The following is a 135,316-nucleotide window of genomic DNA, read 5'->3' as shown; positions in this document are numbered from 1 at the left end:
AACCTCCAATGCATTTTTAAATTATTCAATATCCATCATAATCATTTTGCAATGATTACTACAAAAAATTATTAGATAATTACATATCATTGTAGACGTTGCAAGGGGGGGGGGGAGTTATCCCCCTTCCCTTACTTATAAAATATCAATTTTTAGAATATATATTTATCGCATCTTATTATAGACAGCTTTCTGCAATTATCAAAATTAAAAATTTAAGATTAAAACCAGTTTTGTTGACCCCTACCACCGCAATATTTGTTAGTAATTGATGAAAATTGTCTGTAATACGATTCTGTATATTATTTTTCAGATTTGCAGAGAACCGGTTATAATTCAATTGCTATTAATCGGTTCTGATACCATTCTGGAAATATTTAAATTGAATTATTGACAGAACTCATGTCGGCTATATGTCATTAATAAAGTGGTCATAAGTGACATATTATCGACAAGCCATAATTTTTATATCATTGTGATTATTATATGGCTTTTGCCCCCTCGAGTGAGGACTGTTTATACTTATATCATAGAGGAGGAATTTCAAAAAAGAAAAATGCGTTCCAGTATGGCTTGAAACCGATTAATATCCGCTGGATTTAAACCGATTCTCAGCCATACTGAAAACTAATGTATAGCATCGTATTATAGACAATTTTACACAAAAAATGGTTTTAATCTTAAATATTTTTTTTAATATTCACGGAAACTTGTCTATAATACGATACGATAAATAACTATTAACTACTCCCCCCCAACTAAAAATAGTTGTATGCCCTTATATAGTACAGAGTAAATGCAATGTACAATGTGAACAAAAATAATATCTCCTCCTGGGGCGCTATTGCATTGTTAATAGCATAGGCTACTCTATAGCTAGGTGCAGTCTGTCTGTACATCCGTACGTCTGAGCAAGTTTTCCTATATTGCCTTACGATGGAGCATATTTGGACATTTAAAAACATTTGCTTCTATTTATGACTAGTAGCGACTGCGCCTTTAGCATTTAAAAGTTCTGTTTTGGAAGGGGGGAGTAAAGGAAGAATAGTCATTTATCGCATCGTATTATTTATAGCTTTCCGCTTATACTAAAATAAAAAATATAACATTAAAACCAGTTTTGTTAGTTCCAAGTGACTGAAAACCAGGGTTACCAAAACTGGTCAAAAAAGATCTTTTTTGAGCTGGTCTAAATTTTATGATTAGTATTTTATTAATCGTGGAAATTTGTCTGTATTCTGATGCTAAACTTGATTATAACTGAGTTCCGGTCCTAATACAGAGGATATTAATCGGTTTCGAAGCCATACTGGAAATTGGATTACATGTTTGCTAATTATGTCTGCGTATAATGCAGTTGCTCTTGTAATATTACGTACTACATCATTCTAAATCTCTCTCTGTTAACAAGGATGATACATCCAATGGTGTGTGGCGGTTGTAGACTCTAGAGGGGTGTCAACACATCCCTTAAATCATTCTCTATCTCTCTCTGCTAACAAGGATGATACATCCAGTGGTGTGCGGGGGGTGTAGACTCTAGAGGGGTGTCAACACATCCCTTAAATCATTCTCTATCTCTCTCTGCTAACAAGGATGATACATCCAGTGGTGTGCGGGGGGTGTAGAATCTAGAGGGGTGTCAACACATCCCTTAAATCATTCTCTATCTCTCTCTGTTAACAAGGATGATACATCCAGTGGTGTGCGGGGGTGTAGACTCTAGAGGGGTGTCAACACATCCCTTAAATCATTCTCTATCTCTCTCTGTTAACAAGGATGATACATCCAGTGGTGTGCGGGGGGTGTAGAATCTAGAGGGGTGTCAACACATCCCTTAAATCATTCTCTATCTCTCTCTGCTAACAAGGATGATACATCCAGTGGTGTGCGGGCGGTGTAGACTCTAGAGGGGTGTCAACACATCCCTTAAATCATTCTCTATCTCTCTCTGCTAACAAGGATGATACATCCAGTGGTGTGCGGGGGGTGTAGACTCTAGAGGGGTGTCAACACATCCCTTAAATCATTCTCTATCTCTCTCTGTTAACAAGGATGATACATCCAGTGGTGTGCGCGCGGTGTAGACTCTAGAGGGGTGTCAACACATCCCTTAAATCATTCTCTATCTCTCTCTGCTAACAAGGATGATACATCCAGTGGTGTGCGGGGGGTGTAGACTCTAGAGGGGTGTCAACACATCCCTTAAATCATTCTCTATCTCTCTCTGTTAACAAGGATGATACATCCAGTGGTGTGCGCGCGGTGTAGACTCTAGAGGGGTGTCAACACATCCCTTAAATCATTCTCTATCTCTCTCTGCTAACAAGGATGATACATCCAGTGGTGTGCGCGCGGTGTAGACTCTAGAGGGGTGTCAACACACCCCTTAAATCATTCTCTATCTCTCTCTGTTAACAAGGATGATCCATCCAGTGGTGTGCGGGCGGTGTAGACTCTAGAGGGGTGTCAACACATCCCTTAAATCATTCTCTATCTCTCTCTGCTAACAAGGATGATACATCCAGTGGTGTGCGGGCGGTGTAGACTCTAGAGGGGTGTCAACACACCCCTTAAATCATTCTCTATCTCTCTCTGCTAACAAGCATGATACATTCAGTGGTGTGCGGAGGTTGTAGACTCTAGAGGGGTGTCAACACACCCCTTAAATCATTCTCTATCTCTCTCTGTTAACAAGGATGATACATCCAGTGGTGTGCGGGCGATGTAGACTCTAGAGGGGTGCCAACACACCCCTTAAATCATTCTCTATCTCTCTGCTAACAAGAATGATACATCCAGTGGCCTGCGGGGGTATGGAGGGGTGCCACAACCCCCCTTGAAAATAATTCGCGAAACTATATACATTAAGAAAAAATTCAAAGATCAAGTACAATAAAAAGCAAATTAAATGATATCCTATTTTATAATGTAGAAAGCTTTTTTTTCTGTAGCGAAGGATTTCGCTAACTGCTGAACCGATAAGGTTCCCCTTTACTGGGAAGGTTTTTATAGGTCCAGAGAAGGTTTTTTACTATTTTGGGGGCGTATCCGCTTGTAATTCTATATAGTTTCTTTTTTTGGACATTCACCATGTATGTTTTTTTAAAATTTATTTTAAAAGATTCAATGGAAACTAAGCTCTATCGAATATTGCATTTAATTTTTAAAACCGCATGTTTGATATCACAAACTGGGCGTGAATGATATATAGCCAAATTGTCTGAGTCATGACAGTGCAGTTTTAGATATTTCCTTCAATGTGCATAGAAGAGCATAGGACACCCCGCCCGATTTCTTTTTGACTTAAATTGAAAATTAGGTGGGAGGGGGTGATTTTTCCGTTGGTTTATCTAATTTCAGCCGGTTAGTTATATTGGGGACTAGGTTAGGTACACCCGCAGGTGTAAGGCATAGGAAAAAACTACCCGACCCCTTTTTTTCGATTTATGTCAATTTAGGGGTAGGATACTCTGAGGGAAATCACTGCAGTTTTTAATAGCACAGTTTCTCTATAATTCAAATGTCCGTTTGTCTGTCATATTTAAGACCAAGACGACTGGAAATTTTTGTTACATGCAGAACAGACATAACATATCTAGATGGTTCATCTGGCCCCATTTTTCCATCTTCACATTTTACGAGGGAAGAATAGTTATTTCTCGTATTATAAACGGCTTTCCGCGGATATAGAAAGTACAATTATGAGAGTAAAACTAATTTTTTTAACCCCGAGGTTCCGAAGGCACCGGCTAAAAAACTGGTTTTAATCTTATGATTGTACATTTTTATATTCGTAGAAAGCTGGATAAAATACGATGCTAGACATAGTTTTTTCGTATGGATGAGAACCGGTTCCTTTCCACCGGATTCGAATGAATACGAGAAAAAGCTTTATTCTAAGATATGCGACAATTTATAGCTGACTCATAATAATGCGAACGAAATGAAAAAAACATTCCCCTGAAGTACCAAAATCTGTAAACAATTACAACATGCATAAAAATATATTTGAATATAGAGATTTCGTGATTTTCTATTTATTCGTGCGTTTTTTTCTCCATTTATTCTACTTCTCAGCTAACTAATAAATATATTTTCTTGTATTTATTCGAATCCGGTGGATAGGAACCGGTTCTCATCCATACGAAAAAACTATGTCTAGCATCGTATTATATCCAGTTTTCTACGAATATAGAAATGTACAATCATAAGATTAAAACCAGTTTTTTTAGCCGGTGCCTCCGGTTTTCATCCATACGAAAAAACTATGTCAAGCATCGTATTATATCCAGCTTTCTACGAAAATAAAAATGTACAATAAAAAGATTCGGCATCTCGGGGCTAAAAAAACTGGTTTTAATCTTATAATTGTACATTTTATATCCGCGGAAAGCCGTTTATAATACGATGCGAGAAATAAATATTACTAGCGCCTTTTTTACTAGGGGCGAATTCTCTTGGGAGGGTGGAGATATCCTCCCCAATAATGGTTTTAAACCTTACTTAAACCTACAAGAAGAGAACCATATCGCTTTACAGGTTATAACAGATAAAAAAAGGTTTATAATAATAGGAAACTAAAGCGTCTACGTCACTTCGGTCCTCGAATTCCAATTTTATCTTTAATGAGAAGGAGAACAAAGCTATTATTATTTTCCAGTGGCGATTTCTTATGGGAGGGTGGAGCTAATCCCCTAGCTAAAATACGTATAAAACTTCTCTGACCTGAAAAAAGCGATTACAGACATTAGAGTAAATTACTAGAGGGAGAAAAGGTTGAATAACTGTAATTGCCTATCGCAATGACCTTGTACCGACTCTCAATTAGGTCTTTGAATATCAACCAATGGTAGAGGGAATATTAACACAGCCAATTAGCAGAAAACAATTTGCTAGCAGACGAAAAAGTCCTTGTTTTAAAGACAACCTTACTTACAGATAGACATCTTCTTACTTTTATACGAATATCAAAAGGTCCGTAATTCTATCTTTTATTTTCATACTTAAATATGTTGTCAACCATAAATTTTTATAATATTTCTTACTACCAGTTTCCAAACCCCAGCCGTTTTAGGGAACTTAATCAACTTACAAACATTAAACTACTTTTGTTAATATTGCTATAATCCATATCGGCTTTTTGTATGGTTATTTTGTTATAATAGAATACCATAATAAATAGTTGGAAGTGGAAAGCTCTTTTGTATTAGAAAAGAAAGCCATATCGAGTAAATATATATACCTACAAACAGTTTCTACGTAAATTTTAAAAGGACCTCTCTCTTCCTTTCTATCTCTTGATTATATACCAGCAGCTATGCCCCCAGAGGCCTCTAGGAAACTTATAAAGGGGTAGGGGGTGTTGCCCTCTACTTACAATTTCTATAGACGTTTTCTCTTGCGAGGTTAAAAGTTACAAAAATTTCCTGTAACTTTAAGAAGCTTCTCTGTAAAGAAAAACCATATCGGTTCAGTGGTTAAAGATATCCTAATTTATACATACTACAGCCTTAATTCTGTACTTTTGTAGCAATTTTGATTGATTTATCCCATTGTGACTAAACTTTTCAACCAATATTTGTAATCTACAGAAGTGGTATTTGGTAATTTTGTTTATCATCATTTGGGATGGTTACCAAATTATTGTCTATAGTCTTGTCCCTTAAGATCCCTGATCATTTTGCTAATATTCTCTGAAAAACAAGAAAGCTGTCTCAAAGGAAGGTAGAAATGAGAGACTTGGGAAATTGATAGCAATGGTTTTCTACAATGGAACTTACATAGAAAGCTTTCCATATTATTGGTAGTGTGTATGTGTGTGGTGTGTGTGTGTGCGTGGTGTGTGTGTGTATGTGTGGTGTGTGTGTGTGGTTTCATACAGACAGAAATTCTTTCCAAGTTGCTTTCCTGCAGTATTTTATACTTTAGTCTGTTGTTATTATATGTACTAGGAATACACAATAATAGTTTTTGTTATTATTTTATATTAAAAATATTTAGATGTTTTTCAACCTATATATTAACAATACACTTTTCTATGACATGATGATATGTATTTAAAAATAAGAACATTTAGGACATAATAAAATGAGAAATGACTTGTCTTACCAATTTAGATTCACCAAAATAAAATAAAGTCATTTACATTTTCAGTAAATTTGTCAATTTAACCGGTGGAATGGTTTAAAGATTTTTATTTTTGCACAAAATCTGATATTTATACATTAATACCTATTAAAAAAAATAATTTCATATCAATATATTTTTTTTTCATTTGAGTTATTGGCCTAATCTAACAAAGAATACTTTTAAAATATATATTGATTTCCTTTAAGGCTTGAAACAGGTCGATTTTAACAGAAAATATGCTTGTTTAGAAAGTAAAACATATTGAAGTTATTCCTTTTTCAGAAAAAAAATTAAATTAATAAAAAAAGAAATTGTTGAACTACTTCATCCTGGCGCATTCTGATAGAACCCCCCTTATTTCAGTCACCTCTGACAGGTAATCTGTCTGTCTGTCAATAGTATTAATATTCTGATAGAACCCCTCTTATTTCAGTCACCTCTGACAGGTAATCTGTCTGTCTCTCTGTCAATATTATTCATATTCTGATATAACCCCCCTTATTTCAGTCACCTCTGACAGGTAATCTGTCTGTCTGTCAATAGTATTAATATTCTGATAGAACCCCCCTTATTTCAGTCACCTCTGACAGGTAATCTGTCTGTCTCTCTGTCAATATTATTCATATTCTGATATAACCCCCCTTATTTCAGTCACCTCTGACAGGTAATCTGTCTGTCTGTCAATAGTATTAATATTCTGATAGAACCCCCCTTATTTCAGTCACCTCTGACAGGTAATCTGTCTGTCTCTCTGTCAATATTATTCATATTCTGATATAACCCCCCTTATTTCAGTCACCTCTGACAGGTAATCTGTCTGTCTGTCAATAGTATTAATATTCTGATAGAACCCCCCTTATTTCAGTCACCTCTTACAGGTAATCTGTCTGTCTGTCGGTCTATCTTATTCATATTCTGATAGAATCCCCCTTATTTCAGTCACATCTGACAGGTAATATGTCTGTCTGTCTGTCAATCTTATTCATATTCTGATAGAATCCTCTTATTTTAGTCACCTCTGACAGGTAATCTGTCTGTCTGTCTATCAATCTTATTCATAATCTGATAGAACCCCCCTTATTTCAGTCACCTCTGACAGGTAATCTGTCTGTCTCTCTGTCATTCCTATTCATATTCTGATAGAACCTCCCTTATTTCAGTCACCTCTGACAGGTAATCTGTCTGTCTGTCAGTCTATCTTATTCATATTCTGATAGAACCCCCCTTATTTCAGTCACCTTATTTCAGGTTTGAACAGATTATGTTGATAATCTGTCTTTTTATATGTGATTTTTCTCTCATTGTCCTTATTTTATTTAACTATTTTTTGCTGTTATTAGTACATACTACAAAAAAAGCTTCTTTTTAAAATTGGGGGGGGGGGGGCATAGACGTCCAAGCTTTTTTATGGGGGGGGGGATAAAAATTTAAGGGGGGGATAATTCGTATTTGGGGGGGGAAATTTTTTTTTACCCCCCCAAAATTTTTACCCCGGGGGTAAAATTTGCTTGGGGTGTAATTACCCCCCTGAAATCTGTTGGCAGGGGTAAGTTTATTTACCCCCCCCCAAAATTTACCCCCGGGGTAAACTTTTTTTGGGGGGGTAATTTAAATTTTATTAAATATTTAGTATCAAAAATGCGCGCGAAGTGCACAAAAATTTTTTTATTGGAGATTTTTTATTTTGGGGGGGTATTTCTGTTAAGATCTGCCTAAATTTAAAGTCTATTATACTAATTTTTAGTCTTATATCTCCATTGAGGATAATCTTCAATATATCATGCATTGTCTTATCCCTTTATATCCCTGCTAACTTCTTTTTTACTTTATCAAGAATTTTGGAATTGCTGCACTTATACAATAGAAAAATACAAACGTCCTAATTTAAAATTTGTAAAGCCACCAAGAACGTGAAGATAGAAGGGAGCGGAGGATGAGGTTTCCAAGAGGGCGGGGACTCAAACTTCCAAAGCGTGCATTCAAAAAGAACACTTTTGATCCAGAGAAGCTGAGCTTCTGTATTGTTATTGCCTTCTTAGGAATGGTCTTGTTCAAAATGGTTAACTTGACATTAAATGTTTAACCACATAGGATTGTTTTAATTTACAAATTAGAAAACATAGTTTAATATCAACTATGCAAAAGTCTATTTTTCTGCTGAACCTATAAGGTTCTGTATTACAATTATTGTAGGTCCAAGAAGGTTCATAATTATTTTAGGGGTAGGCACTAGGCACCTCCACCTTCTCAAGAGAACAACTCCTTAAAAAAACCAACTCATCAAAATTTTTAAAAAATTAAAAGGGAAGGATTTTCATTCCCCCCACCTTTACCTCTTTTAAAGAGGCCTCTATGGTCATAGTCACTAGTTCATTACATTTGACAAGACCATGTTACTCTTTTAGTTATATTTGTTGTCATTGTATTGGCTGAGCTATATTTCAAATCACCAGAAGACGACAATTATGTGGACTACAGCGAATAATATATTTAAGTGAATAATAGTGAAAAAAAACAGTATGTGAATTATTATTTCAGTTGCTGTTTGATTTAGGAATGTTGTTATTCTTTGTTATTTTTATCTCAAATAGCCAAAACACAGAGAAATTGGATCTTTGAAAAATGGAACAGTATGTGAATTATATTTTTGTTGAGGGATATGTTCTACACTTTTATTTATCAGAAAGGAAAACAAATAACTAATAAGGATTTAACTGTTGAAATTTCAAAGCATTAAACTTCAATTAAGGCATGCTAGAAAAGTCCTATCAATTTAATACTTTCTACAAGGTTTTTCGTATATTGATTCCTAGGACTAAAAATATAACCAGGGAGGGGTTTATTATACTAGTCTCCAAAGTTTTACAATAAAGTTTTCTTATTCATAAGCTTAAAAATTTTAGAGACTTTTAGTGATTATGAATGACTGAGTGCCCAAACGTTTCAACCACTAATTGTAATCTACAGAAGGGGTAATTTTGTGTATCATCATTTTGGATGTACATCAATATATCGACCACTTTCTTATCCCTTTAGAACCCTGAATATAAACATTTAAAACCAAATATAGTCCAAAGCCCAGTTCACAAAAGTCAAAGGACGACCTCTAGAAATTTTAGGTTGACCTATAGAAGCTTTAGGTTGACTGATTTCATAAAGGTATTTGTGGGTTGTACTTATTTAGGTTGACCTACAGAAAAAATTGGTCAACCTATAAAAGTTATTTGTGAACTGGGCACAAATTCAACAAACAAATGATAAAGCAGTTTATAAATAGTTAAACAGAATATATTGAATAACCTTTATTTACATAATTATAAAAGAACACACAAATTACAACAAATTATGTTTAATTAGAATGAGTACAACTACTTCATTTTCAAAAGCGAAGCTTTCCTTATTTAGGGTAGGTCCGTTGGTTTTAATTAGGGTTGTCGTTGAAAATAAGCTTAACAAACATTATACCTATTTATTTAGATATTGTTTTTTTTCTATTTGAAATGTGCATATTATTAAAAAAGATTTTAGAGCAAAATATGGCCAAAGTTGGGGGTAAAAGGGTGTTTAACCCCCTCAAAATTAAAAAAACCCTAGTTTTACCCCCTAAAAAAAATAATTAGATTACCCCCTTAAACCTTTAAAACCCTCATTTTACCCATCAAAAATAAAAAGCTTGGACGTCCTAGAAACTATATAATTTGATTCTTTATTTGTATTATTTTTTTTTATATAAAACAGTGTACATTTAAATTAAATAAGTTATGAACCACTATTGGAGTAAAACGAGATAAAACTAATCTAAAATGTGTCAAATGGATAAAAAATCTGCTGAAAGGTAGCATAAAAAGCGTAAGTTTAACAAAAATTGGTTACATTTTAATTACAAGAGTTATTAAATTAAAACTAATCAAAAGTAGTCTACTATTAAATGTGTCAAATGGCTCAATACTAGTGTGTATATTATTTACTGGACCTTTTTGCTAGATAAGGGTAACTCTTCATGTATTCTGTTTACTAGCAGCTACTTACAAAATAGGTATAAACCATCCCAGGACTTATGAGAAGCTACATTGTAAAGGAGAACCATATCGGTTCTGCGGTTAGCGAGATTCTCCGGTAAACACAAACACACACAGAGATAGACCAAGTTCACTGTGGGCTAGAATTGAATCAAGACAAAAGTAAGTGCCGAGCCCTGGGACCTATGTATGGTAAAAATAGACATAAAACCATGATGATTCCAGGTAAAACCAAAATATTTCAGCGGGGGCTTTTTGAGAAAATTAGATTTGAAAATTTCAAGTTCAATTTTCACCACCTAGGAGTTGCCGCATAATCATGACAAGAAAAGCAAATATTATTTATTTTAAATTTTAAACAACTTTGCTTTTATAAAGTTCTTCATAAAACCACTCCTGAAGGGAGTTAATAAATGGCCATTTTTATCACTTGCTTTGCAAAGGTCACGAAAATTCAGCCTAAAATAAATCATATATATAGAGGTTTTAAGAAGGACTTCATAAAAGCAAAGTTGTTCATTATTTAAAATAGATAATATTTGCTTTTCTTTTCATTATTTTGCGGCAACTCCTAGGGGGTAAAAATTGAACTTGAAATTTTTAAATCTAATTTTCTCAAAAAGCCCCCGCTGAAATATTTTGGTTTTACCTGGAATCATCATGGTTTTATGTCTATTTTCACCATACATAGGTCCCAGGGCTCGGCACTTACTTTTGTCTTGATTCAATTCTAGCCCACAGTGAGTTACTTTAAAATAAGGATTACTATTCTACACCAATTTTAAAAAAAACTAGCGGCTTTGCCCCTAGCCTCTATAGGCTTTGCCCCAAGAGGTTTAATCAACCTATTTTTGTGTTATTTTGATTTAAAAGGAAAAAGAAAAAAAAATTGGGGGGGGGGAGGGGGTAGTCTAACTTTCTTTTTTTGATTTTAGAAATTTTTTTCTTCATTTTTTTGGGGGGGTTTGGGGTGTCTCACTCTCCAAGAAAATAACTTAAAATAATCCCAGGACCAGTAGGTATATTCCCTGAAGAGTAGAGCCCAATTGGTTCAGTGGTTACTGAGATCTTAAGCTTCAGACAGACAGACAGACATACAGACATAGTATTACTTTGTATTATAGAATAACTGGACTACATATTGGACACGATAACTTTCTAAACTGAACACAGAAATCTTTATAATAGATCCTATGCTAACCAAAAAAGGGCAAATTTATCTCGACAAGTATTATATTTTCTTTTCTCGTATTTATTCGAAACCGATTCTAATCCGGTGGATTAAAACCGGTTCTCATCCATACGAAAAAGTTATGTCTAGCATCGTATTATATCCAGTTCTCTACGAATATAAAAATGTACGATCACAAGATTAAAACCAGTTTTTTAGCCGGTGCCTTCGGCACCTCGGGGCTAAAAAACTGATTTTAATCTTATAATTGTACATTTTTATATCCATGAAAAGCCGTTTATAATACGATGCGAGAAATAACTATCTTATTCTTTTTGACTGTAGCAAAAGAACATGTTTTTTGAAATTATTGAATTACATTCATTGCGTTCTAATCATTTTTATTTAATCTGATTAAGTTCTTATTTTAATGAAAGCATCATTTAGGTCTAGTGATGGTTTAAGGCTATTTTATTTTTAGATTTAAGGGTTAATATGGTTTTAAGCTATTTTTTTTAGCTCCTTTCTGCCACTTCAAATACAAAGCCTCTAGATGATTGGGGCGTAGCCGCTAGATACTTTATAACATCAACTATATAACAATAAATTGCGCCGTTTTGATTGACTATTCCGATTCCATTGTCCGTCCACTCTCTCATTCTCTGGTGTTTATAAACATTTGGTTCAAAATGATCAGAAAATTTAATTTCTAGTATTGCATCGAAACCGATCAATATCTGGTGGATTAGAACCAGTTCTCAGCCATACTAAAAAAAATGTAATAGCATTGTATCAAATACAGTTTTCTACGAATATAAAAATGTACAATCATAAGATAAAAACAAGTTTTTTTTAGCTCCTGCCCTTGGCATCTAGTGACTTAAAAATGGTTTTAATTTGACATTTTTATATACAAGGAAAGCTGTTTACAATACGATACAATGAATAACTATTCCAGCATGGCTTTGAAACCGATTAATATCCGCTGGATTAAAACCGGTTCTCAGTCATACTGAAAAATGATGAATAGCATCTTATTACAGACAATTTTTTAAGCTAGGGCCATCTTATAACTTTTCATTTTATACCTGATATACAAGACGGTAATAGGCTATTTTATTTCGAGATTCAGGTCGTGGGATAGTTTTAAAATTTATTTCTAGCCCGTTTCTGCCCTTTTTATTGCGCATCCGCTAGTTTAGAATATTCTTCTGAATTTTTTTATTTATCTAAGATAACAAATAGAAATTTTGATAATATTTTTCTTACAATTTCTATGCTTGTTTTTTTGGGGGGAAATATTTATTTCCTATATAGATCTTACATAAATCTTGAAGCAATGAAGCAGGCCGTTTTGTAAATGTTAAAAATTGGAAGATTCTATAAAACAAAAGTTCCCGCAAATATAAGTATTAAACGATACTCTAACAATGGACTTGTATTGATAAAAAGCTTGACATGGCAAAATTGTCAAATAAGTACTTGTACTATCAGGGAGGGAGTGATCATTGGACTAGTAGGTATATTCCCTGAAGAGAAGACACCCCCAACCCCCCAAAAAACAAAAAATCCCCCAACAATTTTTTTATTATTTAAAATAGTGGTGGAGTGGGGGCATCTTCAGGTAATAAAAGATGTAATTATACCTCTTGGGACAACGCCCCTAGAGGCTAGGGGCTAGTATTAATATAAAATTATAAATAACAAACAAAAAATAATCGATATATCTATTTACCACTTTAAGTATAAAACATTAGATTTTTATATTAGATTATAATTTTAAGTAGTGCAGCCTTAGATAAAACCTGCGGGATTACTAAGTTTCCAACATAATCTAACATAGCCTGATCTAAGGTTAAATAAGGATGATAACATCCATAAAAGCGAAGCTCTGAAACGGAAGTACAAACAAACATTAACACTTGTAGAGTGTCAGAACCGAATGAATATAAATGTATAAAAGTCGAACAAAACTGTAAGTAAATTTGTTGCAAAACTTATAAAATACAGAATACTGTTTAGGGACATACTGACATTTTTAAGACTTGATTATATAGATGCTTCGCTTATAATATTGTACCTTATTCTAATAGGAATCATTACTCCAAAAATCAGACAAATCGGATGAAATATATCATATAAAAAATTGTTATTAAAAAAGTTAGAAATCAACATGTTTAAAATGGACGTACGGACGGACCGACCCTAATTATAGAAAAGCTTCGCTTTTGAAAATTATCAAATGAAAATATTTAAACACTAAACTTTTTTTTTAATTTATCGTTAAGGGAGGTTGTATATGTGCTCAAAATGGTAATTTTAATATTACTCTATTTCTTATTTCTCATACTATTGAACTAAAGTACACATAAAATAAGTCTAAAAATATAATTTTATTTACTTAGCACCTTATTTTGATGAAAATATGACAAATTATTATTTTTAATTAAAGCATAAAAAATCCTCCAAACTTTAAAAAATCTTCTATTCTTTAACTGTGTCAAAAAGTTTTAGTAGTAAACATTAAAGTGTAAGGATGTTTGTCTGTAAGTTTCTTAAGATCTCACAAAATGCAAGTTTTATTCTATATAAGAGAAGCTTTATAAACGTCTTAGACATGTTCTGCAGGTTTGATAATTTTTTTTTCTTAGTACTTTATTTGTCAGTGTGTCGGTCATGCCCTAATTTTTTTATTAATATGATAGGGTTCCGTGATTTTCTAATTATCTATCTTTTCCTTCTCTTTTTTCTCTTCCTTTCTCTCTTCATAATAACCCATAAACATCTGCACTTTAACTTACTTTATCCTTTTGTGCTTTGTATAGAAGTTTTTTACCTTAACTATTTTCGAATCTTATGTGAATAGTCTTTCCCCCCTTTTCCTTACAGGATATAGGTGCAGCCAATAAAACAAAGAATAAATATATCTAGTTAGCAAGCTTAGAGTAGTGGAAATTTTTACAAAAAAAAACATTTTAGTGATTTTTTGTTACTAATCATACATGAAAATTATTGATCTCTATAAAACCAAAAAAGTGATATTGCACCGCAGAACCATCCACAGTTGAATAATGAAGGAACCAACGATTACAGACTTACAAACCAACGAAAACCAGGTACATAATGAAGCAGCCCATAGTGCCTAATAAAAATGACACCATTCAATACAAATGACCAATGATAGGTCTGTATAAATTTTACCATTCGTAAATTAAAATATATACTGGCCTTTCGTTGGCCATTTGTACTGTATAATGTCTTTTTTTATTATTCATTGTAAACTGCTTTGTAAATAATTAAAAAATTTGCAAGACCTTCATATCAAGTCCACATATTGCAGGAAACTATCCCCTTGATTACACGACCTTTGCCTAAAAGTTCCAACTATCCATGGTAAAAAGTTGCCCTGTCTTCAGCCAACACATTTCTCATCCTCTTACTATTAATGTTGCGCATCTGACATAGTAGCAGATGGTACAACTTTAGTTATCACTTCCCCAACAACAAGCGTATGCTCTACGTGTTTCACCACAGTTCACATAAAAAATAGTTTAATTAATCAATAAAATTGTTTATATTGGTTATAGTCCCTTTCGTGGCAACGCCTCCTAAGGGGCGTTTCGTCGTATTTCAAATTAGTCTTTATAGGTTGTTTTAGGTTAGGTTAGGTGATTGCCCCTCAGGGTTAGGCAATTGGCACCGCAAGGTTACAGCCCCCCGAAGGGCTAGAAATAGGAGAAAAGCTACTGTGAAAATACGACAAAACGACCCTTAAGAGGCATTGCCACAAAAGTGACTATACCAATTATTTTTAGTTAGAGTTACTAGAGTTTGAAAAATTTTGTCGCTCTTGTTACGGACCAAACGGGAGTTTGAAAATTATAGTCACAAATACAGGTATAACATCCTATTATCCTATTATATAAAGTAGTAAGCGTTTTTGTCTGTCCCTAAGGATCTCGCTAACCGCTGAACCGATATAGTTCTCCTTTACAGTGAAGCATCTTCCTGAAGGTCCGGGGAAGGTTTTCAACTATTTTTGGAGAGGGTGTCTTCACCCCCTTCACCCTAATTTTTTTTTAACTCCTTTGAAACTCAAATTTGAAATGGGATGAGGTCGACTTTTCCCCCTCCTACCAGTGCTCCTAGAGGCTTCTAGGGGGCGTAGCCTCTAGTCTATATTACAAAGTAGAATGATGTCTGTCTGTCCGTCCGACTGAAGCTTAAGATCTCAGTAACCACTGAACCGATTGGATTCTACTCTTTAGGGTATATACCTACTGGTCCTGTGGTGGTTTTAGGCTATTTTTTTTTTGGGGGGGGGGACAAAAACAAAAATCCCCCCCCCATTTTTTTTTTGCAGAAGATTTCCTTGGTCCTTTTTTTTTGCAGGAGATTTACTTGGTCCTTTTACGAATTTCACCTTAATTTTTTTTGATCACCTAGTGTTATATAAAGTAGTAAGCTTTTTTTGTCTGTAGCTTAAGATTTTGATAACTACTGTACCAATTGTGTTTTCTATTTAAAGTAGGCTTCACAGAGGTTCTATAATAGTTTTAAAATATCATATATTTTAAGATTTAAGTATCTTTATTAGTTTTATGATATTTCAATAGTTTTCCCTTTTAATTCAGGGCTCTTAGAGGCTAGGGGCAAGGCCACTAGTGATATTCTGCCAAAAACATTCGTCAAATGTGATTCTAATATCAAACTTTTATTTATGTACATTAGCGGTAACGCCCCCTAAATGCCTCTAGGGGCATTTCAGTGAAGGAGGGTGGTAAATCGACCCTTTATTTTGATTTTAGAAGGAAAAATTATTAGGGAAAAAAATGGAGGGGGTGTTTAAAAACGTTTTTTAATGGGAGGGGAGTTAACCATCGGAGAACTTAAGTTAGCGAGATTTAAAGCAACAGACACACCAACATCCTATTATTATTATAATAGGATACTTTATTAATATATTCTTATCTTATTTTAGGCTATCAAGTTGTGAGTTCGAGCTCTGCAAGACTTTTTGATTATATTAGGAATTTGATTATTACCATTAAATGTCTATGAAAGTTCGGTACTACGTCAAACACTAGATACGACAAACAGTAGATGCGACAAACGCTAGACAGACTAACAGTAGATGCGTCAAACGTTAGACAGACAAACGATAGATACGTCAAACACTAGACTACGACAAACAGTAGAATTTGCCATTTCGCGACAAACAGTAGAATTTTTAAAGTGCGATAAACAGTAGAAGTGACATACAGAGAGAGGGGACTATGGGCTGTTTTATTACACTAGTCCCCAAAGTTTTACTACAACGTTTTCTTATTCTTTGGCTTAACAACTTTAGGGACTTTTACTGAATTATGATTAGTTGGTTTATCAAGTTCAAACGTATAAACCACTAATTTAAATCCACAGAAGGGGTAAATTTGTGTGTCATCATATTTGGGATGTATAAAATTTTTTCGGTCATTGTCTTATCCTTATAGATCAGTGAAGAAAGTTGGTATGAGTTATGCCATATTAATACTATCGGCTGCACCCATGGGACCTTTATATTCGAAAGAGAAAGGCTAAACACAAAATAGCCATCTAAACGACCTAAAATTGAAATGAAATAACATACAACTATTCTGGGACTATATGAAGATTCCATAGAATTTATTCAGTAGTTAATGAGATCTTAACAGACAAACTGCCTCAATAGTACTTTGGGGAAGATAGGGAGGGAGGGGATTAGGGGGGGGGGGGAGGAAATCACTCTTTTATGAAAAAGTAATAAAATGGGCGAATAGTATTTTAACGGAGACAATTTTCGGATCTACTGCTGTTCACGGTAAAATATTGCTGGTAATGAATATTGCCAAAAATCTATGAATTTTAAAGGCTGCTAGCTGCCAAACGGCAGAACGTACAGATCATAACCGCACACCATTTTAAGCGGTATAAGAAGGCCTACAAATAATCTAAAATAGCTAAGATGCAATGATGCACAGGGAAAGCTTCACTAAAGAAAAAACGCGTAAAATAGGCCTTTTTCGCGCATTTCTCTGCACTGCGAGATAATTATGCATTATTAATTTATGGCTATTCCAGATTATTTGTAGGCCTTCTTATGCCGCTTAAAACAGTGTGCGTGCATGATCTGTACCTTCAGCCGTTTGGCAGCTAGCAGCCTTTAAAATACATAGAATTTTGGCAATAATCGTTACCAGCAATATTTTACCGTGAACTGCAGTAGATCCCAATTTTCTTCGGAGGGTTGAGGTTTACCTTCCGGCCTTTGACCTACGTGAAGACCACTGTAAAAGAGAACCATACTGGCAACGAAATTCTTAGCAAAAGACAGACAGAAATCTTTCTACATTCCAAAATAATTATGTTAATAGTCATACTTGTATAGATTTGAGCACCCTTTTGTTGAGACAATTATACAAACAAGCAAACATTTAAGGTAGTACATTATTTTAAGGGCGGTTTCCCTGAAAGTTAACAGTCGAACAAAGAATTTCCGTCCTCAAAGCGCTCCAGAAATATTTGACACCCCCCTCTACATAATCAAGGTTTTCAAAAGTCCTAAAAGTGTCCTTTGTTCTTTAAAATTTTGCTGTTTTAGGGGGGTGTATTAGGAAGATGTATATCCTTGTCAAGAGGGGTGTATCTGACTCCCCTAATTGGGTCAAGGTGTTGAATACACACCCCTACACTCCCCTTCTGCACGCCTCTGCTTACATTGATAGTAACTGCGCGTAATTAAGATTTATATGCCTTTTTATCATATTTAAGTGTAATTAGTATACTAATATTTTGCTAATCTGTAAATTTTTAACAATATTAAACTGAGACTTAAAATTAAGCTTTTTCTACTACTTAAAACCGAAAGAAATATGCAAGCAAGACAAATTATCGTGTAATATATAGTAGCAATTTTTTTGTTTTAAGGCTAAAGATCTCGGAATAAGTTTGTCTGATTTAATTGTACTTAAAGGGTAGCATAATTACTGTCTTTTTGTGGTTTTAAGCTATTTTCCGATTTCACCCTCCATCCTCCAGAAGCTTAAAACGAAGTAACTAATAATCCATAAGTTAGTATTAGTATAGAGTATAGACGCACGAAAGGACTTCACTAATTTTATAGTAATTGCCACTTAAAATAATCCTTTGTAATATTATTAATAGAGATTTTTCTTTATAGTGATTTTAAGCTATTGTTTTGTCAGCTGACAGTCGGATTTATGCAGATAAAGGTAAGTTTTAAAAATGGATGCATTATTACTAAGATCTTGCACCAGATTATTATGTACTTTGATAAAGTGAAACTTGTAGCTGGCTAAAATAACGATGCCCCTTAACCACCCTCTTTGCCCCACCCTTTACCATACTACTTGATGAAAGAACTGACCAATAAATGATTTCTATGTTAGCAATTGACGACAATTTTTCTCCTGTCATAATATCCACGTATATTCTATATCCATTGTTTTAAACAATAAATTAAGATTAGATTTTAAATGGTATGAACATATCTACAAAAGCATAGTTTGTCAATTTAAAATCAATGTGTTTCGAGAGATAATATTTTAGTCAAAACATAATTTTAAAGTAAAGAAAAAATGAATTTCAAATAAAAAAAACATAATGGAAATCAGACTACCGTAGCATTAAGATAAAAAGAACAGAACTGACAGACAAAAGTACACTTATAGAGTAGCTTACTACTTGAAATTCGTTTTAGTACATAATAGTTTTTTATTTTATCGTATAACAGACAGCTTTCCGCGGATAATAATGAAAAATTAAGATTTGGACCAGTTTTTAAAAGCCCCGATGGCATGGGCTAACAGAAGTGGGATTATTTTTATTTTATTATTCGTAGTAATTTTATATATGTCATGATGCTATACATGATTTTTCAGTATGACTGAGAACAAGTTCTAATCCAGCGGTTATTAATCGGTTTCTAAGCCCTACTGCAAAAATTTTTTTTCCAAGGTTCAAAGTGAAGAAGCTAAAAAGTATCTAGATTTTATCCATGAATCATATAAACAATCAGCAATCAATATAGGTAATTATAATTTTCGGGTATAGTCCTTTTGGCAATGCTCCTTAAGGGGCGTTTCTTCGTATTTTCAAAGTAGCTATTCTCCTATTTCGAGACCCTGCAAGGGAGCTCTAACCCTGCGGGGCAATAACCTAACCTAACCTAAAATAATCTATCAAAAGCTATTTTGAAAATACGACGAATCGCCCCTTAAGAGGCGTTGCCCCGAAAGTGACTATACCCTAATTTTCTAGTGGCAACGTTCCTAGAGGCCTCTAAGGGCACCTGGGTGAAAGAGGGGGTACAATCCACCTTTAGTTTTAGTTCTAAAAAAAAGAAAACAAAATTAACTAAAAAACACATATTCAATTCGATTTTCATAATTATTTAATTTTATAAGTTTTTAATATTCATTAATTTTAATTTAGTATCGAAGAAACCATTCAGAATTAGAAAAATCAAATTTAAATTAGATTTAATGAGACACTTATCTAACCTATCAATTTAAATTAATTAGGGAAAATAGATTTTAAGATTTTAAACATAAAAATTGAATTGGATTTTCATGGAACATTTTGCTCATTAGTATATTATATAACTAGCGGCTACGCCCCTAGAGGCCTCTAGTGGCATTGAAATGTTTTTTTTCATTTTAAATATCTAATTTGAGAAATAATTTGTCTATGGTCAATCAGCTGTTAAATTCATGTCTCTACGCAGCGCCACTACGCTACGTAGAGACATTCATACGCTAGCGACACTATGCGGCAGGAATATTTCATTTTTTTTCGATTTTATTGTGATTTCTCTTGGGAGGGTTGTGGTACTCTCCCCCAAAATAGTTATAAACCTTCCCAGGACCTATGAGAATCTATCCTGTTAAGGAGAACCTGATCGGTTTAGCGGTTAGCGAGATCCCTCGGTACAGACGCACAGATACACAGACACACAGACAAACAAACATCCTGTTACTTTAGTATAAGGATTTAAGAAACAATTAAATAGAAAATATTATACCTTAATCAGTAAATGTATTGTTAAAATGAATGTTAAGTAAAATATATTTCTGTTATAAATGTTGTTAGGATGATAATAGCATAAATATCTCTACTTAGAGTGTGTTTGTGTGTGTAACTGAGTAGATACAGTGGACATTTGACAGACAGACTGACATACATTATATATAGTTATAGATAATATGATAATAGTTATTTCTCGCATCGTATTATAAACGGCTTTCCGCGGATATAGAATGTACAATTATAAGATTAAAACTTGTTTTTTAGCCCCGAGGTGCCAAAGGCACCGGCTAAAAAAACTGGTTTTAATCTTATGGTTGTACATTTTTATATTCGTAGAAAGCTGGATATGATACGATGCTAGACATAGTTTTTTCGTATGGATGAGAACCGGTTCCTATCCCCCGGATTCAAATGAATACGAGAATAGTTATTTCTCGTATCGTATTATAAACGGCTTTCCGCGGATATAGAATGTACAATTATAAGATTAAAACTAGTTTTTTAGCCCCGAGGTGCCGGAGGCACCGGCTAAAAAAACTGGTTTTAATCTTATGATTGTACATTTCTATATTCGTAGAAAACTGGATATAATACGATGCTAGACATAGTTTTTTCGTATGGATGAGAACCGGTTCCTAACCACCGGATTCGAATGAATACGAGAAACCCAATTATTTTCTTTTTACTTCTAGATATAACAGATCCATCAATATTATCAGCTGTTGTTCGATCAATTATAAACTCTAAGGTACCGTTTGAAAAAGTAATAGTATATTTGTACGTCTGTCCGATTATAAAGATCTTTATGACGGCCAGACATATCATGATGGGCTTTTTAAATAAACCTTTTATAGGCTTTGTGGTGGTTTAACCAATACATGTATAGATGTATAATCCAGACAACTTCCTAACTAAAGTGCCAGAGTTCTATTCGTCTGCTAGCAGATTACTTTTTTTTATATAGATTTCCAACGCTTAAGTTGATTTCGAACACCCAATAAATAATCGGGAGAGTTACATATAGCTCATGCCCCCTCTAATCTTTTACTTTAAAAAATTTGCTATTTTATGTACTAAATATGTTCTAGGGATGTACAGCAATTGGACTAAACAAGAAAGAACGGGAGGATATAATTGTAAAGATTATAGAAGCTTGGTTACTTAGCATAAGGTTAGCAAAACATTGTTTTATTAAAAATAAAAAATGAAGTCTTTTTCGCGCATTTAATGTGTTTTTAGAGATAACTGTGCATTATTGAGTAATGCCAATTTTTTGCAAACATAATCTATACGTTCTGCAGTTTGGCCATTAACTGTCTTTAAAGTTCATATTTTTTTTAGAGATATTCGTTCCCAGGAACATTTAACCGTGAACTGCACTAGATCCAAAAATAATAAGTTAGAAATCACGAAACCTTTTTGGTTATTTTTATATCTCAGTGTTTATTTTTGCTTTCTTGGAGTTTCTCTTCTTCTCATTAGAAAGTAGGGTTGGGCCGGATACTTTTTTGGCCGGATAACGGATACCGGGTATCCGGCTGATTTCTAATGCCGAATATCCGGTTCTGGCCGGATATCTGGACAACTTTCGATATCCGGCAATTTACCGGATATCCGGCGTCAAAAAGCAGCCGGATATCATGAAACTGGATAGTTTTAATATCCGGTATCCAGCAGGATATTGAAAATGTCCGGATATCCGGCCAGACCGGATATCCGGCCCAACCCTATTAAAAAGAGAAGCTTTTTTACAACTAGGAATGTTCTGTCTGTTAAATTAGGCATATTATAATCGTTTTAAAAATAATGGTTTTAAAACTTTGCCTGGTGTTCTAATATTGTTGAGCTTTATATTCAGCATAAACTTTTGATCTTCCTATTACAATGATTTTTGAAAAGGTGATTTCTAGGACAATTAGGCAATGTGATTATTAAAGATATAAAAAAATGTTGAGAATAGACCCTTTCGTGGCAACGCCCCTTAAGGGGCGATTCGTCGTATTTTTAGAATGGTCTTTGATAGGTTATTTTAGGTTAGGTTAGGTGATTGCCCCACAGGGTTAGGCAATTGGCCCCGCAGGGTTAGAGCCTCCCGCAGGGGCTAGAAATAGGAGAAAATCTACTTTAAAAAACCCAAGAATCACCCCTTAAAGAGCGTTGCCACGAAAGGGACTATACCCAAAATGTTTAGATCTGATAGGAGCCTTGGAGAGGTACGAGTAGTAACTCCTTCTCATGATGTTGTCAATGAATGGGGAAGGTTAGTTTTCCATTTAAAACTTCTCAGTAAAGTCTTATTAATATGTATTAGCATTACATATTTATTCAATTACATATCTATAATACAAAGTAGAACGATGTCTGTCTGTTTGTGTGTTTGTTTGTCTGTTTGTTTGTAGCGAAGGATCTCGCTAACCGCTGAACCGATCGGGTTCTCCTTTACAGGGTAGCTTTTCATAAGTCCCGGGAAGGTTTTTAACTATTTTTTTGGGGGGTGGGACACCCCCAACCCCCCAAAAATGAACCCCCCCCCAAAAAAAAAAAAATTATATAATTTTTTTTCTTATTAAAACTAAAATTAAAACAGTTGGGTCTACTACCCCCCCTAAAAAAAAATCTCCCCCCAACAATTTTTTTTTACTTTTATTTTAAATCTTAAAATCTTAAATACGAAAAATTTGTTTAATCAAACCTCTTGGGGCAAAGCCCCTAGAGGCTAGGGGCGAAACCGCTAGTACTACATATGACAACATCCATTAAAGCGAAGCTCTGAAATGGTAGGCAACGAAAAAAACACTTTTAGGTTGTCGGAACTGAATAATCAGAATATAAATGTATGAAAAATGAAACAAATTGTAATTAAATTGGTTGAAAAACTGCTTAAATATTGAATATTGTTTAGATCATAATTACATTTTTAAGACTTGAGTATAGAGATGCTTTGATTATAACATTGTACTTTGTTGTCCTAGGAATCAGTATTCCATAAATCAGATCAATCGGATGATTTTATCACATTAAAACTGTTGTTAAAAAAGTTAAAAGTCAAAATGTTTAAAATGGACGTACGGATATTCTGGTAACGAATATAGAGTTGCCTCGCTTTTTAAATTGTACCAAACTACTGGGCTCGGACTTGGCCGGTTGGATTGCTGGGGGCCCCAGGTAGAGGGGGCCAGGTGGACACGGCTGGCCGTTGATAAAGGTGTAGGCGGAGAAGATAGGCTCTGGAGGGCTGGAAATCTCGGGAAACGTCGTTGGCAGGCTCTCCAGAGGCACCTTGGGTACTGGGGGCACTCCCATGGCTAGCAGGTTGGTCCCCCTGTGGGCGTTCAGCGCAGCATCCACCCAGTGCGTGCCTTTCTCGACTACACGCGGCTGCTCTGGCAGTGGACCTGGCAGAGGCCCCTCGTAACTCAACTCTCTCTCGGCTGTCTCCCGGTCTATGGGGACGCCACGGAGTGGGATAAACTCCCCACGCACCCACAAGCAGGGGGGTTGCATGTCGAAACAGAGCCTAGTTCCGAACTCCTTGAGAAAGTACCCTCCTAGGTTCAGAGGGTGTGAGAGATTCCGTACCACAGTCACGTGGTACAGATGGAGTATAAGAGTGTGTGAGACTGCCATATATAATTCATATAATTTTCCAATTACCTGAAGGGGTTGCCCTTCCTCATTAGCAGTCAGGATTTGGGTGTTGTCTGGAACCAACATCCGCTGCACGCCCATTGCGTGCATGAGGTGTTCAGAAATAACAGCAGACCCTGGTACACGGTTGCCAGAATCTACCATGGCATCAACCTGTACGTGCTGGGCAGGGTCAGGAGTAGGGAACCTCACCCTGATGTGGCAGGGGAAGTGGAGGTCCTGCCCTTGAGACAAGGGGGCCTCCCGCTCGGCTGGGGTCGGCAGAAACTTCGGCGGTGGCCGAACCGCAGCTATGGTAGTCTCGCTTACCATGGTGTGTGTAGACCGCTGGTGGTGGCTTATACTGTAGCTTCGAATCACTAGAGCTTATCAATTATCACTGGGTCAACAATTTTATATTTCTTTTTATCACTAGGTTGACATTTATACACACTTATGTGTAGTTATCACTAGGAGCTCTAGGTGTGATTCTGGAAGCACTGGCAGCAGGGAATGTCCGTCCTGCAAGGGTCAATGGATGGCGGCGGCAGGGAATGTCCCGTCCTGCAGCGCCGCTGGTTCGAATCCCGAAAGATGGCGGCAGGGAATGGCCCTTCCTGCAGCGCCTCGGGTTCGAATCCTGGGAGGTAACGGCAGGGAATGTCCCGTCCTGCCGTGCCTTTGGCTCAAATTCTGCTATCCGTCGCAGTGGTAGGCCTTATTTGTGTGCTGAAGCTTCGCAGCCACACATTGCCTTCTCAGGGAGACCAGCACTTAGCTGTCCGTCTCGTAGGTTTGGCCTGGGTGTCCTGGGGCTTGTCCCAGCTACACTTGCCAATTTAGACTCAGTTCTGTAGCCGTCTGAGCTAAATTATCCGATTACCGTGGCTGCGCACCTAGCGCTACTCCCACACGGTACGGAAAAACGCCGTAAACTGGCGCTTTTAGCAGGCTAAATCTGCTTGCCGTAGGCCAGAGGCCTACATAATGCGTTCAAAATGATGGAAAATCGACCTAAAAAGGCCGTCTCGCGGGTCAGTTGGCTTCTCAGTTGGCAGCTGACTGTCCCCTTACTTGCAAAAGGGTCCAATCAGAGGTAGAATTGGCTAGTTTCTGTAGGGCTCGATTGAAACACGCTGACACCAAGTTGTGGTAAGCCAAAGCGTTTCAGCTCACCGGTTGCGAGTTCGAATCCAACGAGCCCCTAGCCTTGAAGTATTCTACCAAAACAAACTAGCAGGATTTACTCATACAGAAATTATATTTAACTGAATACATTTACAATGGGTGGTTACTATATATATACAAAATAGATTATAACAATAAGTTAGGTTTGAAGGGGGTGTGGGAGACAAGGGCGTAGCCCGCGGCGGTAGACATCTGTGGGGTAAGCTGTAGTAAAAGGGAAGGCACCATCTCCCGGTTGTATAGTTGCCTGAGGGGCGCGGGGTTGCTAAGTGTCCGTGCCCCTCCCCTATTTAGCCAGTCCAATCTGACCGCTGCGCGACGGGGTCATCTGCGGTCATGAGGTGAATGGTGATATAATAGGATTAGTGCAGAAGGCTTGACTTGATAAGCCACTGCGTAGCAACTCTGTAAACTACCAGTCCGTCTGCTGCCGTATTACCACACTACAACAGGAATCACAATAAAAAGTTTTGAACGGGTAGGATAATTCTAACCTGTTTAAATTTACGAAATAGCTAACTGTCTGTGACGTCCCGATAGACCGACCCTAATTACAGAAAAGCTTTGCTTTTAAAAACATCAGAAATTGCCATAGTCTCATAAGACATACAAACAGGCCCTAGCTATACAGAGGCTAAACTATAAATAATTGTTGGTTAGAAAGAAACTCAATTTATCCAATATTTTTATTAAGCATAGTGTAAATATTTGTCGCTAGGTGTCTCAAAATATTTTCTCATTAATTTATTTTTTAACTACAGACTTTATATTTCTTTTCATGATTCTTTTTTTTTTATATAATTATGATAAATAATCAAAGTTATTTTGATAAAAACTTAAATTAAATTTTCATGAGAAATAGTAAGTTCAGTTTTTAAAAATAAATAAATATATGCTTAAATCATTATCTTGAACATTATGCTCATTTTGAAATAATAATAATTAACAAATGATTATCTGAAGCAATTAAAGCGCTAACCACAAACTTCAAACTTAATCTTAAATTTATTCGCATTGATTGATTGTGTCTAAGTAAATTGCTTGTTAATTAACAAGGATGACGACTTCCATAAGTATCGAAGCACAAAATTTATTATGAAATAGACAAACAAATGTTAAAGGGACTGTGAACGAGAATTTTTCTAATCTTAATATCAAATCTTAACATAATCTCATTCATAATATCTCACAGATAGAGCAAAACGCGCTTTTGTTCGCTTAAAAAACGGCTTTTTCCGCCGATTTTTATAAGGTACGGGGAAAGGAAGAAATTTTCCGTATTATATAAAATGTGCATTAAATTGCCTTTTTCTCTCATTATAGCTAAAATTAAACTTTTTCACATAGTTCTTGACTTTTCCTAACCGTTAAGGTATCTGTAGCTGTAAATTATACATTAAAATATGAACCAGGTACAGAGAAATTGATAAAAGAAATCATTTTGTTTTTGGAAAAGTCAAATGAGCCATTAAAATTACATAACATAATTGACCCCATAAATCTACTGTGTCAGAAACAGTAATTTTTTCTTGGGTTCGGAATACATTAAGGCTAGCGCTTACACTCTTCCCTTTTTTGATAGCTTCCCCTTCCTTATTTTGGTGAATCAGCTGGACAGCTGACTTGAATAATACATAAATATTTTATTAAAAATACCTATATAACACGCTTGAATTTTAAAGTTTAACGTTTACCATTAATTTAGTGACAAGAAAAAATAACAATTTGAAGCATATACCTATCATTTAAAGTAATAAAATATTATACAATTTTTAAATCAGCATTTAAATAATTTTTTTATTGAAATATTCTTTTCTTCAAAAATAGTTAAAAATTAAAACCATACAAAAAAAATTGTCAACCCTGTTCTTAATTCTTTTTTAAAGCAACGCCGCATGTAGCCTAGCTTTCTTAGCATTCTAATTTTTAATATAAAATAGAAAGTGAAAGTTTAGTAAGTTGAGTTTTTGTAACTGTCGGTAATCGGCCGGTATGCAGTGAAGAAATAAATAATCAGGAAAGAAGAGGACAATGGGCTGTTCAATTCACTAATCCCCAATTATTTATTTCAACGTTATCTTATTATTTGGATTAACAACTTCTGGGGATTATATTGCTCTTTGATTGTTTGGTTAACCCATTAATGGCGCCAGTTTTTGCCATTCCCGAGGGTTTGATTGGCACATTAGGTAGGAAGGAGATGTTTTATTAAGATGACTCTGAATTACTTATATATATTCAGGCAATGAAATTTAATATATATCTTATGAAGTTTTTTTTTTAACCCGTTTTTGACCACATGAATTTAATTTGGACGCAGTTTTATATTTTTTTACATTGATGTGTTACCAGAGCAGATAATGGGTTAATTTGAGTGTTCAAACATTTCAACCACTTAATCCAGAATCACTGGAGATGTACATCAATTTATCGGCCATTGTCTTATCCCTTTAGATCCCTGAGAATTATTAGTTATTACAACAAATTATATATATGTAAAAACAATAATAACTAGTTTTGATCTATACACAAAAGTTGCCACTATTTGTAGGAAGATGATTTTCCTTCAGTGTTTATCTGTCAGAAATTCTTTACGTTAAAATTTTTCACTGAAAACCTAACACATTATTTAATTTTCAGAAAAATGAAGTCAGAATTGAAGTAACTCAGGTGTTTTCAGCGTCACACATGGTAAGGTAATAATTTCATTTCATTTACCGCAAAAATTAAGAATGATATAAAAATAGCATATACCAGTTATGAAAAATTTTACCTTTCAAAATATAGTTAAACTACCTATAGAACTTAGCTTTCCTAAAATGAAGAACTCAGTCAGTTCAGTAGCTTTCGTAATCTTAACACAAAAAATACTATTTTATATAATAATCTGTAGTTTCTTGTTTATTTTGTGTTAGATTTTGTATTGTTGGTAGATTTATGTTTTTACATAAAGTAAAGACAGTACCAAATCTCGTTTTTAATTCTGAAAAGCATTACCTAGGTATTTTCTTGGAAACTTTTACTTTAAACACTTAAAGATTGGACTCTCGATGAGTTATTAATAGATGGAGGAGGGGGGGGGGGGGGGGCGGTGATACTATACTTTTCTAAACCCTATTTAAGCATCAACTCGAGATTTGGTCATTTTCTCTCTATATGAATGTACTTAGTTGTACCAACTGTTTGGGTGTACGATTGTTTTAATATCCTTTGGCAAATTGCTGGCAGCCAAGTCTCAGCCCACATATTATTAGAACCTTATTTAAAAGATCTAAAATAAACGTTTTTTATATTAATTTCTAGCTGATTTTAGAGGCAATACAAGGGAAGGAAGGGGGGGGGGGGCTTTGTATACTTTCACGCGAACAGTGTGCTCTGAAGCCCCTATACAAGATAGAGCTCTGAAATTTTTTGCTATGGGTCAGTCTAGGAATATTGTAACTGCCAAGTCAATTGAAAAAAATAAGGAAATTTTTAATAAAAAAGTTTATCTCAGATGATTGATGACAAGATGGCAAGAAAAGGTCAAAATAAAATTCGGTGGTTAACTGCGGTTTCGGGCGGGAGCTGCAGTTCCCCTGCCGTTTCTTCACAGTGGCTGGGAGTTTGAAGATCAACAGTTTTTTTGTTACTATTGATAAATTTCCTCATAATTAACCAAAATAAACCAATAAAGATAAGATTACATGTCCAAAATTCATGATTATAGCTAAAAAATATCATCTAGTGGCAATTTTGCGGCTACCCGTCAGCCGCTAAACTGCCAAATTATAAAATTCAAAGTTTTGCAGTTAGAATATTCCTAGACTGACCCATAGCAAATTTTTTTAGAGCTCTATCTTGTACATGAGAATCAGAGCACACTGTTCACGTGAAAGTGTAAAAGTCTCCACCACCTCCCCCCCCCCCCCCCTCTCTATAGGTTTGTATGCCTTTTCATGAAAGGTCAGAAATTTTTTTTTATTTCTAAAAGGCATCGGTATTCAGGAAAACTATTCTTGTTACCTAGTTATTGGTCATTGCAGATTCCTTTTAGACCATTTAATTAAGGTTCTAATGATTTACGTACTAGGAGCTAGCTGTTTTTAAAGTTCCCTAGTTAAGCGAGGTTTTTGAGGCATTATTTGTTGAAAAATTCTAAATGATTTTCTTATACAAAGTTCCCTAAGCCAATGAAGGAAATAAGATATAGTGTTTGATTTCTGTCAAGAGCAAGTGGGTTAAATTAAGAAATACTTTTATTCCTTTAATAAAACACTGTAAAGGAAGAGGGGGGGGGGGATTTTAATAAAAAATCATCCTTAAACATTCAATTATATTAACAAAATATTTAGAACTGTGACTCCGAGATGCCATCTAATGAATGTTTCCCCTCAGAAATTTGACTCCTTTTGGCAACTTTGCATCTCCTACAGGTAACTGTTTTTATATATAGCCTTTTTGAAAAGAATTAAATTGGGTGATCTTTGAGTAACACCTTAAAAACTATTTGGGGGGAGGGGGGGGGGGGGATGCTAAATGGCTACTAATGTTTGTCCATGAAAGTAAAAAATTGCGGATACTATAGTTACAGGGTGGTCACAATGTACGGATTTCCAATAAAATTGCCAAAAGATGAATGGATGGTACGGATTTTTTTTTGTGTACGGAATGTACGGATTTGAATTTGAAAATATTAAGTTTGTAGTTTTAATGATGTCATATTGTAGGTACGTAGGTTTTAGAATGTGTGTTCTGGTCTTAATGATTGAATAAAGTAAAATATTTTAATATTTGCAAGTTACATTTACATGGAGGGGAAGAGTGGGCATAGGTCTTATCAATTGTATCAGTATGAATGTTATATTACGACGATGCTACCTTAATTTAATTAAAATATAAGGAATGAAAGGAAAGTGGAAGGCTGCTAATGCAGGAGAAGAGAAGGGTAGTTTTAGTAGAAGTATGATGCCGTTCAATAGGTATATAAGGGAAATTTTTATGAAAAAAAGTTTATCTCAGATAATTGAAAATTGTCTAATTTTGCAAGAAAAGACTTCAAAAAAGAAACGGCGGTTTTCGGCGGGAGCGGTGGTTCCGATGCCGTTTTCTTCCTTTCAAAATCTAAGAGCCTTAACTCCTTATTTAGTTGAGATCTTTTGACTTTTAGTTTTGGTTTCAAAAAGTGTCACTTCCGCCTCTTCCCTCTCTTTATCGTCATATGTATAAATACTCAAAATGGAACTAAAGGGAAAAGACAATGACCAATAAATTGATGTACCCAATAATTTTACACAAAAGTACTCCTTCTGTAGATCACAATTAGTGGTTGAAATATTTGGACACTCAACTTAATGAACCAACCAATTAAAATTCATTAAAAGTCCCCAATGTTGTTGAGCTAACAAATAAGAAAACGTTATTATAAAACTTTTGGGACTAGTGTAAAAAATAGTCCAATGTTTCCTCCCTTCCCTCCTAGCTTTCAACCTACCTTATTTCTCACCTTTATGTGCGAAAATATTTAATGGTGCAGCGGCTACGTTCCCTAGACCCTCCACTGCACTTTATGGGTTTATGGTTAGACTTTTTACAGGGACGATTTCTCTTAGGAGGGTTGAAGAACCCTTCCCAAAAAAAATTATTAATCTTTCAAGGACGTATAAGAAAATTTAATTTAAAGAATGAACTATATCGGTCCTGGGGCTAGGTAAATCTTAAGGCATACACACTTGACAGAGACATCCTGTTACTTCAGCGCTGCTGAAAACTATTCAGATTTATTTTCCATGAAATAATATTATAAAATATTAATAAAATCTATTTTATGATTTTTATTTTAATATTCGTGGAAAATTGTCTTTAATACGTTGCTGTACATAATCAAAGCGATAATAAATGAATGTTTAAATAGGTAGGTATTTATCGCAGCGCTTTTCTGACAGATATCCGCGGAAAATAAAATATAAAAAAATCAAGATTAAAACCAGTTTTGTCAGCTCCAAACATAATTGGAATTTATTTTATTATTTTATTTTAATATTCTTTGAAAATTGTCCATAATATGATGCTGTACCTAATCGAAGCTATAATAAAGTAACTATTATAGAAGTACCCAATAAATTGAATGGGCTTGGGTACCATATTAACGCAGTAATACCCATAACCTTATAATTGATCATTTTAAGTCTTATTTTAATTTTTTATCATTTTGTATCTAAAGGGATATGACAAATGCCAATAAATTCATGTACATTCCCAAATGACAATATACAAAATAAACCCCTTTTGTAGATAATAATTAGTGGTTGAAACGTTTAAACATTCAATTTATTGAACAACAAATCATAATTCTTTAGAAGTCCCCCCCACAGCCTTTAAGCCAAATGAATACGAAAACATTGTTATAAAACTTGGGACTAGTGTAATAATCAGCACATTGTCCCCTCCCTCCCTCCCTACACCTAAAACATTTCAAACATTTCAAATTTTAGATTATAAAGGGAGGAGTAGGTTATATGTATTTCTTATTGAAAAGAACTATAGACAAATTTTTTTTTAAGTTAACATAAATTTTTATCGTTCTGCTACCTACTGTTTTTAGTACCTAAGCTACTCTTTAATTTGACATGTCCGTCTGTTTAAGTTTGGAGGTAACGTGATTTTCTCGGCTCCTATAAAAAATAAAAGGCTGGAATTTTATGACAACATTCCCATTATTAAGGAGCACAATTAAATATAAAACATCAATGGCGGTCGAACCGCTTTTTAGCAGGTTTTAGGCAAGGTATTCTTTATATTTTTCACAATATCTTTGGTGTTTATGGTCCGATTTTCAAAAATTGACCGTCATCAATATCATTATACTAAATATATGTTTATTTTCTCCAATAAATTTTTAAATCTACTTGTACGTATTCCCATACATGATTTTTGTGCTTCGCTACTTATGGATGTTGTCATCCTTGTTAACTTAAAACTCACAACCTTTACGGATTTTTAGCGGAACCTACTCCTCCCTTTTAACTTCAGATTCAAACAATAAATTAAATATTTCAAGGACTTGCAGCTACGCTCCTAGAGACCTCTAGGGGCACTTAAAGAGGGGGGGGGGGGGTGGGTGTTGAATTTGATAACCAAATTTTTTAAATCTCAGTTATTAAAGATTTTTTTCTTTAAATTTAGGGAGGTGTAATGTAAGGCCGATTTCTCTTGGGAGGGTGGTGGTACCCTCCCTCAAAATATTGTTAAACCTCCCCAGGAATTATGAGAAGCTACCCTGCATAGGAGAACCATATCGGTTGAGCAGTTAGCAAGATCCTTTGGTACAAACAGACAGGTCCCCTGTACTTAAATATAATGATAATATATCTAAGTGTGTATACTGGAGGAAGGTAAAATATAAGGATTTTTACTGAAAATGTACGGATTTTTGTATGGATTGCATTTTTCACATGTCCGGAAATGTACAGATTAGAAAATACCTTATGGCTGCAAAGTAGTTATGTGGCACACCAATATTTAAAGTCATTTGGTTATAGCGTTCAGTGCTATCCATCCCCCCCCCCCCCCCCCCACACACACACACCCTCCTCGACCGTAAAAGTGACATTATCTTCCTAGCGATTTGGCACATAAAACCACCCAAGAACCTATGTTTAGGTCAGATTTCAATCAGCTCTTTAGCGATATCTGAAATGAACAAACAGATATAACTACTACTATACTTGTCTTTTTGTATGTTTTTGTGTAGAAATACGTAGGTACCTATTTCGTCTTTTAAACAAAATTTTAAAACTAATTATTTTTCAGGTTTCAGTCAACTTCCTTCAGAACCTTTTCATCTTATTGGTCAGAACTTTATTTCTTAAAATGTGTTTATACAGTAAGGAGGGGAGAAGCATTTCTCATTAGCTTTGTCAAAATTACCTATTTATTAAAAAAAAATTTGTTACATTTTTTTGCAACCAAGAGACTATGCACAAACGAAACCGAATGTTGATGTTAAGCACCTTCCTGATGTGATGTTAAATCTTTTTTTGTATGTTTGTTGAAAAATACCTAGGTATCACTTGTTTTGTTGAGTCCAAAAAACAACCGCAAAAACATCATTAAATGCTATAAAAGGTAAATAAATATTAATTACACTGCTGTATAGTATTATTCCTTTTGATAAATATATGGCATAAATCAATTTTAATTAAATAAAAACCTGGTATATTCAACAACAAAAGAATTTGTATCACTGCTAGAAGTTGCATTAACTCACTTGCTCTCGTTTGTGTGTCAATTTTATGCCAATTATGCCAATTTTGATTGATATGAGATGGTGAGCCTTGCACCCCCCAACCACCGTTAACAATTGTAAATTTCTAATGCATTTTTGTGTTGTATAATTGTAATTCTATCCTAGATTTTGAAATAATAGTTACCTACCTAAACTTTATACCTATAGTTTTATCTTTAAAAGTATCAAGCTACTCTATAATTTTAAATGTCTGCATATTTGACAAATTATTATGTGTAGATATATTTAACAGCGACGTCTCCTAGAGGCCTGTAGTGGCACGAAGTGCAATCAAGCTTGAATTTAGTGAACAGTAAATTTTTTCTGATCAATCTATAGAACATATTTGATAAATATGAATAAAAAAAATATTAAGACTTGAAAATATTTATTTGGATATATGCAACCTAAATAACTGTCTTGTTTTCACAAAAAAACAGCATAATTTGTTGGTTCCTAGGTAATTGATTGCTATTTATTGTGTTACAAAATTATAAATGTTTGTTAGTATTTTTATAACTTATGCTTGTAATCAAGCTTCCTAAACGCAATTCATGCAACTATCCCTTTCAAATTTTTGGTATTTTTTGTCGATTTCTCTTGTGAGGGACGAGGGTGGTAATACTCTCCCCCAAAATAGATATTACGACCTATGCGAAGCTACCCTGTCAAGAAGGACTAAATTAGTTCAGTGGTTTGCGAGACCCCTCGGTACTAACATACCGACAGACATCCTGCTACTTTATTATAAGGATTATTATGAAGTTTAAAATTGATTAGTCTTGAAATTTTAAACTGCAAGCAAAGCACAAATTTATAAAGATACCTACCTTTTAAAAGCGAATCGTATCTATAATTAGGGTTAGTCCAGAACAGAATTGTCCTCTCGATTTCAAAATTTCTATAGTGATTCCTGTAGTAGTTAGGTTCGATTTAGAATGCGTAGGAATTATATAATCATTACAAGAATGTCCGTACATCCATTTTAATCATGTTATTTTTTTTACTTTATTGACAAAAAATTTTTTTGTGATCTAAATATCCGAGTGATTTGATTTTTGGCATACTGATTCCTGGGACAACAAAGTACAGTATTTTAAGTATAATCTTTTTTGGTGGGTCAGTAAAAAATATTCCATTAAAAAATTGGCGGCGTCAGAAAACGGAAGTTGTGGTGGTTTTGTCACTATTTTTATGATACATACTAAAACTTTGGATAATGATTGACTCAACCAAAAGGATTTTATTTTTCTTAACGGCAGTAATTTTTTCTTATTTTATATTGACAGAAACATTTGAGAAAATGATGTTTCCACTAAAACATTTCACAGACGAACATTTCCTGTAAAGTAGCTTTGCTAGTGTTATAAGTCTCAACCAAATTTATGATTTTTTATTTAATAACAATAAACAAAAATAGAAACTATAACAATAATAACAAGGGGGGATGGGGGGGGGGGGGGCGGATGTGAAGCTTTTTGAAACCAAAAGTAAAACGCGCATAATTTCAGCCTATAAAAGCGTTACAGCTCTAAAATTTGAAACAGCAGTTGCTTTTCTGAAGAAATAACAAACTGTGAAGAAATAGGGGCGGAACCGCCGCTCCCGCCGAAAACAGCCGTTTCCCGTCAAATTAGACAGTTCTGAATCATCTGAGATAAACTTTTATTTCTCATAAAAATTTCCTTATATTTTCATGTGACACTTGTAATATTTCAAACATGTCAATATTAAAAAAAATTGCAAGTTTAAATCTACAAGTGTCAAGTGAAAATATAAGGGAAATATTTATGAAAAAAAAGTTTCCCTCAGATGATTGAAAATTGTCTTATGGCAAGAAAAGGCAAAAAAAATTCGGCGGGAGCGGCGGTTCCGCCGCCGTTTCTTCACAGTTACATCTTGTTCACAAAAGCAACTGCTGCGCCGAATTTTAGAGCTGTAACTCTTTTATGGGCTGAGATCATGCGCGTTTTACTTTTGGTTTCAAAAAGTGACACATCTGCCCCCCCCCCCCCCCCTCCCAATTTGGTAACAAATTAAAAATTTTTATTTCTATGAACATTGTTGGTGTGGTATGTGAATCCTTTCTTCGTTTTAAATCTCTAAATAAAAAAATATTTATACATTTGTATTAGCTAATAGTTGTGTTTTCATTAATCATAAATCAGTTAAATCTAAACTTGATTGATAATAGGAACAAAAAAAATTATTAAAGACACAGATTTTTATACTTATTAAAATCACTATCAATTTCTCAATTTTTGAGACTTAAATAACAAAGTATTCTGAGATTTAGATAGAAATTTATGCCTTTTATTAAGATTATATTATTTAGGTATCATCCTGTACTGAAATGTCTTCTATTGTAATACAAATTTTACCATTAGACACACTTCACAAAACCAATTGTTTGGATTCTGAGATTCTGTGCACACCTTAAGAAATATTATTATTAGACTGAAAGAAGGTACCTAAGCAACTTGATTTTATCTAGCTATGTTCAATAAGAAACGTGATTTTTTAAGCTCTTATTCAAGATAGACAGCTGACATATATTTAAAACTACATATACCCATGAGTATCCAGTACCTATCTAAATGACGCAGTGTGTCAGTCTGTTACGAAAGGATATAAAATTTGTATACAAAATTTGATTTACAATCTTAGACGTTTTTTAAAAATAAATCTTCTGAATAATAATATTTTACTATACAACTTAATTAATTTGGCAGTTTTTGTGTGTTGCACTAGAGGGAATGATATTCATTTTTGGGAAAGTGTTTACATCCTTAGTTCGAATTATCCAGAGTTTTTGAAAGTTACACACAAATATTACCAATTTTTTAATATGTTTTCTCATGTAACTCACAGTGTTGAAGGCTTTCTTGCACATAGGGCACTCATTCTAATAAAATAATATATAAATTGTAAAGAATATGAAACTTTGCATACATTTATTTATTCTGTTACTTTTTTTTACAATCTGAAAAAGTAATGCAAGTTTAAACTTACTGAAGATGTAGCTGGAAATCATTCCACTGGAATGATTATTAAAATAATTAGATACACTTTTGAAAGTGACACTTTCCCTTCTTAATGAAATTATTGTCAACTTAACTTTTATTTTCATTTTATATTTGAGAGAATTATTGTTTTAATACCTACCTAACTAATATTTTCAAAATTAAATTAGAATAAAATTAAATGATGTAACCTACTTTATACCTAGACTTCTTCGCTGGTCTGCCTTTTTTCTTCTTGAAAGATCTGAGTGGCGACATTTCATCAGCCAATCGTTTTGCCGTCGATCTAAGCAAAAACAATGTGTAATATAATGTAGCCCATCTTGAAGATTTTTATAACTAGTAAATAGATAAAATGGCGCTCTATGCAATATACATTCTACGACATCTGTAATAGCTTTTAGCAATTTTCGTTAAAAAAAAGTTATTATCCAATAAAAATGTATAACATTCATGTTTTATGTTTCAGAACAATGCTTTTTGAAGCATCAATTATTTTAAAAGATGGAAGTTTTACAAATTATACTTAAAGTTAATTTATAGATTCCGTCAATGTACAAAAACATATGAAGAATTATTTCTTTTGTTAACTTACAACACTTTTTAGAACTATCCCTTTCATGTTAAACAAATAAGTTAACTAATGTAAACAATGAAAAATTTAGTTTACCTTTTTCTCGTACTTCTAACACTGCTGCACAGGTTTTCAGTAGGGGGACTCCTCTTTTTACGCCTATTTGTTTTTTGAATGTCCAAGCTTTTTTCTTGTCTAGGTTGCTGGGTTCTTAAAAAGAGAGAATAGTTACAACTATCATTTATGTTAAGAAATGATTTAATCAAACTTTGACTGTCAATCCCTGGGTACTATTAAATTTAATCTGCTGTTATTAGAGATAAACCAATAAGCTCTGTCAGTCTGTTTGTAATGCTCAATATATCATGTTTTATGTTAAATTAGAAATACCTCTTATGTTCCTTGTGTTCATTTGATTCCTCGCCATCCTCGCTATAATAAAAGTTTTCATTTAGTACTGATCAATTTATTTATAACTTTAAAGTTTTATCAGTGAATTCGCTCTGTTTTATAATTTATAAGGAGGGGTTAGGGGAACCATAATGGTTCCATGGTTTGGTTTTAAGGTCTTTCGATTTAGACAGACTCAAAGAAAGATTAAAATACATCATGTTACTTCTAAGGTGTAGGTAACTATTATAAGTTAGACTTTATATTGACGCACTTAAGTATTTTGAATGTTGTTATCCTTGTTTTACAAATAATTACCTTGCTGTATCCAAACCACTATAAACATCACTGCTTATATCAAGTTCGGCCATTTTTCTTTGAAAAAAAGTATATTTTATTTGACAAAAATTAGTTATTTTTTTAAGAAAATTTGAAAAAAAGGGGGGGGGGGGCGGTAAGAAATGAAGTGACTCGTGACATGACTTGCCAGTAATTTTGTTATGAGTGTTACTCCCTTATTTTTAGATTTATTTTGGGTAAAATCTTTTTGGTTGTGTCAATAAGTAAGAGGGGGGGGGAGTTTGTACAGTTATAGGAAATAAAAATTCAGTAAATTTCGGTGAACGGCAGGAGCAGCGGTCCTGCCGCCATTTTTCTTGAAATATACCGAAGCTTGAGGTAAGGGGGGGGGGGGGGGAAGTTTGTACAGTTATAGGAAATGAAAATTCAGTATCAAATTTTGGCCTGGCCGTTTGGGCTTGTTTTTATAGTTATCAACCTAATTCTTTTTGTAAACTCTTTTATATGATTGGATCTACCTGTAAAACTTTGAAAATTGAATTTAAGTACTTTCCCTCTAGGGGCTCGTGGGGCAAAATACCCACCAAAACACTAAAATTTTAAGTTATGAGCTTATTTTTTAAGATAACGAGCTGATTTTTTAAATGGAACCTTTTATTACATAGATGAGTTGATTAGCCACCCCATATTTCATTTTAGCACTTTACTTCTAGGGACTTTTGGGGTAAAACAACCCCCCCAAATACAAAATTTATAAGTTTTGAGCTTACAAGCCCATAGAAGTAAAGTGCAAAATGAAATATGGGATGGCTAATCAACTCATTTATGCAATAAAAGCTTCCATCTAAATAATCAGCTCGATATCTTAAAAATAACACTCTTAACTTAAAATTTTAGTGTTTGGTTTTTTTTGCCCCACTAGCCCCTAGAAGTAAAGTCCCAAAATTCAATTTTCAAAGTTTTACAGGTAGCCCAAACGGCCAGCCCAAAATTTGATACTGAATTTTCATTTCCTATAAATGTACAAACTTCCCCCCCCCCCCCCCTACCTCAAGCTTTGGTATATATCAAGAAAAATGGCGGCAGGACCGCTGCTCCTACCGTTCACCGACATTTACTGCGACCACCAAAAAAAAATTATTGCATTTCCCACAGAATTAGACAATTTGGAATCATTTGAGGGAGTAGCACCAAAAATTGAATTGCTTGTATGTCGTGTTATGAGTCATCACATTTCCCCTCCCTTTACAATAAGAATACAACATTCAAAAAAAATAGTCCTCATCTGAGGAAAGGTCTTGGCTGAAATCATCTTCTCCTTCTCCTGAAAAAAAACAATAAGTATTTTAAACCCCTCAATTCATACTCAATAAATATAATTTAAATGCACTTGTAACAAAAATAAAATCAAATATCATTTATTTGATTTTTTTCCATTTAATAATTTTAGAGTGTAATCATTTTTGCCTGTATAATATACATCAGATGAATTGAAACAATTTAGAACATCATCTTCATCGTTGTCAGTTTCTTCTTCAAAGTCTTAACATATTATAAAAGCGTTATAACATAACAGAAAGCAAAAGCTTGAAATAAAATTTTGTAAACAGATATTACTAGGAAAAATAAAATAGGCTCACCTTGTTTTTCTTTTTCAACCTCCGTCTAAAAAAATATAATAAAATTAAATAAAGCTATAGGAATTACTTTATGAATTTTTGTGTAAAATTACAATTCTAAATTTCAATTCCAATGAGCCTAATTACCGATATGAACCATCTTTTACGGACAAAATGTATATAAAAACTTTGCTTTAGAAATCAACCAACAAATTATTCAATTTATCCTTTGATTTCCCATTTTCCTACAAACCTATTACTATAATAAAGCAACTAACCTGTCTTGCATATCGGCTTTGATGTTTTGCATATATTTCATCCTTCAGTTTTTTTGTCTCCATCCTGAGTAAATATGTATTTTATATGTAATATTAACAACTCTTAAGATATTATAGCTATAGCCCCTACCCTTTTTTATGTTACAATTAATTTATAAAAGCAAAGCTTTTCTATAATTAGGGTCCGTCAGTCCGTAACAGATAGCTTTTTTCGTTAATTTAGGCATGTTAAATTTGTCCTATCGATTTCAAACTTTGCATGGTGATTCATGTAGTAGTTAGGTACAGGTTAGAAAACGTAGCAACTCTATAATCATTACCAGAATTCCGTACGTCCATTTTAAACATGTTGATTTTTTTCTTTTTAAAATTTTTTTTGTGTGATCTAATTATCCGATTGTTCTTATTTTTGGTATACTGATTTCTGGGACAACAAAGTACAATATTATAAGCAAAGCAACTCTATAATCAAGTCCTAAAAATGTAAGTATGTCCATAAACATTATCCTGTATCAAGAAGTTTTTCAACAAATCAACTCAAAATTTTGCTTTGATTCTTATTCATTTATATTATGATTATTTAGTTCTGACACTATAAAAATGTTAATGTCCGTTTGTCCTACCGTTTCAGAGCTTCGCTTTTATGGATGTTGTCATCCATGTTAAGAAATAAACCTTTTCTCTTCCGTTATACCCTCTATTGGGCTAGCGTTGCCATTCTTAACTTGTTTCATACACCTTTTCTTCACCTATTTTAATTTAAATATTAGTTTTGTCAACAATTAAATTAGGGCAATTAGATATTTCTTCGTATTTACCAACCTGAACTTCAGTTTCCCTGCCTATAATAGTTGTAATGTATTTTTGAGGTCAATTAAATTAAATTTTTTTAAAGGGGGGAGAGGCATTTATGATAAAACTTCAAAACATGAGTAGAACTTTGTTTTTTACCCAATAAATCCAAAAACGAGTGGAAGGTACTCTTACAACTCTTCCTCTAGGTGGTCCATGCCTTAAAAGAAATTAGTTATTTATTTTCAAATGTTATCAATTTATTTATGTGTATTGTTTAAGATGTATTCTTATACATACTATTGAAATATTGGCAAGTAATTTAAAATTAAGTGTTTTTTCAACTATATTTATCATATTTTATCCAAGAAAGTTATGAGATTTAATAATATGGTTACAAAGTAAATTTTACCAAGATATTTTATACTACCTTTGTTTCTTGATTTCTAGTTTTGGCGTTCCGTCCTCACCCATTATTATATCCCTATTCCAGCAAAAAGGTTTAACCAACAAGGAATGTTTATAGAAAAAATAGGAACAGATTTTTCAAATTTCAACAAAACGAGATTTATTACTTTCTGTATTAAGGGTGGTGGGTGGGTTTAATGCAACCATCTCGTAATCAGTGAGCAAATGGCACTTAGAATTCGAATTTCCATCTGAAATTCTGCATGAGTAATCCTTGGTAGGTCTATTTTCCCTAAATCGAACAAAAAGTTAGAAAAGTAACGGCTAACGGCTGGCGGCTCAGCCGTTTTACCATTTTTTGTATCTGTATAATGAAAATTAGTCACGAAACCTCTCTCCACATAATACTCTTTGCTACTTAAACGGTTCTAGACGGTAGCTGTTGGTATTAGAAGTTTTAGAAATGGTTATTGCTATCATTTAACATGAATTAAACAAAAAATATGTTTTAAAACGTTGATTCCTACGTTATTGATGATTGATTTATCCTGAATATAGGCAAAAAACGGCTGAGCCGCCAGCCGTTACTTTTCCAACTTTTTGTTCGATTTAGGGAAAATAGACCTACCAAGGATTACTCATGCAAAAGTTCAGATCGAAATTCAAATTCAAAGTGCCATTTGCTCACTGATTACGAGATGGTTGCATTAAAAAAAAAAACTTTATTTACTTCATGGTTAAAAACATTTTTTTCTATTTATATGTCAAAAGATATAAAAACATTTTTTTTTCAGCCCCCCTGTATCATTTATTACTATTTTTAATTTGCTTGCTGATGAGACCTGTTGATATTCTCGTTATGGGACAGCAATGCACAGCACACTAAGAAAAGGTTATAGTTTAAATTATGTTATTAAAACTTGTTTTTCAATTTATAGTAATAAATATTTATTGAACTGAATTCGTGATAGTTGTTCGTAGATGGAAAAATAAAAAAATACATAATTCACCAAAGAAAAATATAAACTAACCTTTAGCTGTCATAGCCCGATGTCCATAGAAGTTTCTGTAAATCAAAATTACATGAAAGTATTTTACATAAAAAATGAATTGTTTCAAACTATCGTTCATTTTGACAAAGGGGAGAGGAGAGGGGCCGTAATGATATCTAACCTTAAACACTGATCAAAATGGTCTAAATATTGAGCTAGATACTTGAAACCTGGTACATAAGCCTAGTCCTATAGGTACTTCATCTAAATGGCAAAAAAGTACTTGTATACACTATGTCAATATTTAGACTATTTTGCTTTCTGTTTAAGGGTAGATGTCATCACCCCCCCCCCCCCCTTAGCATGGAAAGTGTTTTACTTTTATTCTGAAATTTTGGGCAGCTTTACATAATGGATTAGAAAAAAAGGCACTTTAAAAAAGAAAGTAACAATATTGTTAATGTAATTTTCCTCTTTGGGGCATATTTTGTAACCAGCGAGTTGACCATCTCCACCAGACCTAAAATATACTCAGTATCTTATTATTTAATAATATATAAAACTTAATTTAATAGTTCAATGGAATTACATCACAGGGATTTTGCATAGCATTTTCTTTAATGAGGTACAAAGTGGAGGAAAGGACACACCTTAAACCGCAGTTTACTTTTGGCGTTTATGATATCTATTTTTAGTTACAGATTCTCTTATTCATTAAATTCGAAAATTCAGGAGTTTTTAAAAAGTAGTTGTTTACCTGTATGCTTGAAATGGGTAGCCTTTTTTAATGCTTCAAGCATTCTTTCGTTACTCAAAATATTGTTCAATCTGTTCACTCCTATAGAAATATTGCTTTATATTTATTAAAAACTAGTGGCTGCGACCCTATCATTTAAGGGATCTGTATTTGAAAAAAAACATAAAAACTATCCTAAAATCTTGTTTAAACAGGGTGGTTTTTGGAAATCATTATATTACCCTCCCCACAAAACCTTTGAAACTCAAAACAAAAAGCTTGGACGTCCTTTAACTTTATATAATTGGGTATAGAACAACACTACTATAATACTCTATTCAAGTTGTCAGTTTCAAAATTTTAATATAAACGTACCTCTTGAGTTTGGCTTTAGAAACATCTTGTCCTCTGGAGAATAGTCGGAGGAATGAGGACATCTTTTAAGATACCGATTTTCTGGAAAACTATAACAGAGAAAAGGAAGAGGTTAGATTATATTAAAAGAACTTCCAGTCAAAAAAATAATCATAATATCAAATATCTTTATGCTAACATAGCTATGTATTTTTTTTTAAAAAGGATTACCTATGAACCCCTACAAGATGATTTGGAATCGCTCTGAGATATTCAAGCAGGCGTTCATAATTTCCTAAATATAATGGTGTTAAAACAAGTATTAGAAATGCTGTTAAAATTGACATCATGATTTAAAAAAAATTTTGAGTATGTTGATAATGTATAGGATTAAAAGCTAAGGGGTGTATCCACCCACCATGACAAAAAAAATACACTCCTCTTGTTTCTGTATTGCTTTCTCGATTTTTTTAAATGAAGGTGTCCAAAAATGTAAAGTGGATTTTAAAATTTTCTATTGTAATATGAATAATAAAATGTACCCTCGGCCTTGTTAAAGGAGAACCACAGAAAATTCTAAAGTTTAATCATACCTAGTTTATTTGGTTTCATTTTTCTTATTGAATAGCAATAAGTACGTTTGATGATGATAATATTATGCTTTTTAGTAATTCAGAAATATCGTATTTTTTATTTGTAAACACGCAAAAATAATTTTAAAACTTTGCAATTATTTTTAAAAGGTCAAAGTTAAGTATGATCATTTTCCTTGATTGTTTCCATCCATGGCTGTAGCTCGGTCACATGCCTGATTTCCTTTAGAAGGCTAAAAAAACAATATTGTTTATGCTTATATCACTGTGTGAAAAATATAATCAACAATCACTTTCTAAAGAGGATGTAAGGTGGTGGTCGGGGAGGGGGGGATTATATATTGAGGGTGGATGGATGATAGGTTTTTAGTAGCAAAGCTACTCATGGAATTTTAGTGCCACTATAATTGTCTGTCTGTCTGTCTGCATTTAATGGGAATAATTAGGAATATATTATTACCTTTTCACTAGATGCCACACATCATACTCTAGTGTGATACTTGTGTTGCTCTTTTCCTCAATCTCTAAAAGATTGCAAACTTGTTAAATGAATTGCAATTATAAGGGGGTGAGAGGGTTTAATGCAACCATCTCATAATCAATGATTAAATGGCACTTAGAATCCAAATTTCGTTACAAAACTTGGCATGAGTAATCCTTAATAGGTCTATTTTCCCTAAATTGAATAAAAAGTTGGAAAAGTAATGGCTGGCGGCTCAGCCGTTTAGCCATTTTTTGGCTATTTTTGGAGCAAATCCTTCACAAAACCTATCTCCACATAATACTCTTTGCCGCTCCAAAGTGTTTTCAAATGGTTCTTGCTGGTAGTTGCTGGTACTAGAAATTTAAAAAATCGTTTTTCGTATTATTTCACATGATTTAAAGCAAAAACTTTTTGTTCAATTTAGGGAAAATAGACATACCAAGGATTAGTAATGCCAAGTTTTGTAACGAAAATCAGATTCTAAGTGCCATTTAATCATTGATTTCGAGATGGTTGCATGAAGACCCCCCCCTATCCTCCCTTTACAAAAAAGGACCAAGTTATGAAGTTAAAACGAGATATTTAGTATGTAAGTTTTCTTTAGTAATAATATAAGGTTGGTGAGCTACCTGTAATAACTTTTCCAATATTTGTACAACGGTCGCTAACAAACATTCCAATCCTTAATAAATGGACATTTCAAAATAAAATTATTAACCCAATAGGGAAATGAAACAGAGCAAGTTCTCCTCGTTCAATAGCAATTATGGGCGAGTTTCCATTTGCCAATTTTCCAAATTTTAGATTGATTAATTTATAAATTTTTTTAAACGTGTATAAATAAGCTACGCTTATTATTTTGTTATCTTGAAATACCATTAAGAAAGTATAAAGAAAGTATAAAATATGATTTTACTAATCTATATTATGGCTTAAAAGAGTTTGAGTAACTGCATAATTTATAATAAGAGCAGAAAATACCTCATGTTCTCTGTGACAAGTTCTCCAAGAACCTTCTAAAAATTATACATATATTATTTACTATTTAATTTTGGGTTATAATAGTTAATAATGGATATATCTGCGACGGTAGCATTACACTTAGTGCATTTGCTTGTCAAAATGGAGTTAATCGCTCCTAACTGCGTCCTAAAGATGTAAAAAGGGGTAGTTGCACGAAATGCGTTTGAAATTGAATTTAGTGAACCACATATTTTTTTGTTGTTTAATGGTTTAAACTTACTTTTTAAATCCTATATTTGGAAGAATTTTTACTTTACCACGTACTTTTGTAAATATCAAAACTGAAATCGATTTTTAGTTAAAAATTAGCAGTTATGGACGTAACTCAAACACTGCATTGGAAAAGTTTATTTTATTTCAAATATCCTCATGGCTAACCTATATATATCTCATATTCTACAACAAATAAAAGTTAAAAGTTCACTTCTACAAGTTCTCCAAACTTGTTAAATTCACTTCATGCAACTATCCCTTTGTACTAATTGGTTGTTGTCAGGGTTGGCATATCGGGGAAGTTTTTTGGTAACGGACCGCCCAATAGCCCAAAAAATAGGCCTCCACCCCCTCCCCCTTTTTTCAACCCTCAAGCAGGGGGTGCCCAAATCTGCCCAAAAGGACCGGCCGCCCGATATGCCAACCCTGGTTGTTGTACGACGTTGTTAGTAAGAGTAGGTTAATTACTTTTGCTGAAAACAAGCCAATTCACTACTATGCATAGTTAGGACTTCCTGACATAACCCATGCAATCTAAAGGTTGGTTATTTGCAATTGTAAGATTGTTATTAATGCTTAAATTTTTAAAATAATTATCTACCTTGGCTGCCACTGGTTCCATGGATGCACTACCTTTTCCAGGCTAAAATGATTCATTATATGTTCATTGAATAATAATTTTTTATCATACCATCCTTTTTAAATAAAGTACACCTTTGGTCCTGTTTTTTAGGATAATATGTATTTTCATTGTAAACTTTATCTAACATTAAACTTTATTTTAAAAGTTAACCTGCTTTGTCTCTAGTTGAAAACCAAGAACTTTGTTAGTCATGCAGCACAACACCAAATACAGGCAGTAGAAGGAACTGAACCCAGCGGAATCATATCTAATATATAAGTTTAATTAGTATTTGTAGACTTAAGAAAAAAAGTGGATAATATTGTATCGAAATTAACACTTGAATTGGTGACAGGAGGTAGTTTCATGAAATACATTTTGAAATCAGATCATCATGCAAATAAGTTCTATTTTAAAACCATTAAAAGTATGTGTGGTACTGTTTTATAAAAAAAAAACATGTAATTTTCATTGTATTGTGCAATTTATCATAAAGATCCCCCTTTTTCAAATGATGATAATAATCATGCAATAAAAGATTTGAAAAAATTGAAAAAAAAATTATACACCTTCCATCTCCTGCCAGAGTAATCTTTTCCCCTTTGTGTTTTTTAACACACTTCTTACGGTTCTTATTCTCAGTATGCCTATACACTTCTAAAATAAAAATAAATTCTAACTTCATTGATTGAATAGTTGAAACAAAATGGTGTACAATAACTTTATATTTTGAGCTTTAGTTTAATTTAAAGAACAAAAACATTACAATTAATTGTAATAATATAAAATCTCTAGTTCAATCATACCTATTATTGACGGATATAAGTAGGTTTGCTCGACCATATTCCAGGTTCGTCTTGACAAATTTCTTGTGTTTATCCCATCCATGAAGTCCACCATCTAGCATCGATAAAAGTTCTTTACAATACCAAATATTATAATTAAAGTGCATAAAAATAAGAATTGTGACAAAAATTTCAAAAGATTATATAACACAGCAGTGTACTGTCGCAGAATTGTATTATGGATGGACAAAGTGAATTATAATACAAGGCTTTATTAATCATAGGAATAGGTAAAAGAATATAAATTTAACCAACAATGTTTAAATTTACTTTGATGTTAAATATTATTAAACCAAAATATCTTTACCTGACTCGTTCCAAGCCCATTACATTGAGATTCAATAATTAAATCAAGGCTTGTTTCACTCAACCTTCCCTTTACTGAAAATAATTAAAATTTACATTTGAAATGTTTAAGATAAAATGATTTAAATCCTATAATAAAGGACAAGGATGTTGGTCTGTCTGTTTGTCTGTACCTAAGGATCTCGCTGAACCGATCGGTTTCTCCTTAACAGGGTAGCTTCTCATAGGTCCCAAGAAGGTTTATAACTATTTTGGGGGAAGGTACCACCACCCTCCCAAGAGAAATCCCCACTAGAAAAAAATACCCCCCGTCCCAAAAAAAAAATATTTTTTATTTTATTTTTTTAATTTAATTAAAATTTAAAATAAGATATTGGGTTATCCAATTCAACTCCCCCCTCCTCAAGTGTCACTAGAGGTCTCTAGGGGCGTAGCCGCTTGTAACAGATAAAATTTTAACTAACCTAATTTGTTAGTTTCCCATACAAAATCTTCATTTTTGCAAGATGCACAGTGCTGTGTAACCTTTGAAATATGAATAATTTAACTACATATATTTTGTAAACAAAGCTTTTGTGAAAATTGGGTCATTTTTTCACTATGTGGTAGAAAATTGAAATTTTTTCAAATATATGCCATATAAATGTAGTTTAACCAATTAACCAGGAAAAAATATGCGGTTCACTAAATTAAGTTCAAATGCATTTCGTAAAACTACCCCTTTAAAGTTAAATAAACGAAGAATAAAGAAGGTTAAATCTAATTAACTTTGCTACACGTTTGATAAACTAAGAGTGTAATCCTTACTCGCATATACTGCCCATGGTAAACCACTTGAATGTCATCAACTAGAACTCGAGCTCCACATCCTTCGTGTCTAAAATTTGTAAAGCTAACTTAAGTCATGTAATAGTTCAATTTTACTTGGATTTAAACTTTTCTTCAAGGCCAATTCGATTAAACTTAGCAAATTATATCTTAAAGTTTTAAGAAACAGTTATCTTGCTAGTAACATAATTACATGGATGACAACATCCATAAAAAAGCTCTGAAATGGAAGGACAAACTAACATTAAAATTTGTAAATTGTCAGAACTAAATAAGCAGGATATTAATGCACAAGTCTAAACAAAATTGTAAGTAAATTTGTTACAAAACTTCTTAAATACAGAATACTGTTTAAGGACAATTTTTAAAAGACTTACTATAGAGATGCTTCGCTAGTGACTGCATTGTACCTTGTGGTTAAAAAAGTTTAAAATCATCATGTTTAAAATAAAAGTACGAACTTTCTGGTAAGGATTATAGAGTTGCTAGGCTTCCTAAATAGAACCTAATTGTTATAGGAATCATCATGCAATGTTTGAAATCGATAGTACAATTCTAACCTGTTTAAGTTTTTAAAAGAGCGTACGGACAGAAAAATTCTAATTATAGAAAAGCTTTGTTTTTAGAAATATATCAATATCTCGGTTTTCAATCAAAGAAAAATGTACTGTGGAACTCTTGTAAAACAGAAAAAATACATAATTTACCTGCATATTTCAAACAATTCTACAATTTTCTTTTCAGCTACAATTTGCTTTTTACAATCTAAGAAATAATAGGTATATATCACGCATTTTACATACGATTGATTATCTTCTCTAAAATGTATACAATATTCATTCAGCAAATTTTAAAAAGTTTTTTTTTTTTATGCAACCATCTCGTAATCAATGCGCCAATGGCACTTTGAATCCAAATTTCGTTATTAAACTTGGCATGAATAATCATTGGTAGGTATATTTACCTAAATCAAACAAAAAGTAGGGGAAAAAACGACTCATCCGTTTAGCCATTTTTTTGGCTATTTTTAGGGCAAATCTATCACTAATTACGTAGACATCAAATATTTACACATGTTTTTGCTTTAACCAATGTAAAATGGTACCAAAAACAATTTTTTTATTTTCAGTACCAGCAGCTACCAGCTATGTGTAGATAGGGCTTTTGACGGATTTGCCCTGAAAATAGACAACAAAAAGACTTTCGGCTGCGCCGCTAACCATTTTTTTTCCAACTTTTTGTTCGATTTTGGAAAAAATAAACCTAATAAGGATTACTACTTATGCCAAGTTGCATTGATTACAAGATGGTTGCTTCAACCCCCCCCCCCCTAATTTATAGGAATTGATCCTTGATTATGGTATTTTTGACACTCCGTCCCTCAGTCCCTTTAACCCCTCTCCTTTTTTATTCTCTTGAATATACCCCTTTGAAAAGACCAATGAAGATTTAGTATAGCGACAATGACTAATGCTTTATTTATTTTATCTTGTCGTTTGATGAACAAAAATAGTTTACTTTTTTCAGCTTCATCATCACTTTGACACTCATCATCAGTTTCATCGTTTTTGTCTGGTTTGTATTCTGAAATTAAAATCGTGAGCATTTTTATAGTAGATAACATTTGAAAAATAAAATCAACACAAACATTCTTTGGAATATATTACAACACAATTTTGTATATCAAGTACTGCATACTTTGAATATTTTGTTATCAAACAAGGATGACAAAATCCAAAAAAGCAAAGCTATGAAAAAAAGTAGGAAAAACGAATATTAATACTTGTAGAGTGTCATAACTAAATATAAATATATAAGTTTTGACAAATTATGCGTAAATTTGTTGCAATACTTCTTAAATACAGAATTCTGTTTAAGGACATACTGGCATTATTAAAACTTGATTATAAAGATGCTTCGCTTATAATATTGTACGTTTTGTTAATAGGAATCAGTGCTCCAAAAATCAGATCAATTGGATGATTATATCACATAAAAATAGTTGATAAAAAAGTTAAAAATCAATATGTTGAAATGAACATATGGACATTCTGGTAATAATTATAGAGTTGCTACGTTTTCTAAGTCTTACCTAAATACTACAGGAATAACCATGCAAAGTTTGAAATTGATAGGACAATTCTAACATGCCTAAATTAACAAAAAAAAGCTATCCGTTATGGACTGACATACGGACCAACCCTAATTATAGAAAAGCTTTGCTTTTAAAAATGTGTGACCTGGGTCCTTCGTCTTTTCGCCTCTGTAAGATTGTTTCTGCTTTTTCCTGGCTTCTGTTAAATTTCCCATTTTTCTGAAAAAAATATATATTTTTATAACTTTCTTTTAACCCCTTTTTGCAAAGAGCTGTTCTCGCTTTGGTTTTCTAAAAAAAGGTTAAATTGATATACAAACAGATCATGGCATGTATTACATGATAATTTTTGGATAATTGTTATATTTTAAAAAAGTTAAAGAGCAGATTATTTAACAATTCAGTTTTATTTAGAAAATGAAAAGATGATGAGAATTTTTAAATCGAGCAATCCAAGAACTTTTCTTTTATTTCAAACAATAAAAAATTGCCTGGTCCATTGAAGGTATTCTCTTTAATCTTTACTGGCTCATTTATGTAGCCTCTGTAGTTACCCTTCAAAGTTAATATAAAAAAATATTTTATTTATTATCAAAACATGTCACTTTACTTTTCAGTTTTATATTGACACTCACAAAAAAACACATGAAAAAAGTAATATCATTATAAAGGTAAAGTTTATTTCTACCTGTGGGTCTGGAAATGCAGTCCTTAAAAATATAGCAAATCATTAGATTGTCACTTAAAACTTCAAAAGCACATTAGACCTCGTCACTTAAAACTTAAAATGCACCTAAACCAATCATTTATATTATTATGTACATCTTAACAATATTACATTATTTTAATAATTTTTCTTGTATTTATTCGAATCCGGTGGATAGGAACCGGTTCTCATCGATACGAAAAAAATATGTCTAGCATTATATTATATCCAGCTTTCTACGAGTATAAAAATGTACAATTATAAGATAAAAACCAGTTTTTTAGCCCCGAGGTGCCGAAGGAAAGCTGTATATAATACGATGCAAGAAATAACTATTATTTAATTTAACCCTTTTCAGATGAAAATTTAAATGATTGGAATAAACAGTTTTTATTTATAATAAAAATAAATACTTAAACCAATCTTATCTATGTTAATTTACATATTTAGCAAAATTTATAGAACCTACCACATCTGTGGTAAAATTAAAACTAATGAAGTGTAAGTGTACAGCAAACCAGATATGCATCATAGACAAATTTAACCATTTTCAGATTACTATTTGTATGATTAAAATAAACAGTCCTTTTTTTAAAAAGAAATACTGAAACCAATCTTATTTATATTGTTTTATACATATTAACAATATTTAAAAGTTTTAATAATTTTTATTCAATTTAACCCTTTTCAGACGACAATTTGAATGATCAAAATAAACAGTCCTATTTATATCCAAGTTATTTAGTATGAACATTTTCAATTTTCTGAATTTACCTTATCTTTATGACGCAACAATTTGGCAGTATTATTCTTCTTTTAAGAAGTCTTGCTACTGTTGCCCTACAATTAAAGATTGTTCTATCTAAATTGAAATATAATTGTTAAAAAATAAAATATGGGATATTGCAACACCTAATGGGTAATAAATCTTGTTATACACAGGAATCTTATGCGTTTTTAGTTTAGTGTCATGTGACGGACAGAGAGAAAATCAAACTTCAAATAGAATTAAACCAATGTATTCTTTCTTTGTAGTTGCTTTAATGAAGTACAATATTGAAAATGAAAAAAACTTCGTCGGAACTTGGTTTTTAACAGCAGTGATAGTTATATTGCCAAATTAAAGTCAATATTGCACTAAGTAAGGCAACTTTCATATGCAATGACTTGTTGTAACTCTTTTTCAAGGCTAAGTTCCTATGTCTTAATTTTGAAAAGTTGCAATAGCACTCTCCTTCCCCATCCGTTTATATATTGTTTATATTAACATTATAAAATATTAAATAATAAAACCAGTCCCTTCTCTTCCACTCAGGAGAACCTGATTTAAACAGAAGACAAAAGGTTGACCTAAAAAATGCATAAATTATGGTACAAAATATTTTAGTTCTCTGCTGTTAAAAATTTTAATTAAAAATTGTGTGTGTGTATTCATATGCTAAGATCCAATAAAGTTGTGTGATCTAAGTCTTGAAAACGATATATTAGGCATGACGGTTTATTGCATAAGATACAATGTTGAACTGTTAAGAAACGGTGGGTGAACCGCCAAAATCTGCTATCTTCTGGCATTATTTTTTCAAACTAGAGAATATAATTTATAAAAAGGTTCATCTGTTTGCACTTGACATTGATTTTTTTCTTGATATTTTTTCAAATATATCTACTCAAAAAAATTGTTTTAAAAGCAAACCAAAATTCGATTGGAGATAGTGATTTTTGTTGGCAAGGGAGGTTTTTAAGCAAACGCTTTTCACACTTCACAGTATTACATTTTACCTCATAAAAGTAACTTTCATGTATAATTTTAGAATTCTAATCCTGCTTTAATGTCTTAAAAACTTTATAGAATCTTATCAATTGAAAACACCAAATTTGTAATTTGTTTTATATTCTATACAAATAAATTTGCTAACCTATACGCTATATAGCGGTAGTTTTCAGGTATTGGATTTTCATGCTCCATGTTTTTTCCATTTGAAAAAAAGCAGCCCATCAACATAAGTAACTAGTAAAATCACAATATTTATAGTTTGTGTATTTATTTATTGCTCCGGAAAGATGTTCTGTATTGTGCGCTATACTTAACCTAGCTTTAATTTTAACATCTTTAAAAATATGTTTAAGAATTTAAAGGGATAGTTGCATGACATGCATTTCAGAAAAATGATTTCAAGTAAAAGTTACTAGTATTTCGTCAAACATATATAATTTTGTATTACAATAAACAACAAACAATAAGACATAATTAAATTAGTCGTCATGCTGTTTTTATGAAAATATCCCGCTATATAAATTGCACATATCACAAAAAAAACGATCTTGGAGTTCTAATATTTATAAAAATGGTAGAAAATTGAAATTCTTTCAAATATATGCCCTATAAATGTAGTTTAAACCATTGAACAGAAAAAAAATTGCATTTCACTAAATTCAAGTTTAAATGCATTTCGTGCAACTACCCATCTAGGGTTTAAAGCCTTATATTAATGGAACAGGATATCAATGTGTCAGTTTGTGCCAGAGGATCTCGCTAACCAATGAACCGATTTGATTCTCCTTAACAGTGTCCTTCATATCATAGGTCCGAGAAAAAATTCCCCCCCCCCTCAATTTTTAAATTTTTTAATAAAATAACTAAAAGTGGGAGGGATCAATAATATGCTTTCTTCCTGTCTTATATTCAAAACGTTTTTTATATGATTATTACTCATACCTCTAGTGATTCTTTCTTTAGAAGATGCGTAAACATTTCCAACTTTGTAAGGCAATTATCTAAATTGGAGAAGTACATATTATTATGACGAATATAAGAATTAATTTATAATAGAACATTATTGCTAAATATACTCCTAAATCACATTTTCGCCTTAACTAAGACAAAAAAGCAGACAGAAATACATTTGATGAAGGAAGAGTAGATTCATTTATATTATTAAAAATATAACCTAATTCGCAACAAGGGGGTTCATTACAATTTCCACATTTGCAAACAAAGTTCTGAACGAATGGTGGTGCTTGAAGTAAGTCTGAAAAAAATTTTATAAATAGAAGCGCAGCTACTCTATGAATGACAGTAAAATGATGTTAAACATAATTTATGGTTACTTTTGGGTCTTAACTGCGGATAATATATATATTTCATTTTACCATGCAATACATAATAATCTTAATTTATATAATCCAGTCCTTTTTATTTTTTTTATTCACCAACTTTAAACTCTATTTAAAATAATTTTGTTTAGTGTTTTTAATAAGTTATGATCTGCCCGTCTGTATGTAACAGTTAAGCTCTTATCGTGAATCTAAGCATGTTAGAATTGTTCAAACGATTTGAAAAAGTTATGCATGATCTAGAAAGCGAATCAACTCTATATTAGAAAGTCCGTGCGTCCAATAATACATCCCGAATCCCGATTTTAGGAATATTTATTTAGAACTACAAAGTACAGTAGTATTTACGAAGCATCTCCATAAACAAGTTCTAAAAATTTTATGTATGTTCTTAAACAGTAGGTATGCTCTATATATTTAATTTTTAAACACATTAAATGGTTAATTTACCAGGATCTAGGTGATTTTCAGGCTCCTTTGATTTACCTTTCTTTACTGGATCAGCTACAAAAAAAGACAATCACAATAAACTATCAAGTGTGCCATTAGCATCTAGGGAAGAGATGAAAGTAAAATAAACTAAAACTATTACAAGATGTAAATATAATAAAAAATAAGAGTTTGAAAACATCGTTGAGCTTTTGTATTTTTGTAGCTTTTGGAAATTGATGAATATTAAACTTTTTTCGAAAAGCAAAATAAAGTCCTAAAATTTAATAATGTCCTTAAACAGTATCATGTATTTAAGCAGTTACTTAACAAACAATTACAATTTATTTAGACTTTTTAATCCTATCATATAAAGTAATAAGCGTTTTTTGTCTGTATCGAAGGATCTCGCTAACCGCTGAGCCGATGTTGTTCTCCTTTAAAGTGAAGCTTCTTATGGGTTCTGGGAAGGTTTTAAACTATTTTTGGGGAGGGTGTCTTCCCCAAAAATATTTTTTTATTTTTTTGAAACTCAAATTTAATTTGGGATGAGGTCGACTTTTCCCCCTCCTAACTTGAGTGCCCCTAGAGGCTTCTAGGGGGCGTAGCCGCTAGTATAAACATATTCTGCTTATTTAGTGAAGTCACTTTACAATAATGTTTGTTTGTCCTACAATTTTATGGATGTTGTAATCCTTGCTTTTAATAATAACAGGGTAGGATTTGTTAATGCTATAATAATTACCTCTAAAAGGATCCATTTGAGCAAAAGCACTTATACAGCTGCTCAGAGAACTCATACTTTCTACAATGTAATCTTATAAAAAAAATTTTATTAAGCAAAGCTTTACTATAATTAGGGTCTTTACTGTTAGCTCTTTTTTTATTAATTCAAGTATGTAAGAATTGTCCTATAGATTTTAAACTTAGCATAATGATTCCTATAATACTTTTACGATTTGCTTAACGATTTCAAAAGCGTAGCAACTATATAAATATTGTCCATTTAAAACATGATGATTTGTAAATGTTTTAAATTTTTTTATTAATAATTAATTAACAAATGTATCAAATAATGTAAACCAAAAGACGATGTTTATCAGTATAAATGGTGTGATGATACCTCCCCCCACCCTCCCAAAACCAATATTCTGAAATTCGTTTCAAATGTTTCTTGTTCCTCCAAGGCCCTATCCCTTCAGACCAATGTTTGATCTACCTACGTAGTTATCTACCCTTGACGAAACCTAAGATAATAATAATAATATTTTTTACTTATTTTGTATCCATAACCGATCTGAGGGAAAATAATTACTTTACAACAGTTAGGGAGTTGAATCCATTTTTATAGAAGCAGAAATATAATCTATGATTATGGTTTGGACCTTCTAAAACTGTAATCTACCTTTCCACTTTCCCCTCTCTTGGTGAAGATATCTTCAACGCCGATACGATTTTTGAAATGTAAGATTCTACTTTCCCTTCTCTTGGTGAAGATATCTTCAACGCCGATACGATTTTTGAAATGTAAGATTCCACTTTCCCCTCTCTTGGTGAAGATATCTTCAACGCCGATACGATTTTTGAAATTCAAGATTTCACTTTTGCCTCTCTTGGTGAAGATATCTTCAACAAGAGAGACAAAAGTGGAATCTTATATTTCAAAAATCGCATCGGCGTTGAAGATATCTTCACCAAGAGAGGGGAAAGTGGAAGGGTAGATTACAGTTTTAGAGGGTTGAAACCATAATCATAGATTATATTTCTGCTTCTATAAAAATGGATTCAACTCCCTAACTGTACAAATTAAACAATATATGAGTTTATTGTATGCATTAACAAAACAGAAGAATAACATATAAATTACAAATATTTATTATTTAAACACATTTTTGTGTTTACATTAAAATAATAATAAACAAAAACAATGCTATACAGCTGCTGTACATCCCGTACGGCAGAAAGGCAAAATATTCTATGCAATTCTTACCCAATATGTACGTAAATAATCATCAGAAACATTTTAAAATGTTTATTGCAATGAAACTTTTTTTTGGGTAAATCTAAATATAGCATTATGGAATTTCATATTAAGACTTTTTTTGCCTTAAAATATTATAAGTAACTAAAATGAAAATGGAAAAAATACTCAGGATAAATTTGTCTAATTCTATCAATTCTATAAATTGGTGTAAGGATTTCGGTGGAAGTACTATCCTAATCTAGACATTATACAGATATTTTCCATTTTAAAATGCTTCATTTTTTAACAATTACACAGCAACACAACAGTAAAATAAAAAATCGATATCAAATTACTAATTAGACACTGTTAGGAAAACTTTTTAGATATATTTGATATCCAAATTGTCATTGGAAATAGATTTAAACAGTAAAAATGTAGTCAAAACTGCTTGAAAAAATTTTCTTCCCTTCCCCAACGTCTTTTTTTCGGGTTTAAAAAGTCAATATTTTTTTATACAAGGAACTTTCAGATATTTTTTTTAGTTAATGTTCTTTTAAAAATACTCTTCTTTGCGTATATTAATAGAAATTTTTAGCTTCACACTCCCTTTAATAGTAAAAGCGGCTAAAAAGCTGCTTAAAAGCAGTCGGACCGCTATTGATGTTTTATACTTAATTATGCTCCATCAGGGATAAGGGATGGGAAACGTAAGAAAATATTATTCCAGGCCTATTTTCCAACTAGGCCTAAAAAACTAGTTTCGGGATGACGCAGTAGTTAGATTTGAAAACTATGAACTATTATATGAATGCAAAGAAAAAAAGTATAGAACAGAATTCAGGTAGTTGATTTCACCTATCATAAAATATAATAAAAACTTTTCAAAGAACCAATATGTTAGTGGCTTTAAGTAGAATCCCGTTATTACTTCGCCATCCCCCCCCCCCCCCCATTTAAAATTTTTTTTTTTTTGAGATGGTTAAATCTGATTTATTTTCAAACATTTTAAGGGGGGATCTACTTCACCCCAAAATTTGTATATAGAAATAAACACCGCTGTAGCTCCCCAGCTTTAATAAATAAATTAAGTACAATTGAATAAGTACATGGGTAACATTCTATCAACTAATTGTTCCATAGCAAACATATAAATTAAGAATTTAAAAAAAAAAAATTATTTTACGTTAAATATTAACAGAAAAGTTCAATTAAGTGTGCAATAATTTTTACCAAAATTAATAAAAATTTTTTTTAACAAAACACAGTACACTTTTATTTACATATTGAACTAGTTTTGTATTTGTGATCATTTAGATGGGTTATCAATTCCACATGAAATGTAACTTTTAAATTGTCTAAAGACATGAGTTTTTCACATTGTTCTAAAGTATAAAATGTTGAATCCTACTCAGTCTTCAAAAAACGATCTCTCAATTTATGTTTTGCTATATGGACATTTATTAATGTGTAAATTTAATAATAAGTTGATGTGATTGAATGTCATATATATTGTTGTCATTCTAATAGCAGAAAGTTTCTATTGTTGTCTTTCTAATAGCAGAAATTTATGTTTGGTTGAATTAATTTAGCCAATAATGAACTGGGGGACGCGTTTGTTATTAATTAATTGGTTAATGCTAAAAGCAAGTTTCAGGCTATTGGATATTGGCCTACAGTCAATGAGGAACGGGGGGAAATGAGTTGATTTTATAGGCAAAAAAGAAAAGTTGCCCCGTCACTTTTAAAAGGTTGCTGAGACCTAATTTTCGGTCAGGTTTCCCATCCCTTATCCCTGTGCTCCATTTTGATGGGGATGTTGACAAGAAGTTTTCGCCATCCATCTTTCAAAGAAGCTGAGCTTCCCCCAAAACGTTTCTTACGGACATACGGACAGAGTGATATTTCAAATTATAGAGTAGCTTCGCTACTAAAAATTTTTCATTGACATCTGAAGAGAGCAAAAAGTCTGGAAACAATTTTTATTGTCTTAATAAAATTCTTATTTTGTTGGTTAGCTAACCTCTGTCATTGAAAAAATGTATATTTTAGATTAGAAGGTGACCAGGGCAAAGTTTGGTCAGAAGAAAATAAACCCATATGTTACAGTAATTCAGGTAAAAAATGTCAAAGAAAAAATTATAAGATTCAAACAAGTTTTGTAGGCCCTTAGGGGCCAAAGTCCCTGGCTAACAAAACTTAAATTAACTTTTCTTGTATTCATTCGAATCCGGTGGATGGAAACCGGTTCTCATCCATACGAAAAAACTATGTCTAGCATCGTATTATATCCAGTTTTCTATGAATATGAAATGTACAATCATAAGACTAAAACCAGCTTTTTTTAACCAGTGCCTTCGGCACCTCGGGGCTAAAAAAACTAGTTTTAATCTTATAATTGTACATTCTACAGTGTGTTTTTTTTATGAGAACTTTTTTGAAAGCAATTTTACCCCCCTTATAGTAATCAAAATTTAATGATTAATGGCTTATTTTCTTCGTTTTTTAAGGCAATTAATAGAACAACAAAAAACATTTCAGTTTTTATTTAGAAAGTACAGTAAAATCATATTCAAAACTTAGGTGTCAACATCTAAAAATGGTTTTAGCGCATTTTTCTTATGATCAAATAATCAACCTTTTGCAAGAATGGCTGCTAAACACTTCAAAGTTGAAATATAGAGCTAAAAATGTATACAGATACTATTAGGGACATGTACTAGAACATATCAAAGTTTGAAGGTCATATCTCAACCAGAGAGGGGGAGGGAGTACTGGCCCCCCAAAGTCGACTACAGAAAATCCATTTTTTAAAGAAAAATGCGCTAAAACCATTTTTATATGTTGACACCTAAGTTTTGAAATTTAGATTTTACTGTAATTTTTAAATAGAAACTGAAATATTTTTTGTTGTTCTATTAATTGCCTTAAAGAACAAAGAAAATAAGCCATTAATCATTAAATTCTGATAACTATAAGTGGGGTAAAATTGCTTTCAAAAAAGTTCTCATAAAAAAAACACACTGTATATCCGCAGAAAGCCGTTTATAATACGATGCGAGAAATAACTATTTTATTTTATTTGATTTTCATGAAAATTGTCTGTAATACGGTGATTTTTTCAGTATGGTTGAGAATCGGATCTAATCCAGCGAATATTAAACGGTTTCGAATCCATATTGTAATAGTTATATTTTTTGCATCATAAAATAAACAGCTTTCCGCAGATATTAAAATGACAGTTTTAAATTTTTTTTGATTATTATTTTAATATTCGTGAAAAATTGTCTATAATACGATGCTAAGTAATATTTTTTAGTATTGCCGAGAACCTGTTCTAATCTAGTGGATATAAATTGGTTTCGAAACCATACCAGAAAAGATTTTCTCGCAATTATTTGAAACCGGTGCAGTGGATTAGATCATCCATACGAAAAAATTATGTCTTATGATTGTACATTTTTTATTCGCGGAAAGCTGTTTATAATACGATGCGAGAAAATACTATTATTCTTCTTACAATACTCATAGTCTATCTGCTGTATGATAAGATTTGAACATAAATTAAATATTCAATCTCTTTCCAGTGTATGTTTAAACAAGGATGACAACATCCATAAAAGCGAAGCACATAAACGGTAGGACAAACGGACATTAACTCCTGTATAGTGTCAGAAAAAAATAATCAGAATATAAATGTATAAGAGTCAAAGTAAAATTGTAAGTAAATTTGTTGAAAAACTGCTTGATACAGGATAATGTTTATGGACATACTTACAATTATAGAACTTGATTATAGAGTTGCTTTGCTTGTAATATTGTAATTTGTTGTCCCAGGAATCAATATACCAAAAATCAGGTTAATCAGATAATTAGATCACATTTAAAATTTGTTGTTAAAAAAGTAGAAAATCAATATGATTTCTTGAACTAAGAATCTAGTTTTTTCTATATTCAGGAGAAATGATAGCAGGTGTGCTTTACAAGTTAATGCCTGAAGACAAAGTTTTAAGAAACCTTGCCGGACCATTACAGGTAAGTGACAATGCCCAAATTCTGTCAAAATTGTGTCAAAAATGATCCACGTGACGTTATAAAAATGACTGAGATGAGAGGCGAAGAAGGAAAGAAAACCCCTTAAAAAGAGCAGAGCTGGATCTTTAAATTATTTCAATGGTGCGCCAAATCGGGGTGCGCCGAATTTCAACCAATCACAGCGCGGCATTTCGTAAAATGCTGTGCACTCATTAGTGGAAAGTTGGCTCACCCCGATTTGGCGCACCATTGAAATGATTTAAAGATCCAGCTCTGGATAATCTTTAATTTTTATGATATCACATGGATGATTTTGACACAATTTGGGCTTTGTCAAGAAAAAATTATCTAGTAATTTTATCTCGTTATTACTTGCGCTACTCTCTTTCATAGTTGATTACAATAGTTTATTGATATATTTTTGTCTAATATAGAGTTACATGACAAAGGTTAACCCCACCCATTATTTTCCATTTAATACACTAATACATATATTTAGGTGGGTTTCTTTGATTGTTGATTACAAAAGTTAAATTTTAAAATAGTAGTATATGCATTATGTATAAGCAAAGCTTTCCTCTTCTATAATATTTTCTAATAAGTAGGAGGGGGAGGGGGGAGGTAATCTTTAAAAGCGAAGCTTTTCTATAATTAGGGTCGGTCCGTCCGTCCGTCCGAGATAGATAGCTTTTATTAGTTAATTTATGCATGTTAGAATTGTCCTATCGATTTCAAACTTTGCATAGTGATTTCTGTAGTAGTTAGGTACGATTAAGAAAGCGTAGCAAATCTATAATCATTACTAGAATGTCCGTACGTCCATTTTAAACATGTTGATTTTTCTACTTTTTAACAACAAATTTTTATGTGATCTAATTAACCGTTTGATCTGATTTTTGGTATATTGATTCCTGGGACAACAAAGAAAAATATTATAAGCGAAGCAACTCTATAATCAAGTCCTAAAAATGTAAGTATGTCCAGAAACATTATCCCGTATCAAGCAGTTTTTGAACAAATTTACTTACAATTTTGCTTCAACTGTTTCGATTCTTTTATATTCTGATTATTCAGTTCAGACACTATACAAGTGTTATTGTCCGTTTGTCCTATCGTTTCAGTGCTTCGCTTTTATGGATGTTGTCATCCTTGTTTTTAATGTCTAACAACTAAGGAACCTTTAAATTGCGCTACTTGTGACATAATTACAAAGTAGAATGATGTCTGTCCGTCTGTCCGTCCCTTAAGATCTCGGTAACCACTGAACCGATTGGATTCTACTCTTCAGGGAATATACCTACTGGTCCTGTGGTGGTTTTGGGCTATTTTCTTGGAGGGTGGGACACCCCCAACCCCCCCAAAAACAAAAAAATCCCCCCCCCCATTTTTTTTTTTGCTGAAGATTTCTTTGGTCCTTTTACGAATTTCGCCAAATTTTTTTTTTATCACCTCTTGGGTCAAAGCCCCTAGAGGCTAGGGGCGAAGCCGCTAGTAATTAATAGATTATGGCCCCATAAAAAACGTAGGAGTCCCGAACGTCGCAGTTGACTATAATTATTATTGTATAGTTAAAATTGATTTCAAAATATTGATCCAATTTATCAAAAAATGTACGTAAATTAGTTACAAAACAGTATTTTAGCAAAATTCTAGTTTTTTGCTAATAGAGCACCAAATACCCTTCCCACCTTCCCCGGAAAATGATTAATAAATAATGGATAGTGGACCGATCGTGGACAAAATAATGCCACGTCATACGCCGTCATGCGTCAGGTTGGCAGGGTGACGCAAATTTCAGATCCCCATTTTCGCGATTTGGGAAAAAAATTATCTTTATATTATAGCGAATTAAATAATCTTGCAAGCCTCGCTTTTATCTTAAATAGAAAACTGAGATCTGAAATTTGCGTCACAATTCCAACCTGAGGCATGGCGGCGTATGACCGGGAGACGTGGCATTATTTTGTCCACTATCAAATAACAAATAAGGGTGGCCAAAGAAAATAAAAGTGATGATATTGGATATTTTTAGTAGCGCAGTTACTTTACAATTATGGTCTAATCATAAATTTAAATGTCAGCCAGATTACAGACACCACACATACAGACACATGCAGCCAATTGTTAGCCTACTGTAAGCCGCAGGCAAAGCAAACTTTTAAAACTTTTTTAAATTTCAAAGCATTCAAATGGGTTTTAATTTGAGGCTAACGAGAGTCCTAATAAATATAGTTAACGTTATTCAGAAAAATCTAAAAATGAAACCTATGGTGGGCAAATAAAAGTTTCTTCGCCGTTTCGTGGATTTAGCACATTATTTTTATCAATATTTAATATTTTCTTCTAAAAACTGCAAAAAAATAATATTTCATAAATATTTTGTCTGCTGTCTATAAATGTGATATTTGGTGCATTATTTGCCAAATGTACCACTTTTCTGCACTACCTCTCCGATTTTGTTAATACTCTATATTTTGGTCCGTTGGGTGATTCAAGGATGCTGGATGGCCAAAAAAAAGTTTCAGAGTCCCTGGATGTCTAGATATCTAGCTATCTATGAAGGTAGGTAACAAAAATTAAAAAAACACCCATTTTTTCACAATTTTAAAAATAAATTTTTTCATCAATCTTACATCCAACCTATACATTTTATACACGAAAATGATCGTTTGTTCATGTAAAAAGCGCACATAATGCTATTTTGGCCAAAACTCTAATTTTACAGGGTGTCCAATGAAAAGTGTATTTTGGATATCTAGCGTAATACCCAAAATACCTGTTCGAAAAAAATCATTTTTTTTTGCTTAAATCCTGTGTTTTATCTGTGGGCATATGTGGTATATAATGGTTTGGAGGACCCGGGACTATAAGGTTGTCAAATTTCATTTTGGAACACCCTGTAAATGTGATTTTTGTGTCTGTAGAGCTAAAACTTGGTCCAAATTGGCTTTTTTTTCAAATTACTCTAATATGTGTCTTAGTATGTTTGGCCATAGTGTTTTCTGACCAAATCAATATTTTCCTATTTTTTGGACACCCTGTATTTTCAAAAAAAGAGAAAAATTTTGGTTTTTTTAAAATTTTTTTTCTATTTTTAAGTTACTTAAAACTGTCATATAGATACAGATTTTGACTAATAACAATAATATTTGCCTATTTTACAAATTTTTACACTTTTGGGACACCCTGTGCATGTTTTTGAAAAATGATGGTTTTTGCCCATTTTTGGGAGGAAGGAGTCGTTTTAAGGCCATAGACTATTTCTTCATTTTTGTAGAACTTTTCAAGATACATCATTTGTTATTTATACAAAAAGCGCAAAAACCGAACCGTTTTGCCGTTATTCACTGCCAAAGGCGGAATTTTTTACGTTTTTGCCGTTCCCGAGGATTTAATGCGCATTTTAGGTAGGAAGACGTTGATTTTTTAAGATTACTCTGAAATACTTTTATTTAGGAAATTTAATTTTCTAAAATTCATATCAGGTCAAATTTTTTGTGCAGCTAACCGTTTTTCGTCGAGATGGATTTCAATTGTTAAAACAAGAAAATGAAGTGTATATAATATAAATAATTGCTATAACATAAGTAATAAAAGAAACATAAACCATGTGCATTTGAAATTCCTTTTGACAAAAATCGGTTAGATATACAAAATTTTTTACTTCACATGAAATTTAGTAAAATAAAATGCCTAAATAAAAGTATTTTACAGTTATCTTGAAAAATCAACGTCTTCCTACCTAAAATGCGCATTAAATCCTCGGGAACGGCAAAAAACGTAAAAAATTCCGCCTTTGGCAGTGAATAACGGCAAAACGGTTCGGTTTTTGCACTTTTTGCATAAATAACAAATGATGTATCTTGAAAAGTTCTACAAAAATGAAGAAATAGTCTATGGCTTTAAAACGACTCCTTCCTCCCAAAAATGGGCAAAAACCAACATTTTTCAAAAACATGCACAGGGTGTCCCAAAAGTGTAAAAATTTGTAAAATAGGCAAATATTATTGTTATTAGTCAAAATCTGTATCTATATGACAGTTTTAAGTAACTTAAAAATAGAAAAAAAATTTAAAAAAAAACAAAAAATTTTTTTCTCTTTTTTTGAAAATACAGGGTGTCCAAAAAATAGGAAAATATTGATTTGGTCAGAAAACACTATGGCCAAACATACTAAGACACATATTAGAGTAATTTGAAAAAAATAGCCAATTTGGACCAAGTTTTAGCTCTACAGACACAAAAATCACATTTACAGGGTGTTCCAAAATGAAATTTGACAACCTTATAGTCCCGGGTCCTCCGAACCGTTATATACCACATATGCCCACAGATAAAACACAGGATTTAAGCCAAAAAAAAAGATTTTTTTCGGACAGGTATTTTGGGTATTACGCTAGATATCCAAAATACACTTTTTGTTGGACACCCTGTAAAATTAGAGTTTTGGCCAAAATAGCATTATGTGCGCTTTTTACATGAATAAACGATCATTTTGGTGTATAAAATGTATAGGTTGGATGTAAGATTGATGAAAAAATTTATTTTTAAAATTGTGAAAAAATGGGTGTTTTTTTAATTTTTGTTACCTACCTTCATAGATAGCTAGATATCTAGACATCCAGGGACTCTGAAACTTTTTTTTGGCCATCCAGCATCCTAGAATCACCCAACGGACCAAAATATAGAGTATTAACAAAATCGGAGAGGTAGTGCAGAAAAGTGGTACATTTGGCAAATAATGCACCATTTATTTGTTTATTTAATAACATATTTTAATCCTATTTTCATCTGTGGGCCTATTAATTTAATTGGTTAAAAAACAGTTCTAGAATTTTTCTTCCAAACATGGCTTGAAACGTTAAAATTTTTCGAAAATATTTTTTATATATACCTGAGCAGTAAACTCCGCAGGGAGCCCTAACCCTGCGGGGCCTAAACTTGCAGTGCCTAAACCACGCAGGGCTAATCTGAACCCAATAAAACCTAACATAAGGTAAAACACATACACAGTAAATAAATTACCCTCCTCTACTTTTTAGTCTTCTAAAATCATAAGGAAAAAGGATAAGAGGATGAATACTCACCCCCTTTTCATGGTAAAATACTACTTCCGGACCCCATCCCTAAATTTAGAAGCAGACGAAAATCAAAAGCCACCCAGGGCTTTTTGTAAGTCCATCATAAATAATAATGTGAATAAAAAGAAAAGCGATATTTAGCAAACAGCCGTGGGCGGTCAGAATCAGCTGAATGTTCATTATGAAAAAAATTTCCCCCTTTTTAGAAATAGAAGGATTCATATTTCATGAACAAATTTTTTAAAATAAAAATAAAATTCTATGTAATTTTTAATTAAAACATTAAAACGAAAATATCTAATCTAATATTCTTGCCCTAAATATGGAAATAGTAAAAAGTAAAAAAAAAAATTTTAATAACTTTTAATCCTCCCATTTGAAAAGTAGTGGAATAGCAATAAATTTTAGCGCGGCAACAGCGCTGAGTAGGCCTCTAGGCCCACTGCCTATTTTCGTCTTCTAGTTGCTTCGATTCCTCTCTTTTATTTTTTTCTCTATGTCTAAAATAGAGGGGGCGGGTTTTGTTCTTACTTAGCACTTTAAGGGAAACCATATTAATCTAAATGTTTTGTTTTTAAAAAAACGAAGCTTTTCTATAATTAGGCTCGGTCCGTCCGTCCGTCAGTCCGTCACGGTTAGCTCTTTTCGTTAATTTAGGCATGTTAGAATTATCCTATCGATTTCAAACTTTGCATGGTGATTCCTGTAGTAGTTAGGTACTATTTATAAATCTTAGCAACTCTATAGTCATTGCCAAAATGTCCGTAGGTCCATTTTAAACATGTTGATTTTTTTACTTTTTTGACATAAAATTTTTGTATGATAGAATTATCCGACTCATCTGATATTTGGAATACTGATTCCTATTACAATAAGGTACAAAATTTTGAGTGAAGCATCTCTATAATCAAGTCCTGAAAATTTAAGTATGTCCCTAAATAGTATTATGTATTTATGCAGTTTTGCGACAAATTTACTTACAATTTTGTTTATACTTATGCAATAATAATCTGCTTATTCAGTTCTGACACTCTACAATTGTTAATGCCCTTTTGTCCTACCGTTTCAGATCTTCGCTTTTATGAATGTTGTCATCCTTGTTTTTTCTAGGTTGTATTAGTTGATTTCATGCTGGATAATGCTCAATCCTCTCAGCCTTGGCAAAATAAAACTTTGAATTATAGGTAATTATTTGTTTTAGAAAATCTTTTTTATATCAAGATTGTATATCGCCGTTAGTTCGTCTGTCAGGAAAAGCTTTATCATTAACATTAGCAATATTATCAATAGGAAATTATAGCAACTTTTGAATGATCACTGATATGGTACATATCGGCTTGCACTTTTCTTGATTTGGAGAGTGATATGTTCGAATCTCATCTCAAACCGCGTCATAACAAAAGACGCTATGTCAGATGCCTGATAATGTTATCAACCGTCCGGAGAGGTATCAATTGTATTTACCCTTTTTTTCAAAATTCAACTTTTGGATTTTTAAAAAAATTCTGAGTTTTAACTTTTTTAACAACAAATTTTAATGTGATGTAAATATCCGATTGATCTGATTTGTAGAATACTGATTCCTAGGGCAACAAGGTATCTTATAAGCGAAGCCTCTCTATAATCAAGTACTAAAAATGAAAGAATGTCCTTAAAAATAATCCTTATTTAAGCAGTTTTGCAACAAATTTGCTTACACTTTTGTTTTTACTTAAATATTTATATTCTGATTATTCAGTTTTGACACTCTACAAGTGTTAATAATCGTTTGTCCTACCGTTTCAGAGCTTTGCTTTTATGTATGTTGTCATCCTTATTGAATTATTTCCAATGCAACATAATTTGATAATTGTATTATATGTAGCTTTAAAGGGTTACAATATATTTATTTTATGCTAGTATTGATAGTTATTCCAATATTTATTTATAACTATTAATTTGCTCAATTGCTAGATATTCGAATGCAAAGAGTACCTATACAAGATTTGAAGAATGGGTGGAGAAATTAGCCTCGCATAATGTTGCTTTAGTAGCTTCAAGGTATTGTTTACCTAAAGTAATTGGATGTTTGTGTGTGTTCCTAACGGAAGGTAAATTAAAACTAAAGAATTAATCCCAACCTTCTTATTGGGTCCTTAAAAATCAACCAACGGTGTCGCTTATATTAACACAGAAAAGTAGTAGAAAATAGTTTAGAAGCAGACGAAATAGGTCTTTTAAAATGGAAGGGAGGTAGTTGTCTGTATATACATCTATACTATAGATCTGTTCTATTGCAACAATATGTCATCCATGAAACACACTCCCACCTCCCGTCTCACGATTTTTAAATAGTATTAAATCAATGGCCTTGAAAGTTACCAATCTATTCGAAAAAATAATATTATTATTGATATATATTAGTATTCTTTGTTGAAAAGATTAACAAAACTAGAGTATCATTTTTTGCAAAAATAGATGTGTTCCTAGTGTCACTTTTAATTTATTTATACTGTAATTTATAGTGGTACTAACAGTTATCTCTTCTGTTGGCTATAAAATGTTTAAAACTTTCATTTAATCTTTAAAGGTGTGTAAAACTTTTCAAAAATAATTATTTTCCACGTGGAATTTTGTTAATTATAATTGATTCATTTTAAAAGCGAACTAGTGTCGGTCCGTCAGACCGTAACGTTTAGCTCTTTTCGTTAATTTAGGCATATTAGAAGTGTCCTATCGATTGCAAACTATTGTACAATGTTATAAGCGAAGCATCTCTATAATCAAGTCCTAAAAATGTAAGTATGTCCTTAAACATTATCCTGTATTAAAGCAGTTTTTCAACAGATTTACTTAAAATATTGTTTTTGAATTTTATAAATTTATATCATGAATATTCAGTCCTGACACTCTACAAGTTTCAGAGATTCGCTTTTATGGATGTTGTCATTCTTGTTAATTTTATTAAGAAGCTGGATTTGTTTTGTGGAATGTTATTTTGTTTCTAAGAATATTTAAAGCTATTTTGTTGTGTTTAGATTAACCCAGCTAAGAAAATAAATCAACTGTAGAAATATTTTTTCATTGTTATAGATTTTAGGGAATACAGTTAGACAAAAAACGACATTATGATAGGTAGAAACAAGAATTTAGCCATAGTAGAATTTTTTAATTGGAACTATATAGTAATTTATTATATGATTATCTATACAGATATTTACGAGGTACAAATGATTATTTAAATTTGTGATCAATATTATTGTTGTAATTCAAGCCTGATAAAAATATTATTCCTAAGAATTTATAAATATTTTGAAATATCATCCTCCTTGTTAACAAAATAAGTTATTTTGGATTATTCTGAAATAATCAAGGTTCAAGTTTAATTACAAAACTACGTTTTGGTTGAATTTAACTCCACTTATATTCTCTATAAACAAGGATGACAACATCCATAAAAGCGAAGCACTGAAACGGTAGGACAAACGGACATTAACATTTGTAGAGTGTCAGAACTGAATAATTAGAATATAATGTTTATGGACATACTTACATTTTTATGACTTGATTATAGAGTTGCTTCGCTTATAACATTATACTTTGTTGTCCCAGGAATTAATATACCAAAAATCAGATCAATCAGATGATTAGATCACATAAAAATTTGTTGTTAAAAAAGTAAAAAAATCAACATGTTTAAAATGGACGTACGGACATTTTGGTAATGATTATAGAGTTTCTACGCTTTCTAAAATCGTACCTAATTACTAATAGGAATCACCATGCAAAATTTGACAATTCTAACATGCCTAAATTAACGAAAAAAGCTATCCGTTACGGACGTAAGGACGGACCGACCCTAAATATAGAAAAGCTTGGCTTTTAAAAACAAGGATGACAGCATACATAAAAGGGAAGATAAAAAAGCACGGACAAACTAACATTGACAAATACAGAGTGACGGCTCTTACTCATTTTATTTTGCCTTATCGTCATTTTAAGATAATGATAAATGAGCAAATGTATCATGGATAAGGTATAACCAACAAGCAAAATTCATCAAAAATAATAATTGGGGCGCAGATAGAAGGTCGTAAATTTTACGATGCCCCCCAACGACAGCTGAAAAATATTATTTTTTCTCTGAATTAATTTAATTGTTGGTATAAGCTGATCTGTTGGTTGGACCTGTTCTGATTATAGAAAATCTTCACGGTTGATTAATTATAAGGGTCTAGCTTGTTAATTTAAAAGAATATTATATTCAAACGAAAATGTGAATTTGTTAAATTGGTATTCATATTTCATGTAAGTTTGAACTTAACAACGCATTTGATAAACATTTTTAAGGTAGATTTACTTTTAATTGGATTATTGTGTTCTCTAATGAAGTGAAACTTGTAGCTGGCTAATATAACAATTTCCACCTATCCAACCCCTTCATCTAATCCCTTTCCCCCTACTGGATGAACGAACTGACCAATAAATGATGTCTATATTAGCAACCTAGATTGAAGACAATTTTAAGTCTCGGTGCTCCTTTATAATTTGGATATTCTGTTTGTTTTTTCATTAATACGGCTTTTAGTTGGATAAATCTACCAACTCTTCTGTCTTAAACACTAACAAAAGTTAATATTCTGTAATTCTAACACTATTCTCTTATAATTCTTAATTAATAGACTGTGGTGTATTCTTAAAAAGCTTTTTTCTTACTAAAAATTCTTTGCCTCGCTAAAATTAGTGAGTCTCGCTAAAAATCTATAGGGAATAATTTTGCCTCACTACTTTAGTGAGGCAGTGAGCCAAAAGAGTTTTTTTTTTACGAATTCTCCTCAATTTATGATCATACATGTTTTTGTTTATTAACTGTTTTCTGTGTACTTTAAAATATTTAATCTTAAAATTTTGTAAAATGTACTATTAAGAAATAGTACTTATTCTCCAAGCTTATAAACAATTAAACATTATGTAATGGAATATTTTTAAAAGCGCAGCTTTTTTACAATATGGTTGGTTTGTCTGTCCTACTCGCTACCTAGAAAAAAATACTAAATATTGGATGTAGAATGTACGTGGATACAATTTAGATTGATATTTCCCCTTGCCATTAATTGGTCAGTTCGTTCAACCAGTAGGATGAGAGGGGATATGAGAAGAATAGGGAGTGTCGTTATTTTAGCCTGCTACAAGGTTCATTTTATTAGAGTACATGAAATATGGTGTAAGGTCCAAGTAATAATAAATACATTTAAATAATAAAGTTTATAATAAGACCGGGAAACACACACACCACACTGCGTTCGAAGGTGCTTTGACTTTAGTGCCAGAACCTAAATTGGGACATAGTTTGCTTTTATAAAGTTCTTCATAAAACAACTCCTGAAGTGAGTTGATTCATGGTCATTTTTATCAGTTGCTTTGCTAAGGTCACGGAAATTCAGCCTTAAATAAATCATATATAGAGAGGTTTTATGATAGACTTTATAAAAGCAAAGTTGTTCAAAAATTTTAAATAATTAATCTTTGCTTTTTTTGTCATGATTATGCGGTAACTCCTAGTGGATGAAAATTGAACTTGAAATTTTCAAATCTAATTTTCTCAAAAACGGCTGCATTTTAGATTTTATTGAAAAGTGAAATGAAGTTACCTAACCTAAAGTAATGAAATGCACTATGTCCCATTTTAGGTTCTGTCACTAAAGTCAAAGCACCTTCATACGCACTGTGACACACAAACAAACATATTACATTATTTTTTTCATCTTTAAAGAATATGATTATCTAAATCATTTATCACTTCAGTTAAGTGTTCATTTTTTGTTCAATTACACTAAGTTTTTAATTATTTTTGCTGCGTAGATTTTGGATATACGAACATATCCTTATACTAAAGTAACAGGATGTCTGTTTGTGTTTGTTTGTACCGAAGGATCTCGCTAACCGCTGAACCGATCGGGTTCTTCTTAACAGGGGAGATTCTCATAGGTCCCGGGAAGGTTTATAACTATTTTGGGGGAGGGTACCACCACCCTCCCAAGAGAAATCACAATAAATCGAATTTTTTCCCCTCGAATAGAGACTCCTACGTAACATTGCAAAGTATCGTAGCAATTTAATAGAGACTCTATCGCAACATTGCAAGGTATCTTATTATTTTTTTAAAACACAAAACATTTAAAGTGCTTCTAGAGGCCTCTATGGGCGTAGCCGCTAGTATGTATTAAAGAGGCAAACTTTCCTAAGATTATCAAATTAACTATGGTTTCTAATAACAAGATATTTTATGGTTCAAGTGATTAAAATATATCTAATATGAGAAAAAGAGTTTAAACCATTTTTTATTTGGGGTTTAAGTAAAAAAATATTTATTATACATATTTTAGGTTAGGTTAGGTTAAGTAAAGATTAGAAAGCTTCCCCAAAAGTTACAGACTTAAAAAAAAGATTCCTTTTCAAGAAGATTTAAGAAGATAGAAAAACATTTGGAGGGTGGGGGGGGGGGTTGCTGTCTTTTGGATGTTGGTCTTAGGGTAGGTTGACATGACCCCTTAAGGAAGTATTAAGAATTTCAGACAATTTGTTTGTGTAGTACTGAGATCTTAATGGGCAAACACACAGATAATACATTCAGACTTAATGTACTTATAAATACATATTCTGAATGAATTTTATTTTTAAATTTTGCATTTATTCAGGGGTATGAAGGGTTAAGACAATGGATGATAATTTGATACACTTTTATTTGATGAAAATTTTGTAAGCTGACAATTTGTACATCCCAATCAGGATTTAATAAATACAGAGTACCTACATGTTTTAAGTCAGCTAATAAGAGATCACGTTTAAAACTTTGTTCAGTGTAATTTCCAGTCCAATGTCCCCTCCCTTTTCTCCCTGAAAAATATATTCATTGTAAAATAATGAACATGGAATTTTCCTCAAAATATTTGAAACAAAGACAAATTTGGCGCTTTCACCCAAATTACCTTGATGAGGATTAATCACCCCCCACTTTTATTTTTGAAATAAATAAGGGGAATACATAAAAAGGGGAAGGTAGTTTTGTTTGTTACTTTATGTATGGTTAGGTTTGGTTACATATAAGGAAGATAAAAGCCCCAATGGGGTTAAACACAGGAATGAATAACTACCCCTCCACCTTTCACCTTTCAATTTATTTTTTAAAAAGGGTGTAAGGTTATCAGTCTTTAGCATGCACTTTGTGTGAAAACCATAGACGTCCAAGGGGGGGGGGGGGATGGGGCGATTTTGGGGGGGTAAATCAAAATAAAAAATCTCTAATAATAAAAAAATTTTGCGCGCTTCGCGCGCATTTTTAATACTATATATTTAATAAAATTTAAATTATTCCCCCAAAAATTTTACCCCGGGGGTAAATTTTTTTTTTTGGGGGGGGTAAACTAAGTTTACCCCTGCCAACAGATTTCAGGGGGGGTAATTACCCCCCCCCCCCCAAGCAAATTTTACCCCCGGGGTAAAAATTTTGGGGGGGGGGTAAAAAAAATTTTACCCCCCCAAAAAAACGAATTACCCCCCACTTCAAAAATTTTTACCCCCCCCAAAATAAAAAGCTTGGACGCCCCTGGTAAAAACACTAATTTTGATTCAAAGATTTTCAACAAATGGTCACCTGTTAAACCTGTGCTATTGTTATATCAACAAAAGAAATTGATCATACATTAGAATAGCATTAGGGGGATTTTTTGACAAAGCCCAATCTGTCCCACTGTGAGGAAGACGATTCCCTTTTCTTCAATCTCTTTTAAAGAGATTTTCTTCCCCCCCCTTCCCTTTTTCTTTTCCCTTTATATGACGTCGTATAGGAATCGTCTTCCTCACAGTGCAGTGGGACAGATTGGGCTTCGTCGATTTTTTCAAATAATGCACAGTCTACTGTTGGTCATAATGCTTCTGTAGATACCAAACACATTTCATCTGAGCTGGATCTTTAAATCATTTCAATGGTGCGCCAAATCGGGGTGAGCCAAAATGATTTAAAGATCCAGCTCTGGCAACAGTATGTCAGGGATTTTAAGGGATAAGACAATAATGGACGATAAATTTATGTTTATTCCCAATGATGATGAAGTCAAATGTCCAACCCCTCCCTGCAACAACAGATGTATATACAAACAACTACATCCCTTCACTTTTAAAAGACCTCGTTCGTATGCTTCTAAATTACTTTCTTCTACTTGGCTGTGTTAATACAAGCGACACCATTGGTTGATGACCCAATAGAAAAATTGCGCCAGGTGGTTGAAATGGGGAGATATAGTTATCTAACCCTTTCTCCCTCTAGAGTTTTACTCTAATCCTGCAACAACCCGAGAAAATGAAAACTATTATAAAAATGTATATCGATTTAATAACTCAATATAAGTGGTTATGGATATCACATTGTAAACATTCTGTTATTTAAATTATATAACAGAATGTCGAATTCTAAAGATGTTATTGACTAAAATTTTCTTGAAAATTATATTTATTTTTTCTTAGGATGGTTGTGAGCGAAACTTTCCAGTTAATTCTAGAGAAGAAAGGTATTTTTTTGTCTAGCTCTCAAAAATATGTTTTTCATTCATTCATATTTGTATCTAACCAGCGATTTACCTCACAGTGTTCTGTTGAGCAAAGAACCCCCTATCCTTAATTTTTAAGATAATTGAAAATTAGGAAGTGCCCTCTAGGTACTTAGTCGGGCACTTAGATCACCCTCACTTATTAAGAAATTTAAAAAAAGGAGAAGTAGTATTTGATCCTTTGTTTACCTCTTTAGTTCTGGTTAGGTTAGGGCATGCTTGGTAATAGGTAGCCCCGCAGGTATTGGCCCCATAGGGTTAGGCCACCCGCAAGCATAAAGACTATAAGATAATTTAAATACATGGACTCTAAAAAAGATAACTTCCCCCTTTAAAAAATATATGCTTTAATTTATCTTTTAAAAATAAAATACAAATGTGGTTGATAATTTATCCCCTCTTTTGGAGCAAAACACCCGGAGGCTAATTTTAGAAAATATAAGAAGGTTTTTTTTTCATTAATTTGAAAGGAAAAAATAAACAGTTTATTTCTTTTAGTTATCTAATTAATATACATACAACAGGGAAGGCGGGGATATTTACCTATGAATTATTCTGGTACCAAAAGTTTTATGCTCTAAGTATTGGTGCTAAAAATGGGGACGAATTTCAAATTGATTTGACGGGGCTGACTTTTTTACGTCACAAGTGAAGGGAAAGAAAAGGGAAGGGGGAAAGAAACCCCCTAGAAAAGAGGTGGGGGTTTCCCTTCACTTGTGACGTAAAAAAACCAGCCCCGTCAAATCAATTTTAAATTCGTCCCCATTTTTTTGCACCAATACTTACAGCATCCCAAAGTTTTATGAACAATCTTTTTCATTCATTGTATAAAAAACTTTTATCAAAACTTAATTGATTGGTGAAAACCTTTAGTTTTAACCAATGATTTTACACTTTTAAAGGGTAAGTTTTGTTTGTCATATTTGGGGTTTTGCAACAATTCAACATCAATTGTTTTATCCCTTAAAATTCCTGACATACAAAAGATAAATTAAAACCGAGTTGTTCATTTGTTAAGTGATTCAAATTAATTTTATCTTAGACTTTCATATCCGCAGCTATTCTATTATCAGTCCGTACGTCCGTTCATGACTTAATTAAAAGAAAGTGATATTGTTTACTAGTGGCTATTCCCCTAGAGGCCTTTACAGAAGAAAAAGTAAAAACGATAATTTTGAGGGGGTTGGGATTTTTTTTCATTGCGATTTTTTATTGTCTATGAAGTTTCACTGTATAACGGTTGAGTGGTTGAGCTAAAGGCACACAACATTTTACAAAAGGATTGAAAATCTTAAAAATAAAATTCATCTACCAAAATTTCCAGATAAGAAATATTGTCAATTATCAAATGCTTTGTTATTAAATAAATAAAATTATAAATAACTGTATAAAAGTTCTTTATTATTTTTATGCAAATATGAATTGTTTACTATTTGTTTATGTCTTATGTAAATTTATCATTATATACAATTTGAATATTAAATTCATCATCGTTATTATGATAATTAATTTGTAGTAAAGCTATTTCATAAATATCTGTCTGTCTGTTTGTCTGTATTTATGTTACGCAAAATTAACGCTCGTTATTTTGTCCTTTCGATACATGGATTTTCTATTCTACTCTTTCTAAAAAGATCCTCTTCTGTTAGTCGTACTCGTTTCTTATTGAAAAGTATAGAATATAAGTTTACCTAAATGTAAAATTGATTTTAGTTTCATAAAGGGAATGGTAGCTTTCGCAATATTCCAGTCAAATGCGTTTATTAATATGCGTTTAATTATACTATGCGTTTGGTCAACATTAACCCTTACAGATCGGGCCCCAATTCCCACCTTAATAGATCGGCCAGGCCGCTCCTTAGCCGCTTTTTAGCGGCCAGCCGCCAAATTTTAAAATAGCTGTAGAGCGGCCAATTTTGCATCTAGGATGACCAAATTTTAGGACGAACTTTTATTTTTCACAACAAAAAAATTACTTTTTCTGATCATCGCCGAAAAACGGCAAATAACGTAAACCACCATTTTCGGCGGTTACGGCGGTAAAACGGCGGTTGGCGGCGCCAATTAATATTTTTATCTGTTTATTGTTGCTCAAGAATTTACCAAAAAAAATTTTAGGTCTCTAGCTGTAATAGAAGCCACGATATTCATGATATATGTCTGTAGTAAAAGCCGGACAAAAATCGGTCATAAAGTCGGTCAAACGGTCATAACACCACTTTTCTCATAAGGTCATTGATATCTCAGTATTCACCAAAAAAATTTTAGGTTTCTACCTTATACACAAAAGTCATAATGTAGAAATTAAGATTTATTTAGAATTTTTTTAAAATTTTGGTGCTACCCAACCGACTTTGACCGGACACCACGACCGACACAGACCAGATATCTTAATAAAATCAACTCTTGCCGACGCATAATTACTAAACTTAAAAAGTCATGAAGTCACAGCTCTCCATCTTACCTACAAAAAAAATGACATTGAAAAAACTAGAGGGGGGGGGTCAATATGACCCCCCCCCCGATCTGTAAGGGTTAAGAACAGTTAGACTTAATAAAGCGCGCATTTGACTGGAAGCTTGCTCACAATTTTACGCAATATTATGAAAGCTACTATTCCCTTTGTTCTTGAATTACATCCCCTCCCCCACCATCATTTCAAGATAATTGGACATAGTCAAGATATGCTGTAATGGCAAAGAAATTTTGATCTACTGCAGTTCACGGTAAAATATTGCTGGTAAGCAATATTTCCAAAAATCTATGAATTTTAAAGGCTGCTAGCTGTCAAACGGCTAAACGTACAGATCATGCCCGCACACTGTTTAAGTGGCATAAGAAGGCCTACAACTAATCTGGAATAGCCATAAATCAATAATGCATAATTATCTCGCAGTGCAGAAAAATGCGCAGAAAAGACCCATTTTAAGCGTTTTTTCTTAAGTGAAGCTTTCCCTGTGCATAATTGGATCTTGGCTATTCCAGATTATTTGTAGGCTTTCTTATGCCGCTTAAAATGGTGTGCGGGTATGATCTGTACGTTCAGCCGTTTGGCAGCTAGCAACCTTTAAAATTCATAGATTTTTGGAAATATTGCTTACCAGCAATATTTTACCGTGAACTGCAGTAGATTCAAAACTTTAAATGAAAATGAAGTTTAAATGTCTATTTAGTTCTTGATTAATATATCTTATTGTGAAGTACAATATTAAAAAATTAAATGTTTAAATTCTAGGGAAATATTAATTGATTTTAAAAAAGAATAGTTATTTCTCGCATCGTATTATAAACAGCTTTCTGCGGATATAATTAGTAAGAGAATCCGAATGTACGGGCTAAAAAAAAGCCGGTTTAATCTAATGATTTATATTCGTAGAAAACTATATATAATACGATGCTAGACATAGTTTTTCAGTATGGCTGAGACCCGGTTCTAATCCACCGGATAGTAATCGGGTTCGAAGCGATACTAGAAATGAAATTAATTATTTTCCAAAAAATCACTAATTATCTTCTGAAGAAATTTTTGTAACTGTGGATAGTTATAATAATGGATATAATATACATAGATATATTGACAGGTGAATATTTGTCGTCAATTTATGTTGCCACAATAGTCCTCATTTATTGGTCAGCTTTGGAGGGGATGGGGTAAAAAATAAATAGGGAGTATTGTTATTTAAGCCAGTTGCTAGCATCACTTTTTTAGAGTCTGCTTATACCAACAATGAAATTAATTCGGAAAAAATTACGAAACCTATTCGTGTTTTTCAGCAGTCGTTGGTGGGCAACACATCGTAGAATTGATGACCTCCCCATTTGCCCCCAAAATATTATTTTAGATTTATTTCGCTTGTTGGTTATACCTTATTCCTGTTTTAGAGTACATGAAAATTTGGTGTAATATTTAAGTAACGATATGTGTATCAATTGTACCAATATTTGGCTGTAGTTAAGAGGCGATGTTACGAACCGACTATAGCCCAGGCTTTGTAGCTAAGGAAGGTTTCCCTTAATCAAGAAATATATTTTTTTTAAATATGGGGGTTGGGGGTAGTTTTTATTGTGTTTGTTTTTTACTTTAGGGCAGGTTAGGTTTCATTATACACTGCGTATAGGGTTGTCCCGTAGGGTTTGGAGACCAACCTTATCCCTTATTTTCAATTTATAATACGCAATTAAATAATAAATAAAAATACTAATCTTGATGAGAATTAAGTTTCTTATTGTAAGGTATAATACTTACATGGACTTATTACTTAAAAAGACAAAATAAGATATAAAAGTTAGGAAGAAAAACATACAAAATTTAAATGTAGCTGACTATAGTGCCTTAGCAAAATGGGGATAAGTGTCACTGCTTTTTGCCTACCTATTCTATTGGCGTCAGGAAATACCCTATACTACATCTCTTTTTACCTTCAATTTCTCTTTGACTCTACTATGAAGTCATTAGATTAGGTAGACCAAAAGAGGTGACATTATCCCCATTTTCCAATGGTACTAAACAATTAGCTACAATTTAAACTCATTTAATAAATACAATTTTTTAGGTATAGCTGTTATTCAACGCCTTGGTTATAAAGATTTTGAACGGTAAAACATATTTTATTAATATTTAGTTAAAGAAAATAATAATTTTTTTTTAAATTTTACATTTTACTTGATTTCATTTTACTCTCTTAATTCAGTTGAATCCTTAGAATAGAATTTCATATTTTAATTCTTAGATTTTTAAAAAGTTCTTTAAATTTTTTTTAAGGATGAAAAATGTTAGTAATGGAATATCAGTGACTTCTATTCATACAGAGTAAGCTAAATATTTTTTAAAAGCGAAGCTATTCCATAAGTAGGGTCCGTTCGTTCATAAACGAAATTTCTAATTTTCATTCCAGGCTTGTTGAAGTTTTTCTATCTACTAGGGTTGGGCCGGATACTTTTTTGGCCGGATACCGGATACCCGGCAGATTTCTAATGCCGAATATCCGGTTCAGGCCGGATATCTGGCCAACGTTCGATATCCGGCAATTTACCGGATATCCGGCGTCAAAAATCAGCGGGATATCATGTAACCGGATAGTTTTAATATCCGGTATCCGGCCGGATATAGAAAATGACCGGATATCCGGCCCAACCCTACTATCTACATTTAAATCATTTATCCATATCAGGGTTGATATTCAGCCAATTAATTCCATTTGAAATTACCGAAAATTAGATATTTTGTTGGCGAAGAGTTGGAAAAAAAACTTTTTTTTTGTTGATGCTGAAGCAAATTGGGTAAGAAGGGGAAAAATAAGGGAAGAGGGTTGTGGGAAAACTTTTTCTCGTATTCATTCGAATCCGATGATAAGAACCGGTTCTCATCCATACGAAAAAAACTATGTCAAGCATCGTATTATATCCAGCTTTCTACGAATATAGAGATGTACAATCATAAGATTAAAACCAGTTTTTTTAGTCGGTGCCTTCAACACCTCGGGGCTAAAAAAACTAGTTTTAATCTCATTATTGTACTTTCTATATCCGCGAAAAGCCGTTTATAATACGATGCGAGAAATAACTATTATTTTAATTGGTTGTCTGAATCTCATTCCCTAGTCCCTGTGTATAGTGAATCCTGTAACAATAAAGAATAAAAATAGTAAATATAGTTACTTTAACAATAATCATTAGTAACGTTCATTTACATCATATTTATATTTTAAATAGTTTTTGAACCTAGTAATAGTGTCTAACTTTTTATCTTTGTGACGTAAAAAAAATTTGTTTAGGGGTTTCTTTTCCCACCTCCCCTCTCATCCTTCGATTTTTGTTACGTCACAAAGATTAAAAGTTAGACACTATTACTATGTTCATAGTTTTTGATAACAATTGTTTAAATAATTGGGCTATCCTGTTAATTTGATTCCGTTGACTATGGGCGTCCAAACTTTTTCATTTGGGGGGGGGGGGGGCAATCACCCCTTTACCCCCCCTCCCCATGGACGTCATTATCTTCTAACATCCTTACTATAAAATTTTTTCATTATTCTTTGAATTTCTCTTACAATGTTGTTAATTACTTATGGTATTGTTATAGAATCACTGAAGAACTACTTGGAACCATAGAAAAAGTGAATATGAGATCTGTTTTTGGAGAGGAGTATCTCTGTCTTAATTCTTCTGATAGAGGACAGGTATGACAATAGGTTTATTAATCTAGATGGTCATTTAGATACAGAAATTTCTAGCCGACACATCTCATATGATTTAATCCCATAATACGAGGGACTAGATAATTGAATAATATAGTTTGAATTTTAATGATTTATAGTTGACTAATTATATTGATGAAATGAAAAATTCCAATTGCCTTTTGTGTCAAAATTTGCACACATTCTAACCAATAACGTGATCGGATTATTCCTACACTGTATTACTGGTACAATAGTAATGGACTGATCATCTAGACTTTACATAAAGGGCGTTAAAAAAAACAATCGCTCACAATTGGAACTAGCATAAGTACTTCAAATTTTGAAGACATACCCTATAATGTTTGGACCTTTCTATAGACACCTTAACCAGATTTCTAACTCAATCCTTGCCAGTTTAGCATAAAAATACAGACCCATCCAACTTTGAGACATGAGTCAATTTCTAGTTCTTGTTGTTTGCAATTGCCAGGTCTTTCTTTTGATGCCAAATTGGCTATGATTGTGTTAGAAACCTTGTTAAGGTATCTTTAGAAAGGTCTTTACATGCCTCATCAAAAACTCCAAACATTATGGGGCATATCTATAAGATTTCAAGTACTTAATACGGTTTGTTCTTTTTAAAAAAAGACAAATTTGTCTTCATTTGCAATAAAATATGGACTTTCGGCGTAGGGCAAATTTCTCTGCAGGGCTAGGTCTTAAGCTCTAGTGGTGTGGAAGGGTGAGTAGATTTAAAATTCAATATTTTTTTTCTCATTGTCATTGCTTGAGCATGAATTGTATTATTTTTTTATTAGTTTTGGACCAAACTGTAAGGTTTACATTGAAAAAAGTGAAGCGATTGTTTTTTTTAACACCCTTTATGTAAGCAGCTACTACTATAATGGATATACAATACTTGGATATATTAACAGGAAAAAAATTGACGCATATTTGGGTTTGTAATGTGGCCCTCATTAATTGGTCAGTTTGTTTATTTTGTAGGTGGGGAAGCGATGGAGAAAAGGGTGGTTTGGTTATTTCAGCCAGCTGGGGCTATTACTTTGTATACTGGTCACTTATTAGTTATTTGGATTTTCATTAAAAAAAATTTACTCCTTGAACGGCAGAGAAAATTTATTTTTCCTTACAGCGTTGTTTATAGATAAATATAAAATCGCTACGTTTTTAAGAATTGGAAAAATATGAAATAAGAAGAAATAATATTTAGGTGAATTTGTTGATATCAAGTTACACGCCTGACCAAGCAGAAGATTTGAAACTTCTCGTGGAAAAATCTATCAAATCTTTGAATAGTTTAGTTTTAAAGGTAATTTATGAAATATTTTGCTATAATTATTTGAAAATTAGTACTTATATTTCATATTTGTTGACATATTTATTAAAAAAAAAAGTCAAAATATATAACCTGGACCTATAGGAAACTTCATTGTGAGGGGGGATCATATCGGTTTATCTGTTGCTACTGACTTGTAGCGGGCTTAAAAAAACGATCCCCCTTATCCCCTCTTCGTCCATTTCTCTCCTACTGGATAAACGAACTGACCAATAAATGACAGGGGAAATTGCAACCTAAATGACGACAATTTTTCTCTGTCATAACATCCATGTATATTTTTCATCCATTTTTTGCTCGCCTACTTATTATCAAACTTGTCCTTTTTTCCTTTTATGTTTCTAGCCTATAGCACAGATCCCCAACCTCCTAATATTGAAATCAATTGAAAATAAGAGAGGGAAGGGGGTAGTTTTTCGGTTGTTTGTTTATCACTTTAGGTCAGGTTAGGTTAGGTAATATTAAATACAGGGTAGCCCCACATGTTTTTACCCCACCGTTGTTTGACCCCCCCCCTCCTCTTATTTTAATCCTTAAACTTAAGTAACAGGATGTCTGTTTGTATGTGTGTTTGTGTGTTTATCTGTGTGTTTGTACCGAAGGATCTCGCTAACCGCTGGACCGATCGGGTTCTCCTTAACAGGGTAGCTTCTCCTAGGTCCCGAGAAGGTTTATAACTATTTTGGGAGAGGGTACAAACACCCTCCAAAGAGAAATAAAAAAAATTATTAAAAAAACATTTAAAGTAACACTATAGGCCTCTAGGGGCGTAGCCGCTAGTAATAAATAAAATAACACAATATTCTGGGGTTAGAGATTGGGGTTTGTGTGCTCGTTAAGCAATTTAAAGGAAACACTAAAGATCATTCTTATTTTAGAGGCAAAAACTATTTTTGACGTGGGAAGTTATTTTACAAGTACTATTAACTAAATATAATACAAATATAATCAAATTTAGATATTTCAAATGACGTCATAATGTTAAATTTTTTCCAATTAGATAAAATCTCTCTAGTTTTATCTGCTATTTTTTTCGTTCAAAGGTACATTTTTAGATAAATAACATCTTTATAAGCAAACTATCAGCTACGTCCCTAGAGGCCTATAGAGGAACACAATTTTTAAGGGGGTTTAATTCGAATTATCTCTATTATTTTTTTTGTTTCAAAAAGAAAAAAGTTATTAGCCTTTCTAGGACTTATGAAAAGCGACATTGTACAGGAGAACCATTTCGGTTCAGCGGTTAGCGAGATCCGTCGGTACTGACAGACACGCACGCAGAGATCCTGCTACTTTTATATGAGGATATATAAATAGGTTGTCCCACGTAATATTATCGTTTTAAATGCTGTTAAAGAAATTGACAGTTTAATATTTACCATTTTATAGAAAAACTAGCTGCGTTGCCCCAAGAGGTATTTGAAAGTCCTCCTCCTGTATAAAATTGTTCGTTCGTAATTTAGGCGTTTGGGCTCCCCGCAGTGGTTAATCATGGGAAAAATAATTTCAATTGTTTTCATTTTTTAAAAAAATGAGGTGGGTTGGGATTTAGTTCTTGTAAAGAATTTGGATTTAAACAAATTTTCAATGTGTATTTAATTAAAATGGCATAAAAATGCAAATTATAATTTCATATTTAGAATAAAAACCAGGTTTTGCCTGGAGCTGGTTGTCTTGAAGCTTCTGTTGCCATGAAGTTATACACGAAAAAGGTAATAAGATATTTAAAACATTTTTAAGTAGCTGAGAAATTTGAAAAAATCGTGGCTGATTGCCATCAGGGACAAAGAATAGTTCATCTGAGAAAAAATTACTATTTAACTCAACTTCATTTATTATGGCATGATCTTAGGTAGAATAAATTTTCTTCTTATGAAACATCCCTTGATCCTGATTACAACCAATAGAGAGCTACTAAAGCTATAGTTACATGTTAAAATTGTTTTTTTTTTATGGCAAATTTACTCTATAATTCACTTTGTGTCTGTTTGTCAGTTCGTAACGATATTTGTCTTTTTTCACATTTTTTTTCACAAACAAACCGCCTATTCATTTCTAAATAGGTAGCCTTGAAATAAACTCTTTGATTATTTTTTTGTGCTTTCCTTCAATATGCCTGTAAAGCACTAAACCCCACCCCTATGTTCGTCAAAAGTTTAAAACAAGGAAGGTAAGACATTTTTTCTTCTCCTTTGTTGAATTCCTGTGGGGGCCCTAATACTTTGGGGATTCCTTACCTAACTTAACCTTAACTAAAGGATTAAACAATGAACCAAAAATTACCAACCCCGCTCTTATTTTCAATTTATTTCAATATAAGGGAGATTGGTTTTCTATGATCGACTAGCTCTTTAAGGGAAACCGTCATTTATTTTTTTTAGGATGAGAAGTTAGATTTAAATGCACTCTCAGCAAGGAAACTTCTGGTGAAACTCTTTATTGATTTAGCAAGAGCAGGCAATCACTTACAAAGAAAAGAGGTAAGTTGGTTAATGGAAAAAATATTTTTTTTGATTATTTAAGTTATTTCTAGACAATATATGAAGGTTTGCAGTATTTAGACGATTAAGGCACAAAACCTATCAAACTAAATTCAGCATTGGCATGCTTTGGTATCGGCTTTGTTGTTAATTTATTGATTATATGATCAAATTACAAATTATATTTTATTCTTGATATTAATGGTCTATTTTCCATAACTAAGCTAGGTCTAACAGCTAGAGAAGATGCTCTTATTCGAAGGGACAGAAATGTAATTAAAAAACATCCTAGATTTAGAAAATAGAATAGCCAATATAAAAACCATTCTAGGAATTATTTAAATTTTTGCTAAAATGGAAATCTTAATCGTTGTATAGATTTAAATAGAAAAATTTGTAAATTATTTTAGCTCGTTATATGACTTTTTTCAATGTACACTTTTGAACCAAGATCATTAAATAATCTAATATTTACTTATCCCTGCATCATGAAGTACGTAAAAACTTTTTAGAACTGGTATATACTGAATCAATTTATACTTTTCATTTTGTGTTGAAATCTTGCAATTTTTAAAAAATATTTTAGATTTATTTACATCAATAGAATTTAGAAAATTTCCATAGAAAAAAAAGATCAAGTGCAGTTTACGGTAATATGTTCCTAGCTGCCAAACGGCTGAACGTACATATCATGTCCGGCAAACACTGTTTTAAACTTCACAAGAAAGCCTATAAATAATCTGAAATAGCCAATATCCAATTATGCATAGGAAAAGCTTCACTGAAGAAAAAAAACGCATAAAATAAGTCTTTTTCGCGCATTTCTGTGCACTGCGAGAAAACTGTACATTAATGAGTAATGACTATACAAGATTATTGGTAGGCCATCTTTTGTTGGTTGAAATTTTGTGCAAGCATAATCTATGCGTTTCACCGTTTAGCTGCTAGCAGCCTTTAAAGTTCACAGATTTTTGGAGATAATCGTTACCAGGAAAATTTCACCGTGAACTGCATTAGGTTCGAAAATATTTTGAAAAATTAATTGTACTGTTTTTTTAGATTTACATCGACAAGAGATATGGTCATCTTTGGTATGAAGCATCTGCCAGAACATGTGCCTGTACACTTATTGCCTTACAACAACCTAACCTTACACAAAACACAACAACGAACACACAAAATGATTCAATGCCTGAAGAAATGAAAAACACTATCAAAGACAACGATAAAATAAGTGCACTGGAATTAATTAATGGATCAAGTCAAAATTTTGGGAAGCTGGAAAAGCCTAAATTTGCTGGAAGGTGGAATGATGTTGTGCTGGATAATTCTACCTGGAAGCTGGAGGCGGTTCAATCTGCTTTGGAACTAGCCGATAATCTTTCCAATATTTCTCATATTCTTAATGTCTAATTTGTGTCTTTTCAAGTAGACCAACTTAGAGATGGAGAGGTCATTGAATTATCAATTATAAAATACAAAATGTCTTTTTATTGGGTAATCTTATTCAACGGCAAAAAAAACTTTAGGTACTTTTATTGAATTTTCATTGTGTGGTATCCGCCGAGGATAAATGGCAGACACCGGAGTTCAATTAGATTACGGCAGTGTGACAGACGTGGACACCTTACTATAGAGAAGCTACGCTTCTCTAGCATTCACTAAATAATAATCAACATCTATTTCAGTTGTCACTTTATTGAAGGTCTAAGAGTTACTAAAGTTGTACAACATAATATAAATACATATGGATTAGGAATAAAGATAGTTAAAGATAAATCATACAAGTAAAACATAGATAATTGCAATGGTTAGGTAGATAGCTATCCCTGTCTGGGGAAGGCAGGATAGCCCATGGAACAGCACAATAGGTAGATAAGCATAGAGGGGTTGAGTGGTAGGTCTGGGTACTAAAGAGGGAAGGTTTGATGATTACTGTGACAACAACAGTCTGTGTTGGGGGTGATTCTATCAGGTGAGGGAAGGCTTAGATCCTTTATCCTCAGGGTTGAGGTGGTGCTGATAACTTGGTGGTTGAAGGGTAAGGTTCCGGTGCTTAAGATGGGAGAGGGAGGGGTAACACCCCTCCCTCCATTTGCAGGACAACTGAGAGATGAAATCAATACCGTTATCTGACATATTTTCAGGTGGCTTTACAATTGTAGAATAACAGGATTTAGCTGGGTGCGTAGCATCACTATAATGTCTTGGTTTCTGCATGGTCCAGAGTTGCCGCATACCACAACTCTCCCCTCGGAAGGCTGGGAGGGGTTGTCTGCACCGCCAGACTTCCGACAGTGGTTGCGGCCTTCAGTTTGTTGTCCTTGTGGAATGGGTCCGCCAGGATACCAGCTGCTGAACGGTGGTGGACTCCAGCCCTCCCCAGGTCGAACGGAATCTGCTATATCTGCTGGAGTAGCTGGTCCTGTTGGATGTTCTGGCCGTTGGATGTGTACCTCTGAGGCCACCCTGGCAACCTCCAGGGGTGGCACAGCACATGAGGGGGCTTGGACCAACAGCCGCCTGGTATACACCTCTTCAGGTTTCTCTACTGGGCTGGTGGTCTCCATCGTGTTGGTCACCTTGCTGCTGGCAGGCTGGCTACTGGATGCAGGCGCAGCTTCTTCGCCCTCGGGGCTGGTCAGGTTCATTCGGCTTCCAGGGTCTCTGTCAACGCGGGCAGGTGGTAGTTGCCATACTGTAGGAGCGTTGCCTCCCTCAGGCTCATCCTGGACCTTGGCAGGGTGGTGCATGGCAGTCAGACCTGCGGGGTAGGGGAAGGTAACAGTCCATCCCTTATGCCAGAGGCTGTCTTGGATCTGCAAGGCTGGCTCCACTCTAGTTGGCTGGGAGACAGGCCCATCCACGGCCACTGCTGCTGGTGGACTGGAGGCACAAGGCTCCGGATTTCCTCCCCTAGCCTGAAGGGGTCCAGGCACATCGTCTCCATCTTGGGTAGACATAGTTGTTGGGGATCCTCTACTTCTATGGTTGGGCTCGGCACTTGGCGCATCTAGCTGAGTTACTCCCCAGGCAGCGGTCAAAGCTTCTTCAGTTTGGCTGGTAATGGCTGATATCCTGGTTCCTGGGGCAGATGCAGGGGGCGTAGGCAAGTTTGACCCAGCCCAAACTTCCTGGTACACCGGTGCAATACAATTACCCTGGCTTGGTTGAGGGAGGTAGACAGCTGGATGCAGTTGAGGGTGAGGGACAGCTGGACTCTCCCTGCTGGCTGGGGGCTCTGGCTGGCTGGGGGTGACGGGTGTCACCCCTTCCTCTTGGGCTGCGGGCTCGTTCCGGGGTCCAGGTATCTCGGTGGCGGCGACGGTTGTCGCCCCAGGCACCAGCGTGGGGGCGCTGGATAGCACCCCCCAGTCTTCACAGGGGTCCAGGTCTCTCGGTGGCGGCGACGGTTGTCGCCCCAGGCACCAGCGTGGGGCGCTGGATAGCACCCCCCAGTCTTCACAGGTGGCGGCGACGGTTGTCGCCCCAGACATCAGCTTGGTGGTGCAGGGAAGCACCTCTCGTTCCTTCCAGGTGGCGACGCCGGTTGGCGTCCCATATATCGACTCAGACTCGCTGGCTAGCGCCTCTTGCCTCTCCCACTTGGCGGCCGCCAGGGCCTCCCCGTGCCCCGTCCCGGTGGCGCTGGGTAGCGCCCCTCGGCTCTTGCTGGGGGTGACAGGGGTTACGGACACCGGTCCCCTGTGGTTGAGGCTGAGGTCCAGGCCAACCCGGTTGGGTTCAGCCGCTCCTCCCAGCACGTTGATCCTGGCCACTATGGTCCCAATCTGAGACACAGACTCCTGGGTAGCCGCGGCCCCAGCGGCGGCAGCTGGTTGGAGTGACGGCTGGGCATCTCCCTCCAGGTGGACCTGGGTGTCAGACTGGTTGCATGCAGGTTGTTGGGCGGCCTGGTGTTTCTTCATTGCCTGGTCCCAACCGGTTCTACACTTGGCGGCTGTGTGGCCGTTGAAGCGGCAGCGCCCCTTCGTCCAGCTGGGTCCCATCAGGCCGGCTTCCCCAGGGTGTATCAACCTGCCAGGTCTCTCCTCCTCCAGTTGGGGCACCAGCTGACAAACAGGGTCTCCCCTACTAGGGGTCAGGCGGTGCTGGGCTGCTTGTGGTGGCTCCTTGGTTACATTCAGCCTCCTCCCCATACACACAGGTCCCTTCCATCCAACAGCGGCTCTCCTCTCCTGGGTGGCGAGGCCAGCCTCGGCCTTAGCTTCTGCAGGTGCTTCTCCACATGAGGGATCCTGCCTCTGGGTACGCCAGGTAGTTGGTAGCAAAGGCCGTTGATGGTGCCAGTCGGAAGGGGGGCTATGATCTCTGGGGGGTACCTGTGGCCAGTGTGTGGACAGGTACCCACAGTTGAACCAGCAAGGCCCAGAAGATGCCATACTGATGGTATTCTGAACTGTATTCTGGACTGCCAGCAGGCTGTTGGTAGCCACCTGAGTTGGGCCAGAGTTGCCAGCTGGTATTGCGTCCCGGCCAGGCTCCGTCAGCTGCTGGTGGGGAGCCCCTGCGGTGGTTCTGGTTTTGGCAGGGGGTGGCCTTCTTATTGACTTCCCTAGTTGGAGCTCTGCATCCTGGTGGGCCTCCATCTTCAGCAGCATGGGGGGTCTTGGCTGGGACATGTGCAGTGGTTCAACAGAGTAGAGGCATCTGGTCTTGGAGTGTGGGGGAACAGCCTCACTGCTGCTGGTCAACCCTGCTCACTTCGTGCTGGGTAAAGCCTTCCACTGCAGCAGGTCACCATTCCCCATCCTTAGGCCGGTCCCCAGTCGTTCCATGCCTGGGGGCTCCCAGGGAGGCTTGGGTGGCGGCTCCCCCACCCCCAGGTACGCGTCGGGCATCTGGGTGAAGAGCCTATTCCCCTGGGACAGCTCCCCATCCTCCAGCTTGGTGAGGCCAGCGCCAGGGAGGACCTGTCCACCCCAGAAACAGGTGGTACTGGCCCTAGGGCTGGGCCCCTTTGGAGTCTCAGTTCTGGTGGTAGTGTCCATCTTGGGGCTGGCCACTAAGTCTCTGAAGCTTGTCACCTTCTCATTAGGCTCAGTTGCATCGTTCAACACCCCCAGGAGGACACCTACAGGTTCAACAATCCCCAGTCCAGTATCGCCATTTCTCGTGCGTTGAGCACCAACTGTACAGGAGCTGTGCAGCGGACATTCAGTCACCCTTCCAGACAAGGGCATCTCAGGGACCAGGGGTCTGTGACCTGGCATGTGTTTGATGTTCACTGTACTCAACACAGTAGGCCAAAGTAATAACAGAAGCAGTATCTTGTATGAAGAAGCAGAGAGTGGTGGGGTACAGATGTTGGTGGTTCTGGTCCAAATGAAGACTTCTGTCCACCACAGTGCCAGCAGCAGGCCTAGGCACACAGTTAATGCCCAATCAGGAATGTCTTCTATTGCCGCACGTCTGGCTAGGGGCTGACAATTTCTTATCTTGCAGATATAGGAGCAGAGTAGAGTAGCCGCGCCGCAAGGAGGTTCGAGCCGGCTCACCCCTAGTATAAATACTATAGCTGTGTAATTAGGGTGGTAGTCCACGTAGCCGTAGGCTCGGTCCTCCTGGCTCAAGAGTTTCTGTGGCTGGCGCGTCCCCATGATAAGTAGCAGGGGGTTGGTCTGTTGGTGCCAGCGTCTTGTTTAACTGTTGAGCCTGAGTTGTTCTCCTTTCCAGTATAGCTCTTGATTTCTGTGATAACCAGCGGATCTTAGCTTAAAGATAAAAGGGAATATGTTAGGTATCCCTAGATATCTCTAGGAGCGTATCCGCTAGTAGATATATGGATAGGTAGGCTATCTATATATATATGGCTACACTCCCATATATATATATACGTGTATAGGAATATCCCCAGAACTAGCTAGCTTTCCTCCTTGCTCCAAAAAAAAATCACGCTTCCTCTGTATATAGTTCACAACTATGAGGGTCGATGGTCCAGGTACACACCACCACTGCCCAGTGTGGGGCATCAAGTCAGGCTATGTCCACAGGGTGGGCGTACTTTCGTTCAGTTACCATATCAGTTTCCAGTGTTGTATGGTGAGGTTAGTATTCACTTACTTGCACCCATGATACAAAAAAAACAACACTATTTATCACTTGGGTATTTATATATACATATATTTGTTTCACTAACCACTCAGCTTTGAAGTAGGGTTGGCAGGGCTAGGAAGATGTTGAGGGTCTGAGCAGGTTTAAGGAACTGGTTTAGTTTTCCTTATCACACTGTAGATAGGGAGGGAGGAGCTTGCAAGTTTTTCTCCTAAAAAATATCTCTGTTGTATGCTATAGAGTGGCCCCTCTCCTGTGTGTGTGTGTGTGTGTGTGTGCGTGAAATCTCCTTTCCTTGCAGCGCGCTTACGCACCGTCAATCCGCGCACACAGGTAAAACGCGCACTTATCCCTCAACTCGCTCTCTCGTTGGTCCGCTTTGTCCGTTGAATTTTATGATATTTCCGCACTCCGTTGCGCTACCCGTAAATGGCGCTCTGTGTTCCCGGTCACTAGCTCCACACCGTGGGCGGACTTAGTCAAGTGTGGGTAGGAGGGGGGAAGCGCGTGAGGGGACGGGGTGAATCCGTCCGTTCCCCCTGTGAGGAAGGGGGGAGTGCTGTGGGTTTAGGTAACTGTGTGATGAAGTAATGGTGCCCTCTCTCCTTAATCCTAGGCTTATCTGTTATGTCACCTTGATTGTATTTCCTTCAGTGGAGAGTGGGCCCCTCCCTTTCCTCTGAGATAAGGGGTGTATTGTTGTTGTGCTGTAGGCTTGAGGTGATTAGATTGTGTATCAGGGCATTTGTTATATTACATCTAGCTTCTATTTTTGTCCTTATCACAATTACATAACAGATTTGTTTACCAACCCTGTTCTATTTTTAGTTGTTATCACAATACACAATAAATCCAAGCCTGTTCTATTTTTAGTTTTATCACAACACAACAAATTGTTTGCCAATCTTTGCTCATAAATCTATTGTTTAGCCATCACACCAGGGTGGTAATCCCTGCAATGTGATATAATATCTGTTTTTCTAGATGGGTGGCTGCGTTGTAGCCTCTCAGGATACTTGGAGTTGACGTAGTTTTCTCTGCTTTGGTGCACTACACTCGTATGTTGGCTCGCAGCTCGCAGCTATGTGGCGTGTTTCAGCCTATCGGCGGCAGGGAATGTCCCGTCCTGCAGCGCCGTATATCCGAATCCGACTGTTGGCGGCAGGGAATGTCCCGTCCTGCTAGCGCCGCTGGTTCGAATCCTTGGCTTGTTTCAGTCTATCGGCGGCAGGGAATGTCCCGTCCTGCTAGCGCCGCTGATCCAAATCCGGCTGATGGCGGCAGGGAATGTCCCGTCCTGCTAGCGCCGCTGGTTCGGATCCTGCTATCTCTTGCAGTAAGGTTGGCCTATTTTCAGCCGTTTGCACTTATTTGGCTTGTTTCAGCCAGTCCGCAGGCCTGTTTCAGCCCTTTGAGCGCTCAATTCTCCGTTAGATGTCGGCGCTTCTCGCGGTTCTCTGTCAAGTTTCGCTGTTTCACTTCCACAACTGCCGGATGCAGAGTTAGACCTTGCTATCCAGGGTGGGTAATTCAAGTTGCTTGTGTCAGTTTTGCCAGTTTTGCTTCCACAACTGCCGGATACAGAGTTAGACCTTGCTATCCAGGGTGGGTAATTCAGGTTGCTTGTGTCAGTTTTGCCAGTTTCACTGCTGGGAGTACCTTAGCCTCAGCTGCGCGTCTGCTCTACACTTGTGGTTTGCCGTAATCTCACACAGCTGTCACCAAAAGTTGTGGTATCCGCCGAGGATAAATGGCAGACACCGGAGTTCAATTAGATTACGGCAGTGTGACAGACGTGGACACCTTACTATAGAGAAGCTACGCTTCTCTAGCATTCACTAAATAATAATCAACATCTATTTCAGTTGTCACTTTATTGAAGGTCTAAGAGTTACTAAAGTTGTACAACATAATATAAATACATATGGATTAGGAATAAAGATAGTTAAAGATAAATCATACAAGTAAAACATAGATAATTGCAATGGTTAGGTAGATAGCTATCCCTGTCTGGGGAAGGCAGGATAGCCCATGGAACAGCACAATAGGTAGATAAGCATAGAGGGGTTGAGTGGTAGGTCTGGGTACTAAAGAGGGAAGGTTTGATGATTACTGTGACAACAACAGTCTGTGTGGGGGGTGATTCTATCAGGTGAGGGAAGGCTTAGATCCTTTATCCTCAGGGTTGAGGTGGTGCTGATAACTTGGTGGTTGAAGGGGAAGGTTCCGGTGCTTAAGATGGGAGAGGGAGGGGTAACACCCCTCCCTCCATTTGCAGGACAACTGAGAGATGAAATCAATACCGTTATCTGACATATTTTCAGGTGGCTTTACAATTGTAGAATAACAGGATTTAGCTGGGTGCGTAGCATCACTATAATGTCTTGGTTTCTGCATGGTCCAGAGTTGCCGCATACCACAATTGGTTGGTTCCCAACTGGCAGTTTTAATACTTCAAATCTAAAGAAGGGGCTTCATGAGGGATGTATATCAATTTAAATCCATTGTCTTACTATCTACTCTGTAAAAAGTGGTTGTCTTTGTCCTAATAATCTAGGAGCTCCTTTTTATCCAGGAGAAGGGACAGAAAAATAGCTTAAACCTTTCCCAACGAGCATGTTAATAGCATAAAACAATCCTGGAACCTATGTAAAAATTTCTAAATAGGTTCAGTGGTTAGTAGGATCTAATTTGACATGCAAATAAATAACTCTACTTTATATAATAGAGTAGCTTCGCTACTAAAGAATTCATGTTATATATTCTATCTAAATGCTGCATAGATTTAATTGGGAACCGCAGTATGGCCTCAGTGAATACTTTTATTTGTTTTTAAACTTGTGTCAAATAGAACAGGGAGGGAGGGGACATTGGACTGTTTATCCCACTGGTACCCAAGGTTTTATTTTATTCGTTGGCTCCAAATTTTGGGTACTTTAATTGAATATTGATTGATGAGTTTCAAACTGGAAGATTACAAACTTTTCAACCAATATTTTGCTCTACTGAAGGGGTAAATTTATTGGAAATGTATGTCACTTTTTCATACATTATCTTATCCCTTAATATCCCTGAAATGTATGCTTTGCCTAATGCATATATAAGTTTTAGACAATTTGGGGCCTTGCATATATAACGCAGTACATATTACAAAATATAGATATTATCTGGAATCTAAAGGGATAAGACTATGGACGATGAATTGATATAAATTATCGTGTAAAATTATAGATTCAAATTATTGGTTGAAAAGTTGGAACATCAAAATTCAATAAAAGTACCCAAGGTTTTTAAAACAACGAATTGGATATTGTGATTATAAAACTTTGGTTACTAGTGTAATTTACAGTCCAATCTCCATGTATTCCTAAAATTTTTTTATTTAAATTCACTGTATGTACATTTCTCTCAGCTCAACTAGTCTTTAAAATAGCAAAGAACCTGAGATGTTTTGCATAATTTGTTAAATATCTATAATTTTAGCTGTTTTCATCAATGTTTTATCGTCTTAAAATTTCCATTTAATTTTTGAAAAAAATTTCAAAATTTTCAAAACATATTGACAAATTTTTATTGAAGACCTTTTACATTTTAATAATACCGTAGCTATTCTATGATTATAGTACGTTATTAACAGTACGTCCAAACGTCCAACCATGACTAAGTCTTAGAATAGTTATTTCTTGTATCGTATTATAAACGGCTTTCCGCGGATACAGAATGTACAATTATAAGATTAAAACTAGTTTTTTTAGCCCCGTGGTACCGAAGGCACCGGCTAAAAAAACTAGTTTTAATCTTATGATTGTACATTTCTATATTCGTAGAAAACTGGATATAATACGATGCTAGACATAGTTTTTTCGTATTCATGAGAACCGGTTCCTATCCACCGGATTCAAATGAATACGAGAAAATACAGTAAATAAACAACATCTTCTTCATATTGTTGAATTCGCATTATCTGCGTAGTTAATTCAAATAGATCATTTATGTAATCGTTGTTTAAATGTTTTTTATTATTAATGTTGTTTGCTCAAAATTATTGAGATTATTTCTTAATAACTGCAGATATTAGAAAGAATATTAGTAAAGAATTATCTTTGCGACCAACATTTCTTTCGTAAAACTACTCTCCCCCTACACACTTAATTTGAATTATGTTTAGAATAAGGGTAGGGGAGAGATATTATGTTCAACAAGGCACTTACAGGGAAAACGCTGTTTAATTTAGATGGTAAAATACATAGATTTTGTTTTTGAGCAATGTCTTTAATTTTTTAAAAAATCTACTAATAATATCTAAATTTTATAATTTAATGCTTGTATGTATAGCAAACTTGATGTATAATTAAACAGTATTATTAATGTTATTTTATCATTGTAAGCTTTTAGCTTTCTTTCAGCTTGAAATATTTTCAGAACTAGTTATAGAGTAGCTGCGCAATACTTTTAGAATGGACCAGGGAATTTGGGATATTGCCATCAAGATTAATAAACAAAATATTAAGGTACATATTTTCATATTCATCCATATAAAAGTAACAAGAGGTCTTTTTGTCTGTGTGTCTGTCTATGTGTACCAATGGATCTTGATAACTGCTGAACCAATATGGTTTACATTTACAGTGCAACTTCTCAAGGGTCCTGAGTTGGTTTCTATAATTAGGGTCGGTCCGTCCGTCCGTAACGGATAGCTTTTTTCGTTAATTTAGGCATGTTAGAATTGTCCTATCGATTTTAAATTTTGCATGGTGATTCCTTTAGTAGTTAGGTACGATTTAGAAAGCATAGCAACTCTATAATCATCACGTACGTCCATTTTAAACATGTTGATTTTTTACTTTTTTTACAACAAATTTTTATGTGATCTAATCATCCGATTGATCTGATTTTTGTATATTGATTCCTGGGACAACAAAGTATACTGTAATAAGCGAAGCATCTCTATAATCAAGTCTTAAAAATGTAAGTATGTCCATAAACATTATCCTAAATCAAGCAGTTTTTCAACAAATTTACTTACAATTTTGCTTAGACTCTTATACATTTATATTATGATTATTCAGTTCTGACACTATACAAGTGTTAATGTCCGTTTGTCCTACCGTTTCGGTGCTTCGCTTTTATGGATGTTGTCATCCTTGTTTTTTACATTTAAAATTGAAAAAATGAGTGAGTCCGATCAAAAAAGTAACAGGAAGTCTTTTTGTCTGTGTCTGTTAGCGAAGGATTTTGCTAACCACTGAAATGATATGGATCTCCTTTGGTCTCCTTTAGCATTTATAGGTCAAGGGATGGTTTATAATTATTGTGGGGAAGGGTTTTGTTATTAAAAATCCAACATTTTATATAATTAATATTTTTTTAGAATGAAGGTTCCTCAATTAAACAAAAGGAAACAACTCTCATATTCGCAGGTAAGATAGTAATGCGTTCTGCCATTTGCAGATACACACACATTTTGTATGTTGATTTATAAGGGTGTTCCGGATATTCCATAGTGTAGTGGTTTGCACACTACGCTGTGGTTGGGTGAAACCGAGTTCAAGTCCCCACATAGACTTTGCACTTAGTTAACAAATGCTGTCGCAGTTAGGATTCTACCAAACAAGCAGCTTTAACCATGCTTTCCCTCATCCATGCTCCTCGTATGAGAGTGTCATTAATTAGGGTGGCTTAATATGGAACACCTGCCAAAACTCTAGGACAGGGTGATGAAATAATTGAGTAGCTTCCACGAGAATTGCGGGTCAGCTTGTAATGTAACATAAAATATAATCAGCTGTGCGCGAAGCTTACCAATCTAAGATTGGCCAAAGGATTCTCACTTCCAGTCTCCGTGTGCATCTGAGTCCCAACTTCAGAGAATCAGGACTACAACAACAACAAATGTTGATTTATAATAGCCTACAAACAAATAGGAGCAGTATATGTAGTGAAAGATTTACTTTCTATAAAAAAGTTAAAAAACTGATAAGAGCCAGTAAAGCTTTACTCTAGACTGTATTCAAATAGAGAGATATTATATGCACATCCAATTTGGAGATGCGATCCTCAATTTTCAAATTCTTTGAACGTACATATGAGACTTTTACAGAAATGCTTCGCATCCACAACTATCTATCTATGCTTGATATAAAGTCAACACTATATAGATCATATTATGAATCTTTGATTGACACGTGCCCTGCAATTATCTAGTAGCACTCAGGGGCAAGACACAATTACTTTAGCTAGGCCCAAGGCATTATTTGTATCAATTTATGCATCCATAAGCCTATCTTTACCTATATGACACCATATACGGGTAACGCTAGCCTATTCATGGTAATCTGTATGTGATTTGCTAATAGTATATGTTTATTAAAGATATTATGTTTATAGTTAATGTAATCATATAAACAACCAGTACATATATGTATGCCTACAACCATGCCTGATTTACGTCACATATTAACACACAGATATTTAATTGCACAGACAAACACTAAAATCCTGGTCCAGAGCTAATTGTACCTCTTGAATTTATTCAGTTATTTATTAACTCTCCTACCATCAACTTCTCTTTCTGGCTTTAAAAGGTAATGACTTAGTTGTTTGGCATGCATTGTAGTTTAAATTTAGGCCCCTTAGTACTTAGCATGAATTGAGCTCAGGCCTTATGTTAGAACTCTAACACTTAGCACAATTCACTGCTTGGGACTTAGGGCACATTTCTGTCCCACTCTACTTATAATTTTAACACTTATCCTGTAAATATTTTCATACTTAACTTATGCACTTGTAATATAAATACACTTTATAAAAACATCTTCCTTCCTTAATACTTAATATACTTATATAATTCTGATCGAATATCAAAACCAACCATTTATTCTTAGGTTAAAGCAACATAATACTTCGCGTGGGTCTTTTGTTGAGCTTCCACCAGCTCAACCAAATTCGTATTATACTTGTGGGAATAGAGGGTTAAGCATTCTAAACAAACGAACCAACGATGAGAATGTCTATGTGTATTGCATTAAAATTAGGTTTTAGTAGTACTCATAGAAGAGCGGTCTCCATACCTAAATATGGACAAACGCCCCATTCGCACACACAATGGTGCAACTTACCGGTTGTATCTTAGAAAAATTTTACTTCATAAATTTTTTTTCTTTTTTTTCCTTCCGTACCCGAACCGCCTAAGGCAGGTATTTTTACCAAAATCGAATAATTGTAGTTATGGCAAAATCGGATTTACCAAAACCTGTGAAACTATTTGAGAGCAAGGTTAGGACTATGAGGCGTTTGAAGAGATAGGGACTGAAAGGCACGACACAAATGCAATTGAGAGCCTCGTGTACGAGCAGTTGCACTAGCTGACACTCTAGAGGCCCTAGAGAATGCTAGCATATTTGTGGCCATTGGTCGCCGCCCTATAAGGACACTCGCACTGGTTGACACTCTAGAGGCCCTAGAGAATACCAGCACACCGGCACCTCCATGTCCGCCTCTCTTTAGTAAAACACTTGGGTTGGAATAATCTATGATTGAGCTATGTGCAAAATTTTGATTTTTTGGACTTAGTCAGAATTTTGAAATTTAGGAGTTGTGCTAGGTGGCGGAGTATATATATATAAATCTTCGGGCTTAGTATGATTTTTACTTTTTCAAAAGTTCTCTAAGTGTTGAAATACTTGAATCTTTGATACTTAAACCAGAACTTATTAAGAATCAAGCATGGAGTAACTTTTCATTTATAAGCTATCAAAATACTATTTGTAAAGGACCATTTTGAACTGTCTTATTAAATGAAAACCTAGGAGCAAATCCTATAGAACACGGGAAACGCTGTTAGTTGGGATACATATTGTCTTTGGGGCCATGTTTCTGAAACAATATGCCAAAAGCAGTTAGTACTCTTGAGTCGTAGTAAAGGGCCAAAAGATTATTACAAACTTGTAGCATTTATACTCAAGTTAAACTGTACTAATACTTTGGTGCCGTTAGAACCGATTTTCTGAGATTTGCACTTACTTATACATGCCCAGGACTTATATTCTTAACGCAATTCTGATTTATATGCGGATGTATCAAAATAACTATTTCCTCCAAAATTTTGATTTAGACAAAATATTTCAAAGTCTCAAAGATATTCTCAACATCGATCGGTTGGAATGATATAAGTGTAAACAAATTACTGTATGCAATCAGCAATAATTCCAAAGATTTCCTGATGCTCTGAGCAAAATATTCCACTTTTGGACTTAGCACCGTTCTATTTCTTTTGTTACAGAGAGAATTTTGAATCTCTGGACTTATAGTAATTTTTATGAAATTGGAAACTTGGTTGGAAATTTACCAAAATTCGGACTTGTAATAATTGCAATTTTTCCAACTAGATTAACAAATTTCATTTTCCACACTTAAGAGAAAATTTTGTCTTAGAGTATTTCTGTCTTAGCCAAAATATTCCAATTATGGACTTAGAGAGATTCTATTTCTTTTGGTGAAGGATAATTCTAACACTCTAATACTTTATGACTTTAAAATCCTTAACTTAGCGAGATTTGCGCTTAGTCAAAATATTCCAATAATGGACTTAGAGTGATTCTATTTCTTTTGACTTAAGGGCAACCTCTAAAAGTAGCTTTGTGAGTGAACTGTTAGGGAATTTCATCTCGGACAAAATATTCCACGTCTGGACTTAGAGTGATTCTATTTCTTTTGTCCTAAGATAAATTCACTGATTTTGTACTTAGCATATTTTCATTAAGAAATTTTTAGACTTGGTCAAAATTCACTAATTTTGTACTTAGCATATTTTCATTAAGAAATTTTTGGACTTAGTCAAAATTCACTAATTTTGTACTTAGCATATTTTCATGGAGAAAATTTTTTTTTTGGACTTAGTCGAAATTTACTAGTTTTGTACTTGGTATAATTTTCATTGAAAAAGATTTTTTTGACAAAACTTACTAATTTTGCACTTAAGATATTTTCATAGATTTTCTCCTTAGCCAAAATTTGCTGACTTTGTACTTAGAATAATTTTATTAGAAGCTTTTTGGACTTAGTCAAAATTTTCCAACTTTGGACTTAGAGTAATTCTATTTTATTTTGACTTAGAAAGTTTTAATTCAATTTTCACTTATAAAATTCTTATATGATCCTTACAAATACATACATAAATACAATAAACAGTTTACTCAACAATAAGTGGGACATGAAAACTAAATTTTTACTTACTTTGTTAATGCTAACATTTCTATTTCATGTACCACAAGGATTCAGCAGTGAAAGTGAAGACAAGTTAATTACTAGTGATAGTGACCATTAGTGATATAAAAGTATAGTCAACAATATAGGCCCTATATGTACTGAATAGCACACTTTAAGAGACAAAGTTCTATAAACCAAACGCAGCAGGAGGTTGCATATCGAGAAACGTATGTTTACTTAGGCTTACTAGCACATAGACTATAACCAAGTAACATAAAAGTGTGTCTATATATAGCCCAGAGTTTTTATAACCTAACAGATTACTTTTAGATAAGTTAGAAAAAAAAAAAAGTGCACTAAAATCAGTTAGATTAGTTTTCAAAAAGTATAAGTATTGTTTAATTCAAAGTTGAATAGGCTCCTTTGAAGTTTGATTGAGAACCTCCACATTATAGGTTGGCCACCTAGTGTAGGATCCCACACTTCCTTAGAGTAAACTTGCACTTGAATATTGTATTGCTACTAATTATACTTAGATTACATCCGGTTAGATAATTTTGAAAACAATCTTTACATACATAAATATAGGTATATCTAAATTGTATATCTTATTAAAGTTATAAGAATTGAAGTCATAAGTGAAGCCCCAATTTTGCGCAAATTACGTTATAGGATTGGAAGGAAACCCCTAATACAACTATAAGTAAGAGGTGGCGAGATCTTTGACATTCAGGCAAAATTGTTGCAATATTATTAGAATATAGACGATCCTTTGGGAGTGAACCTTAGTAAGTTATATTCATAATAGCCTTACAGGAATAAGTAGATCGTAGGCTATAAACACATATCCTTAGAGTGAAGTAAGAGTTCAACAAGGATTATAAATTGCTGTTTCTTTTTCTCGACAACCATAATTTGCTAGGAAAGTCGACTCCTGAGCAAACTAAAAGTTAATTTGCGATAGTATATAAGCATACCCAAATTAACTCCGCTGCAAACATTACTTAACTTGATAACCAATTTGAATAGCTAACTAGCTCAAATTGACTCCATAAATAAACCTATATAAAAGTTAAGTAGGAGTGTTTCTACAGTTGAGCTTAATTAAGGATAAGGGTGCACTAGCGCACATCTTTAGAATATCAATCAAAAGCTCACACGCACGTATATACGACGTAGAAACAACTATAGGTGAAGTATATATCACATCCATCTATAGCTAAACACATTTTAAAGCAAAGAATTGTTAACTTAAACAGATTCTTGATTGTTTTAAACCATACCTATTATTTGTACTCCTCTCGAACTTCCGCTATTTTTATCATAAAAATAGTACAACATTCCACTGGCATCTAAAAGAACTTACAATTAGTTCTAAGGCTTTACAACTATTATCATGTCATATGCCCGCAAGCAAGGCCAGCAGGATGATGAAGCTGATAAGGAAACCACTCCTTGTCGGGGACGCTCGACAACACCTGGTATAAACACCCCTTCAGCTAATACAGACATTAGAGATTCCGATGCCTATGAGGAAATACAAATATCCAATCTAGAAGAACCAGAACAAGTTGGTGAGAGAAATATGAGTCCTGAATTGAATGCAATATCTCTGGCCTCACTATCAACTCAAGCTAACTTACCAGACACGTGGAAAACTGTTCCCCACAGGCGGACAAAAGTAGCAGAGCCAGCAGAAGAACTTCTACTCTCACAGAAACTGAACACAATACAACTTGGTAGACCTAGCACGAGTGGTTCATTTGAAGTTGGGAAGAATCTCTGCACAAACTGTACAAAGAGTGTAGAACACAAGAGAACCCACACCACCAACCCTTCGAAATCTAAAGAAAGAAGAGCTAACTACCGAGACAGACAAATTACCAAAATAGAGGCTATCTCAAATTATCATAGAAGGAAATCTACCGTTAGAGAAATGTCTACAAAAGCACCCAATCCCAAACCTTATCACAGGGATAACAGGGATAGGCAGTTTCAAAGAAATACCAAGCGGGATTATCAAGCTTCTTATAGATTATCACCTGGACGCTACTGTGTAGCATGTGGACAATATTCTCACAACATATCTGATGGATGTAGATTATTATGTGATGATACAGGGCGGTTATACCCAACTGTATTGACATCAGCTTTCTGTACCAACTGTTATAAGACATATGGTAAAGAGTTATACCATTCTCGACACCTATGTCCTGGAAGGCCAGCCATGATGGAATTGTACCATAGTGGTAAGGTGAAACCTAGTGGTGTCTTCAGGCAAACATACGAAGACTGGGCTAAAGCCAATGCTGAGGAATCATCTAAAGATTGTAACCTCAGTGGAATCAAAGCTGCCACAGCGGAAATAATTCCCAATGAGCCTAAAGATCAAGTAAGAGATAACACTACACCAGCAAAGGAGGAAGAAAGAAAATTGTACCTTCATTGCTCTGGTTGTATGCCAGAAGAAATAGATTGTAAATATGACTATGACGTACGTATGACAGCCTTACTTGACTCAGCAACAGATAAAAACATCATATCAGCCAGGTACTATAGCAAATTGTTTGGCATAGTAATGAACGATGATAAGAATCAGTTGGAAGAAAGTCATGATCTACCAGTTACATGTGCAGATCACAAGATCCCCGAACCCAATGAAGTAACTCTCATGATTCGCCCCACATCATTTTCAAGCCGTCATTACCCAATTCTCTTTTCAATCGTAGCTAAAGACCATGAGGATATCGCACCTATGATAATTGGACTGAATGGTATTAGAAGCCTACAGCTAACATGGACGCCTGTCACAGACAAGTACCGGTTAGCACCGTGTTTGTATTCTATTCTTCACCCTGAAGGACCGCTGAGCAGTATCTTCTGTTCTGAACTTGAGCTCCAGCTCTGTACAGGAGTAGTTAAAAAGATCAAAGCTAAAGAAACCCAAGTGATAGTAATGAATATCAACCACTTTTTCAACCTAGCACCTGGAACACAAGTGATCCTCAGCGACGATCATATTTCAAACGAAAATGCAGGAATTAAGATCTTACCTGGACAAACACAACTCATTATCAATGATGATGGACAACTCAGTGGCAGAGCACTAATAATCAACAACTCCAATCACACTATCACCAACACAGTTATCACTGGTTACATAGAGTCCAGCGACCAATCTATTGTCAGAGAGGTAGTCGTTGATTTTGACTTCTCAGGATCATTCATATATGGACTACCTATGCTACCAGAAGTAGACGAATCTGATGACGAATTGGATCAACTTGCCATAGCCCGAAACACACCAGCTATTAATTAGATCACTCTAATTACTAGTAACCAACCCAATAATACTCTTATACCAATCTGAAACACAAAATCAATAATTACATTGATTAACTTATTAAGCTGATAGATACACTTTAATTCATACAGCTATCGAACAGGGCACTCACATATCATGAGTGATCTTAATCTGATTATCATCTTAATGCTAAATAAAATTCCAATCTCATCTACTCCTGAATACAGTAAACTCGGTGAACACATAAATGATGTTGTAGAAATTAGGATAAGGTGTATGGTCAAGATTGAAATTTTCACACACTACTATTTCAAAAAAAAAAAAAGAAAAACTTGAATAGTAATATAGCTAATGTTTTATGGCATAGTTCTAGAATCTTCATACATTCACAAATAGACAGACAAGGCTTGGACAACCAGCAGTGCCAAAATAACACTGGGACTTTGCCTGAAGACTATTATTACTTGTGAAGCAAATCTTACACTAAAATTCAACCTAAGACAGACAAGACAAAATTGTATAAAAAAAAATATATATAAGACATGAGCTAGATAGTACACTCCTCCACTCCAGGAGCCAGTATACTTAGGAGATATCATTAAATTGATTGAACTATCTAAGACCAAAATCTGAATCGTTGAACATACATTTTAAATATTCTGAGAAATACGCACATAAAAGAGAGAAGACTAGTTTAAGAAAAATTTCACTTGCTTAAAAGGTCGTGACTTTTCCTTGGTTCTAAGTTTACACGCCTATCACAGTATAAATTGAAAGCAAGCATAGAAGTTTTCAAGAGATATCTGGACTTACAGATCATACTGAAATAAGATTTTTATGCGCATGTTCACAACAGTATGCGTAAACGAACCAATAGCATATTCGATCTCACCCATATTCTCGGGTTGGATAAGACTTTCGTCTCAATACTAGCCCAAGGGTGAAACTTAGCGGACATTAATAGAGTTTTGGCAACAAGACCAATTTTGGTAGTTTAACTAGCATATGGACATGTAAAATAACCTGTCAAATGAAGCTGGCACCACTTCTAGCTTTTATGCAATAGTCTTATTATAAAATGCATTGCCAGAACTCACAAACCACTTTTATCACCTGATCTAATTCTTACATGATCATACAATACTATATCGTTCCTGGTGATAAGATACCACACTTATCGTTGCATTTGCAAGTTAAGGAAAATAGTATTGGACCACCTGAACTTAAGATTTTTGTTAGCCTAAAAACCCTATGAATTATAATTCTTAAGTAACCTTGTGGTTAACATTAGGTCTAAGAAAACATCTCGGATACCTAACCTATCAGCCTATAATAATGCCTGAAATATATGCCCAAAACCGTATTGCGACGAAAGTATATCTAATTTGTATGTAATAGTGATAAAGACAAAAGCTATTGATTAAGGTCTGTACAGACAAATCTATACGTTTCATACTTTTATTATAAAAACGCAGCAACAGTAAATATATTGTGATATGCCACACTTTCACCCATTAATGATTTTATTTAAAGATCTAATAACTAGAAAAAAAAAACCGTTGTCTACCCTCAAAGAAAATTTCAGTCAAAACAAAATTAAGTTTCTCTTTCTTGCATATTGTACTCAGACGTCTTTAGAACTTTAAAACTTCAAGCGAAAATTCATTCAGAACTATAATATAACCCAAATACCAATGCATCTTGTCAACAAATGAATAGCAGGTATATTACAGTTCTAACCAAAGTAGGTTTGAACTGTTATAACAACAAACACAACTAATAATAATGCCATAAAATATCTGAGTTATAAACCATATGAACTAATTATGGCTCATACTATAAGAAGGGAACACTTTTGCTCTTCTTTCCTTACGCGATATTTATGCGGTACGCAATTTTTGATAAAACAGGGATATTTAAAAGTTTAAATAATTGATACTTAAAGATAAAATTACAACTAAAAATCACATAAAAATAAAAGGTAAACTTACAGAAAATTCATGGAATTAATTAAATACTTTCCACGTAGGACCAATCCTAATATCACACATATCCTCTCACAGTATTAATAAATTGCAAGCTTTCAAAATAAATATGGTTGAAAGGAGATCTGATATAAATACAGACAAGTTAAATACCCTTTTAAAATCAAAGAGTTTCAAACCAATTGGCTAATATTTTGACACTTTCATAGAGAATACAAAAGAGTAATTATAAAGTCTTACAATAAAGTCATGGACTAAAGATAATTAACTAAACGAGACATTTCCGCTTATAATTCTGGCCAAAGCAAAATCTGCGACCAGAAATATGTGCACAGTCATCTCTTTATGCACAAATAAGCAGCGGAATTATTACCATTATAACAAAATGCAAATTTAATTAATACAAAACCTATAATTCTGGACACGTACAGAATTCATATCTATAAAACATTGAACATAAATTATAATACCAGATTTCAAGAGATATAAATCTATTCCAATAACAATCACTTACATTTCCGTTTACCCTGTAAACTCGGGAAATATAATAGTATGTTATTCTAATCTGATAACAGAGATATCATAATTTATGTAGAATTTTCCCACTCAAGGTTATATATCCAGTGGTAAAATTTACGTCTTCTCTCTTGACAGGGGGAGACCAACCATATACAATACACGTCGACTAAATAAGTCGATCCCTTCAAAAATATTTATACACAAAAATATATAAAAGGAAAATTGTATATGTATAAGTTTTGAATCTGTATAGTCTAAACAGAGTCAAACGAGTAATACAAACTGTACAAATATACGCATGTCACTGCGTAACCCAATATATACAAAATTGAGTTAAAAGTCAAAATATCTAATATAAAATATGTAAATCACACAAGCATAACAATATTATTAGACAACCTATATATATATGCCTTGAATTGAGATGAACTTGATTAGTTATTAAGCCTATAACCAATCTACATACAAAAAATATGTCAAAACTTTAATTATAGTTAAAAACCGGAAACGCCCACTCAGGATCTAGCAGTAGCGAAAGTGGGATAATAAATAGATTTTGGAAAAATAAGTTAGTTTATCATAGAACTCCAAGCAGTGAAGACCTTATCTATTAGTGTAAGTGTATCAGTCAGAAAAGTAACTTTTGATTGTGGATACAAGCATCTATTAAATAACTTAACTGTTTAACAATGTATTCTAAGATAATATTAATAATACTAAGTACGTACTACTATAGTACAACAGCAAACACAATGACAGACTTGATACCCACTCACTATCAAAGTGGAGAGTATATAGGCTACACTGCTGTAGCAATTCAATCCATTCAAGTTGATATATCTGTAGGCAATACAGCGCCTGAAATAGCAATCTATGATGGCCTGAAGACTCAATTAGACATTAGCTACGATGGAAGCACATTCACTTCAGCACAAACTAAACTTATAGGCAAGTTATATACCAAAAAGATTAAGGACTTGCTTATTGAAGTAATAAAACTTATCCGCAAAATCAAGGAAGCTATTGAAACAGTAACTCCTTTAATAAGTTCTAACCGCATTGAAGTGACTAATAACGTAAATAAACTTTCTTATAAGCTAGATCATGATAAGTTTGATTTTACACAGTTATTGCTTGCGGAGATAGTGCCACAAATTGTAAGTGGTATAACTCTTCATGCCAAAGCAGCTAACTTTGTGCAAACAGCAGAATACTCTTATGTTGATAGCTTGAGCAACTTAGCCATCACGAACTTAGAAGAGCTTAAAGCAGACTTAAACTTCAGACTTACTCTAATTCAAGATCTTGCAAAGACGGACATCACAGACTCTATTAAAACTTTTGTAAGGCAAGAGCTTAACTTGGACTATACTCATAATCTTGGATTGGAAGTCCAAAGCCGTTTAAGTGGTGGTACAACATCATTCACCACTATCCTATCCATGGAATTAAGTTCTGAGCCAATAAAAATCTACAGATACGCACCAATTCCTTTTGATGAGTGCTATATCGATTCCATTTATTACTTGGATAAAACCAAAAGAGTATACAGACAATCTTACTATAACGCTTATCTACCGGTTGAAGCTGACCAGTGTCTTAAGGGACTACTTAGCGTTAATGAAACATTGATAACCCAGCACTGCCCTTTGACAAAACAGACTTATCCCTACGCTCATGTGCAAGATGGAATTGTCTTTACTAGCTTGAGTGAGAATACTAATCGTAGTTTAGAGAATGCATCAATAACTATTACATCCACTCCTTTTATTATAACAGGAGGATCATATAATCTCACATTGGGAGATACGATCACACAGTTCGCATTAGGATATGACCGACAGACCACGGCACGAACTTTACCATTTGCGTCAGAATCACTGTGCCCACCTAAACCTAAAGAACCATTGACCATTAGAACTATCTTCGCTCATATAGAAGAAATAGCTATATACGTATCGATAACAATTATCATGGTCATAATATTAGACAGGATCACCACATTCCTAGTCAGACTCTTGAAAAGAATATTAAGAGTATTTCAGAGGAGTTTGCGTATACGCGGTAGAACGCTTATCCCTCAACGACCAGATGCACATCATCATAACCTAACGGTAATCTACGGCAGGAGAGGTCACCCCGCCGCAACTACCGCTAGTTATCGACCTAGAAACTCAAACAGAATAGTCAGATAAATATACAAGTTAACATGACTCCTATGACTTGATTTCTAATGTATCCAGATGGAAAGACTTACGGACATTCCCAATGATATAAAAGACTTTGCCAAACGGAAAATATAATACTCTCGTACTTACCTATACAATATTGTACTTATATTCTTGTACGTTCTTATAAAAATCTCCACGTTATTATTATATGATTTATCTAAAAGGGTAATGATAGAAACGGTAAGAAAATAAACCACATATATAGTAACTATGATACCAAAAGAACATAGTAGGTAATGTTATTACTCATTTAATTGTTATAAAATAAGCGAACTTTAAAACTAGGCTAAACGCTTCATAAAGGTAACAATTTAATTTAATTATTATCACTACTAACGTGACAAACGAACAAGTAACGCATATAGAGTAGCTATGTAAATAGAATTTTACACAACATATATTAAACCAGTAATTAACAAGTATATATGTAACTTAAAATCTCTATATTTATTTTAACAAAAGTAGATAATCTTTAGAAAAAGATTTTAACAAAAGTAGATAGTCTTTAGAAAAGGTATAAAAATTTGACAAATATTTATCTTTGGTGAAAATTATAAAGTTAAGACAATTTCGAAAACAGAATATAAACGTTCATTTAACAAAATCTTTGGAAAACAAAATTGTGATAATAAGAAAGATTTCTGACAAGTTTTAACAAATTTAGTAAATATATTTCTTTTTTTTTGGACTTAAGCTGTATACTGGCACATAAGAAAAATTCCGAGATCATTAAAAACAATTGAGCAATAAATGCAAAAACTTATATATATATAGGCACATAGCCTATCAACGACTCTATTCGAATCAGGAGAATTCTATTTGGTGGAAATAAAAACTTAGATTTAACTTTAATGACAGACCTAAGAAAATTTTACCCCGAAACTTAATTAAAGGGATGTAAAGTTCTATAGCTTTGAAGAAGAATGATATATACTCTAAACCTTAATAGGTTAAACAATTCTTCCTTAATGAAATTACCCGACCAATGATACTACTTTAATTGCTCAAATATTAAAATTTACAAACAGTCTTTACATATCTCTCTTACAAGTACTTGAATAGGCATATTTAAATAGCTTTGTCTAACGTCAGTCTTTCAGTCTACTTAGATATCGGTTACAAAAAAAATATATGCTATTTACAGGTCCTCTATATATATATCACAGCACAATTAAAATTCACGATTAATGCACAGGGATGGATATAAATGAAAGATCAGAGAAAAGGTACTGAGGCGCAAGTTCGACTAAATATCTATGTACATAACCCTTAAAAGCTAACAAGAATGAATAAATTGTGATATAAGGCTGAATTAGAATTGTTAATATAATATTGAGAAAAGAAATTTAGTTCAACTATGACGAAAGTAATTGAGATTACACGAAGTTTTAAATTAGGGGAAAAGAAAATACAACCTTATACCATTATTTCCTTACAAACTAAGTTCCTTACAAGCTAACATGTAATGATATAACAAAATAACAATGGTGTAAATTATTTGGTCTTGTACAGTATGAAAGTCATAACGTCTAATATTTTACTAAATAGTAATCACTATTTTGACTAGTTACATAGATTAAGAATTTTGTCACACGTGTCTGAGCAGTTTTTGTCTAATAAAAAAATTACAATGTCTATGACCAAGCTAACATTCGCCACTTCAACGCGTACGCTTAGGGCCGGCAGAACCCCGTCGCCGAGGGACACCTTCAGCATCGGACTCCTCCCTGCTATTATCCGACGAACGTACAACTGAAGTCAGGCTAGCCGTCTCTGAGGCAGTCTCTGGCGGAAGAGATGGGGTGGGAGTCTCGACTGTAAGACACAGCCGCTCTAAACCTCCAACAATTCTCTCTGGCAATGGGAACCGAATCTCACTACCCATGGAACCGAACTGGCTGGATGGTATATCGATCTCGAACACGTTCACCAGAGGAAGTGTATCTTCCGCTTCCTAAAATAGGGAAGTAAATATTAGTTAAAACAGAAATCTTAACAAATATCAGGGAGAAATATAATAATGTTTACCCATATAGATAATTGAGCAGTCCTGATACTTTTAGAAAATTTTTATTAAATCCTCTAAAGTCATATTGCTAACCATTGGAAAGGGATAAACACTATAGTTAAAATAACTTATTGTATATAAGCATAGCTAGAATCACCAAACCCTTTACCCTAAGTCGCATAATTTTAGCGAATAATAATATTAAAAGAATTTAGCAAACTTACCGCTGAAAGGTCCGCTGCAGATGGGGAATCAATGCGACTAAGGCATAGAGATGAACTGTAGCTGGATCCTTCTGCAGACCCTCCAGTACTGGGCGGACTAAACCTTAGCATGTTTGTATAGTGTTCCTCCAGATTGACTGAGTTGGTCGCCTAAAATATAATAGATCCTATTAGTTTAATCGCAACGCCAATAAAGAATCTAGGAAAATCAGGAAATAAGAATGCCTAAAATCCTGAAAGCTATATGATTAGGTAGTAATTCAACCCACTTTATACTAGAATTAAAATCTTAGATCGGTTCAAAAATGCTTATGCAACCATACATTTTAAGATTAATATTCTACCAATAAAAGACTTTTAGTTGCAAATACTTCTAGATACGTGTACAAATGTGCAGCCTCTTTCCGAAAATTAATAGAAAACTAAAGCATGGATACTTACATGTAGACGCTCTGTTTGATCAAAGATCAACGGACGGAAGCCAGGGCTTCCCGTCGAGGTGTCCAACCCCGCAGGCACATTACTTCCAGTAACTCGATCCTTAGTGGCAGACAGACGGTGTACGGCAAACAGCCCAACTCTGGACCTTACTTCTGCTGGAGTCGATGGACTAGAAGAGGGACCCTAAAACAAAAAGAAAACATTAAAGTTTTTGATCTAACATTTAAACCCCAATGAGAAACGTGCGGCACGAGCAAACTCTTAACCTTCCCAGAGGGAAATAATATTAGGTTGCTAATTAAGATTTTAGTAAAGGTTAACTGGTATCTCAATTTAATTGCGGTAACCGAGCGGATTTCTCTGGCGACATAAAACGACTATAAACGGTGAGCGATATATATGGAAGAGCCGAAAGTCAACGTTGAGGAAGTGAGAATAGGACAGAACAACCCCGCAACAACATGATGCTTTATTAGACAAAACGGGTGGCTAGAAAAAAAAATTATACAAAACAGAAAAGAAATATACAACAGAAGAAAACTCACCTGTGTATCTGACAGAATATCATCCATCACAGAGGATGCGGCTTCATACATGGTACCCGACGGCTCCACAGTTGGCGACGTAACCTCAGATCTAGTCCTGTTGGTCCTGTTACCGCAGTGAAGAAGCTCAATGGTCCTGACGCCTATGTTTCGGAGGCGCGTACATACATCTCTTATCCAGCGAGCCAGCGACCTGTCTGAGGTGTTGTCTAATCTTGTTAGAGTCTCAAGCCCTACAGCACCGAAGAAGACCACTATGAGAGCACATGAAAACAAGCCTAAACCCAACAACATGTTAATTAAGCCATCCATGTTGAATGTGTCCAGACTCGTCTTCTGGTCTCTCCTCGACTCGGCAGACCCAGAATCACCTCCGGCAACATCGTCACCAATGTCACCGCAGGAGTTCTGCATCACCGAATTGAGGAGAGACCAGATGATTTGTATCGTTCTACTAAGCATCAGTGAGAGATGCTCGTTGCCAAACATCTCCCCTTGATCCCTTTCGGACTCTACAGTATCAAAAGTACTTGTACTCCCATGGTCAGCGACATCAGCAAGGCTTGGCATCCCAGACTGGTCGCTGTACACTGAACTCGAGTCGTCTAAGGATGTGTCGAGAAACGAGGAATTGGCAAGAGTGGCCGCAGCCGCTCTCATCGATTCCTCGAATCTTTCCTTAATATTCTGATGCGCGTCGAGGCTGTCAGGAATATACATTATGAGCAGATGTAAATTTAAAGGACTAGTGATTCTGAAAGGCAATATAGTAAAATTGACTTTATGAAAGAGACTGTACACACAAATATTTTTTTTAAGTATTCTAAGCAACTATGGTTGAGCTACCTAACCATTAAAACTTTGATTTATCACTTAAAAGTAAATTTACTTAAGTTAAAGAATGTGTAATTAATCTTACATGATTCAACGCTTAAAAATAGCTATCGTTAAGCTATTTAAGCATTAAAACTTTGTTTTATTATTCAAAAGTAAATTCAACTAAGTAAAAGAGTATGTAATTAATTTTACATGATTCAACGTTTAAAAATAGCTATCGCTGAGCTATCTAAACATTTTCATTATGATGTATCAAGCAATTAAAACTTATGTACTAGCTAAATCTGAATATTTTCAATGACGTTTTAAAAGTACTTTCGATAAAGCTAGCTAAATATAATTTTTGTAAGCGACCATTTTAAAATAAATATGGTTGAGTTACTCGTAACGTAAATAACCTATCAATTAGCATCATTACAATTGAATTAAGTAAAAAGAAAATCTTATTTTAAAACCTATAGTAAAATTGTTTTAGAAGATTTGAGCCAAGACTAAATAAATTTTGATTATAAAAAGGGACTCTGTAATCAAAAGCTAAAACAAATAAAATGATGGAACATATCTGTGTCAATATAAGTTTTGCTTACGATGAACGAATTTAACTTTTGCAGACGGAAAACGTAAACAAAGCAAGGTACGTCTATTTACCTGATGATTCAGATATGTCCTATCAAAACTACAAATATTATATAAAACAAAATTGTCATATATTGAAGATGTACCCATATTGCTTCTAACCCACTTTCGTTAAAAAATACAGTGATAAAGGCCTTATCGACGAAGAAAATAAGATTCTTGAGTCTTAAATAGCGGCTAACGAGTGCAATAATGGGCATATCAACAATCTATAACATGAAAACATTCATATAAAACAAACGGGTTACTATATTTTATCACTTTTATATAAATTCTCTTGGAATTTAGCGGTAAAATTAAACACTCGAACGCAAGCTCCGCTCGCAAAGACAATTATTAATGAAATGAGCATAATTACTGGGCCGCCAGCTTTTTATAACCTCGCTCAAATCCAACCCCTATCACTTTTGACCGCCCAAATATAAACAAAGGGTTGACAACTTATTGTTACGTAAAATTTAATTACGGACGTCGAACGATATATTTTGTAGATATTAAGTCTAAAAGGTATACTTGACAGCGATGTAATGTAAGACATTAGCCTTTAAAATGATTAAAATTTATTCGTGTTAAAAATAAATAAATACAGCTAATGCCAACATTGGTATATACCATATGTACATATACAAAATATACAAACAAGGGTTACCAACTATTGTTAGTAAAACCCTATACTTATACATATATACGAGTAATGTACCCAAAGAAATTAATACGATATGTAAATACTAATTGTACTTATAAAATTTTATATAAAATATTGTTTAAATTCAGGAAACAGATATATTTAACAGAAACAGAGATAACTAATCAATCCATTATAGGTCTATCTGTAACGAAAAGAATTTCTAGAATATCCCAGGGATAAAAGGATTAATAAAAGATTATTAAAACTTCTTTTGTTTAGATTACCATAGCCAGGATACCCCAAGGAACCGGTTGGAGCACGCGCACTAACTCTTTTTAGGATCTACCATGGACCAGCCTGGAGATAACCTAGATGATCATGGAGTATTGGAGCCCTACCACCACCCTACCTTGGACGGATTGCGGTTGTGTTCCTGTCAACACCTTGACGCTATAGACGAGAACAACAACATTATCACCACACCAGAGTACGATGGATTCTCAGAGAACCTGTCCATCACCATCAGGAATTTCTTGTTAAATACAGCCCTGAATACCAGAGAAGATAGTAGAGTGGAGACCGATAGAGACATTAGCTCCAGCAGCACACTATCCCTCTCTACCAATGACCTCAACCAACTCTACTATGACCTGGAAAATCACTCAATCACCTTGGACGAGAATGGTAACGAGGTAGCACAAGTGGACGCCCTTGGCTACATATCTACCTCACCCCCAACCTCAACCTACACTTCGAACGAGAGCACTTCACCACCTAGTTCATCATCAGAAGAAGCTGAACTATCCAGAACAACCAACGCAAAAACATTTATTGATGTGACAATGTTAGATAAAACTAAACCCCTCAAGAAAAGAATGTATTCTATTTGGGAGGTTTATCATCTTGTATACCCAGCTATGAAAATACGCAAAGCATACTTTCTTAATGGAAAGCGTATTTAACTTAGCTTGGAATACATTTATAGTTTATTATATATGCCTATATACTGGGACTACTAAACTTTTTCTTTTTCTCTTTTTTCTTTTTTAACAACTTACCCCCATTGGAGATGCGATCCTCAATTTTCAAATTCTTTGAACGTACATATGAGACTTTTACAGAAATGCTTCGCATCCACAACTATCTATCTATGCTTGATATAAAGTCAACACTATATAGATCATATTATGAATCTTTGATTGACACGTGCCCTGCAATTATCTAGTAGCACTCAGGGGCAAGACACAATTACTTTAGCTAGGCCCAAGGCATTATTTGTATCAATTTATGCATCCATAAGCCTATCTTTACCTATATGACACCATATACGGGTAACGCTAGCCTATTCATGGTAATCTGTATGTGATTTGCTAATAGTATATGTTTATTAAAGATATTATGTTTATAGTTAATGTAATCATATAAACAACCAGTACATATATGTATGCCTACAACCATGCCTGATTTACGTCACATATTAACACACAGATATTTAATTGCACAGACAAACACTAAAATCCTGGTCCAGAGCTAATTGTACCTCTTGAATTTATTCAGTTATTTATTAACTCTCCTACCATCAACTTCTCTTTCTGGCTTTAAAAGGTAATGACTTAGTTGTTTGGCATGCATTGTAGTTTAAATTTAGGCCCCTTAGTACTTAGCATGAATTGAGCTCAGGCCTTATGTTAGAACTCTAACACTTAGCACAATTCACTGCTTGGGACTTAGGGCACATTTCTGTCCCACTCTACTTATAATTTTAACACTTATCCTGTAAATATTTTCATACTTAACTTATGCACTTGTAATATAAATACACTTTATAAAAACATCTTCCTTCCTTAATACTTAATATACTTATATAATTCTGATCGAATATCAAAACCAACCATTTATTCTTAGGTTAAAGCAACATAATACTTCGCGTGGGTCTTTTGTTGAGCTTCCACCAGCTCAACCAAATTCGTATTATACTTGTGGGAATAGAGGGTTAAGCATTCTAAACAAACGAACCGACGATGAGAATGTCTATGTGTATTGCATTAAAATTAGGTTTTAGTAGTACTCATAGAAGAGCGGTCTCCATACCTAAATATGGACAAACGCCCCATTCGCACACACAAATTGAATTAGTTTTAAAAAACAAAGCTACTCTGTAATTCGAAATGTTTGTATGTCCGACTACATATGGAGGACACTTGAAGTTAATGATAGAACGGCTTAATTTTTTTGTGTGTAAAATCACTGTACCAAAAATCATCTAAATTAAACAATTTACCTAGTTGATCGGGGCCGGGCTTTCAGTCATGCTACAAAAGACCATCACATTTTTTCTAGTTGTAGTTTTATTTTTTGCGCTGTTATAAATTTATTTTATTTGTAGGAAGTAAGGAGGCTGGTAAATCAACTCTAATCCACAGATTTCTTGAGAGAGACGAGGAAAACATTTTGAAATTTAAAAACTAAAAAGGTTATAAGTAATACACTGTGTTTCGTAACGATACTCTTCAGTTACAATAACATTTTGTTACTGACAAATATATGTAAAGAGAATTTATTTTAACATGCCTAAATTAATGAAAAAAGCTATCCGTTACGGACGGACGGACGGACCGACCCTAATTATAGAAAAGCTTCGTTTTTAAAAAATGTTTAAAACTAAAAAATCAGGCGGCAAAACAAACCCTGGCCCTGGAGTATACTTTTGGACGCAAGACCAATCAGAATCTTAGCAAGGTAATTGCTACTCTACTTTTAACACATCCGAGCAATACTTATGGTGTCGGTTGTTAAAGCTTCCATGAAAAGTCCAACCTATTCGAACAAAAAATATATCTATATCGATGTTGCAGAGAGGGTCTAAATAAATAGCATAAAACCATTCTAAGACTTATATCTTAAAACAGAATACCCTAAAACCATGTGAAGCTTACCTAAACAAGGATGACAACATCCATAAAAGCGAAGCACTGAAACGGTAGGACAAACGGACATTAACACTTGTATAGTGTCTAAACTAAATAATCAGAATATAAAAGTATAAGAGTCGAAGCAAAATTGTAAGTAAATTTGTTGAAAAACTGCTTGATACAGGATAATGTTTATGGACTTACTTACATTTTTAGGACTTGATTATAAAGTTGCTTCGCTTGTAATATTGTTCTATGTTGTCCCAGGAATCAATATACTAAAAATCAGATCAAACTGTAATTAGATCACATAAAAATTTGTTGTTAAAAAAGTAGAAAAATCAACATGTTTAAAATGGACGTACGGACATTCTGGTAATTATTATAGAGTTGCTACGCTTTCTAAATCGTACCTAACTACTACAGGAATCATCATGCAAAGTTTGAAATCGATAGAACAATTCTAACATGCCTAAATTATCGAATAAAAGCTATCTATCTCGGACGGACGTACGGACGGACCGACCCTAATTATAGAAAAGCTTCGCTTTTAAAAAGAGAATGGGTATTAGAATTATAGAGCATTGAACATCTTCAACTTAACAGCCAATTTTAAAAATCATTCTTTAGCCTTGGCCTTACATCATATTCAATTAAAACCTAAAAATGTTTTAAAAATTGTCTTTTAATTGAAAGTGATAATAATTGGCACTATAGCTCAAGTCACCAATGAAACACCCACAACTTCCTGAGGAGGTTTAAGCTTTTTATTTTTTCGGGGGGGGGGGGCGGGGGTAGAATTAATTCAATAATGGAGGATTGTGCTGTAAGAATAAAGGTACAAGAGAGGTAATGTCTGATTGAGCCATTAGGAGAATCCCATCGGAACCTACATTGTATCTCATTGGTTGAAATTGTGTACACATTTCATTACAAATGCATGTTTTTTTTTTCATTTCATACATATTTAAAAGTCCGCTGTAAACAATATCATTTCTTAGTACAAAGCTTTACTGAATCAAACTTACTTGCTCAAAAATTAAGTCATAAATGAGAAAGCTTCAAACAGAGGTGGATTCTTTTTAAAAAATTAGGCTCGCTACTCGCAAGTTAACCCTTATGTACTAGTGCAATGGGGGTTAGGGGTTTTCTAAGCTAGAGACAAAACTATCGGGGGTTTAAAGGGTAAAAATTGAGAAATTGTAACTCCATACGTGGATTAGAAAGATTTTATCAAAATTTAAATCTTAAAATCCGAGCTATTTTTAGGTCTTATTCAAGTTAATTGAATTTAATCATAATATTAAAACTAAATTTGATAATATGTCTAATACTATCTATCTAGGATATGTGTCACATATGGGAGCTGGGAGGTGGAACCCACTATACAAACCTGCTAGAGACCCCGCTGTCTATCTATCTATCTATCTAAATATCTATCTATCTATCTAGGATGTGTGTCACATATGGGAGCTAGGAGGTGGAACCCACTATACAAACCTGCTAGAGACCCCGCTGTCGCCCTCAGGTTTAATTTTTTGATACTTATCCTTTGAGGTACTTGTCGAGCACCAAACCCCCCATTTTAATTTTTGAAATAAATTGAAAATAGGGGTTGGGGGGTGAGTTTATTTGTTTGATATAAAGCCAGTCTATTTTAGGTTATTTTGTGTATTGTTTAGCCCTGTGGGAGTATGGCACTGCATTTTTTAAAAAAGCGAATGGGTTACCGTGCTCGATAGTCACTTTAACGGAATGCACCCATTTTTCTTTTAAAAATTTTAGCAGACACGGGATTTAAGCTTTTAAAATAAACGGAAAGCTGTCTGTAATACGGTGTGATAAATAACTATTTTTTTCGTCTAAAATTTTTAAAAATTTTACTTTTTTTTATTAATTCTGGTATATTGAAAAATTTTCCAAAATGTACTATTTTAGAGTTTTAATAAATTAGATTTTAAGAAGTTACCTAAAACTTTTTTTTAATTTAAAGAATTACTCACTTAAAGAAATTAAGATTTTTTATAATGTTGAATATTTTATAATAATTTATTCAAATTGAATTGATTAATTTAATTTAAATTTGTTTAGTTATAGAATTTTTAGATCTTTTATAAAAGAACAATTAATCCCTTTTCGAACAGATTAGAAATTCACTGTCACTAGTTTTCAGATTTAAATCTGTCATAATATGACTCTTTGTTACCAAATTTTAGACTTTGTCATAATGTCACTAAAATTCAGATTTCAATCTGAAATTTAGTGACATAATGTCAGGTTATTTTCTCAGTTTTGGCGATGCAATCAAATCTGACACAATATCATTAAAAGTCATATATGACATTTGGTGGCATAGAGTCAGAGTTGGGGAAATTACCTAATCTGACACATTGTTACCAAAAGTCATATATCATTTAGAGACTTAGATTCAGATTTGTCATATTATACTCGGAAATCCCCCTAGTCAGATTAAAATTTGCCGACGCAACCCAATCTTTCCCACTTTGGCGGCAAATCTGAATTTTACTTACCAAAATTGACCCAAACTCAGGATCGGCAGATTATAATCTGGCGAAATGTAATCAAAAGTCAGAGTTTATAGATGAAGAGCGGGATTAAGTTTCAGATTAAAACCTGACCAAATCTGAAAAGTAGCTAGAGGCAACCCTATCAGTTCAATTAAATGCGGGGATTTTATGGGATAAGACAATGGACAATATGTTGATATACATCCCAAATTATCTGTTTTCTGTAGATTAAAAATACTGGTTGAAAGGTTTGAACACAACTTGTTTGGAACCAAATTCAGTAAAATGTACCCAAAGTTTTGAGATAACGTGGTTATTACACTTTGGGTACCAATGTTATTTAAAGCCCAATATCCTCTCCCTCCCGGATTTATTTATCATTTTAAAAGGCGAAACTTTTCTCCAATTAGAGTCTGTAACGGATAGCTCTTAACGTCAAGATTGTCCAATAATTTCAAACTTGGCATGGTGATTCCCATAACTGTCTTGAATACGTTGTTACTTTATATTTGTTAATGCTCGTTTGTCTGCTTGTTTATGTAGCTTCGGTTTTATTATTGTTTTCATAATTGTTTTATTTCAGCCCTGCGGGACTGCACACTCATTCTGGTGATTGATCTTAGTGAACCTAACAGGAAATCAAAACTTATCTTGACATAAGAATGACAATAGTTATCTTAGATTACAAAGCAAAAAGACGCGTAAATTTCTTATAAGGCTTGCTGTCCAGGTATTGGATTCGAGTCTTATACACCACATAATAGATACAATAAAAATAGATACTGCTACCGGCCATCACATCTATCTTGAATGTGTGCAAAAAATGTGTGCCCTATAAGAAGAAAACAGTTTCAGGATTAAATCTTGATATAAATGTCTAAAACTTTTGTTTTCTTCTTATAGGGCACACCTTTTTTGTTTTTCATTTACACTTCAAGAAAGATGTGCCATGTCAGGCACGTGACACTAAGAGCAAGGGGTATATCTTGACCATTATACTATGTACATTTTGGTCTTCTATACAAGGACGTTGCAACGAAAGGGATCGATTGTCTTTTGGGTGTTAAAAAAAGAAGACATTGCTCCCACGAGACATGATGTTGCATTGTGATATACAGCAGCCAGGCTCCGTGAGATAGTATCTGTAAAAAATAATCCAGCTAATATTTACAGCCAAAATAAGGGGAATTTTTTTTAAAGCGAAGCTTTTCTATAATTAGGGTCCGTCCGTACGTCCGAGATAGATAGCTTTTATTCGTAAATTTAGGCATGTTAGAATTGTCCTATCGATTTCAAACTTTTGCATGATGATTCCTGTAGTAGTTGGGTACGACTTAGAAAGCGTAGCAACTACAGTCCTAAAAATGTAAGTATGTCCATTATCCTATATTAAGCAGTTTTTCAACAAATCTACTTACAATTTTGCTTCGACTCTTATACTTTTATATTCTGATTATTCAGTTCAGACACTATACAAGTGTTAATGTCCGTTTGTCCTACCGTTTCAGTGCTTCGCTTTTATGGATGTTGTCATCCTTGTTTCCTATATATTTATCAGGGAGCGGGATGGGGTCGGGGTGTACATTTGTCTGTAAATTACACTGGTACTCTAAGTTGAATATCACTTTATTGTGGTATTCACCATCCAAGTTTATGTATCTCCATCCCTGTCCACATTCCTATACTTCTCTGGCTGAGTCAGACCTCCACTTGTAACCGCCACTATACTCCATCCTGCTGTGTTGAGGGCTAGTTGATTGTTGCAGGCCAAAGAGTGAATACTTCTCTCCCGTCTGCATTCGGTTAGATACAAGCCTATAAGTCTAGGCTGGCGGTATCTATATTATACACGTGGTTTTCTGTCCTTTACAGAAAACGAGACGTCCAAGCCTCTAATTGTTATCATATTAAATATATCCTATAATAATAATCCCATTAATCTGCCTATTCTAACCAGTTTTAATTGCTTAATAAATGTTGTATTTTTTAGAAATACCTTTGTTATATTATTGATATTTAATTGTATCGAAGCTACTCTATACTCGTATTCTGGTCTGTCTGTACATCCCCTCATACGTCATTTTGGCGCAGTCTTGTCTACCACTCAATTTTTGAGGGGGGAAGGTATAGATAATTATTAACGTACAGACAAAATTAAATCGTAAAAGTAGCTTCGATTGCAAAGTGAAATTAATATTTTCCTGATAACTAAGTTTATTCACGGAAACAGTTTATAGTAACAATTTGTTACAGAATATTTCTAATAATTATTTCGTGGCAAACTGCCAAATAAAGATAAAAAGGAACCCGCCTTTTATTTTCACACTAGTATTTAATTTCACACATTTTCCATATTTTCTCCCTAAAACAGGAAGAAAGGGATAGTTCCAAGTTCTTAAAAAAGTTCGTGGTAGACAAAGCAGTGTTAACGAACACTACACTCCAGCACCATGACCGATAATGCCAAGAAAGGGGATAATGATAAAACCAAAAATCCGCCGCCTCCGCCGGCTCCGGCCGTCCCTGGTACCTCGCAGCAGCAGTCTGACCCGCTTTCCCCTGAAAAAATTAAAGAACTCATAACGGAAGCGTTAAATGTTAAGTTAAACGAATACTCGTCACATTATAGAGATATAATAAAACAAGAATCTGAGATTATGAAGCTCGAAATAGAAACAAAATGGGCAGGGTTTAAGGACACGGAATCACATCGCAGATTATTAGCCGACACCGACATCTTAGACCTAAAACGTAGAGTATCAAAACTCCCAGCGGACGGAAATCTTGGCCCATTGTTTGCGGAAAAAACGTTAAACGAAAGTCTTAACACGACTCATTTTAACACCATAGGTGATGATTCAATTAATGCCACTTTTTATGACCGGCTATCGGTCCAACAAAAGATAAACGTGATCGAATGGGTTGCCAAGGATAGAATTACAGCCCCAGGTTGTATGGCCTATTCAATTGTAGGCTTTATAGGTCCGGCGGATAATGACAATTGGATGAATGTAAGAGAAACTTCTCTAACGGAATATGAAAAAACCTTATTAGAAAGGTTTCCCTTTATCCCTGATAGGATTAAATCGTTAGAGCCCCTCCGTAGACCTACACGGTCTGCACCCAATGTAGCAACAAGACCCTCTACAAGAAACACACCAAACACAGGCACATCCGCGGCGGCAACAACTAGCGCCGCCGACGATGATTTTATTAAAGAATGCTTTATTAAGGGACAAAAATGGGATTCTGATTTTGCGAGGGATGCCCCTAGGTGGGACGGCAGGGCCGACTTTGATAATTTCTTTTCTAATTTGTGGAGGGTTGCAAAGACATACAGAATCTGTGACCCAATCCTTTTTAAGGATATTTTATACCAGCGAATTTATGACTCTAGAGGGGAACGATTAGGAGACCTAATTACGCCTGAAAGAAATCAGGCCTTATCTGCCTTAAGTTATTACCTGATGATTAGGAGGCTGGTCACTCCTTTCTCGGATCCAGAAGTAGCCTCGCAGTACTTCTACAACCTAAAACAGGAGACTAATCAACCCCTTGACACCTATTTTGAAAACAAACTTAGGGTGTTCAAACTCATGAATCCTGGCCTCATACCTAAAAAGAAGTGGAAAGAATTCTATCTTAACGTTAGCAAAAACCTGCTGTATACCAACCTTGCCATGGACATGGCCAATTATGTTGAGAGTATGCAATTTTTGGACGATTACAACGCTTACTTAAATAAACTTATTAACCTCGGACAAAGATACGTTAATTGGGATGGGTCTGGCCATATTAGCAAGGAAAACCTTTCGGCTTGCTATTCCCAAGCCATGGAAATGTTCCTACCTAAAAATTCTGCGGAAACGAAAAAACAACCCATAATCAGCATTATCGAAGATAATACCCCCACTAACACGGCAATGTATAAGGAAAACTTAACCGAAGAACCTGACGAGGTTCCCTCTTGGGTAGATCATGAGGATGATCCTATTGCTTGGGATCAAATCGAGGGCGTTATAGGAGCCTTTAATGGGAGGAGTAAAAATATTAAATGCTGGCATTGTAATATCCCTGGCCATGTAGTGCAGAATTGCAACAAAAAGAAAGCTGGGGAGCCCCCACATCCTGAGTCCCGCTTTGGTAAAACACGGAGTAAATTCACACCACCTAGAAAAGCTCCAAGTAATAGTAATAAAATACCTGAGCAGTATGCGCGTAAAACTATCAACCAAATGGATCAGGAAGCCAGGGAGGAATCTGAAATAGATAAATATGTACAAGCGATTGTTAAAAATCACGTCCATTAGATGTAGAAAATAAGTGGATATATGCGATATTAATTGTCCCTATCCCAGAAAATAAAAATTTGCTGAATGAATTTCATATTTTGATATGAAAGATAAACAAAATATCCCATGTCAAGCTAAACTTGCAAATTCCTTAATATCAAATATCCCTTGCCAAGCAATGCTTTGGCGCGAAAAAATAAAACAAATTGTTATTATTAAGTCTGACTAAGCAACACAAAATAAACTCCTTCCCCTCCTTCCCCTATCCAAATGTAGCTGATACAGGAAATTGGGGGAAATAGGGAGGTAACCTGAGGAGCATTTCACATGCACTTAATATTTCCATTTTTTAAAATCTAATAGTCTTTATAAAGAAACCAACAAGTGAATACCTATTTTCTATTTAGTAGTATTTATTTTTAATATCGCATGATCTATCTAAAATGTAAATATCGTATATTTTGAGTGTATATATAAGAATCTAAAACATTCTAGTTCAATTTTTAACCGCTAGGGGATCTTAAGCGAATTATCTGTATATAAACAATGATTTTTGAGTTAAATCCTCAGTATCAATTTTATCTGAGAGTTGCACACTCTTAGCCTCTGATTTTTGTAGCTGAAATATTTCAGCAATTATGTACAGGGTGCGCCACATAAAACCGGACTTTTTTAAAACGGTCATAGCGTCAAAACTACTTGACCAATCAGGACGTTTGACCCCACTATAAAAAGCTTAGGTAATGACCTTTTAGCACAAAAAAATATTTGGACGAAGATGGGCTCGTACTCCGAGCTGACCGCGCTTATGTTCAACAAGGCAGATTCGAAATGCGCTGGTGATGTAATCTGGATTCTCGACTAGGGCCCACTAAATCGGACCTCAGCCCATCTGTAGATGAGGTAGAGTTATGCAACTTGCTGGGGATACTCTTAGATACATGAGTAAGACACTAGAAAAGACCAGAGCTCTCTATCTAAAATGGCTTGGCTGTAATACTCCGGCAAAGTTAAACATGGCAGATTTAGAGACGTCAAAAACGTCAAAAATCGTGTAAAATCGTGAAAATTTCTCGGTTCTCGACGTTAGAGACCCCTATGGAACTTAAAAACTCATTTTAGACTATGGGTTGCGCTGACAACCCTAGCTGAATCTTCATGCCATTTCCAAAAAGGTATAGCACGTCGTTCTAGCTCAACTGTGATCCAAATAAAGGCCTCCGTGTCAAAGGGTAGCTTGAAAGTTGGGTTAATTTGGATCCTGCGGTTACTCACAATCCTAAGGAAATGTGGCCTCCCAGCAGCCCGATCTTAATTCAATGGACTTTTGGGCCTGGAGCTACTTTGAAGCAGGTACCAATAGACGTGCTCATACCACAAAGACCTCCCTCATTGCCACTATCAAGGAGAACTTCGCCAGCTTGGACAGGTACATTTTGACCTGGGACTGCCGGCGGTTGAGGAGGCGGGTAGAGGCGGTGATTGATGCTGGCGGCGATTTTATTCAATGATCTAATAGTCATATACCTAGTTTGCTTCCCAGTTTTTAAAATTTAATTAAATCTTTAAAATTGACGATTTTATGTTAATTTGTTTACAATTTAGAAAAAGTCCGGTTTTATGTGGCGCACCCTGTATAATAACTTATTCATATGGATAAATATTATTGCATTTTGTACAGTGACAATAATAGAACTATATTTAATTTATTATGTATCCGAAAGATGTCGCCTAGAATGCTACCGCGGTCCGTATAAGTAAATAATAAGAAGGGGGGGGTCTACTGGAAAATCTGTATAAATACGAGCAAATTTCCAGATCTAATTCAGTTGTTCTTTGTTGTTATCATTTACTCTCTGATTTTTTGAGCTGCAATCAAGCAGCAGTTAAAAATTAAAAACTTTAATCACTTAAAACGTGATTAATAAAATCTTAAAACATTTTGATTAAATTATTTTCCGCTAGGATTACTGGCAGAATAAAATAAACTTAGTTCTATTAGCTTCCGCTAGGATTACCAGCGGAATAAAAAGTCTATATAAAAGTGAATGCATATTATTAATCAAGGCCAGTTACTATCAAAGCAGTTACTACAAACCACTTCTTATTTTTGAAGCTGATTTCAGCATTAATTATACTTTAGTAAATATATAAACTTGTTCTACCCCATAGGTGGAAAAATTAAGTATAAATACTAACAATATCAGAATAATAAATCAGTCATCATTGACCCTCTTTATTATATTAGTCATATCTAATATTTTTTGAGCTGTAATTCAGCGCTAACTTTATATTATTTGATATTGTGAATCAAATGCTAACTAGTAAAACTATATTTTGTATAAATACAGATATAAGTCGAAAAATAAGTCAGTCTGTTTTTAATGTCTTGTTAGTTGCAAGCTGAACACTTATTTTTAAGCTACTTTGTAGCCTTTCAATCTTTCGAAAACTTTTTAGTTCAATTTTATTCCGATAGGTTTTTATCATATATCCAAGTATATAAATAAGGACCCGTATTAAAGTTTAGTAGTCTCTTTAGAACTATCAACATTCTCATGCTTATTAAGAAATTTCTGGAGCTGAAAAGCGCTTAATAAAAACTTAATGAAACCCAGAAAGTTATATAAAATTATTTTAACAATTAACCATATTGTTAAAACATTTCATTATTTAAAAAGATTCGACAGACAACTATACCTGGAACACAGGAAATCTCTGTGTGAGGATTACCATCGTCTAACCGCTGAGGTGGGAATCTTGGAAAATATGCATCTTAGGCTTCGACTAAAAATATAATTTATTTTATAATGCCTATCTGTGCAAAACTAAAAGTTCTTAATCCCGTGGGGGGGGAATTCCTGCAACACGCTTTAGTGGATACAGGAAACAACTTTAGGTCCCTTATTTCTAAAGAAATCTTAGATGATAATAAAATCACATTCACCCCTGCCAATCTTAGCGCTCTGTCTGTAGATTTAAAACCAGTAAATATCATAGGACACGTAAGTTTAAAATTCAGCTTTGATGGGTCAGATAAAATATTCGAAGAAACGTTTTACATCCCTGAAACGACGGCTAAAATTATAAATCTAGGATATGAATTTCTCAAAGTTAATCGAATTAATTTGTTACTAGATAAGTTGTCCTTCGAGCTCCCCACTGGCGAGCAAATCCCAATAGAAAATTCAACAATTAACATAGTTGAAGAAAGTAAAAACATACCCTTGATTCCTACAAATAATGTTCATACGGAACGAAACTCCCTTATCCCAGGAATAAATTGGAGTAACCAAGGGGGGACTGGGACATTAAAACAAAATAAAACATGCGTAAAATTAGCAAAGAAAACAACATTCTTGCCGGGGGGGAATACAACGGAATACAATACCTATCCATCAAAAAAATAGGAAGCTGTATATATCCCCAAATAATTCTAAAATGACAAGCCATAACGGCTTGATGCTTATGGAGGGTATTTATAATGTAAATGAGAAGGGAGAATGTTGGGTAAATTTTGTCAATTTAGCAGGAAAAAATATTACCTTATTGAATAACGTTAAAGTTGGATATTGCTTTGAATTTGAATCAGATTCCCCAAATTCCTGCAATAAAAATATTAATCAAATAAATGAATTGTCAGGAACTACACTTCTTAAAAGAATTAAATTCATTAAAGAAAAATTAGACTTAGAAAATAGTGATCTTATCAAAAATAACCCAGGGATGAAGGAAAAGGTAGTAAAATTATGCCTTGATCATTTCGATATATTTTCGGTTGACGATGCCGATATCGGTAACTGCGATCTCTTACAGTATAAAATAGACTTGATCCCCGGGGCTAAACCTATTAAGGCTAGAAACATTCAATTAAACCCATTATACGAAGCCAAATTAAAAGAACAAATTGAAAATTGGCTAAGGGGGGGCGTCATTGAGGAGGGCTACAGCGAGTGGTCCTCCCCAATCTTTGCGGTAAAGAAAAAACCAACGGCTGGGGGGGAAGGCAAACTTAGGTTCGTTATCGATTTTCGTGCGCTTAATAGTGTAACACGAAAAATTAATTGGCCCCTTCCCTTGATTTCTAGTAATTTAGAAAAATTAGGCACTGGTAATGTATTTACCACCCTCGACTTGACTAGCGCATTCCATGCGCTAGCCATTTCGGAGGAAAGTAAACACTTGACAGCGTTCACAGCCCTTAACAGGCAGTATCTTTTCCAGAAACTGCCGTTCGGACTGTGTAACGCGCCAAGTGTTTTCTGCCATTTGATGGACAGAGTCCTAACCCTTATCCCTGGCTTATACGAATTTATAATTTCTTACCTTGATGATCTTATTATATTCTCGAAAAATGTTGAGGAACATCTGAAGCATCTCAGAAAACTCTTCGGAGTCCTAAAAATAGCAAAACTTAAGTTAAATCTAGCCAAATGTAAATTTTTCACATCCGAATGTACATATTTAGGTCATATAGTCAGTTCCCAAGGACTTAAAATGAACCCCGCATATTTAGAACAAATTAAAAATTGGAGCAGGCCCAGGACAGGCAAGGAACTCCAGCGTTTCCTGGGCTTCTCCAATTATTATAGGGCCTATTTCCCATCCTATGCAAAAAATTCTTGTACCCTAGATGAACACAGAAACAATAAAGTTATCGAATGGACCGATTCCCTATCAAAAGATTGGGAAAATTTCATAAATATGTTCTCAAATTCTATAAGTAAAGGCTATCCCCAGTGGGATAATCCTAACCCCTTTATAGTAGATGTAGATTTTTCTACAAGTTATTTCGCTGGAATTCTCAGCCAAAACCAAGGGGGGGAAGAAAGAATTATTGGAATATGTTCCAAAAAATGTAACGGAGCAGAGAAAAATTATCCAAGTTATAAAGGCGAATTAGCATGTCTAGTATTTGTTCTTAAAACCTTTCTTCATTATTTAAGATTTAGAAACTTTATTGTACGTACAGATTCGATTTCCTTAGTTCATTACAAAAAATGGCAAAAAGGAACAATAAATGGTGTAACTCTGAGATGGATTTTCTTTATCCAAAGTTTTGACTTTACAGTAATTCATAGGAAGGGTAGGGACCATTGCAATGCCGACAATCTATCTAGAGGGCAATTTTTATGCAAAGAACATAAGGAAACCGATTGTGAAAAATGTACTAGCTCATTTACCTTGGATCCTTATGAACAGGACTGCCCCTACCAAGACCAGATTTTTGAGTTACATGCGGCTTCGGAAGTCGGTGTGCACAATGTTTGGCAATCTGAAACACAAAAAGATCAAGTATTATCTGACATTCGTAGGTGGATATTCGAAAAAAAGAAGTTGTCGAGTTTCGAAAAAGCTGAACTAACCGGCCGGAAAGAGGTCCTTTTTAAATTAATAGAACATTTATACGTTATGGAAGGACTTCTAATATTTAGACAACCTCTTAGCAATGGAACATTCATTGAAAGACCCGTCGTACCCATTGGGTTATATAATAAAGTTTTTGAATTAGCACATAATAATATTATAGGTCACAAGGGGGTTAACGAAACAATACGCAAGATAAATGAAAGATTCTTCCTTATAGGAATTAATAAGTTTGTTGAATCACGCATCAAAAATTGTATCACCTGCCTAAGAAAAATAGGACAGGTACCTAAACATAAACAACCTATCACCCATTCAGCCATTAGTCACGAGATTTTTGGCCAGGTATCAGTAGACCTTATCGGTCCTTTAACCCCTAACTATTTCCAAGGACAACATGTCCGCTACATATTTATCCTAGTTGACCTATTCTCTAGGTACATAATCGCCCACCCCATCAAGGACGCCACCGTGGAAAGCACGGTGAAGGTCATCCTTGAACAGGTGGTACCCACCTACGGCTTATTTCGGTCATTGAGGAGTGACAGGGGAACAAATTTTACTGGGGAAGTTTTCAAAAAAGTTATGGATGAACTAGGTATCGAAACTAAACTTATTCCCCCAAGAAACCCTAATAGTAACCCATGTGAAAGGCATAATCAAAGCATTTATGCAGGTCTAAGATCTGATGACCGATTCGAAAGTAAAGACTGGGCAAGAAAATTAGCTTTGACCACTTTTGTAATTAACTCTAGTACGTCTAGAAGAACGGGGTATACGCCATATTACCTTATGTTCGGCAGACAACCAACTCTCAATCTCGATTTCTTTTCTCCAATCCTGCAGAAAAGGCAAGACATTGATTGCAGGTCTTACTTAAACTACCTAAAAAATTTGGAAGAAATTATTGGTTTCCAAAAAATCTAAAATCTATTTAGAGTTTCAAAATAAATCTAGAAAGGCTTCATCTCCCCTTTTCGTTAACGACGTATGCTTTGCTTTTTTTAACCTAGTCAAGATAGGGGTCAGTAAAAAATTGCAATCTTTCTATGGGGGTCCTTTTATTGTAACAAAAAAATTCTCAGAGGCCCTTTTTGAACTCAGTCCCTTTGGATCAAATCCAATAAAAACTAACCAAGTTGTTAGTAGAGATAAAATACGAAAAATAGATTCTAAAGTAGAATTATTGGGGGAAACACTTTCCTTTAACGTCTTTCCAATTGAGGAAATTGTCCCGTCTGAGGAAATAACCCTGACCATAGATAATACCGGGCAAACCGAAATAAACGATAATAAAGGTATGGAAAATGACGATTTTACCTACCTAGATAACGATGGTGACGATTTTATAGAAGAAAACCCTGAAACTAGTCAGGACTTACCCCAAGGGGAGGTGGATTGTGATGGGGGAGGGGATATAACGGAAAAAAACTCACCATTTGAGTCACAGCCCAAAGACCAAGAACCCCCTGGCGCAGATCGGTCATCCGGTCCTAACATCCACGTCGAAAATAGTTTCTTGGAAGAAACCGTCCCGTCCGAGGCTTCTTTCTTCGCACAAAGACCCAAACAATCCAGCCCTGAAAAGGTTATTAATGTTAACAAACAAAGCATAGTACCCAAGTATATATTAGAAGAAGAAAGAAAAACTAGGTCACAAGGGGGGGATAACTGCATACATGTCCAAATCGGACTGCATAACCCAATTAAAAGGAAGAAATAAAATGTATATAAAATGTATAATTATATAAAACCAAGGTGGCAAATGTATATAGCTTAATCTACGTATGTATAATAACGAAAATAAACAAAAAATATATGTTAAAACTAACTAATAACATATTTCAGAGAAAAACAAGAAGCATAAAAATAAAATGCAGCATCATTTGGCAAAGGCACCAGGAGCTCGAGGTAAATTTATTTTGGGATTCTTGGGGCTTTTTATTATTTTGGCAAAATCAAATGCGTCCGAAATAATACAAATAGATGCGACTCAATGCATAGCAAACGAAAATCCGCGTTTGAAAATCTCTGAATGCGCTGCGTTTCTTAATATTACCAATATTGAACAAAAACAATTTCACCTACTTCAAAAGGTTGAAAGAAAAATTATACCTGGAATTCGTTGCCACCTCCGAACCAGTACTCATTACTGGTATTGTGGCAGATATAGCCACATCCACCTCGCTGCTCCAGCACTCGTGGAGATACCGAGCCTCGTAACTTATGAAGACTGTTACACCATGTCCAAAACTAAAATATTTAACTTTGAAGGAAAATCAGTCTCAGTGTATGAACACCAGATGTCATACACGCGTTTCCTGGTAAACGGGACGCTTACTTACCCCAACGACCTCCTTAACGGCATCGACCCCGCCTGCGAGGGAAACGGCGTAACCATTAACGGCATTTTTATCCCTGGGACATTTGAGGAAAAACAAATAGGGGTCCAGGCTGAGCCTGTTGAATTATTACAAACAAAAGCGGGCTGTTACCTGGGCAGTCACTGGGTGGGAAACAATTGTTTAGATCACAATCTTAGAATAGGCTACGATAGAATTATCTCAGATGATAAATCTGATAACGCACAAAAATTCACTTCTCCTTGGCGAACGGTAGACATCTTTAATATTTCATTGTTTACATTTGAAGGAGAACAGGGTGCCCAAAAATATCTAGTGATCGATCCCCAAATTACGCTAGCGCTAGAACTTAAAGATAAAAAACATTTTGAAAACCTAATTCCCGAATTATCTTATTACAAAACTAATATTGATAACTTAATGGTATGGTTCACAAACTCTGTAAAACCATATTTCCCACTTTTAAACGCTAAGGAAAAGGATGACATGTTACCACTAGAGATTTTCTATTCCTACCAACAATATAGTAAATTAATTGTCCCCGAAACTCGCTGTTTACAGAACCATTTTCTGTCTAAAAGTAGTATTCAGACTCATCGTAAAAAACTAGTTAGGGTGCTCGGTGAACTGGATTTAGTAATACAGTGCGATAGTCTTAAAATCAATGTTTCTTTGGGAGAAAATTTACCCTGTTTTGTGGATCATTTCTCGGTTTCAATCAATAATAAGACTATGGGAATATCACCATTTTCACGCAGATTGGTTAACACCACCCATTTAACGCCGACTAAATGTTCCGAAAATCCCATTTTCTTACATTTGTACCAAGGAAAATTCCTTGGGAATCAAGGGCAGGGTATGCAAATATTAAATGTAGACCAATATCTTATGGATAAACCGATTAGCCTATTTCTTTATCATTCTTGGCAAAGCCTAGAAAAAACTAATTTCTCAGAAAGTGCCGAGGAATTATACCTCAGCCAACTTGCCGCAGACTCCAATAATTTTGAAGTAAAAATAACTGATTCCTGGTTTATTCAAACGTATCATAAGGTGGTTGATTTTCTATCTAGTACTTGGTATCATATAGTGCTTGTAGTAGCAGCCATCCTTACAGGAATAGGGTCGTTATTATGCGTCGCTTTTATCATTTATATATTAGCCTGCACCAAAATTCACGCGTACAAGGAAGGAGGTACAAGTGAAACACACGAATTGCGGGATTTTACAAATAATGGGGAAAACTAATCTCCAAAAAACGGACGACCTGTAAACAGACATATATACCTATAAGATTGTCGTCCCTAAAGGTCGTCTTTGTAAAAATATTTCCTTATTCGGTATAAGGAATTAATGACCCTTAATTTTAAGTTTATTATTTTTATTTTAGGATATCCCAGGCGGAATTTTTCAAGGGGTTTCCACCACTCCCATGGGGCCGGTCACTCTTCATACCGTCGAGAATATGAAGAGGCACCCTTCTACAATGAAGAGGACTATTATTACGACAGCAATCATGGCTATCCCCAGGGTGGCCCTGAGGAAGCCTACTATGAACCTGACGAGAACAGGTATCAGCCGCGAGTAAAACCGCCACGCAACCCTGAAAACCTCAGTGAACTTCAATGCGTCTCAAGATCGATCCACGTTTACCGCACCGCGAGAAAAGATGTCCCAAAGGAACTCCTTGAATTGCAAGAAAAATTGCGGCAGGCTAAAAATTTAGAGGCCAACGAATATCCCGATAAAGCCAGGCCTAGGGCCAGGCCTCTAATGGAACAAAATAGGGGAGGGGAACCGCATAAAAATCGGGTGGAATCGCCACCAAAACGTAGTGCCTGACCTGAACTGGAGGTAGTCGCCGTAAAATCAGCCCCAAAAGCGGTAGAAAAACGTCCGCCAACACCAACAGGCAGCGGCGGCCCAGCAGCCAAGAAGGCTAAGGTGGAAACTCAACCGCCTCCATTACCCCCTAAAAAGAAAGAGACATTAGCAGAAAGCAAAATTGAGCCTAAGGCTTTTTGGGTGACTGCTGAGGAATGGAAAAAAGTCCTATCCTCCACTGTAAAAGAAGCAATGGAGGAAGCTCTTCTCCCCTTCCAGAGAAGCCTGGAATCTAAAATTGCTAGCAATGCTTCATTCGTTGAGAAAGCATATATACAACATGGCAAGCGCCTTATTGAAATTTCCGCAGAATTACTGCGGAACCGCAAAACTTTGCGCGAAAAAATTCGCACTGTCTCTGAGGACTCGACCGTTGAGTTAAAATCACGAATGACCACGGTTATTGAGGCCACTAGTCGATTGTTGGACCAAAACTCCGACAGGGTAATTAAATATATTAATACTCGTTGTAATATTATGAATGTACCTGGGCAGAATGTGGCGACCATAGAGGCATCCCTTCCCGCTGAGGACGTATCCCGGCCAGATGATGATGGAGTTGAGCTGGTTTCCCACTATGGCGGTTCTGAGTGCTCTGATGAGTACAGGCCCACCGATAGAGAAGGCAATCCCGAGGTCCTGGATCCTGCAGAGGAAAACAGTGACACAGAGCTCGATGCTCAAATCAGTGAGCTCTTTCCATCTGGAATTGATCTGCCTGTTAATCCGCAGGCTGGCGCTGCCTCTGAAGACCCAGTGGCCACGGCTCCCTGTGAGGGCGTGTTGGCCCTCCAGAATGCTGTTGTTCCAGAGCTTCCAGCAGCTCCAGAAGATCCTACTTCCTCAGAACCCAATCCTGTTGATATCGTAAAGAGGGCTATGGCCGCAATCGAAGAACCTGCGAGTACAACAGCAACCCGCAGAAGCAGGCGTGCAGGTCAACTGTGAGGGAATATTTCATATTCCCTCAGAAGGGGGCGAGTGTGGTATTCACCATCCAAGTTTATGTATCTCCATCCCTGTCCACATTCCTATACTTCTCTGGCTGAGTCAGACCTCCACTTGTAACCGCCACTATACTCCATCCTGCTGTGTTGAGGGCTAGTTGATTGTTGCAGGCCAAAGAGTGAATACTTCTCTCCCGTCTGCATTCGGTTAGATACAAGCCTATAAGTCTAGGCTGGCGGTATCTATATTATACACGTGGTTTTCTGTCCTTTACAGAAAACGAGACGTCCAAGCCTCTAATTGTTATCATATTAAATATATCCTATAATAATAATCCCATTAATCTGCCTATTCTAACCAGTTTTAATTGCTTAATAAATGTTGTATTTTTTAGAAATACCTTTGTTATATTATTGATATTTAATTGTATCGAAGCTACTCTATACTCGTATTCTGGTCTGTCTGTACATCCCCTCATACGTCATTATCTTATTCGTTAGATCAAACACTTTAGGTCTATATTGATTTTAAGTGTCCAAACTTTTTATCCAATATTTTAAATCTTTTTATTTTCATCATAATTTTGAATTATTTATCGTCCATTGTCTTATCCTTTAAGATCCATTTTAACTTTTTTCTCTGAATACCTCATGGTATGTTTTAGTTTTCCCAAGGGCCGTGATTCACCAAATTAATTCCAATTGAAATTGCTGAAAATTTGAATATTTTAGTGGCGTAATGTTGGCATAAAACTTGTTTTGCGCTGTAACTAAAGGGGAATGGATAAGAGAAAGGGGGGGGGGGGGGAGAAGGCATTGGGTTGATGGAAAATTTTCCCTTTGAATTGTTTGTCAGAATCTTGGTCCCTAGTCTCTGGTTCTCCATGAAGTTCAAAACTTTGACAGGATTTACTTGGAAGACTCCAAAGAAAAAAGGCAGTAGATGACATCAGGGATTTAAAGTAAAAGGGATAAGACAATGACCGATCAATTTATGTGTTTCTTCAATGCCTATACACAAAATTAACCTTCTTCCTGTTTATTACAATTAGTGATTAAAAAGGTTTGTCACTCAACTTAATGAACAAACCAATCAAATTTCAATTAAAGTCCCCAAAGTTAATAAGCCAACGATTAAGAAAACTTTGGGGACTAGTGCAGTAAACAGCCCATTGTCCCCTTCCTTTCCGAGATTACATTCAAATAGTAGCTTCGCTCCAAGAGGGAAGTGAGAATTTTTGGATAAAAAAAAGGAAAAATAGAGAAATAATCATTCCAGCTGTTTACAAGATCTTAGCAGGCATACATTCATACTTACAGACAGTCATTCTGTTACTTTAGCAGCTCTTTAGTATATAGTATTACGAAAACAAGGGAAAGAGAAAAATATATATTAAAGGAGAAGTTCTATTATTGTTTATTCTATGGGAAAAGTTTTGATTTGCTCTGAAATTGTAGAATTTGGACAACTCTCACCACATTGCTTAGTTCTATACAGGTAATTATAGATAGATAGATAGATAGATTGACAGATATATTAATTTAGAAATAGACAGATTGGTTTTTTAATTGTAAATTTCATTCTAAAAAAATGTAATGGTACTTTTTGTAGAGAATTATAGACTAGACAGTTGAGTGCGTATAGGCCAATGCGAATAGGATCCAGCTTTTGAGCGCTATTTACGTTCCTAATGACGATTTCTATAGAATTATGAAAAATGTGATTTTATTTAACACATTCGAAACGGTTGAATTCAGTTTGAAACGAAGAAATTGCAATTTACCTCCCTATTATCCTAAAAAAGAATAATATTGAATTTTTTTACTTGGCCTTGCGACCTATCATCATGCAGTTTTTCGTTCTTCTGCTACTTAAACGAAAATAAGAAATTGAAAAATGGAATACTTATAGCGCAACAAGGAGTATATCAAAGTAGCCCTGAGATAATATTTTTTTATAACAACATCAATATAAATTTAGGAGTATATAAAAGTAGCTCTAAGGTCCCAGAAGGCCGGAGATCTTGGAGTTCAACAAGCATTGGATAACATTAACAACAGTCTTATTGATGATGAACATCCAGGTATAAATAGATTAATAGATTGATAGATAGATCAATAAACAATTAGAATAGATACAACATAGATAGAATTTTTATATATTGTGATAGAAAAAAAGGCTTGAATTAACACAGAGAGATGGATATACATATGTGTATGTGTGTGTGTGTGTGTGTGTCTGTCTGTACCGTGGGATCTCGTTAACCGATATGATTCTTCTTTACAAAAAAAAGCTTCTCATAGGCCCTGGGAAGTTTTATAAGTATTTTGGGTGAGGGCATCACCATCCTCTAAAGAGATACAGCTAGTATATAATATTTAGATGAGAGAAAGTTGATTGTTTTATAACGATTTATATATTAATAGATGGTTGCTAATTATATATGTAAATTATCATTCCCATATAAACGACCCCTTAAATAGTGGATGTAAATATTCATTTATTTCCC

The 135,316-nt window shown here is 34.5% G+C and overlaps 4 protein-coding genes and 3 long non-coding RNA genes across 7 annotated transcripts in view; 3 read left to right on the top strand and 4 right to left on the bottom strand.

Annotated features, from left to right (window-relative positions):
• The first annotated feature begins 14,282 nt into the window (after positions 1-14,282).
• Positions 14,283-85,377, top strand: LOC145325806 (molecular chaperone MKKS-like). The gene is made up of 21 exons (XM_080168765.1): positions 14,283-14,438; positions 15,138-15,219; positions 16,304-16,352; positions 17,729-17,779; positions 18,521-18,572; positions 19,318-19,390; positions 21,081-21,136; positions 21,477-21,559; positions 22,580-22,648; positions 58,209-58,273; positions 60,115-60,191; positions 66,383-66,456; positions 67,226-67,312; positions 73,775-73,818; positions 78,411-78,453; positions 78,620-78,667; positions 79,940-80,036; positions 81,268-81,366; positions 83,034-83,105; positions 83,775-83,873; positions 84,933-85,377. The coding sequence occupies exons 1-21, from the start codon at positions 14,394-14,396 to the stop codon at positions 85,284-85,286; spliced, it is 1,719 nt and encodes a 572-aa protein (XP_080024891.1). The 5' UTR covers positions 14,283-14,393; the 3' UTR covers positions 85,287-85,377.
• On the top strand, positions 27,814-33,609 carry LOC145325807 (uncharacterized). The gene is made up of 3 exons (XR_013881599.1): positions 27,814-27,899; positions 29,538-29,618; positions 32,995-33,609. It is a non-coding gene; the product is annotated as an uncharacterized LOC145325807 (long non-coding RNA).
• LOC145325355 (uncharacterized) lies at positions 35,474-37,872 on the bottom strand. Its single transcript, XM_080168356.1, has 7 exons — positions 37,775-37,872; positions 37,457-37,498; positions 37,163-37,276; positions 36,688-36,778; positions 36,306-36,374; positions 35,851-35,904; positions 35,474-35,571 (listed from the first exon to the last, which is right to left on the bottom strand). Exons 1-7 carry the CDS (start codon positions 37,825-37,827, stop codon positions 35,506-35,508), a joined length of 489 nt encoding a protein of 162 aa, XP_080024482.1. The 5' UTR covers positions 37,828-37,872; the 3' UTR covers positions 35,474-35,505.
• Positions 39,223-39,706, bottom strand: LOC145325386 (uncharacterized). Its single transcript, XR_013881463.1, has 3 exons — positions 39,654-39,706; positions 39,397-39,421; positions 39,223-39,298 (listed from the first exon to the last, which is right to left on the bottom strand). It is a non-coding gene; the product is annotated as an uncharacterized LOC145325386 (long non-coding RNA).
• Positions 40,316-55,012, bottom strand: LOC145325303 (uncharacterized). Its single transcript, XM_080168242.1, has 31 exons — positions 54,939-55,012; positions 54,215-54,268; positions 53,599-53,679; positions 53,367-53,425; positions 52,567-52,658; positions 51,425-52,000; positions 50,633-50,654; positions 50,090-50,499; positions 49,368-49,433; positions 48,557-48,614; positions 47,829-47,898; positions 47,486-47,546; positions 47,023-47,096; positions 46,677-46,770; positions 46,440-46,527; positions 46,042-46,138; positions 45,850-45,891; positions 44,994-45,028; positions 44,642-44,694; positions 43,989-44,052; positions 43,706-43,761; positions 43,478-43,513; positions 43,167-43,230; positions 42,957-43,045; positions 42,603-42,683; positions 42,319-42,365; positions 41,885-41,921; positions 41,696-41,735; positions 40,876-40,929; positions 40,605-40,665; positions 40,316-40,402 (listed from the first exon to the last, which is right to left on the bottom strand). The coding sequence occupies exons 8-31, from the start codon at positions 50,157-50,159 to the stop codon at positions 40,316-40,318; spliced, it is 1,524 nt and encodes a 507-aa protein (XP_080024368.1). The 5' UTR covers positions 50,160-50,499; positions 50,633-50,654; positions 51,425-52,000; positions 52,567-52,658; positions 53,367-53,425; positions 53,599-53,679; positions 54,215-54,268; positions 54,939-55,012.
• Positions 85,378-94,368: 8,991 nt separating the features above from the next.
• Positions 94,369-135,316, top strand: part of LOC145325805 (cytoplasmic dynein 2 light intermediate chain 1) — a 59,932-nt gene continuing 18,984 nt past the window's right edge. The window contains exons 1-8 of the mRNA XM_080168764.1: positions 94,369-94,459; positions 95,320-95,368; positions 114,900-114,956; positions 115,188-115,252; positions 116,878-116,953; positions 118,537-118,588; positions 134,265-134,304; positions 134,788-134,890. Of these exons, the coding sequence (XP_080024890.1) occupies positions 94,406-94,459; positions 95,320-95,368; positions 114,900-114,956; positions 115,188-115,252; positions 116,878-116,953; positions 118,537-118,588; positions 134,265-134,304; positions 134,788-134,890 (496 nt within the window). The 5' untranslated portion in view covers positions 94,369-94,405. The remainder of the gene's footprint in view (positions 94,460-95,319; positions 95,369-114,899; positions 114,957-115,187; positions 115,253-116,877; positions 116,954-118,536; positions 118,589-134,264; positions 134,305-134,787; positions 134,891-135,316) is intronic.
• Positions 126,910-131,800, bottom strand: LOC145325802 (uncharacterized). The gene is made up of 3 exons (XR_013881598.1): positions 129,049-131,800; positions 128,402-128,497; positions 126,910-127,520 (listed from the first exon to the last, which is right to left on the bottom strand). It is a non-coding gene; the product is annotated as an uncharacterized LOC145325802 (long non-coding RNA).

Source organism: Acartia tonsa, chromosome 8, assembly GCF_053477335.1.
Source record: "Acartia tonsa isolate MP-2025a chromosome 8, ASM5347733v1, whole genome shotgun sequence".
Lineage (NCBI taxonomy): Eukaryota > Metazoa > Arthropoda > Copepoda > Calanoida > Acartiidae > Acartia > Acartia tonsa.
Note: the sequence above shows the minus strand (reverse complement) of the source record. Positions and strands in the feature narration are given on the sequence as shown.

Coding starts and splice junctions, on each gene's coding strand:
- LOC145325806 (XM_080168765.1), top strand. CDS start 14,394: ATGAAGGAACCAACGATTACAGACTTACAAACCAACGAAAACCAG. Junction 21,560..22,579: donor GCTTGGTTACTTAGCATAAG/GTTAGCAAAACA, acceptor CAAAATGTTTAG/ATCTGATAGGAGCCTTGGAG. Junction 58,274..60,114: donor CATATGTTACAGTAATTCAG/GTAAAAAATGTC, acceptor TTCTATATTCAG/GAGAAATGATAGCAGGTGTG.
- LOC145325355 (XM_080168356.1), bottom strand. CDS start 37,827: ATGGCCGAACTTGATATAAGCAGTGATGTTTATAGTGGTTTGGATACA. Junction 37,499..37,774: donor AGTGGTTTGGATACAGCAAG/GTAATTATTTGT, acceptor CTTTTATTATAG/CGAGGATGGCGAGGAATCAA. Junction 36,779..37,162: donor GTTAGAAGTACGAGAAAAAG/GTAAACTAAATT, acceptor GTTTTTGCTTAG/ATCGACGGCAAAACGATTGG.
- LOC145325303 (XM_080168242.1), bottom strand. CDS start 50,159: ATGGGAAATTTAACAGAAGCCAGGAAAAAGCAGAAACAATCTTACAGA. Junction 47,097..47,485: donor ATGGGAAACTAACAAATTAG/GTTAGTTAAAAT, acceptor AATTATTTTCAG/TAAAGGGAAGGTTGAGTGAA. Junction 40,930..41,695: donor CATAACGAGAATATCAACAG/GTCTCATCAGCA, acceptor TTGCTGGAATAG/GGATATAATAATGGGTGAGG.